This window comes from Mustela erminea, chromosome 6 (genome assembly GCF_009829155.1).
Source record: "Mustela erminea isolate mMusErm1 chromosome 6, mMusErm1.Pri, whole genome shotgun sequence".
NCBI lineage: Eukaryota > Metazoa > Chordata > Mammalia > Carnivora > Mustelidae > Mustela > Mustela erminea.
This window is the reverse complement of record NC_045619.1, coordinates 55,847,686-55,991,512: the sequence shown is the minus strand read 5'-3', so window position 1 is coordinate 55,991,512 and position 143,827 is coordinate 55,847,686. Positions and strand designations below refer to the sequence as shown.

The 143,827-nt window shown below is 43.3% G+C and overlaps 4 protein-coding genes, 1 long non-coding RNA gene and 1 pseudogene across 23 annotated transcripts in view; 1 reads left to right on the top strand and 5 right to left on the bottom strand.

The window, feature by feature from the left end:
- The window catches only part of GPRC5A (G protein-coupled receptor class C group 5 member A), a 20,504-nt gene extending 19,783 nt beyond the window's left edge, over window positions 1–721 (bottom strand). Inside the window, exon 1 of the mRNA XM_032347382.1 lies at window positions 1–721. This exon is cut by the window's left edge and continues 221 nt beyond it. The gene's annotated coding sequence lies outside the window, so the exon portion shown is untranslated.
- A 47,517-nt stretch (window positions 722–48,238) lies between these two features.
- Window positions 48,239–65,764, bottom strand: DDX47 (DEAD-box helicase 47). The gene is made up of 12 exons (XM_032347381.1): window positions 65,678–65,764; window positions 64,676–64,769; window positions 56,458–56,646; window positions 56,138–56,209; window positions 55,803–55,921; window positions 55,102–55,173; window positions 54,867–54,983; window positions 54,195–54,341; window positions 53,521–53,658; window positions 51,141–51,211; window positions 50,442–50,571; window positions 48,239–49,140 (listed from the first exon to the last, which is right to left on the bottom strand). Exons 1-12 carry the CDS (start codon window positions 65,762–65,764, stop codon window positions 49,009–49,011), a joined length of 1,368 nt encoding a protein of 455 aa, XP_032203272.1. The 3' UTR covers window positions 48,239–49,008.
- A 3,700-nt stretch (window positions 65,765–69,464) lies between these two features.
- On the bottom strand, window positions 69,465–76,742 carry LOC116593304. Its single transcript, XR_004286858.1, has 4 exons — window positions 76,543–76,742; window positions 75,520–75,671; window positions 73,507–73,621; window positions 69,465–70,227 (listed from the first exon to the last, which is right to left on the bottom strand). It is a non-coding gene; the product is annotated as an uncharacterized LOC116593304 (long non-coding RNA).
- A 5,443-nt stretch (window positions 76,743–82,185) lies between these two features.
- Window positions 82,186–132,465, bottom strand: APOLD1 (apolipoprotein L domain containing 1). Of its 19 annotated transcripts, XM_032347367.1 has the most exons (10): window positions 111,779–111,954; window positions 109,055–109,491; window positions 106,884–107,005; window positions 100,266–100,332; window positions 97,714–97,942; window positions 96,239–96,386; window positions 93,863–93,991; window positions 92,695–92,799; window positions 86,732–86,943; window positions 82,186–85,965 (listed from the first exon to the last, which is right to left on the bottom strand). In XM_032347367.1, the coding sequence occupies exon 10, from the start codon at window positions 85,960–85,962 to the stop codon at window positions 85,222–85,224; it is 741 nt and encodes a 246-aa protein (XP_032203258.1). In that variant the 5' UTR covers window positions 85,963–85,965; window positions 86,732–86,943; window positions 92,695–92,799; window positions 93,863–93,991; window positions 96,239–96,386; window positions 97,714–97,942; window positions 100,266–100,332; window positions 106,884–107,005; window positions 109,055–109,491; window positions 111,779–111,954; the 3' UTR covers window positions 82,186–85,221. The 19 variants fall into 19 exon arrangements, with proteins under 19 accessions (XP_032203258.1, XP_032203259.1, XP_032203261.1 ...); XM_032347368.1 differs by lacking the exons at window positions 106,884–107,005; window positions 111,779–111,954 and adding an exon at window positions 132,144–132,465; XM_032347370.1 differs by lacking the exon at window positions 100,266–100,332.
- A 50-nt stretch (window positions 132,466–132,515) lies between these two features.
- On the top strand, window positions 132,516–134,736 carry LOC116593301 (annotated as a pseudogene).
- Window positions 134,737–136,783: 2,047 nt separating this feature from the next.
- CDKN1B (cyclin dependent kinase inhibitor 1B) lies at window positions 136,784–141,159 on the bottom strand. Its single transcript, XM_032347380.1, has 3 exons — window positions 140,162–141,159; window positions 139,496–139,625; window positions 136,784–137,394 (listed from the first exon to the last, which is right to left on the bottom strand). Exons 1-2 carry the CDS (start codon window positions 140,634–140,636, stop codon window positions 139,504–139,506), a joined length of 597 nt encoding a protein of 198 aa, XP_032203271.1. The 5' UTR covers window positions 140,637–141,159; the 3' UTR covers window positions 136,784–137,394; window positions 139,496–139,503.
- Between the last annotated feature and the right edge of the window lie 2,668 nt (window positions 141,160–143,827).

The window sequence follows — 143,827 nt, the reverse complement described above, 5'->3', positions numbered from 1 at the left end:
TCCAGTTCCGCGGCACTGCTTGCTGTCATGAAAATAAACTCCCCGTGCCAAGGAATGAACCAAGAGCCGCCTGACGTCAGCGGCACAGTCACCCTAGAAATGGGGGGTGGGGGAGAGCAGGGGGAACCACCCCGGCCCCACCCAGGGTATCCGACGGCCGCGGGACGCGCGCACCGGCCGGTCCCAAGGACCGGAGGAAAGGCGACACAAGGGGACCGCTCCTTATCGGGCCGCCAGCTGTCACGTCCGGGGCGGGGGCTGCGGGGAGAGACACCCCCCCCCGCCCCGGGCACAACCCCCGCCGGGCACTCCCCTCCGCCAAGGGCAAGGGCTGGTCGGGGTGGTAGCGCCTGTGTTAATCCCGGGTTCCCCAGCTCGCGCGTGCGAGTGCCTGTGCGCGTCTGCAGGAAGGAGAGCTGACCTCCAGGTGGGCCTTCCACCCCCGCTGCGGGAGCAGCCGGATTTTCTCACCTCTTCCCCTGGCTTAGCCTTTCTATCACTCTCACCCACCTGTGCAGGATGGGAAGCCTGGCGCGGGAAACAGGTGACCACACTCTGGCTTCCTAGGCGAAGCCAGGTGGAAACCAAGGAAATTCCTCGGCGGTCCAGAGTCTGCTCCGCAACTCCACTGGTCGGAACTGTCAGATGAGCACCATTAGCGCTGTCCCAGGGCGCAGACATCATTATCTCTGGGCTTTCCTAACTGCCTCTCTGAAAGCCTTGACAATGAACGTTGATGAGAATGCGGACGCCAGATAAAAATTATGAAATAAAGGAATTTGCCTTTGGCGCCTGGTTCCCCCTCCCTCGCGGCCCACTCCTCTTCCATTTATCATGCCAATCCTAGTGAAACTTGGCTTTGTTTACTTGTCAAACAATCCTTGAGTAGCTGCCCCTCCGTGTCAGGTCTCAGGAAAGGCTCCGCCCCAGCTGTCATGGGGTTGGGGGGTTGGGGGGTTCTGGGCTTTTAAGGTGCCAATTGTCACACCTGGTAAACTAATCTGTGTTACTGTGTCTGTGAATTCATAGGGGGAGGCCTAGGTCTCCCCAGCTTTGTTCCCACACCCCAAGCTTCCAGAGTCTATTGGGTTTTTAAAATGTGATTTTATTCGGTTTTCTTTTCACTCCCAAGAAACCACAGCCAACATCGTGTGTCTTGGAACATTTTGCTTGAGGCCTCCAGCCCAGGGTTCTGCGGTCTGCCGGCTCCTCTCCCAGGCTCCCAGGCTCCCAGGCTCCCAGGCTCCCAGGGGTGGGGATGCGGGTGTGTGTGGGGTGTGTGTGTAGGGGCAACTGAGAGGCTGGTGAAAATGACAGTGTTTTTGAGTGTGTGCCATCTGCTAAGTGAGGTCTTTGGCCCCCGTTTTCTTGTTTCGTGTTTCCTCAAGGAGGAAGTTGGACAAGACCGGCCGAGTCCAACAGATCTACCATTCAAGCCACAAATGGGAGCCACATATGTAATGTTAAATTTTCTAGCAGCCAGTGTGCAGAGAATGCTTCTCCAGGGAAACAGGGCATGGCCAGAAGCCGTTTGAATGGGGAACTGGGCACTAACCCATTCCTAGACCACCTGCTTCTGGGCAAGGCATCTGTAGGTAGCAGAGCAACTCCCTCACACTATCTACTGAAAGTTAGCCCCTCATACAAGGATTCGTGTAAAAAAAAATTAATATATTTTATAAATGTTTAAATTAACAAGATGGAATCAGGAGAGAGACAAACCATAAGAGACTCTTAATCTCAGGAAACAAACTGACGTTTGGAGGGGTAGGGAGAGGGTGGTGAGGTTATGGACATTGGGGAAGGTATGTGCTATAGTGAATGCTGTGAAGTGTGTAAACCTGACGATTCACAGACCTGCACCCCTAGGGCTAATAATACGTTATATGTTAATAAAAAATTAAAAATTAAAAAATTTTTCATTAAAAAATATTTTTCCAGCAGCCACTCAAAATAAGTTAATTTTACTATATTTTATTTAACCCATCAGAGCCCGAACATTATCATTTCAGTATAGTCACGCTTTTAGAAGATAATTAGTGAAGTATTTTACACTCTTTTGTTTCAAACTAGAGCTTCAGAACCGCAGTGTCTGTTTTACACCCGGCACTGGTCAGTTTGGAGGAGCCACACTGCAGGTGCTCTGAAACCCTGTGTGGCTAGTGTCTCCCAGGACTAGGAGACCCTAAGGGCTCTCCAGCTCAGGCATTTTAAGACTCTGAATCAGCAAGCCCAGGGCGAGATCCCTGATGTCCAGAAAAAGATGTCAAGTATCTGAGGATGGAGTGAAAACAAAAAGGACATGATTTTGGAAATTTCTTTCCAATTTTTGTCTTCCCTGGGACAAGAAACTCAGGGAAACCTAATGAGAAAGGGATGACTGTGTTCTGTTCTCTCTACCGCTTCTTTTTCTCTGGGTAACATCTGGGACATGCGAAGCTGTATGTGTGTGAGTTTTGTGGGAAAAGCTACCCCTGACCACATGAACCCATTATTCTTGCCTTTTTTTTTTTTTAAGTTTTTGTTTAAATTCCAGTTATTGGGGGCCAATAGCTGGCTCAGTCTGTGGTGCACGCAGCTCTTGATCTTGGGGTCATGAATTCGAGCCCCATGCTGGGTGTAGAAATTGCTTAAATAATCTTTTTAAAAATCTTTAAAAAATAAACTAAAATACAATTCAGTTAACGTACAGGGTAATATTCATTTCAGGTGTCCAATTTAGTGATTCAACACGTCCGTACAACAGCGGGTCCTCATCATGACAAGTGCCCTCCTTAATCCCTATCATCTATTAACCCCTTATACCCCCCACCCTGGGTGAAACCATCAGTCTGTTCTCTATAGTTAGGAGTCTGTTTCTCAGTTTTCCTCTCTCTTTTTTCCCCTAGGATCATTTGTTTTGTTTCTTAAATTCCACAGTATTGAGGTTCCTCAAAAAGTTAAAAATAGATCCAGTAATTGCACTAGTAGATATCTACCTAAAGGAAACACCCATTATTCTTCACTTTGCCACGATTTCAGATTCCCCATCTTGTTTTCTCAGCACTCAATCTTCTACCCTCCTTTCAATCTCTTTTTCTCCTCCCATCCCTTTATTAATACACCAGCCCAGCACCAAGCCAGGACACCCCAGAATACAAAATTTAAGGAGGTACTTATGCAGCTCTGAGAGTGAGTGCTTCTTTAAGCACTCACTTGTGAGCCTTGAGTACCTTGCCTGCCTCTACTAGTCCCTGCTCTGCCCCCCAAAAGCCCTGTGGGGTCTGGTTGTGGGGTGCGGGTGGTGGCTGGGGTGGAGACCTGGGAGTATGGGAGAGCTGAGTAATTTTGAGTTACCCCTGATGGGGACAAGGAGGGGGCCACTAAATGAAATAATTTGTTTGCTAGGTCTCTTATTCGAGACTAAAATGGTCTGGAGAACAAGGTTGAAGGCCCTTGGAAATCAGTGGAAGGAATGGTATAAAGGGAATCTGGAGACCCAGGTGTGACTCCAACTCTAGTGAGCCAGCCTCCTTTGAGTGTTACCTGGCTTCCAGTGACAGGTAGCATTGTGAAGTAACACAGAAGAGAAGCTCACATGACTGGAAATGAGATGAGTAGAGAGAGTCTCACAATAAGGGTGCCTTGTTCCCCCAAAAAAGAGGCTGGTCTGATGCTGGAAAGAACCTTCATTCAGCTGTTAGGCCAGCAAGGGGTCACTTTCCATGGGGATGGGCTTGGGTCAGCCTCAAGGCTGGGGGTCCCAGAACCCAGTCCCCGCTGACACCCCCTTACCCACCCCACCATCCAACATCACCTAGATCCCCACTCTCTCTCTCTTTTTTTTTTTTTTTTTAAGTAGGTTCCATGCCCAGTGTGAAGCCCAACGCAAGGCTTGAAGTCATGGCCCTGAGATCAAGACCTGAGCTGAGATCAAGAGTCAGATACTTAATGGACTGAGCCACCCAGGCACCCCCCGATCCCCACTCTTGATTGCAGAAATAAACCAGGAACCAATGTCCTGGTTCTGCCCCCCCCCTTTTTTTTCTTTTTAAAATTTTATCCATTTATTTGACAGAGAGAGAGAGAACACAAGCAGGGGGAGTGTCAGAGGGAGAAGCAGGGTTCCCGCTGAGCAGGGAGTCTGATGCTGGGCTCTACCCCAGGACCATGACCTGAGCCTAAGGCAGACGCCCAACCGCTGAACCACCCAGGCGCCCCCTGCTTCTGGCCCCTTAAGCAGCACTACCTCAGAATTCAGGAACCTCAGGCCTAGGGCTCCCCCCATTTCTTTCCCTTTATTTCAGTGGCTTTTCCATTCAATGGCTAAACCACAGAGGAAGCTTCGGAGAGCCAACTGCGCACCAAGCATTGTAGGGAATATAATACAAGTATGGGAAATATGCTCCTAGGTCTCTATCCCCTGAAGGGAACGTCCATGCTTATTCAGCCATTGAACAGCTGTGGACCATCTTCTGTGTCACTGTGGGGGCCTGAAATGGTAGCTGCCTTTAAGGTGCTCAGTTTGGTGGGGAGGTGGGCGATAACGAAGGGAAAGCAATGCATTGTGTTGGGTGTTGCATGGGAGAAACACCCCAGGACCACAGCTGGGACAAAGGCCACAGTCAACACTCCCCACAGCACTCAGGGTGGCCCTCACGCAGGGGAGAGGCTTCAAGGATGCCTAAGAGCTTTTCACCTGGAGAGGGAAGAGGGCTGAGGAAGGCGGGGAACATTCCAGTCGGAGGGCAAAGTGTGGGCAGTGGGGGGCAAAGCTGGACAAGTGGACAGCGGCCAGATTGAGTGCGGAATCCCAGACTCCTCTGGCAAGCAGGGTTCCCGCTGAGCAGGGGCCGGATGCGGGGCTCATTCCTTGGAGCAGGAAGCAGGGGCCCAAGAGGAAGCCATGTTAAGATGGACAGCAACTCCAGGGGCCCGAAATCCAGTGACTTGTGTCCTTAGAAGAAGAGGACACAGAGAGACCCAGACACAGAGGAGATGGAGAAGAAAGCCATGGGACACAGGCAGAGACTGGAGTCACACTGCCACAAGCAACAGCAAGGTTAACAACCAGCAGCAGCTAGGAGGGAGGGGCAGGATAGTTTCTCCCTCAGAGCTCCAGAAGGAACCACCCCTGCCAACACCTGGATTGCAGGCTTTTAGCCTCCAGAAATGAAAGAATAAACTGCGGTTGTTTTTAGCTACCTGGTTTGTGATACATTGTGACAGCAGCCCTAGGAAACTAATACACCTCTGAAATGTGGGCAATCTTTCATCCCCCCCGCCCCAGCCCCAACCCTCCCTCCCACCACCAGCAGCTGGTGATGGGAAATGGTAAAGGGAGCCGACCTAGCACAGCGGGCATCTCAAGGGCTTCAAGCTGAAGTGGCCCAGGTTTGCCTTCCCACCTCCACCAGGTGGAAGGGAGAGAAGTGGAGTGTGCAAAGGGTAAACACGTGTGGCGCGGGAGAGATGACACTTGAAGCCCGGGAATGCAGGGTGCAGGGAGCCCGCGCCTGCGGTCAGCACGCTGGCCAGTCACCAGCGCCGGGGCTCTGGTGAGCGGGCTAGGAAGCAGGCCCCGGGGCCAGCCAGGGCCTCCCCACCGGCTTTGGGACTGACTTTACGATTGCGCCCCTACTCAGGGTCTGAATTCCAGAGGGAAGTTCTGCGCTTAGGTGACCATGCTGAATGAAACCAGAGAGCCATTGCCAGTAACCCTGAGCCTGGGTTAAAGGATCGCATCCCATGAAGTGCCCAGACTGGTTCCATGCCGGGAAACCCAATGCAGCTTCCCTGAATCTCCCCCTCCCAGGAGCTCTCATTCAGAGGATCTGTCCTGACCTCTCTTCTCCTCTCCCATTTCATGCTCTCTTTCTTTTTTTCTCTCCCTCTTCTTCTTCCCCTCCCCCTCTCTCCAGCTGGGCTGCACTTCCTCCAGGGACTTAAAATGAGCTTGAATGATTGAACTTCAGAGTGAGGAAGACCAGGCTGGAATCCCACTAATGGCTCCAGGGCTGTTTCCTCATCTGAAAGAAGGGAGCACCTGACATGTAATTCACAGTGTTGTCAAGCACATCTAATAGAATTACACCCAGCACCTAGCAGGTGTTCAGCAAGACTCATTTACTCACTCTTGGATTTCACGCACTGATGGCAGGAAGGCAGCTTCTAGAGTCTGTACACGAAAGACAAGCAAACTGGTGATGCTGGCAAAATTGCCTTTCAGCCTCTTGCCTTTGTCAGGCCTCCCCGCTCATTTCCAGTTACCCGAATGTTCTTATACTTTCCATATATTGCTCAACGAAAAAAAAAAAAAAAAGAAAGAAATTCATTTCAGACTAAAGTGTTAAGGGACTCCCACGATGGCCAACTGCCCACCCTGGGAGGGTTTTCTATTTAATAGAATGGTCTGCTAATTTCACCCAGCAGTAAAGAGGAGGAACCACTGATACGGAAACTATCATGGACGGGTCTAAAAAACATTCTAAGGAGCAAGAAAATGAAGAGTACATACTGTATGCTTCCAGTTATACACAATTCTAGAACAGGCAGAATTTATCTGTGATGACGGGAAGCAGATCCGTGCTTGTTCAGAGCCAGTGCTTAGGACTGAGGACCTCCTGCCGAGGGACATGAGGGACTATTTTGGGGGGTCATGGATGTGTTCGATTGTCTCCACTGGGGTGGTTGTCAAACTGCTGTGTGTGTTCGTCAAAACCAACAAACCGGCCCTTAAAAATGATGCATTCTATTATATGTAAGTGCTCCGTCCATAAGGATAAGTACAAAAGGAAAAAAAAGGCCCACGAAAGAGGTTGATGCCTAGCACTAAAAAATTCATCACTGAGAGGAGAATTCTAGGGAAATGGAGGATAACAGAGCCAGGTTTGTGGAAGGCATTTCAGAAGAACAAAAATCTTTGGTCTGGCAAAAACCTTTCCAGACATGAGAAGCTATTTTGGAAATGTGTTCGGACACATGAGTGTTTAGGGCTCTGTGATGACCCACACTCCTGCCTGTTTGTTCCGCACTCCCCAGTGTGAGTGATATTTCATCTTACAACAGATATATACTGAGTATCTCTACAGGCCAGGCCCTCTTCCAGAAGGTAGGGAGTCCACAGCGAACAAGACAAAGTCTATCCTCACGGAACTTACATGTTAGTGGAGGTAAGAAAGCAGCAATGAGATAAATCACTTCTGATCAGCCGAGCTGGGCAGAGGAGGTGGAGGAACAGATGCTACCTAGGGGGCCACGGAGACCCTGAGGGGGAGGCTGCATTTGGACAAAGACCTGAGTAAAGGCGGAGTAATGGGGTGAGTCTTGCGGATATCCGGGAACAGTAGTGCAGGCCCTGAACTTGGCGTGTTCACAGAGCAGCAAGGTGGCCCCAGGGACTGGGGAGGAAGGTGCAAGGGAGAGAGAAGGAGGAAGACTGCAGAGAGCAGCTGGAGCAGTGGGGACAGTGGGAAGTAGCCAGATTCCAAATACATTCCGGTGATAAAGCCAACAGAACTTAATTAATTGAATGTGGGATAGGAAAGAAGAGTCAAGGACTTGTCTAAGGTTTGAGGTTTTGCATATACAGCTGACGCTTGGTTGGGGGGCTGACTTCCTGCACAGTGGAAAATCCAAGTATAACTTTGGGCTCCCCCAAAGCTCACCTGCTAAGAGCCAACTGTTGACCAGAAGCCTTAGTAACAATAGAAATAGTCGATTAACACATATTTCGCATGTTACCTGTGTTATGCACTGTATTCTTATAATAAAGCAAGCTGTTATCAAGACGATCAAAAGGAAAAGAAAATTCATTTACAGCACTGAACTGGACTTACTGAAAAAGCCACATATAAGTAGACCCACACAGTTAAACCAGTGTTGTTCGAGGGTCAACTGCAATTGAAAAGAAAATCCTTTTGTTATATACGTGTTATGAAGAAACAACTTGAGGGGCACCTGGGTGGCTCAGTCAGTTAAGCGTCTGCCTTCATCTTGGGTCGTGATCTCAGGGTCCTGGGATCGAGCCCCACATCAGGGTCTCTGCTTGATGCAGAGCCTACTTCTCCCTCTGCCTCAGCCTTTCCTCCCCACCTGTGCTTGCTCTCTCTCTCTTTCTCTCTCTCTGTCAAATAAGTGAATAAAATCTTTAAAAAGAAACAACTAGGGCTTTTGTTATAAATTATTCTCTAAACTAAAAGACCATATTTTTAAAATTAAAAATGAAATTGCGTGGGCCACCAAACAGCGCTGTGTCGCACACAGGTGCAAGAGGCAGTTTCAAAAATATAAAGACTTAAATATTGAAATTTCTAAGACATTTTTAAAGGCCTATGGGACCAGCCATGGGATGAATATTTGAAACTGGGATGATCCCATAAAATGTTACAAACCAACTTTCCCCAACAGATTTATAGAAGCGATTTTTTCATTGATTCTCAAAAGCATCATGGTATTATGAATTATTTCTTGGTCAAGGCCCTTGTGCCGTCGTGGCTGAGCTGGGTGAATTAGAATAATTTTGTAGAGAAGCGATTTGGTGACACAATCAGATATTAAGATTTAGAAACTCACATGAAGTTTGTCAGTCCCCAGAGTGATTTAGAATAAGTTGGTCATCATTTAGTCAAAGGGGGAAAATATGACAAGAGCCAAAATGATAACTTTTTCTGTATTGTTTTTATCCTCTCTGGTGCCATCTTCCACGAGTTTAAAGTCAAAGGGTTTTCTTCTCAAGGGTTTACAAGCAATGATTCATTAGTCTCAGCATAGAACCACACATTCTTTCCTCTGCCTTATCACAGCATTTATCGCTCAGCAAATAAAGTAAGACAAAAGGGATGTAAACATTTCTACTCACAGAGGTTGGAGCGCTCCAGACTTTCAACTTAGGAAGACGCAGAAGACCTTTATTTCCAAAACTGTTTTCTAACGAACTTGTCAAATGACCCCAGTCTCCCTCTGTCCCTGATTTGGTAGGCCTGGCTAAGACCCACAGAAGAAAAAGGACTTGCTCAAAACTTACTTAATGAGACACTGGCACTGAGAAAAATATCCGTACCAAGATAAGAAGGTCAGTAAATAAAGTCCATTCTCCTCTGAGTGCGGGGGGAAATATTTGGCTTTCCAATACAGACCAGTCTGAGGTTTTGAAAAAAAAAAAAAATATCTATATATCTATATATATAGATATAGATATATAGATATATTTCTATATATATATATATAAATCCTCAATCATGATTTCCTGAGTCATGGGAAGAATGAAAACCTGAGGGAAGAAAAGCTAAGAACGACATACTGATTGAAGGCCCACTTTGTGTCAGTTCCCCCTTTCTAGCACAAAAGCACTAAAGAGAAGGTTCCGTACATTCTCTCAGCAAACTTGTCCAATACGCCTACTGTGTGTCAGGTACGTATAGTTTTTCAGATGAAACTGAGTCAATGAGTAAAAGAGCCTTATCCAAATCAATAAATCACCTTGGCATCAAAATGTCCTTAGTCTCCTCTCTGGGGCTGGAAAATCAGCAGATTATTACCTTGCGTTGCTTGTTCTTTCGTTGCTATTAGTTTCTTCAGTGCATTGATGGGGGGACCCCAAGGAACATGGCCAAAAGGACTAGTGTTCCCTGGGGGTGGGATGAGAGGGGCCCCCAGTCTGCTTTCCAGCCCCAGGCCACATCTGGGTCTGATTCTGGTCTCATCCCAGAGATGGGTCAATGGCTCCAAGGAACCCAGGAGACTAATGAACTGACGAATTCCAAAGACAACACAGACCCAAACCAGAGTGAAACTTCTGTGGAAAGATTCTGGCCTGGCACTCAGGGAACACCCTGGGGCCCGCCAGCAGGGACAGGTGGCCATGGCAGCTCCCAACCCACCCTCAGCGGTAGAAGGTGCGGAGCCAGAACAAGGGTGCCATTGGGCCTGCCGCTTGCCCGCCAGCCATTTCCTTATTTCTCTTGTCCTACCCCAAACCACGACTGCTCGAAACACCTTCTCAAGAAACAGATGGGTGTGACCTGGGGAGGGAACAGTGTAAACAGGCACGGACAAAGGCGAGTATTGAGAAAAGAAGATGATTTTTAATGGAAAGCGGGAGAAGACGTAGCCACCTTCATCTTGTTCAAGGTGAAGGTCCCAGATATTTCTGGGTAAGACTTTTCAGGTTCCCCAAACCAAGGCTTGTCCTAGATCACCTGAGAAAGAACTTCCAAAAGGAGACCTAGGGAAAGCTTATTTTCCCATTGTAAAGAAATATGGCTCTCTTCCCACAAAAGAACAGGATGTGAGTGTGTGAGTGTGTGTGTTATACATCCATGCTTTGCAATGTTGAACTATTAGTTAATAATATTTGGGGGTGTGGGTAGCACTTGGCATCTAGGTCTTGTCCACGATGCACATCCATAAAAGCAGGTGTAGTGAGAACAAGCTTGACCAATGACAAGACTGAAGTTCAGAGACAAAGGGATGTGGAGCACGTCCCCTCTAGTTGCCTGGAGAGTTCTAGTCAGGGCTAGAACTCGGGGTCTCCAGACTCCTGTCCCAGGCAGCCAGCTGTTTATCACCCTAATCCCACATCAAGTTTTATTTAAGGATAACAACTCAGACAGCAAACTCTTTTACACTCTGCATTTTAAAAATCTGCGTTCTTGGGGCACCTGGGTGGCTCAGTGGGTTGAAGCCTCTGCTTTCAGCTCAGGTCATGATTCCAGGGTCCTGGGATCGAGCCCCGCATCAGGCTCTCTGCTCAGCGGGGAGCCTGCTTCCTCCTCTCTCTCTGCCTGCCTCTCTGCCTGCTTGTGATCTCTGTCAAATAAATAAATAAATAAATATTTTTAAAAAAAAAATCTGCATTCTTACTCCTACCCACAAATCATGGAAGAAACTTCCTTGATATTCTCAAGGAACACCAGCGCTCCCTGCTTTCTCCAGAGCAGGGACTCAGAAACTGAGCTGGATCCATGGGCCACACCAGGGATCCAAAGGGGGATTCCAAGCTGAGAACCCCTCTCAAAGGTATCCATGGAGCGATCAAAGGCAGAACCACTATTAACCTATGTCCCCGGCACTGTACCTGCCAGCACAGATCAGGTTTTTCCTGGCTCTCAGTTGTAAAGGGACATACCTACATGTGGCTTAAAAGGTACAGCAGTGATATACCAACAAAGGTTTGGCTGAGAAACCCACGATCAGGGGATTAATATTTCCCTATTTTGACATTTTATTGGAAATGTATTTTATAAAAACCAAGGGTTTCTCTCTAAGGGACATCTGGGGGGCTCAGTCAGCTGGGCATCTGCCTTCGGCTTACGTCATAATCTGAGGGTACTGGGATCAAGCCCCACTTCAGGCTCTCTGTTTAGCGAGGGGTCTGCTTGTTCCTCTTCCTGTACCCCTCCCCATGCTTGTGCTCGCTCACTTGCTCTCAAATAAATAAATAAAATCTTTAAAAAATAAACAAAATAAAATACATCAGGGAGGGGCACCAGTCAGTTAAGAATCTGACTTAAATTTCAGCTCAGGTTGTGATCTCAGGGTGGTAGTATTGAGCCCCATGCCAGGCTCTAAGCTCAGCACAGTTTGCTGTAGAGTCTCCCTCCCTCTCCTTCTACCCCTCCCCCGACTCAGGCCTGTGCTCTCTAAATAAATAAATAAAGGAATAAATAAAATCTTAAAAAAATAAAAACATAAAATACATTGGGGGGGATATTCATACGAAGGAATAGTTTCTTTTTAACTGGTATTATGGATTGGATGTTTGTGTCTTCCACAGAGTTGACATGTTAAAATCCAAATTCTCACATGTGATAATATTTAGAGATGGGGCCTTTGGGAAGTAATTAGGGTTAGATGAGGTCGTAAGAGCAGGGTAGAGTCGCAGGGCTCATGATGGGATTAGTGCTCTTACAAGAAGAGACACCAGAGGGGCGCCTGGGTGGCTCAGCCGTTAAGTGTCTGCCTTCCGCTCAGGTCATGGTCCCAGGGTCCTGGGATCCAGCCTCACATGGAGCTCTCTGCTCAGCGGGAACCTGCTTCTCCCTCTCCCCCTCCCCCTGCTCGTGTTCCCTCTCGCGGTGTCTCTGTGTCAAATAAATAAAATCTTAAAAAAGAGAGAGAGAGACACCAGAGAATTTGCTTGCTGTATGTATGTCTGCCCACCTCCTCCCCCCCATGCATGAGCGAATGCACACACACACACACACATCCCCACCCCCACACACAGGTCATGTGAGCACACAGCAAGATGGCAGTCTCCTGCCAGCCAAGAGAAGAAGCCTCCAATGAAACGACCCTGCCGGCCCTTTGATCTCAGACTTGGAGGCCCGGGATCTGCGAGAAAATACACTCTGTTGCCCCAGCCACCCCCCCGCCCCAGTCTATATTTTGTTGCAGCAGCCTGGGCTGACCAATACAAGCCGTTCCGTTTCTTCTTCACGTCAGTGACAACTGGCATCCAGAATTTTCAGTGTCCACACACTTGGGCTTTCTTTGTCTCATCCTGGACCTTTACAGAAACCCTTCAAAGCAAATGCTATTTTTTTCATTTTACAGATGAGAAACTGAGGCCGGGAGAGGTAAGCGGCCTTGACGTGGGTCAGCCTTCAGAGAACTAGCAAGGCCCACACAGCCCAGCCCCTCACCCTGCAGGCAGGCTGTCCTCCCAGTCCCTCTGCCCTTGGCCCCTTGGCCCAGAGCATGACTGACTTTGCAGGGACGCTGAGGCTGTGTGCTTTCTGCCCTGTGCTCCCCAGCCAGCTCTGCCCTGGCCTCCCTGCCCGCCTCGCCCTGCTGAGCTCATTTGCAGCTGGTATTCCCCAGCCGCCTTAAACACTCGGCTTTTTAGACATGTAGACAGTTAGGTTTGGCAGGGACTGCAGCTCCTCCCTTAGTTTCTCCTTCCCCAGTGAAAATAGCTGGGGAAATTGACCTCACTGGGGCCAGGCTGGCATCTCTTAGCAAATGTCTCCATTCGCAGCCTGTTTTCCATGATTCATTTTTGCTGCTATTATTTTATCTCCGTGCATTCTAAGATGCACCACAGACCCGTGAGGTGGCTGTATCTTTATTTAGTATCAGTGAGGGACTTCACCTCATTCCTTGGTCTCCAGCTCACCTGTCATGTTAGGAGTTCCTGGCGGGCAAGACCAGTCTAGTCTACACCAGGCTGGGAAGGGCATGGTCTCAGACCGGGGTCTCCTGCCCAGCCCACTGCCCCACTCCTGCTAATTCCATATCCTTCCCCATATCTCCTCTGTTTTCTGAACACCTTCCCACTTCTAATCTGCTCTTTTGTCTTTTTCTGTTTTCAGCTAACGTCGGCTGAGCACCTTCTTCTTCCGGGCACTGCATAACTTGCTCTGTATCCATTATCACAATCATTTTCCACGCCAAGAAGCTGTTAAACACATTCATGGCAAGGGATATAGAACAGATAAGGTTTAATAAGTTACCCCTGGGGCACGTTAGTGGAAACTGGATCTACACCAAAGTGTGAGGCTGTCTTTATAAATATGAAAGTATTAGTAAGTCCAGTAAGGAAGGAAACGGTTTGGTTTAGTTTGGGAGGCTGGGAATGCTTTCCTGTAAGACCTTGAATCATATTATCAGGTGTTCCTTCACCTGTTCCTCTTTTGCAAGACTTGGCAAATATCATTACTCAGTTTAATTCCGCCCAATGTACATACTAAGTACCTACTATGTGAGGGTATTGTGCTCATCCTGCAACACCAAAGTTCTCTACCCGAAGGAGGCTCCTGGACTCCCAACACCACCGAAAGTTCATAAATGTCTCTGTACAATTTTTAGGAGAGAACTTTCGTATCCTTTTGAGAGTTTCAAGGGTTTACAACACCATAGCAGGTAAGGACGACTGCTATACAGAGGTAAGTTATAAGGTAAGCCCCCAGATGTTGAGATATTTTGTAGAAAGTAAGAACATAAAAACAGAACTAATACAGACACACATAGCTAAGTGAAGCCCCCTCTCTCTGTTACCATCTGTCATGGAGGCGTGTCGTGGCTCCGAGGAACAGAAGGACCCAGTCCCCACCTTCACTCCATCCTCGGCTCAGTCTGCATCAATCTGGACTAGAACAGCAGGATTGGTTAGGTGACTTTACTTAAGGCACTTGGTTGAACTGGAAGGCTCGGGGACTAACCCATCTCTTAGTTAGCCTTGTCCACTTGGTGTTCCTTTGCTATTACTGCTTATAAGTCAACTCTTTCATTTCCTTGGCTAGATTTGCCTTAAATGAATTTTAAGGACACACAGATACACATTCATATCATAACTTAAGACAACAGGGTTAGCCATTGGCTTCATTCATGCGTGCATTCAATCAGTACTTACTATCCCACCTGGAACCAGGCTCTGGGATGAAGGACATAAGTAAGTCCTGTCTTTAAGGCCCTCATAATCTAATAAGAGAAACAGACCTAAAAGCACAGGATCGCAATACAGAGAGCTCAATACAAAGAAGTGAATAAACCAGGAATTTAATAGAAAGAGAGCAATTTGTCTTGGAGGGATAAAGAAAGCAGGAAAGATGAAATGAGCTGATCAGAGTAAGTTAAGATGAGACATAACAAAGAAGACACTTAAAACTTGTGTCTCACTACGGGGTTGCTTTTCATTCCTGCAAGCATTCACTCAACAAACACCAATCCAGCACCAATGCGAGCTACCAGCTATGTTCTGACTTCCCAGCCTTCCCTTCCATGATGGCACTAATGCATAGTCAAAGCACCCAGAGTCAAAGCCCCCTGCCCCTTTCTCCAGACTGAAAAAGATAATTTGCATTGCAAACACCCTGGGTGGGGTGGAGGGTGCTTTATGAGCAGAGGTTTGTGAGTGAGTGGTTTATAAGACAAGTTCAAGTCTACTCCCCCGCCTGGCTAAGGGAAAGCCAACCTTTGACATGAGCTCTATGGGGAAAGCCCATCTAACCCTCCAAATCTCTTGCCGGAACTCTGTCCTCCACACCAAGGTGGGCCATGAGCATTAATAAGTCTTATTTCAAAATGTAAATATGGCATGAAATGCTAGTATATTAATCTATTACGGTTCATACCTTGTATGTAAATATAATCCAGTTCTCCTCTCTGAACAGTTGCTAGACATCTTCTTGCTTCGGAGTCCACTTTGCCTGTATCCGTGAGAAGCCAGCGGCATCCAGGAACTGATGCCTGTCTGTGGCACTGAACCAAGGTCTGGCTGAGCCTTGATGGGTGTAGGTGTGGGGGCAGGGTGTGAAAGCTCCAAGTCCCTTGGCTCCAGTGTGGTCAGGTCTCCTTACCGAACTCCCCACCTTCTGGCAGGCCAGGCCGAGACTGCCCCCTGCAAGGCTTCACCCTACTTGGCTTCTTCCTTTACCCTGTCCGGCTGTCCCACTGGTCTCCCCCCGGGGAGCACCTCCTCACAGAGCCTGACCGACAGATACCAACAGAGGACGTGCTGCACCAGGAAGCCACAGATGGGAGATGGAAAGGCCTGGAAAATAAATTCCCAGTGTTTGACAGTGTTGCCTTGGGACAACCCTTTGAGGGTTTTCACAGTGCCTGGTGCTGTTAGTACTGCCACTCCGCCACGTTCCTCCCCAGGCCTGTGACTGGCAGACAGCCATGGCCGCCATCCACTGTGCCCTTTGACAAGGGCCACACACACATTTTCTTATTTAATCCTCACAACAACCCCATGAGGGAGGCAGTTCTTGTGTTCCACTCTGCAGGAAGAAAATTGAAGCTTCATAAGGTTAATAACTGACCCAAGGCCACAAACCTGGCTAGGGGAAGAGCCAGGACCAACCCCAAATCTCTCTGGCCAGAGACCGAGCTTCTCATCACCACGTCATCGTTGAAGCTGATGCACATCCATAAAAACTCTCTCCAAGGGTTTGCCTGGATTGAGACTAATCCCTGCATCTGAAGGGACGCCCAGCCCAGCAGGCCTCAGGCTCCCTGCACTCCCCAGAGGAGCTGCTGGTCCAGCACAGCACCAACCTCCTCCCACAGGCTTCCAAAAGAAACCAGAAAGCCACATTTCTCCTCACACATGTTTCTGATATCACCTTGAGGCGAGCAGAGGTTCCTATGAGATCCTACTCTCAAAGGCAGTACAGCAACCCTAGTCTTCTCAGGGAGACTGCACTGACTTGAACTGCAAATAAGCTTTATCACTGGCTCTTTATTCACTTAGCATTTCCTTAACAGTGACTTCTAGATCCTGAGCTAGGCATCAGGTTCTGTGCTAGGCCTGGGGTTACCAAGATTAAAATAAAAACAACAGCCTACCCCCTACCCTTAGAAAACGTAACGGTCTAATTTGCAGAGACAGGTAGGTAAACTGGGGCTGCAGTGTGGGGAGTGCTGAAAATGAGAAACAGTGAGGAGTGCGACCATCTGGGTTTTAGTTCTGGGTGGGTTTGGCCAGAGGCCAGAAGTGCTCTCAAGTTATTTAAAAACCATAAGCTTCAGTCTCCTCAGCAGCCTAATGTGGATAAAAGGCTTATCTCTTAGTGTTGCTGAAAAGATTAAACAACAAATACATGCAAAAATGTGTTCCTGGTAGGCTTCCGAGCAAATGCCAACATTCACAACATTGGCAGGTGACTTAACACCTTCCTCTTCAGCTTCCCAATCTGTAAGTCAGGGCTAACATTTCTTCCAAACCTCTGGATCTGTCAGTCAATAGAGGTTGCCTGAAAACTCTGACAGGGGTTCTGGGGACAAGGAGGAGAAAACCATCAACCCTCAGCCGGCTTCCTGTAAAGCTGGGAGAACAATATACCCAGCATGTGAGAGTCAGCACTGAGTTGTAGGGTGCCTACTCTTCCAACAGGGACAGGGGTGGGTCTGGGAGTGACAGGAGGGCTGGAAGAGTGACAGGAGGCTCCCACAGATGTGGGACCAGAGCTATGCCTTGAAGAACATGTAGGACTCGACCAAGGAAGGTCCCACATGGACCCACGAACAAGAATGGAGCATTGGTGGACAAGAGAAGAGATTAGAGTGAATCACATCAGGGGTCATTTAGAATATCATCTAGACCTTCAGGGTCCCCTAAGTCAGTGGATGAACACACCAGGCTCATTCATTGCCCATGATCCCAGCAGCCACCCTTGCCTCAGATGTCTCTTCTCAGGAGCCCACTCCTCCAAGTAGCAGCCACTAGGGTCACTTATTCTCAGCTGTTCCCAGTCCCTCTAAGAACTATGGACTCCATGAGCAACCTGTGTCCACAGAGGGTGTTTGAGAAACACAGCTTGAAAGGGCAAGAGTGCCCCCACAGAGTAGCCAATCAGAACTTACTGGTGTTCCATGTGCCAAATAAACTACAAAAAACAAATCAAAACTCCAATTCTGACTCAAAGGAGGACAAATGAGGCAGTTATGGGAAAATGGGGTGTGACCCTTCAAACAGAATTGGGAAAAAAGCTTTCTTTCAAAGAAAATCTCTCTCTTTGCTCAGTTTCCCTTGGATGCAGTGATTTGGGCGGTGGGGCAGCACATCTATTTATTATTAGCAGTTGTAAGCATAAGCAATGAAACTGGAAACCATATGTCCCACCTGGACCATCCCTGCCCAGTTTTTTGTAGCTACGTATCTGGCTCCATTAAATAGCACATATTATACTTGTGCCTATGTAAACAAGTGAAAAAGGCTAATTTCCTGGTAGGAAATTCCTGTGTGATTAGTCGGCACCTCCAGTCCCTGCTCTGTCACAAGCCAGCACTGTGACCTTTAGTAGGTTCTCCTCTCTCCATCCCCATTGCCATAACCTTCGGCCAGGCCACTATGTCCCCCACAGCAGCTTCCAACTCATCTCTGTTACCCTCCAAGTATTTCCCACCCTGGAGACCTTTAGTGTAGATATCTACACTAAATCTGGTCAAATCTCCCCTCCCCAAAATCTGCAATGTCTCTTCATTTACTTTTGGATACAATGCAAACACCTCTGTACAACTTAAAGTCATGCTTAGGCCCCTGCTTATTATTCTAGACTCAAACCTCCCCCTGCCCCCATCCTCTGGAGTCCTTTGTTCCAGCCATATTTAACTTCCGTATTTCCCTGTATAATACTAACAATAACCAACACTTACTGAATGTTTTCCATGTGCCAGATACTATTCTAAAGAACCCCTCATGCACTACTGATTTAACCATTTCAGAGCTAGTATATAACAATTATGATTATCTCCATTTCACAAAGGAGGAAACTGAGATGTAGAAAAGTTAAATAATTATCCAAAGCCACTTGTCAAGTAAATGGAAGAATCTGAATGTCCCATGCTTATCAACCTCTCTTCTTAACTCCATGTCTTTAAACATGGGTTCCCTCTGCCTGGAAGACCATTCACACTCTCCTTCTTTTTCTTCCCCACCCTTTCTTCAGTTGGCTAACAGGAAATCTTCGTCTGAGCGTTCCCACATATGTATCTTTTCCTCTGAGTTTTCCCTCCTCGGATAGCCCTCCCTGCTCAGTGGAAGTTTCCAAAGATGGCGCCCAATGAATGATGCATTCCAATATGTGCCCTGATGTAGTTGCCTTTACATACTGAATCTCAGTTGACCCTGTGACTCACAACAGTATGGTAGATGTGATGCTGAGTAACTCCTAGGCCTCAGTCATAAAAAGCCAGCTTTCACCCAAATCTCTTGGAACACTCACTCTGGGGCAAATCTTATAGTTACTACGTAAGAAGTGCCTCATGCTGTGAGGAAGCCAAGGTAACCACACAGAAAACTATGTGGAGCTAGAAAGAGGCCCAGCCAGTCGTCAGCGATTTTAGCTGTCAAAGGCCATGCAATAGATATGTGATAAAGAAACAATCTGGAGGGCGCCTGGATCACACAGTTGGCTAAGCACCCAACTCTTGATTTTGACTCAGGTCATGATCTCATGGTTGTGAGATGGAGCCCAACATTGGACTCTGCACTCGGCGTAGAGTCTGCTTGAGCTTCTCTCTCCCTCTTCCCCTCCCCCTATCCCACTAATGCTCCATTTCTCTCTCTCTCTCAAAATAAATAAGTACAGCCAGAAAGAAAGACAGGAAGAAAGAAAGAAAGAAAGAAAGAAAGAAAGAAAGAAAGAAAGAAAGAAAGAAAGAAAGAAAGAAAGAAGAAAGAAAGAAAGAAAGAAAGGAGGGAGGGAGGGAGGGAGGGAGGGAGGGAGGGAGGGAAAGGAAAGGAAAGGAAAGGAAAGGAAAGGAAAGGAAAGGAAAGGAAAGGAAAGGAAAGGAAGAAAGAAAGAAAGAAAGAAAGAAAGAAAGAAAGAAAGAAAGAAAGAATCTATCTTGGATGGCCAACTTGGTTGAACCTCAGATAACACCAGCCTGAACCACCACCTGACTGCAACTTTATGAGAGACCCCAAGAAGAAACCTTGTAGCTAAGCTGCATCAATGCACTGAAATGTGATTTGTTATTTTGATCCACTAATCTTCAGTGTGGTTTTGTTAAGCAGGAATAGATAACCAGAATGGGGATACAGTAGTGAACAGGAGATTGTGTCTACCCCAAGGAAGTCTAAGCCTAATGGCAAAGACAGTCAAGCAAACTGGCAAGTACAAGATGGTATAATGAGTTTGGGTGGTGGAGAAGGAGTAAGGGAATGACAGTTAGTCCTTAGCACAACCAAGCTGAAAATTAACAAAAGAAAACAATATTATATTTTTGGTATAAACATGGGCTTTTGAGTCAGATGAAGTTGTTAGAATCCTGGCCCTATACTTGTATTCTGAGTGACTTATGGAAAATTTCTCAAACTTTCTGAGCCACACCTTCATCATTTATAAAATGGTGATAATAATGCTTAGTTTATAAGATAGTTTTAAGGGTTTCATTAAGTACTGTTCATGATGTTCATCACATAGCCTATTAAGTGGTAACATTCTGTATATAACATCTATAACACATGTGATTAAATAGAGTTAATTACTGAAAAAGAATATGTTCTAACAATAGTCTGGGTTTATCAATGCTCACATCAAACTATTAGCAGAAAACTCCCTCAATGAATGGAACTTGTCTCCGTGTTGCACATTTTATAACTAAATCATGATTTATATTCCACTTACTTGAAAGTCCGTATTTTGGGGAGTGGATGAAGAAGGGGATTATTGCTTATACCTTGGTATATACTAAACAAGAGCCTGGACTGGCCACTCTTGGAGGACAGGAAGTGAAATCGCATTCATCCTCATTCCCCATGCTAATAATAGCACCTGCACAATATGTAACTGCTTCCTAAATATGAGTTGAATGAATGATTGAATGAAAGAAAAAGAGTACTCACTATGTACACTATGTACACAACCTCTATATTTGGTTGAGGCACTATGTGTACATAGTGCCAATACTAAGCTTAGCATTTTACCTAGAATATCTCATTGACTTCTTTTTTTTTTTTTTTTTTAAAGATTTTATTTATTTATTTGACAGACAGAGATCACAAGTAGGCAGAGAGGCAGGCAGAGAGTGAGAGAGGAGGAAGCAGGCTCCCCGCGGAGCCGAGAGCCCGACGCGGGGCTCGATCCCAAGACCCTGGGATCATGACCTGAGCCGAAGGCAGAGGCTTTAACCCACTGAGCCACCCAGGCGCCCCATCTCATTGACTTCTCATAACCATCCTAGGACTTAGGCAATATATTTTCTTCTGACTGAAACCACTCTCCAGCATTCAACACCTTCTTTTATATTACTTGTACCATAAACTTGAGGCTGATCTTTTTCAGAAAGCAAAAGTGTGGCTTGACTTAGTTGGCTACAGAGAAGACTTTCACTGCCACGCAGAGCTTCTCTTCTAATTATTCCGTAACTACATGAATAACCTTTGAAAGCTAAAATAAGCCGGTAAAGGCAATGTAGCTGACGTAACTGCCCAGTAAGGGGAGTAGGATGAGGGCCAGGCATGTAGATCCCTTCAATACCATAACTGAATTTGCAATTTATGCAGGACAGGCATCCGGATCTGGGAAATCCAGCAAGATGTCAGGAGAAAAAGAACGTCTCTACAAAAAGAGAAGGCTGTGGGGGCGCCTGGGTGTCTCAGTGGGTTAAGCCTCTGCCTTCGACTCAGGTCATGATCCCAAGGTCCTGAGATCGAGCCCCACATCGGGCTCTCTGCCCAGCGGGGAGCCTGCTTCCTCTCCACTCTCTGCCTGCCTCTCTGCCTACTTGTGATCGCGCGCTCTCTCTCTCTCTGTGAAATAAATAAATAAAATATTTTAAAAAAAAAAAAAAAGAGAGAGAGAGAAGATTGTGCATTTCAGCTCCCTGTCAAAGTGGGGATGTACTTAGGTCAGCCTGGGTCCAGTCAGGAGGCAGAAACCACATAGTAATTCCAATAGGGAAAGTTTAATGTAAGGATTATGAGACTGTGATAGGAGCATAATTGTCAGATGAAAGAGAACTGTAAAGGATGCTTTAGGGCTGAGGGAGAATATCCAAGGAGAGACAAGCCTGAAGCAGAGGCCGTATCCTGAGGCTGGGCTTCAAATTTCACTGGAGAAGATGTGTTTAGTGCTGCTGGTTGGAGAGGTAGTTCTCTGGGTTGCCCAGGCCAGAGCTGGTCCACAATTGCTGGGCAGGCAGGAAGCAACTCCTCAGGATACATGCAAGCTGAGGCTTGTGGGAGGGTGGACAGAGGGAGTAAGGGCACCACTGCAGGCCAGGAGCATGCAGAGCCACATAGAAAGGGCCACAAGAAGGTGGTCACTGGGCCTGCATTGTCTCCAAGAGACTGCATGTTCTGAGCAAACAGCGAGGACGGAGCACCATTGTCCTAAAGTGCCACACCACTGACTACTTGTTCTGCAAGAGCAAGAAAGGAAAACCACAATGCACCAGAACTACGAAGAAAAGCCTACCAGTTCCTCTTCAAGTTCCCTCCTTTGCCCTCTACTGAGACAACTTAACATCATTCTCAGCATGTTCAAGAAATGCCTGGAGTCCAGCCTATCATCACAGAGCAGGTACTGAAGGGTGCATTTAAAGCTAAGAGGCCATAAAGTGATAACTGACATAGTACCTATGTATGAAAGGAAGGCAAACTAATAATACTTCATATGGGAAAGAGAATGAGCAGGTAGTCTTTCCCTCCTTCTACAAAAAACACCATAAGGCATTTTCTTGGTAAGTTCTCCATAGCAGGGCTCTGTCTCTGACAGTCACACACAGAAGTAAGCATGAATTTAGATGCCCAACTTACCCTGCCTGGTAGCAAGCAATCGTAGAGTCTAAAGACAGATCACAGAAAGTTCTGATTCACCTTGGTGATTTCATATGGCTTTGTCACCACTGTTCTATTTACATGCTTTTTCAAGCTAGCTATAATTTCAGCCTAAACCACCCCCTAAACCCTTGAATATTTCTTATGCAATCAAGATGAAAGGTTGTCTATACATAGCAATGCTCCAGACAATAAATGTAGACTCCAATGTCAAGAGTATCTGTCATTTCTTGAGTTCTACTGAGCACTGAACTTAGCTTTTGCTTGATCTGGTCTACCAAAACTTGGTAGACTCCGGGCTTCCTTATTTGTGTCCTAATTGTCTTTCTGAGCTTTGAGAACTGCTTTGGGTCCAGAGATAATTGGCTTAGTTTCCTAGGACTGACATAAGAAAGTTCCACAAACTTGGATGGTTCAAAACAACAGAAATTTATTCTCTCCCAGTTCTGGAGGTTAGAAGTTCTAAATCAGGGTGTCAGCAGGGCTGTGTTCTCTCTGAAGGCTCTAAGGGATGTTTCTTCCTTGCCTCTTGTTACCTTCTGGGGGTTGTCTACAATCCTTGGTGTTCATTTTCTCCTAGATTAATACTCCAATATCACATGGCCCTTCCCTTGTGTGTCTTCTGTCTCTGTGCCCAAATTTCTCTCTTCTCACAGACACCAGTGATTGGATTAAGGCCTACCCTTATCCAGTGTGATCTCATCAATGATTACTGCTGCAAAGACCCTATTTTCAAATAAGGTCACATTCACATGTACAGGGGATTCGAATCAGAAACATCTTTTGTGGGGTGGGGCACCTGAGTGGCTCAGTCAGCTAAGCATCTGCCTTTCACTCAGGTCATGATCTCAGGGTCCTGGGACCAAGCCCTGCATTAGGCTCCCTGCTCAACAGGCAGTCTGCTTCAAACTCTTATTCTCCCTCTGTGTGCTCCTCTCTCTCTCTCTCTCTCAAATAATAAATAAAATCTTTTTTAAAAAACACATCTTTTTGGGAGACATGATTCTACCCGCTGAAGAGCACTGCTTATCCTTCTGTTTCCTCTATACATAAATATGACATGTGCAGAAACTGCTTCACCATGCATCCAGCAATTGCCAAGACCGGCTGAGAAGTGGGAAAGATGAAGAACTAGAACATTCTGGTTTCTAAAACCAACCTCTATATTTGGTTGAGGTCCAGACATTTCAGAAGTGGCAGGGAGAGAAGAATGTGTGCAATCCTGAGTAAAGGCATAATTTAGTGAGTAGTTTTATATATATGGATATGCTTTTAGCAATAAATGTAACTCCAAAAATGTGGGAGAGGCTGACCAAGCCAATAGGCATTGACTTGGGTCTATGGACTGCCATTTTCAGGTCTTCTTTGTTTTCAGCTCATTAATGCAAGATTACTTACTAGTTGTCGCACTAATTCCTCTACCTTAAATGTTTCCCCCTCACCTCTCCATCTCTTTTCTATTTTAGGCCCCTCCATGTCCTAGATCCTCTGTGGAACCTTCTTAACTTAGTCTTCAATCCATTCTACTAATATTGACTGAGTGCCATTATGTGCTAGGCACATTGTTTGGTGCTTAATGATGAATAAACATGGATTCAGTCTCACCTCTCATTGTGCTTATAATATAGTGAGAGAGATAGATACCAAATAACCAGACAAATATAATACTATGACAAGGGTTACAAAATAGAGATGCAGCATGCAATCAATCATAGTTTCCAGTAGGAAGACTTGGCCTAGTCAGTGATGTCAGGCAAGGCTTCCCTGAAGAAGGAAATGCTTGAGCTGAGATCTAAAGGATGGGTAGAAGTTACATAGGTGAAGTAGACAGAAGAGGAGAGCAGGCAGATGAAAATAGCATGTGCAAAGGGCCTGTGGCAGGCAGGAGCTTAGGGACTAAAAAGGCCATGGGGGAGGGAAGACAAGTAAAAGAGTTGCTGGAGAGATTAGTGGAGACATGCCAAGCCTTGTTAAGTGGACTTTTCTTTATCCTTTCTCCAAAGAGCAATGGAAAGACATGGAAGGTTGGGTGAGTTCGTTGTCAGTTTGTCTTTCTGAGGATTGACATGGTTGCTTCAGCTAGAGGGGAACTCTGAAAAAAGACCAGAATTAATGACAAACATCTACTTGGGCAGACATTGTCTGCCTCCTCTAAACTCATTTATTCTGTATTATTTGTATCCCCCTTATTTGGTTACCAGCTATGTAAAACCTTAAGCAGCTACTTGTCTGAGCTTTAGCTTCCTCTTCTGGGAAGGGACAATATTAATAATAGCTATGTTAGAGAACTTCTGGGCAAATTAAATTAAATTAAATCATGCACATAAAGCACTTAAAAAAGCATCTGATACATAGCATGGGCTCAGAAATATTAACTGCTGTTATTTTGTTATTACATCTTAAGAATTAATTTTCTATTGATTTATTCTTTAATTACTTATGCCATATAATCAGCACTCCGTTTAATTTTGAATCATCTTTTAATTGTGCACTTCTCAATTTTAACTCTTCAATTAAGACTGAAAGTTCCTTAAAGGCAAAAACTGATCCCTCTCTCATCATCTAATATGCTGCTCATCTAAATACTTGTTCACCAGTTAGATCTTCAGAGTTTGCCCTGCCTCTGCTTTCACTTATTTTGAATCACGGAAGCAGCACAGAAACGTGGAAGAATGACGTGGGCTGGTGGAAAACATGGGAGGAGGGATGTGGTTCTAACCATGAACATTGATCTCCAGGGTTGAGTGGTCCAAAGAGCAGATGCCAAGAAGGTGTGCTTAGAAACCTCTCAGGACCCAGAAACAGAAGTCATCATCATCATCAGGGTTAACATATACTGAGTGTCTTCTACTAGTACTGAATTAGTTCTTAATCCTCATGACAACTGTGTGAGGGTGATGTTATCACAATGACCCCCCTTTCACAGTAAGGAAAAGTACAGCAGAGTGTAGAGCTTAAGCACCCAGCGTGACACAGCCCTCACACACCTAGCAAAGGCACGTCACTGAAGTCAGATCTGCCCTGCCCTTGAGTTTGAGCAAGATATCCCTTAGCCTTCCCTATTCCTCCAAGTCTCCCCTGCGTTGAGCCTGCACCACAGGCAGCAAGCAGTCTGCTGCCCGGGTCAGACGAGACTGTGTCCTGTTCCACCTAGCTAGAGGCTTAAGGCAAATCATATGAATTCTTCATTTGCTGTTTCCTCATCCAAAAAAGGAATGATGAAAAGAAGGGACTTTCATCAGAAATTTTCGCTTCCATGGTGCAGAAGTGAACTGCAGCTGTTCTCCCTATTAACCTCTTCTCCACTGTCAGGTGAGGTCAGACAAGCTTCTGTGTCATACATTTCCTGGGTTTCCCTGGCCTCCGTGTTCCCACTGCATCGCTTCTAACTACGGACTTGGTTTATTGCTGTGCTTTGTACAGTACTTTATGCATTTTGTCATCTGATAAAGTTAAATTAGAAAACCTTCATGTGGCATCACTGCATTTATTTTGGCTTCTAACTTGCAGAAGAGATCCTCATTTTAGGTCTTAGTATTTTTCTAAAATCAGGGATGAAAAGGAAAGCAAGCAAGCCACTCTAAGTTGAATCTACAGTGAGCTCAAGGAGTACATAAATGAGTATTGTTAGTACTGACTTAGGTAACCATAAAGGGAAGTGTGATAGTCAAGCACCATTTAATGCGGTGGTGCTCCCAGGTTCAGGTTCAACACCAACCAAACCTGTCTTGGATTTACTAGGTGTGGCAAAAGAAAATGCTGCCTACAGGACAAACTGAGTTGAAAATAACAATGTGAATTCATAATTTTTTTCTCTTTAAAAAAAGAAGCAGAAGAAAGAGCAAAACAATAAGGACAGAAAGCAAATGGGCATGAGGTAAATTTTGGGATGAAGGAAGTATTCTAAAACTGGATTAGGTAATGGCTACATAAATTTGTGGAAACTCATCAAACTGTACAATTAAAACATGTTTGTGTTTTTTTTTTTTTTTGCTACATAAATGTTTCAATAAACCATTAAACATTTTTTAATTAAAAAAAAAAAAAGCAACAACACTGGAGTGCCTAGGTTGCTCAGTTGGCTAAGTGTCCCACTCTTGATTTCGGCTCAGGTCACGATCTCAAGGTCATGAGATCAAGCACCAAGCTGGGCTGCACAGTGGACATGGAGTCTGCTTGAGATTCTCTCTCCCTCTGCCCCTCCCCCCCGACTCTCTTTCTAAAATAAATAAATCTTAAAAACAAATACATAACAAAACAAAACATAACAAACAAATAAAACCAACTCTGAATGAGTCCCAGACCAGAAAGAGTAAGGGTGAGATAGGATGGGCAGTGAGGAGGATGTGGGAACAGGGCATGGGATTGGTTTTAAATCTCATTTTGGATGAGAAGGGTATGACTGACCCAAGATATTGGGTTTTAAAGCCCAAGCAGGATTAGAAGAATGTCCCTGCATGGTAATTGCCCAAATAGCAAGTTGGAAACCGAAAGGTGAGGAAAATATTCATAGGAGGCCAGAGAGGGTAAAAGGCAAGATGGTCCATCATGAAGAATTGGAGCCTGAGGAGATGAACAGTGTCCCCACAGAGGGATGTCACAGTGTGATGTGTCTGAGCCAGAGTAGTATAAAGAGGGTATATGTGTGAAGAGGAACCAACATGAGATATGGGGCCCCAAGCAGATGAGGAGTATGTGTATGCTATGACATAGGCTGGCACAATGTATCAGAGTCTAAGCAGGGTGATGTCCTCACAGAGAGGTAGCCTGGAGTAGGATCCTGGAACCTGAGCAAGGTAGGGAAGGCATCCACACCTGAAGGCAGTCGAGGTTGAGAAGTCCAAAACCAAGCAGGGTAGTAAATAAGATGTCCAAGCAGGGGGGCAATCTGGAACAGTGTTGGAGCATCCAAATGGAGTGATGAAGTCATCTACTCTGGAGTGGGGTTAGTAGCAGTTATGGGATATTGGTTATATACAGAAAGATTGATCAAAAAAGGAATTAATATGAAGGCCAATAAGTGTAATCACTGTTAGAGAAGGAAATTAGAAAAAAGGAAAGGAAGAAAACTAGAATAAAACCTGTGCTGTTAGATTGGAATTGGAAATATTGGTATGAACTCACATTTTTCAATATAGATAGACATAGAAATAGAGATAAATGTACACAAACACATGTATTTTCTAACTCTGTCCACTGAGAGGGCCTAGGAGTGTGACATCCGAGTAGCACTGACCACACATAGAGCCCAGATGTTGGTTTCTAAATGCCATTATAGGGGCACCTGGGTGGCTCAGTGGGTTGAGCCTCTGCCTTTGGCTCAGGTCATAATCTCAGGGTCCTGGGACTGAGCCCCACATTGGGCTCTCTGCTTGGCGGGGAGCCTGCTTCCTCCTCTCTCTCTGCCTGCCTCTCTGCCTACTTGTGATCTCTCTCTCTGCATCAAATAAATAAATAAAATCTTTAAAAAAAATAAAAACTTTTAAAAATGCCGTTATTTACTAAAAGGAACAAGGTTCCCTTGAAGAAATGATTCTTTCCAAACTGTGGAAGGAAAGCACAGAAACTTCCTGGAATGCCTTGTGGTGCCAGAAATAAAGAAGTGCTTAAAGAATTATGGGGGTATATCAAAAGGACACAAAAGCCAGCTGAAATGGGGGCTCTCCTCTGGCCAGGTCTGGGCTAATTTAAGCATCAACATAAACAATAAAACAGGAAGCTGTAAGTCCATACTGATATAAAGAAATAAACTGAAAGCTTCATGAGGAGGGGGTATTTATATTCCTACAAACCACCTCTCCATAAAAGTTACTAATCACAAAAGAAAAAAAAAGTAACTGCATAGTGAAGAAGCCTCACAGATACCACCATAATCAAATTATCAAAGTGACCATATCAGTAATGAGAAAATCAAAACCAGGAGCCATCTCATAAGCTGCCATGTAAAGAACACAGCATCACTTCTATCATATTCAGTTAAAAGTGCATAGCCCAAATCTAATCGTAGGAACACATTAGATTCCAAATTAAGGAATATGCTACAAAATAAATGGCCTGCAGTTTTGAATGGATCTGAAGTCTGGATTGTAATAATGTGTCACTGTTAACTTCCTGATTTTGATGGTTGCATTTATGTTAAATAGGAGAATATTCTCCTTTGTAGGAAATATAAAGTGAAGTACTGAGGGATGATGACGCATTGTATCAACAATTTTCTCTCAGTGATTTAGGGTGGAAAAGGTTCCTTGCTATACCTGCCACTTTTCTATGAACTTGAAATTGTTTCAAAATTAAAATTATTTTTAAAACATGTATGGAGTTGTGGAGAATCATAAGACTCACACTCTTATAATGAGAATAAGGGGGTTAATCTACAAAATCAAAGCTTCAAAAAAAGCCCATCAGAGATATGAGGACACAAAGAAACTTAAATGAACTAATAAACTAAACTATAACTGTGTTATAAAGGGCTTCCATGTTGAAGGATAAAACATTTATAAAAGATGGGAATAAGAAGAGCAGCTGAACTTTCAATGAACTTCTACTGGCTGCGTGTGGCAAGCTATAGTGCAAGTCTGCACCCACCCACCCATGTTTTCCCCTGGCCTTCACCAAATATGCAGGGCTAGTAACTCAGTGCTGGAGACAGGGCAGGAGAGTTGAGAGAGATCGCCACTAGTATGCAAGTCTTCTCCAAGTGCACAGATACAGCCAAGAGAAGAGAGCTGAAAGGAATCCCTCTGAGGACTCCTCTTCAGGGAGAGTGCTTCAGGGGTCCTCCAAAGACTGGGGACAGAGCAGCAAGGCAAAAGGCAAAAAAGTTTCCAAAGGTGCATGAAGCCAGTAACGTGACAGGAAAGCAAAGAGAACTTCCCAGAAACACAAACCAAGCAACTGTGCTAAAAACAGAGAGAGATTTCCATGGTCTGTGAAGCTGGTGGCTGGATATAAAGCATAAAGAGATCTCTGTGGTCCTGCTAATGTCAGATCCCAAGCTCTGCTAAAGGAAAAGTCCTCATCCTGATCTCAAAACATTTGAAGCTGGGATGCCTGGGTGGCTCAGTTCATTAAGTGGCTGCCTTCAGCTCAGGTTGTGATCCCAGGGTCCTGGGATCAAGTCCCACATCCAGCTCCTGGCTCAGCAGAGAGCTTGCTTCTCCCTCCCACTCTGCCTGCTGTTCTCCCTGCTTGTACTCTCCCTCTCTGTTAAATGAGTAAATAAAACCTTAAAAAAATTATTAAAAAAAAAAATTTGAAGCCAATGGTGACCTAAATCAAACTAAACAGGAAAAGTCCCAGATCCACTTTTTCTTTAAAGATTTATTTTAGAGACAGAGAAAGAGCAAATGGGGCATGGGGGGACAGGGAGAGATAGAGCCCTCAAGCAGATGCCCCAGTGAGTGGTAAGCCTCACATGGGGCTTGATGCCAGGACCCTGAGATCATGACCTGAGCTGAAATCAAGAATTGACTGACTGCTTAACCAACTGAATCCTCCAGGTGCACCGCCCAGAGCTATTTTAAATTCCAGCCTCCTATAGAGTACGTCCTTTGTCAAGGATAAATATTACTTCAATTTCTAAAATAATGAAGCATATAAAGAAGGAAGAAAATGTGATCCAGTATCAAGAGGGGAAATAGTCAATAAAAGCAGGCACAGAGTAGGTCTAAATTTTGCAATTATCAGACAGGGACTTTAAAATATCTTTGATAAATATGACAAAGGAACTAGTGGAAAAAGTAAACCCTATGTCTAAACAATTCAGGAATTTTAGTAAAAAGAGAAAGAAAGAAAGAGGAATAGAGAAGGAGGGGGCAAAGGAAGGAAGGGAGGCAGGGAGGGAAGAAAGAAAGGGGAAAATGAAGAAAAGAAAAGAAAAAAGAGAAGAAGGAAGAATTTGCTAAAAATAGAAAAATATGATATCAGAAATGAAGAAGTCATTTGATGGTCTTAGCAGAATTATGCGCACAGCAGAGGAAATAATCAGTAAACTTAAAGATAGATCAATAGAAATTATTCAAACTAAAACAGAGATGAAAAATGGGGGGGGGGGACAGAGCAACTAAGATGCTGAGATGATATCAAATGGCCCAGCATATTTGTATTTGAAGTCTCAGAAAAAGAAGAAAGACAGAATGAGACAGATTATTTGAAGAGCTAAAGGACACAAATTTTCTAAAATTGATTAAGGAAATCAATCCACAAACCACAGCAGCTCAATGAACCCCAAGCAGGATAAATACAAAGAAAACCACACATAGACATATCATAGTTAAAGTGCTAAAAACTAAAGATAAAAATAAAATCTTAAAAGCACCCAAATTAAAAAGAACTATTATGAATTATGCCTGACTTCTTATCAGAAACAGTGGAAGTCAAAAGATAATAGAAAAATCTCCCTTAAAGAGCTAAATTAAAAGAAAAGAAACTTGTCAACCTAGAAATCTACATATATTTCAAATATGAAGGTAAACAAAAGACATTTTCAGACAAAGCTGGGGGAATTTATGTTCATAAAACCTGCTTTACAAGAAGGGAAATGATACAGATTGAAGTGTAGATTTGCATGGTTGATACGAGCCCCAGAGACCATAAATACAAAGCTAAATATAAAAAAATCTGTATGTTTTTTAAAAACCACTGGCTGGGGGCACCTGGTGGCTCAGTAGGTTAAAGCCTCTGCCTTCGGCTCGGGTCATGATCCCAGGGTTCTGGAATCAAGCCCCGCATCAGGCTCTCTACTTGGCAGGGAGACTTCTTCCCCACTGCCCTCTCTCTCTGTCTGCCTCTCTGCCTGCTTGTGATCTCTGCCTATCAAATAAATAATTAAAATCTTTAAAAAAAAATAAAAACCACTGGCTGTTTAAGCAACACAATAATGACATTGTACAACATACAGCATGACAACCAGGGCTCAAAGAATGGGAGTTTAGTAAGCAAAATTATAGCATCACAAGAGTTATACATTGTTTGAGAACAATAATAATATTATTTAAAGGTGGGTTGTGCAAAATTAAAACTCTGTGGAATAAAACCACTAAAAATAAAAGGTGATATTTAACTAAATAGTCAATGGCAAATTAAAAAATATTCAAGTTGTCCAAAAGAGGTCAGGAGAAGAGGAACAGAGAAACAAACAATAGAAGGGACAAGTAGGAATAACCAAAATGTTAGGATAAACCTAAACATATCAAAAGTTACCTTAAATATAAATGAGCTAGCCTACAATAAAAAAACAGAAATTTTCACACTGGGGGAAAAAACCCCAAGTATATGCTATTTGAAAGAAACACAAGAGCGCCTGGGTGGCTCAGTGGGTTGAGTCTCTGTCTTCGGCTCAGGTCATGATCTCAGGGTCCTGGAATAGAGCCCTGCGTCGGGCTCTCTCCTCAGTGGAGAGCCTGTTTCTCCCTCTCTCTGCCTGCCTCTCTGCCTATTTGTGATCTCTCTCTTTGTGTCAAATAAATAAAATCTTTTTAAAAATAAAAATAAAAGAAACACAATAGAAATAGAAAGACACAAGAGGAAGGGGGACTTAGAAAATTTTAAGAAACAAACTTCGAAGTGTGGGAACACCTGAGAAGCAGGGCCTGAAGGAGGGCCTCACTTGTTCAGTTTTAAACTCAGCGCTGTCCAGGAATCAGGATGTAGGAATGCTGTGCCCCACTTCATGTTTCTGAGGAACTCCCTCAAGATAGAGGGAGAGTTACAATGCTGAGAACAAAGCAGCAAATGTCAACTCCATACCCATAAATAGCTACATTTCTTGATCAGTATGAGAGGACCACTCCAACTACTTAATATTTCTAATCAACACAAAGCACTTGACCTTTAAGTTGGCCTATGCAGTCTTATTTTGGATAAATAAAAGACTTTCTTGGGCTCTGGAAATAGTGAAAATAGCTCACACACCTTCTGTGAACTCCTAGGGAACTGCAGACAAATCTCTGGTTTGAAACTAGAATTTGGAGGTTACACTGAGTTCTAACAACCCATGAATTTAAAAACATAGTGAGTTTATGTTTTCCCATTTCTACTTCAACATGTAAGGAGCTTGGAAGTTACCACTCCATCCTAACAACAGGTTAAAGGTAAACACACTGAAAAATCAACAACTTTTCTAGGATCTAAAAGAGAGGTAAGGATACATGTCAAACTGCTACCCCCAAGATTGGAGAGTTATAGGTGAATACAAGAAGTCATGGTTTTCCAGAGGAGAGACTCAAAAAACAAACCACAGTGGGAACGAGTACCAAGGTAGGAAAACCTGAACTATAACTGATGAATGGCTGGAGGTTCAGTGTGGACAACTCTTGAGAGTTAAAAATTCCAGGGGGCCCAGTCAGAAGGGAGCCCCACAATTTGTGAGATTTACCTCTAGGAATTCAAGCAGGTTTTCACAATGAAAATAAGAGAAAAATCCCCCCTGCTTCCAACAGAGGGAAGGAAAAGGGAACCATCTGAAATATATCAGAGCATGCAGTTCTTCTTAATAAGGCCTATCTTCAAGAGAAACTAGTTAAACAGAGCCTAATCTGCTAGGGTATTATCAGACTTGAGAGAAAGGAGAGGCTCAACTCTAGCTAACACTAGCCTTCCATGTAGAAGGGAAATACCCAACTTCAGCCCACTCTAGCCATCCCGTCTCACCTAAGGGGGAGGGAAAAAACTGAGACAAAAAACTGAGACACACCTTGAAGTTTGCAGTCCAGAGACATAGGCTCACTAAAGGACTGAAACCTAATCACAGAGTTACAGAAAACTTCTCGTCCCACCACACCCTACCACATTACTAAAGGTCCATTTATAGCCCTTCCTTTTATTCAGTACATCATGTCCAGGTATCAAGAAAAAATTACAAGACATAAGGCAAAAAAAACCAAAAAACACACAATTTGAGCACATGGACAAGCATTAAAACCAAACATGGAAAGAATGTTGAAATTTTCAGACTGGAAATTAATCAACCATGATTAATATATTCAAGACTCTGGTGGATAAAATAGCACATAAGAAGAGATGGGCAATTTAGGCAGAGAGGTGTAAATCCTACCAAAGAACAAAAATCAAATGCAAATCAAACAAAAATGAAAAACATTATAATAAAAATGAAGAATGCCTTGTATGGGCTTATCTATAGACTGGATATGGCTGAGGAAAGAATATTTGATCTTGAGGATATCTCAGTACAAACTTCCAAACCTGAAAAGCAAGGAGACTGAAAAAAGAAGACGGAGAAAGGGGAGGGAGAGGAGAGTATCCAAGTACTGTAAAGAAACAGACTATCTGCATAGACCTATATCTATTAAAGAAATTAATCAGTAATTAATAACCTTCCAAAACAGAAAGCACCAGATCCTGATGAGTTTTCTGATAAAGTCAATCAAACATTTAAGGAAAAATTATACCAAAACTCTGGAATCTCTTTCAGAGGATAGAAGAGGGAATATTTCCTTAATTCATCCTAGGACCAGACTTACCCTATTACCAAAACCAGACATAGACATTACAAGAAAACTATAGACAAATATCTCCCATGAACATAAAGCAAAAATTCTCAACAAAACATTAACAAACCAAATATAACAATGTAACCAAAAAAAAAAAAAAGGGGGGGGATTCTATACAATGACAAAGTAGTATTTATTCCAGTTGTGCAAGGCTGGCTTAATATTTGAAAATCAATTAATGTAATCCATCACATCAACAGTCTAAAGAAGAAAAATCACATGAACATACAACAGAAAATGTATTTAATAAAATCCAACACCCATTCATGATAAAAACTCTCAGCAAACTAAGAATACAAGGGAACTTCCTCACCATAAAAGGGAATATATACCCCAAAAAAGTTCTACAGCTAACATTATACTTAATGGTGAGAAACTCAAAGCTTTTCCACTAAGATCAAGAACAAGGCAAGGCTGTCTCCTCTCACCACACCTTTTCAACATCATACTGGAAATTCTTGAAAATAAAATTAGATGAGAAAAGGATATAAAGGGTATATAGATTGGGAAGAGAGAACTAAAACTCTCTTGGCTAAGAAGAGGAGAGGAGAAGAGGAGGAGGAAAAGAGAGAGGAGAGGAGAAAGAGAAAAAGAACTGTCAACCATGAATCCTCTATGTGGTAGAACTAGCCTTCAAAACTGGGGGAGAAATTAAAATGTTCCCAGATAAACAAAAGCTAGGGAATCACTAGACCTGTCCTACAAGAAATGCTCAAGAGATTCCTGCAAGGTAGGGTTGCCTGAGTGGCTCAGTTGATTGAGTGGCTGCCTCTGGCTCAGGGCCTGATCCCAGGGTCCTGGGATTGAGCCCAGGCTCAATCAGGCTCCATACTTCCCTACAGAAGTCTGCTTCTCCCTCTCCCACTCCCTCTGCCTGTGCTCTCTCTTTGTCAAACAAATAAATAAAATCTTTAAAAAAAAAAAAAAAAGAGGGAGAGATTCCTGCAAGGTAAAATAAAAGGATACCAGATAATAGCTCAAAACTATATAGAGAAAAAGATCTTAACATAGGTAAACACACACACACACACACACACACACACACTCTCTCTCTCTCTCTCTCTCTCTCTCTCTCTATATATATATATATATATATATGGGCAAATACATGGGCAATTATAAAAGCTAGCATTACTGTAACAACGGTTTGTAACTCCACTTCTTTTTCCTATGTATCTGAGAGACTACTACCTTTAAAGAAAAAAATTGTTAGTATGAAAGCTAAAATTGCTGTATCTTTGGTTTGTAACTCCAGAATTTCTTTCTTACCTAATTTAAGAGTCCAATGTACTTAAAAGAATTATTAGTTTACGTTTTAGGGTACAAAATGTATAAAGTTCTAATTTTGTGGCATCAACCAAAGGAGTGGGGACAGAGCTATAAAGGAAGCAGAGTTTTTGTATGTTATTGAAGTTAAAATGGAATAGTTTCAAATTAGAGTATTATAATTGTAAGATGTTAAATGCAATCCCCATGGTAACCACAAAGAAAATAGCTACAGAATATACATAAAAGGAAATGAGGGGTGCCTGGGTGGCTCAGTAGGTTGAGTGTCTGTCTTCAGCTCAGGTAATGATCCCAGAGTCCCACATTGGGCTCCCTGCACATCGGGCAGCCTGCTTCTCCCTCTCCTTCTGCTGCTCCCCCCTGCTCATGCTAATTCTCTCTCTCTCTCTTTTGCGTGTGTGCACATGTGTGCACAAAAATAAATAAATAAAAATATTTAAGAAAAAAAAGGAAATGAGAAAGGAATGTAAATATTTCACTACCAAAAAAAAAAAAAAATCAGCTAAACATAAAAATAAAAGACCACGTAATTACGGAAATGAGGGATTAAAAAGCCACAAGACATACAGAAAACAAATAGCACAATGACAGAAGAAGGTCCTTTCTTTCTTCTTCTTTTTTTTGGGGAAAGATTTTATTTATTCATTTGACAGAGAAAGAGAGAGATCACAAGTAGGCAGAGCAGCAGGTGGTGGGGTGGGTGGGAGAAGCAGGCTTCCTGCTCAGCAGAGAGCCCAATGTGGGGCTAGATCCCAGGACCCTGAGATCATGACCTGAGCTGAAGGCAGATGCTTAGCCCACTGAGCCACTCAGGCACCCCCAAGAAGGTCTTTTCTTATCAGTAATTACTTTAAATGTAAATGGCTTAAACCCTCCAGTAAAAAAGACAGATTGGCAGAATGGATAAAAACACATGATGCTGTCAATGCAGAAAAAGAATTTGACAAAATTCCACACCCTTTCATAATTAAAAACATTCGATAAGCTAGGAATAGAAGGAAACTGTCTCAACCTAATAAAAGCGATATATGAAAAACCCAGAACAAACCTCACATTCAATGATGAAAGCCTGAAAACTTTTCCTCTAAGATCAGCCACAAGGATGCCCACTTTCACCACTTCTATTCAACATAGTACTACAAGAAAAAGAAGCAAGTAAAGAAAGCAAGAAAAAGAGGGGCACCTGGGTGGCTCAGTGGGTTAAAGCCTCTGCCTTCAGCTCAGGTCATGATCTCAGGGTCCTGGGATCAAGCCCCACATCGGGCTCTCTGCTCAGCAGGGAGCCTGCTTTCCTTCCTCTCTCTGCCTGCCTCTCTGCCTACTTGTGATCTCTCTGTCAAATAAATAAATAAAATCTTAAAAAAAAAAAAAGAAAAGAAAAAGCAAGAAAAAGAAATAAAGAAAAAGAAATAAAAGGCATCCAAATTGGGAAAAAAGGAGTAAAATTATCTCTATTTCCAGATAATATGATCTTCTATGTTAAAAAAGAAAACCCTAAAGATTCCACCAAAAAAACTATTAGGGGACATGAATTCAGCAAAGTAGCAGGATACAAAGTCAACACACAAAAATCAGTTGCATTTCTATATGCTATCAATGAAAAATCTGAAAAGGAAATTACAAAATAGTTCCATTTATAATAGCATCAAAAAGATTTTTTTTTAAATAAGAATAAAATTCTTAGGAAACAACCAAGAAGGTAAAGACTTATACAATGAAAACTATAAAACATTACTGAAAGAAATTAAAGAAGACATATATAAGTGGAAACACATCCCACGTTCCATGGATTAGAACACTTAAAAATTGTTAAAATGTCAAAACCACCCGAAGTCATCCATAGATTCAATGCAATCCCTTATCAAAATCCCAATTTTTTTAATGGAAAAACCTATCCTAAAATTCATACAGACTCTCAAAGGACCCTGAATAGCCAAAACAATCTTAAAAAAGAACAAAACTGGAAGATATACACTTTCTGATTTCAAATCTTAGAACAAGCTACAGTAATCAATATAGGGTCATGGGGTGCTTGGGTGGCTCAGATGGTTAAATGTCTGCCTTCGGCTCAGGTCATGGTCTTCAAGTCCTGGAATCGAGCCCCATGTTGGGATCCCAGCTCAGCGGGATTCTGCTTCTCCTTTTCCTTCTGCCTCTCCCCTTGCTTGTGCTCTGTCTCTGTCTCTGTATCTTTCTCAAATGAATAATTAACAATAATAAAAGGACAGTGTGGTATTGACATAAAGATATACATATAGACCAATGGAACAGAATAAAGAGCCCAGAAATAAATCCTCATATATATGGTCATATGGTCATATACCTTGTCTTTGACAAGGGTGTCAAACCGTTCAGTGGGGAAAGGACAGTCTTTTCAACAAATATTACTGGGAAAATCAGATATTCACATGTGAAAGAATGAAGTTGGACCCTTTACTTAACACGTATAAAAATTAACTCAAAATGAATCAAGGACCTAAATGCAAGACCTAAAACGATAAAACTCTTAGAAGAAAACATTCCAAAGGCTTCATGACATTGGATTTGGAAATGATTTCTTGGGTATGACACCAAAAGCATAGGTAACAAAATTAAAAAATCGACAAATTGGACTCCATGAAAATTGTAAAAAATTACATATCAAAAGACACTCAGCAGATGAAAAGGGCAACCCACAGAATGGGAGAAAATATTTGTAAATTATATATGTGATAAGGAATTAATATCCAGAATACACAGGGAACTCATAAAACTCAACCTTGAAAAATTAAATTAAATTAAATTTAAAAATAAAAGCAAAAAAAAAACCTCACAAAAACCCAATTCAGAAATGGACAAAGGACTTAAACACACATTTTTCAAAAAAAGATACACAAAGATGCTCAACATCACTAATCATTAGGGAAATGCAAATCAAAACTACAGTGAGGTTCCACTTCACCCCATCAGGATGACCACGATTAAAACAAAAGAAACCACAGGTGTTGCCAAGGATGTAGAGAAATTGGAACACCTATACATTGTCAGTGGGAATGTAAAATGGCACAGCCACTATGGAAAATAATGTGGTGCTTTCTCATAAAGTTGAAAACAGAACTATCCAGCAACTCCACTTCTGCCTATATACCCAGAAGAACTGAAAGCAGGGTACTGAAGAGATATTAACACCCATGTTCACAAGAGCTAAAACATGGAAACAACCCAAGTGCCCACTGACAGAGGAATGGATGAGCTAAGTGTGGTCTACACATACAAGAGAAGACTATCCTGCTCTTAAGTGGGAAGGAAATTCTGCAATAATCCAGAATATGTATATAACTTGAGGATATTATACCAAGTGTAATATGCCAGTCACAAATAGTACTGTATGATTCCACTAAAAATAAGGTACTAAGAGTAGTCAAAATCATAAAGACAAAAGGTACAGTGGTCATTGCTAGCAACTGAGGATTGGTGAGAATGGGAATTTAATGGATGGAGACTTTTAGTTTTACAAGATGGAAAGAGTTACAGGGAGGGATGGCGGTGGTGGTACAATGATATGAATATATTGAATACCATATAACTCTATACTTCAAAATGGTTAAGATGGTAAAGGTTATGAGTATTATATCACATTAAAAAAGATTGGCACCTGGGTGGTTCAGTTCGTTAAGTGACTGCCTTTGGCTCAGGTCATGATCCTGGAGTCCTGAGATCGAGTTTCACATTGGGTTCCCAGCTCCATGGGGAGTCTGCTTCTTCCTCTGACCTTCTCCCCTCTCATGCTCTCTCTAAGTCTCAAATAAATAAATAAAATCTTTTTTTTAAGATTTTGTTTATTTATTTGACAGAGATCACAAGGAGGCAGAGAGGCAGGCAGAGAGAAAAGGGGAATCAGGCTCTCCGCTGAGCAGAGAGCCTGATGTGGGGCTCAATCCCAGAACCCTGAGATCATGACCTGAGCCGAATGCAGAGGCTTAACCCACGGAGCCACCCAGGCACTCCTAAATAAATAAAATCTTAAAAAAAGAAAAAAAAAAAAAAGGATTGGGGGCAAAACCTGCACAAGGATGTTTATAGCAACTTTAAATGCTAAAAAGAAAAGAGCTATCAAGCCTTGAGAAGGAATGAAGGAAACCGAAATGTATATTACTAAGTGAAATAACCTAGTCTGAAAAGGCTAACTACTATATGATTTCAACGATATGACATTCTGGAAAAGGCAAAACTATGGAGACGATAAAAATATCAGTGGTTGCCAGGGTTTGGGGGTACAAGAAGGGATGAATAGGCAGAAAGCACAGGGTTTACAGGGCAGTGAAAATATTCTGTATGATACAATAGTGGTAGATACATTTGTTCAATGCACAGAATGCACAACCCCAAGTATGAACCCTGGGGTAAACTACGGACTTTGAGTGACTGTGATGTGTCACCGTAAAGTCATGGATTGTAACCAATGTACTCTCTGCTGGGGGTGTAGATAACAACAGATTGTTATGTAGTACATAACAATGTACTCTCTGCTGTGCATGTGTGTGAGAGTAGATATTTGGGAGATCTCTGTACCTTCCTCTCAATTTTGCTGTGGACCTAAAACTGCTTTAAAAAAGTTTTAAAAAAAAATACAACTATCTATCTATATATACGGATGCATCCGAGTTTTGTTTAAAAATTAATTTCAAGGGCACCTGGGTGGCTCAGTGGGTTAAACCTCTGCCTTTGGCTCAGGTCATGATCTCAGGATCCCGGGACCGAGCCCCACACTGGGCTCTCTGCTCAGCGGGGAGCCTGCTTCCCTCTTTCTCTCTCTCTCTCTGCCTACTTGTGAACTCTTTCTCTGTCAAATAAATAAATAAAATCTTTTTAAAAAATTAATTTCAGAATGAAACATGAAATATTTCTTTTAAAGGACTGTTGTCAGAATAATTCCTTAGAGCTTTATTCTCAAATCTTGATAGTGTACCCCTATTTAACATTTTAACAAACTTCAATATTTGTATATATTTATAAATTATTCTCATACTTTATGTACATTCTAAGACACACAAAAATAGCAATCAAGAAAGGATGAGTTTAAAAGTCTAAATAAAAATTCAAGTTACTTCTTCCCACACCCCAAAAACCATCATGCACCCCCCCTGGATGCATGTCCCCCCATGAAAACCAGTCCTCTAGGCCACGGGGAGAGAAGGGAGCCCAGCCACAGGTCACTGACCCACAAGAGAACCACCCAGGGAGTGTGGAGAGTGGAGGAGAAGGGGCAGGAAATGAGTGTATCACTAAGTACCATAAAACTCTGCGGTTTATGTACAGGTTATAAATCTCACATGACCTGCTTCTCTCGCTGCTTTCCTCTCTGTACCTGCACCCTACCCAGGGGATCAACAGAGAGGTCTCCATTCTCACATGAACTTCTCAGCCTGACCCTCATCTTCATGTCGACTTCGGCCTCCCCGTAGGCCTCCCTTGGTGATCACATGTAATTGGAGTTCACCTGGACAAAGATGCCCTTCAGGTGAGGCATGAAATGTGACTTACCCACACTCCTCCTGAGACAGCACCTAGAACCTGGTTAGGGACAATACTGGCATTTATTAGGAAAATGGGTTTGGCTGAGCAGTATTTTCTAAAACACATTTTTGTCCCCAGCATTTTTCCACCACTCTTCTCCAAAAGGAGACTCCAGTCTTCAGATGTTAGTCCTTAAAAGCAAGCATTTTCTTTCCCCTTAGGCAACTATTATAAACAAAATTCCTCTAGAACTTTTGTGAAAAACAGGAGTCTATTTAGTGTCTAAGTAGCTATAACTTCAGGAGCACACATATAAAACATACCCAAACTTATTAACACACATACACTTTCTTTGACTCAAAGGAAAAATGAACAATCTGGTTGATCGCCAAGATCCTCTCAACCCTCAGGTTCTGATTTTGTGTGAGGCCGCACACGGAAGTATTATGGCAGAGTCCAAATGTTACTCATTTTCTAGGGATTTGGTGAAAACACAAAATTACAGTGAAGAGGGTCATCTTTCTCACTTCCCCCTCACCCCCAGCTCTTTGACTCCCCCCCAAATCAATGAAACAGAAACAGAGGCCAGAGATGAAGTATGGTGTTATGGAACCTCCACTTCATTTTGTTGGCATAAGCCTTCCCTGCAAAAGCTCCAGAACACCCTTGGATGCACGTATGAAATACAGAGGATGCACAATGAGGAATGATCAGGTTGTGCTTTTAATATACCATAAAAAAGCTTTTCTAGGTTTCCTCAAGAAGTGAGTCATTACTTCCAGTAAATGAAATAACATATGCCAAGCCCCTAGCAAGTGCCCCGCACACAGTGGGCTCTCCACAGCCTTATTATAAAGAATCACAAACAAACCATTATGAATGTACCAACAGAGTATGTCAAATGAGAAATCTTCTGGTGCTCCCCGCTCTCTTGACCCACCCAGAAAACACAACAAGCATGTTGGTCTTAAGTTGGCACTGGGTTGAATAGGGTGGGTTCGAGTTTCTAAGATGTCAGGTACTGAGCAGGAGTCACCAGCAGACTACTCCCTCAAAGGAATGCCTGGAGAAGAGCCAGCACAGACATCAGGGAGGGCAGTTAACCCAGTGTCTCTGACCACTATGCCTGAGTGTTCTACTGCTCTTATGGAACCAAAGGGACACATCCCCATCACTTGGAGCTGAAAGAGGACAGAACGGATGAATGAGTGGCTTGCCACTAACCAGCACCATGCTGGCTTGATGGAGGGAGGCCAACAAAGCTCAGCAGATGGATAGGCAGTAAGAGAGATGGAGATAACAAAAGGTATTAATGGCTCAGAGAATTTAGATTCTAAACACAAACAACGTGTACTGGGGTAGGCAGGCGGGGGGAATAACTACCCATAGGTTACAGGCTTGTGGGGGGCGGGGCATAAAGAGAGGGCAAGGGACTTCATCAAAACCCTAGGAGGGAAGGGCAGTCTTGAAAAGAACAAAGCTGCTTTTAAGATGAAAAGGAGGTTATGTGGACTAAGGCTGTGGAGCACAGAGAAGAGCAGAAGACAACTTTTTCTTCCTACTACATCTGAACTTCTGTGTACTTGAGTCTCCCAGGGCCCATCCTGTGGGTCAGCCTAGATCTTCTCAAAAGTTGCCACCCTTCAAATACCTATGGGGAGTTCTCATACCCACACTGGTTCCCACCTCTTAGTCACTGTGGGCCAGACATGACACCAAGAGCCCTTGTAATCAGACCCTGTGTCTCATTATTAATCATTCTGTTCAGGATGAGAACTCTTGCCCCGTCACAAGTATTTTTTCTTCCTTCTGCCATCTACTGGTGGAAATGAAAATTTCATATTCTCCCACCAGGCTGTTCCCAATTTGCAAATAGGTTGTGGAGTCTGAAAGCTCATTTAGGTAGTACTGATCTGCTGGTAGAAGAAATTTTTCCAAAAGATTAAATACATAACATATTATGGTTCAATCATTCATTCAATAAGCACTTACTGAATGAGAATATCAAGTTATAGACATACACACACAGTATATGTAATATCAAGGGTAGAGCCTCGAAACCAAATATTGCTTGACCCCCTACCTGCTGTATGACCTGGGCACGCTACTTAGCCATCTACAGTAATAGTAACATATATATACTCATAATGGCTAATACACACTAATCATATGAGGAGCCAGTCTACCTCACTTACACCTCACAACCTTGTAAGGTAGGTGTATTGCTATCTGCGTTTCTTCTGATAATACTGAAACACAAAAAGGCTGAATAACTTGCCAAAGGTCCCAGAGCTAATAAGGAGCAGATTTGACCATCTGGCTCCACAGCTTATAATGAGAACAATAATATCTACCTTTCAGGATTGTTCAAGGAACTAGAGACAACACATATAAAGTTGCCAACATATAGTATGTTCCAGAAAATGAGAGATATTGAACATTCACTGTGTACTGGGCACTACAAGATGTTAAAATTGCATCCATGAATAAGCCACAGTATCTGCCCTCCAGGCAAGCATAATCACAGTACAGTGCTAAGACTGCATTCACCGAAGGCCAAGTTCAGCAAAGGGAACACCTGACTTTTTTTCAGAATTGTCTTCCTGGTACCGGGCACAGTAGCTGGGACATAGCAGATACTGGAAGGGAAGGAGACCACAGAATTTAAAAAACATAAAACACAAAAACTAGGCCTAAGACTCTGGGAGACAGATGGGATAGATGCTCTTATTTCCATACTAGCAAATGAGAGAAATCAAGGTTCGGTAACTCCCACAAGGTCACACAGCAAGTCAACAGGTCTCTTGACTAATATTTTGCCCACACTCTGTTGCATTCCCCCATCCTTCCAGTTTCTACCAGCCCCTACATGGCATCTGCAGGTTAACGAAGGTATCAGGTGGAGGTAGGGCTGGGAGCAGATTAAAATTTCGAAGAATAATTGGGGCCCCTGGGTGGTTCAGTCGTTAAGTGTCTGCCTTCGGCTCAGGCTCAGGGGTCCTGGGATGGAGCCCCACATCGGGCTCCCCACTCTGTGGGAAGCCTGTTTGTCCTTCTTTCTGCCACTCCCTCTGCTTGTGTTCCCTCTCTCACTGCATCTCTCTGTCAAATAAATAAAAATCTTTAAAACAAAAAAAACTTCCAAGAATAAAAACAGACATCAGGGCCCATGTCCTAGAGACTACGCAGTCCCACATGAGCCCATTTTCTTCCTGTCTCTGTTCCATTTGGCACAAACCAGCTTCTCACTTTAGGGTTAGACTGTTCAGGGCTCTTTCCCAGAGATTGAGTTTCTGTAGTTATTTTTAGCTGGAGTTTTAGTGCATACCTGGGACAGGTGAGGCATGAAAAGGAATGTGGGTGCGGATAACCCTTGAACCTCTAGTGCCAAGGTTTGGGTCTCTTGTCATTCCATCTGAAGAGAGATGACTCATACCCTGACTTATCTGCCCTGAGGCAAGATTTCACCTTAGGAACTATGTGAATTAGAACTTCTTGTATATTCTCTAATTTTGTGTTCAAGTTCTTGGAACATATTTTCTATTTTTTTTTTTTAGGATTTTATTTATTTATTTGACAGACAGAGATCACAAGTAGGCAGAGAGGCAGGCAGAGAGAGAGAGAGAGGAGGAGGAGGAAGCAGGCTCCCTGCACAGCAGAGAACCCAATGTGGGGCTTGATCCCAGGACCCTGGGATCATGACCTGAGCTGAAGGCAGAGGCTTTAACTCACTGAGCCATCCAGGCGCCCCGGAACATACTTTCTTGACATTACTTTGTTACCTGCTTTTGATAACTTGGATGCCTTCATTTTCTGCCACCAATGCCAGAGCCTGTGGTTCTTTCTGGTCTCCTTTCCCAGGCTTTGAGGGAGCTGGGGTAGAGAGTCTCTGATTAAGATTTTTTTTTTTTAAGATTTTATTTATTTGACAGAAAGAGAAAATGAGAGTACAACCAAGGGGAGTGGCAGGCATATGGAGAGGGAGAAACAGGCTCCCTGTGAGCAGGGAGCTGGATGTGGAGCTTGATTCCAGGACTCTGGAATCATGATCTGAGCCAAAGGTGATGCTTAACTGACTGAGCCACCTAGACGCCCCAATTTAGGTTTTTGATTATCTGTAGGTAGGAAGCTACCTGGAAAACACTTTGGCTGTAAGCCAGATGTTTTTATAAAGCCAGCCAAGTTTTAGGATATTAAGGGACTAAGAAAGAATAATCAGGGTGCCTGGGTGTCTCAGTTGGTTAAATGTCTGCCTCCAACTCAGGTCATGATCTTGAGTCCTGGGATCAAACCCTGCATTAGGCTCCCTGCTCAGCGGGGAATCTGCTTCTCCCTCTCCTGTCCCCCTCCCTCTGTGCACTCTCAAGTAAATCAATAAAATATTCAAAAAAAATTAAAGAAGAAGAATCATTGTAAGCTAGGTTGAGTCTAGACCCCTCCTGGCAACTACTAGAGTCCCCTCAGAGTACCTTTAAGTTCCAGAGTGCGTAGAATTCTAGGCCTGCTTTAAGTCTGGAATAGCCTGCCCAACTAAAACCCTATCAATGGGATCCTTGGACCCCTTCAAAAAGCAGAGATAGTTTCTTCATCTCACTTCGGCTCCAGACAGAGAAAGCGACTAGCTAGTATTATGAAGCCATGATACAACAAATACTATATAAAGTGGCTTCATGATTCAGATGAGAAATAAAAGGGAAATCTGGGTCAGCATTACATGACTATTGTAAGTTACTTTCTTTATGAAGTCATACAAGTTAGGTGTAGGAATTATTTGCAACTGGAGGAGGGGGTGAGGGTGGTTGGGTGGTTGGTTATTTTGAAACCCTGTTTCTTTCATTTTTTGAGAGAGAGAGAGAGAGATGAGGGGGTGATGGGAGGGCAGAGGGAGAGAGAGAGACTCTTAAGCAGGGTCCACACCCCAGCACGGAGCCCAACACAGGGCTCAATCTCATGAGAACTCATGAGATCATGACCCGAGCCAAAATCAAGTCGGACACTCTACCAACTGAGCCACCCAGGTGCCCCCAATGCTCTGTTTCTTAAATCAGGAAAGCAGAACTAAGGAATTACACCAAGAAGGAAACAGAAGAAATGCTAGAAACACCCTCCCTACTCCTGAAACTAGAACCTTTGGTACCTTGACTGCAAAGATAATTTATATTTCATTTAAGAGAGTATCATCTTAAACTTTTTTCTAAGATTTAATTTTTAAGTAATCTCTACACCCAACATGGGGTTTGAACTTACAACCCCCAGATCAGGAGTCACGTACTCTAACAACTGGGTCAACCAGGTGCCCCTCATTTTAAACTTTTACGCTTCCACCCACCTTAACCATTTCTGAAGACCTACCTTCTGCCTTTTCTCCACTTTCTTTGTCATCAACTCTATCTACCACTTCTATTCCACCATATAGTCTTAAACCCCAAACATAGCAGTCCAGAAAGATGGGTCCGTATTGGATTGAATACTCTCCCTCCAAATTTCACGTCCACCTGGAACTCCTGAACATGACCTTTCTGGAAATAGGGTCTTCACAGATACAATTAGTTAAGATGAGGTCATACTGGATTAGGATGCACCCTGAGCTCAATGACTGGTATCCTCAGAGGAAGGTCACGTGAAGACATGGACACATGAGGAAGGTTATGTAAAGATGAAGGCAGAGATTAGTTATGCAGCCACAAGCCAAGGAACATCAAGGATGCCTGGCAATGACCAGAAGCTGGGAAGGAGGCAAGGAAGGAGTCTTCTCTAGAGGTTTCAGATGGCACAAGGCCCTGCTGACCTCTTCTTCTCAGACTTCTAAGAAGCTTCCAGAACCATGAGCCAATAAATTTGTTTTTAAGCCCCCCAGTGTGTAGTACCTTGTTATGGCAGCCCTAAGAAACTAACACACACCTTGATTAGGGTTTTAGCAGCAAGACCTCGTAACCTTGCCTCAGAGGATATGGGTAGAAGAACAGATCCAATTAATGGTATAAACCCACAGCTCTGTCCGTATTCACTAACAGATCACATTTATTTATTTCTATGCCTCCTGTCCTTTGCAGTAACATCTTTACTCACCTTGTATGGGACCCCGGCTTATGGTCTGGATCTCCTAATATGCCTAAAAACAAATCATTCACATTTCCTTTTTTTTTTTTTTTTTTTTTTTTAAAGATTTTTATTTATTTATTTGACAGAGAGAAATCACAAGTAGATGGAGAGGCAGGCAGAGAGAGAGAGAGGGAAGCAGGCTCCCTGCTGAGCAGAGAGCCCGATGCGGGACCCGATCGCAGGACCCTGAGATCATGACCTGAGCCGAAGGCAGCGGCTTAACCCACTGAGCCACCCAGGCGCCCCTCATTCACATTTCTTCACTGAGTGTCCTATTGTCCCATCCTAGCAAAGCATAACAGTTAGCTTTAGAGCAGTAGTTCTTAACCCTTTTGGTCTCCCCAGAAATATGCATACACTTCAGGCATCTACAGATCCTATATGAAAGACCCCTACCTACTTAGAAACTTCACACTCCTTTAGGATAATTCCAATCTCTCTTCCTTACCCACAACCCATCCCCCAATTCAATACCAGCTTGCTTCTGAAGTCCCCCAATGAACTGAAATGGCAACCATCCATTTACTCTTACCCAAAGGCTCACAGAGAGAGAGCTGTTATCATCCTAAGCCCCCCTGGAGAGTCCCATCAGGAAAATACATTCAGGAAGAATCAGCCTCCAGTGGTACACACAACTCAGTCACAAGTATGGACCCACTCACCCTTTCTCCTATTCTTTTTCTGCTTTCCTTCTTTCTTATTGACTCCTAACTTCTCTAACTTAATCTTCGCTCAAATGCACCATAATGAGGAACAATGAAATGTGAAGCAAACTAAACAACAGAATAGCCATGTGTTTAGATTTCAAGTAATTATAAATGCCTTCTTATCCACAGGCATTCCTCTTGGATGCATTTGTGGCAGAATGTACCCCACCACCTGTGTTTATAAAGATCTTCCTGCAATCAACGGTCCCACACCTGACTACCACAGAGAATTTTACTGACGTCTACTTTTCACTTCTCATAACTCTAAGAAATACAATCATTGGAACTTGTACTTTTCTTTTCTTTTTTTTTTTTTAAGAATTTATTTATTTATTTGACAGAGAGAGATCAAAAGTAGGCAGAGTGGCAGGCGGGGGGGGGGGGGGAAGCAGGCTCTCCACCAAGCAGAGAGCCCGATGCAGGACTCGATCCCAGGACCCTGGGATCATGACCTGAGCCAAAGGCAGAGACTTAACCCACTGAGCCACCCAGGCGCCTGGAACTTATACTTTTCATTAAGATACATAAGGAAAGTTTCTCTTCTGCGAAAACTCATTCTCAATCTTAAATCACTGGAAACTCTTCACCCTGGTCTGCCACTCTAGACATCCTCTTCTAATAAACTTGTTACATTTGACAAAAATGATTAGGCATCTTCTGAGTTAAAAGAGCAAAACACTGTTCATGACCATGAAGCCCATAGCTGTTTCTAAATTCCATCAACTCTCCCCTGTCCCACCCAGTCCCTACAGAGCCACAGTCTATTTTCTCTCTAGGAGCTGATGGTCCAGCTTTACTTCTCCTGAATTTCATCACACAGCAGATGGAGACAAAGAAAGGGTATTAGCCAGTGAGCCTCGATGACAAGGGGGTGAAATTGGGTTTTGGAATTACCCTGTATTTCTGATGCTTCTTGATTTTACTCTAATTACCTGGGAATAAGAGTCTATTATATAAGAAACCAGTCTTCCTATCCAAGTGTTTAATCCAAGAAGTCAGGGAAGTGAATCTATTCAGTGATCTAACAGACTCTGCCGTCTTACTTATGAACTTTGGTTCATCACCAAGAAAAACACAATCAAGACTTTCCTTTCAAAGCCATCCATCATCTTGTTCATTTGTAGATTTTTTTTTAATCATAAATATTTATCTTAATTAAGGATGAGCAATGAATCTGCCACATAATTGCCACTGCCAGTTTCCTACTTATTAGTAAGAGCTTACTTAAATCTCTAAAGTTCCTCAGCTTATAAAAGACTTCAAGGAGTACTGAATCTTTTAAAAATAATATTTAAATTTATTATTCCACATTAGGTTTAATGAAGCACAAGCTGAGACTGCTAAAGGATCACCATTTTACAGACATAGGAGCATCTTCCCTTTATAACAACAGGTCCAGCGCTTCATCAACCTAGTCCTTGACCTGTAGCTAAAAAAGCAAAAGGTCTGTGTGAAGTGACAGAAGAGCACAGCCTACTCAGGTCATGACCAAGGACCCAAAGCTGACCTCAGCACTGGAAAAGCCAGTCTGCAGTCATGGAGCTCTATAGAAGGGGAACGAGAACTGAATTAGAGGAGGTTCTGGACATCATTCTGACAGATTCCGATCTAAGGAACTCTGACCAAGGAGGTTTCATTCTCTTCTACAATCCCCTTTTATGGAACAGAAGGCTGAAATTGAGTCTTCACAAAAGAATTAACGGCCTTTCCGTTTCTTCATTTTTCCTCCAGCCACCTTGTTCCTGACACCCATAGCACCTTCTGTGTCATCGTTGTCCCCAGCATCCTCCCGTGAGCGTTTCTTCTTCTCTCCGTGCTCCCTTAACTCCTGCAAGAAAAGAGAAAGGATGGGAGTGAAAGTTACTGTTACTGAGGGTAACACATCTTGTCTCCCCTCCCTAAAATCAAACACTAAGTAACTCCCTAACACCTCACATTCGCAAAGGCTAAGACCAAAATCCTAATACATAAAAATGTTCACATGAAAATTAAAACAATAAGCTATTATTTTCACATAGGAGGCCATCAAAGATTTAAGAGGTAGTACCTCATATTGGTCAACATGTGGGAACATCCACATACTTTGTCTCTGACAGTTTAAACAGCTATAGCTTTTCAGGGGGAAGGGGCGGGAAATCTGGCATTCTCGATGAATGCCCAACAATTAATTCAGCCCAACAATTAATTCTACTTCTAGGAACTTTTTCAAAAGAAACAAGTATGTAAAGCTATACATATTAGGATGTCCAACATCATACCACTTAAAATACAAAACATGTGAAAAAGCATAAACATATATGCACCAATACAAGTCATGTTATATATTCATAATGGAATTTTCTCTAGCCATGAAGAAGTGATCCCATGGCTCCCCATTTGTTAAAATAGAAAAATGTTAATCCTATACAATCAGATAAAAATCTAAGTATGGCTAAAAAAGGGAAAATAGCCAAATATTCTCTATGCGGGGTAGCTTGTATGTTTCAATTTACTATTTTAATCTTTTCTGTATTTTCTGAAATTTTTTCAATGTATATATAATACTGTTATAAGCGAAAATACCAAAGAATTCCATGTGAGCAGAAAAACAAAAACAAGTCCACACATGGACTACTCAGAAAGCACCCCAGGGGCACAGCTGCCTCATCCCTCAAACGACAACTCTAGCGAGCAGACAGCACTTGCTAAAGTCTCCTTTAGAATCTTCCCATCCATCCCCACCCTTATTGCCACTACTTAGTTAGTTACTATGCAGGTCACGTTAGCTTATCTAGCACCAAAAAAGCCCTTGTACAGTATCAAGAAAATTATTATTGCCAGTTTTTTGGGCAAGGAACTGATTCTGAGAGGTTAGATGCACTATCCAAACCCACAATGTCCAATTCACAGCTGAGTCTTCTGACCGCATATCCAAAGGTTTTCTTGTCACATGTGAAACACAAAGAGAGGCTGAGCATGTGGTCACTGTGGTCAGACTGAGTCCAAACCCCAATTCAAATTACCTACCATCCCTTTGTATTTTAGTATGCTCATCTTAAATTTCCTGTGATTTTGAGGATTCATACAACAGCACCTAGCACACAGCTCACAGTGTCAGCATTTAAGTTGGTGAGAAAATAAGTTGCATACCATGCGGGCAAATCTCTGGGCTTCGTTCACACGTTCTGTCAGCATCATAACCTCATCATCCTGTGTTGGAAAGACAGGCAGTTTCTTCCCAATTAAGTGTTCTATACGCTGGAAGAGTTCCACATCATACCTAAGGAAAGAAAATGGGCATGGCTTTGGTTGGCTGACAATGCAAATGTCTGCCCATTCCAAAAGCATACATTATGTGATATGATGCACCAGGAGTCAGTTTTAAACACTACCGAATCCATTATTCCTCTTCAGAATACTAATTAGATGCCACCTTCTGTACACAGTCCACTAGAAAATGTCCAACGTATTCTTTACTCCCAGAAAAACCCTGGTTACATAAAAATTTGTTCCTTTGAGAAACAAGACCAAAATAATTATTCTAATACTTTGAGTTGAAGGAAAGGTCACTGTGCTCCAGTTTCAGCAGCTGAAAGAAACAGCAGGGGTTTCTCTGCATGCTTCTGTATGCCAAACACCGCACCAGATCTTTTATTTGTGTATCACCAACCTTCATTAAAACCCTGCTAGGTAGGTATTATTATTTCCATTTTATAAATGATGAGAACAGTATGAGGGAGGTTTAAGTGACAATTAGAGTAAATGGCAAAGTCAGGCGCCAGGTCAGTCTGCTGAAAAAGCTCTGCTCTTTTCTCTCCATTGTTCTCCCCCGGAAATCAATTCACTTACTGTGTGACAAAGGTAATAGCCTTTCCGGAACGCCCAGCTCGAGCAGTTCGACCTACTCGATGGATATAATCCTGAAACAAAAAGTGTAAATTTGAGTTACATAAAACATAAACAAAAAATAATGAACATAAGGTTTTACTGCAAACCTCTGAAAGAAAATACTCATGCTGAAACATGGAAAAATGGATTGGGCAATAGATTTAGATAAATCTACTACTTCTTTTTTTCTTTTTTTAAAAATATTTTATTTGTTTATTTGAGAGAGAATGATCGAGGGAGAAAGAGCAAGAGCAAGCCATGAGCAGGAGGAGGGAGAAGCAGGCTCCCCGCTGAGCAGGGAGCCAGACATGGGGCTTGACCCCACAACTCCAGGATCATAAACCAACCCGAAGGCAGATACTTTACTGACTGAGCTACCCAGCGCCCCTACTTCCTCTCTTTTTCTTCTCCTTGCAGCACTAAATTGACTCTTTTTTCTTTTGTTTTACAGAAAGACGAATCTAAAGTATATTTACATGGTCTAGAGGAAAACAGCACTGGATACAGAGGCAGACCTGGATCATGGTTCTGGTCTTACCACCTACCAGCTACACCACTGTCTGCAAGTCACAGAGTCTCTCTGAATTTCTTTCTCTCTATAAAACAGGATAGAATGCATGCCCAAGCTCAGAGCCATTTTCAAAATCAAATGAGACAGCAGTTACACACAAAGCCAAAAGATTACTTTGTGGGAGTTAATCTGGAGACAATTCTGTCCTCCCCAGGAAATATTTGGAAATGTCAGCAAACATATCTGGTTGTCACAATGTCACCTGTGTGTAGAACTGAAATGCAGCTAAGCATCCTACAATGCAAAGGACAGCCCCACAGCAAAGAATCTGCTGGCCTAAAACGTTAATGGTGCCAAAGATGAGAAACCCTGAGACACACAAAAAACTACAAGCTGACCATTTTGAAGAAATGGGACTGACAAAGATCAGCATATGTTGCACCTCCCCTGTGGGCTATGAGCACCCAGTACTTCTCTTTGGCTACCTTCTTTCACATTTATTAATATCACATCTTCAGGCACATGCAAGATAATGAGAATGAATAAATCATGAGCCTTCCCTTTAACTGTGAACAAAATAAATTTTTAAAATGATGCTGTAACTAATGAGAAAACATCCCATTAAGAAATACACTCTGCGGGACGCCTGGGTGGCTCAGGCGTTGGGCGTCTGCCTCCGGCTCAGGTCATGATCCCAGGGATCGAGTCCTGAGTCAGGCTCCCTGCCCAGTGGGGAGCCTGCTTCTCCCTCTCCCACTCCCCATGCTTGTGTTCCCTCTCTCACTGTCTTTCTCTGTCAAATAAATTAATAAAATTAAAAAAAAAAATAGAAATACACTCTGGGGGATGCCTGGGTAGCTTAGTTAAGTGCCTGCCTTCAGCTCAGGTCATGATCCCAGGGCCCTGGGATAGAGCCCGGGGTCCAACTGCCAGCTCAGCGGGGAGCCTGCTTCTCCCTCTGCCTACCACTCCCCTGCTTATGTTCTCTCTCTCTCTTTGATAAATAAGTAAATAAATAAAATCTTTTAAAAAATTACACTTTGGGGGTGCCTGGATAGCCTAGTTGGTTAAGTATCTGCCTTCGGCTCAGGTCATAGTCCTGGAGTTCTAAGATTGAGCCCTATGCCAGGCTCCCTGCTCAGTGGGGAGTCTATCTCTCCCTCTCCCTCTGATCCTCCCCCCATTCAACTCAATCTCAAATAAATAAATAAAAACTCTTAAAAAAAAAAAAGAAAGAAATACAATTTGGATACAATGGAATATTATTCAGCCATAAAAAAGAATTAAATCTTCCCATCTGCAACAACAGACATGGACTTTAAGGACATTATGCTAAGTGAAATAAGTCCAAGAAAGATAAATACCATATGAGCTAACTTATATGTGTAATCTAAAAATTAAAAAACAAAAACAAACTGAGCTCATGATACAGAGGACAGAATTCGTAGCTGCCAAAGGTGGAAATAATGGGACTATGGATAAACTGGGTGAAGGGGGTCAAAATGCACAAACTTCCAGTTACAAAATAAGTCAGTCATGGGGCCATAACGTTCAGCTTGGAAACTATAGCTAATAATACTATATCACACATCTGAATGCTGCTAAGAGAGTACAGTTGAAAAGTTCTCATCCCAAGGGGGGAAAGAAACCCATAACCATGTATGGTGACAGATGTTATGAGATCTGTGGCAATCATCTCATGATATATGCAAATATCATATTATTAGGTTATACAACTGAAAGTAATATTATATGTCAATTACACCTCAATTTTAAAAATGAAAGAAATACACTTTGGGACTAGGAAGTCAGGTCAGTGCCAGGACTCACCTTGGAATGGGTAGGAATGTCAAAGTTAACAACTACATCCACATGCGGTATGTCCAAACCTCGGCTTGCAACATCAGTTGCTAGAAGAATAGAACGAGCCTTGGCCTTAAATTTATTAAGGGATCCTAGGCGTTTGCTCTGAGATGATGAAAAAAAAAAAATGAAAAAAAATTTAATCTTGGAACAATAGGAATCTTACAATCTAGGATAGACACACTAAATATAAGAACAGAAAGAGAAATTTTTAAAAGGCTGTTTCCCTCTAAGTCCAGACTGGGTTTCACAGGTCAAAAGGAAACATGGAAGCAACAAAAAAAATATTTAATACTAAGGCTAGAAAATACTAACATGAAAGAAGGATGATTTAACATGACAGATAGTTGAAAAATAATTTACTAAAACTCTTTTGAGACCAAAGAACCACTTTTACCACTAGAGCTGAATAAATCAACTCAAGAGCTTCCACACCAGACAAATAACTGGAATCTTTGAGTCTGAGCCTCTCTCCTATCCTGGAAGGAGGCATCCAGAGCAACACTTTAAAGTCCATAAAATCTGATTAATTCTGGGAAGATGCATTAATGTTTCACGCTGTTTTTGTACAGATCTACTGCTATAAAGTTTACCTTTCTCATGCCACCAGTTCACCACTAATGACACCGAAGAGTCTTTACCTGACTCATCTGTCCATGGAGGGGGATGGCAGTGAATCCGAGGTTTCGGAGTAGCAAGGCTGTTCTCTGAGTATTGTTACAGGTGCTGCAGAATATCATAAAGGAGTTTCCAGCCAATTCATTTAGAATATAAACCAGGTAGGTATCCTAAGTTAAAAACCCAAAACAATGTAAGTAACTGAACCTGGGAGAAAGGACTAGAGTCCTAGGGATACAAATTATGTAAAACACTAAGCCTATATATAGTTGCTTCTCAATTTTCCAGATCACGGTTGCCAGTTCTGCATTCCTGAAGCAGCATTATCATGTCTGTGAACTCTGAATCTCACACGCAGCCTAAAGCCAAGCACAACTCCTTGTCGTCAGCAACCAGGAAGAGTCCCGACATCAAAGCACAAAGCTAGGGTCCCTTGCCTATAAAAGCCACATAATCAGCAGACAAAAGAAAAGCTACTTCAAGAATGGACTGGGAAAGGAATGACATCATTATTGTGATTTAGCGTGCTATGAATTCCCGGAATATCTGACTTTATCAGTGATAAATATAAGCATAGTAAGCGCACTAAAACAAACAGGAGCGCAGCTCTTAGCTAATCAAAAGTGGACGAACTTTCAGCTGCTTCGGTGAGGAAGGAGAGGGAGAGGCAGGAATGATCAAAGTAAACACTTTACCTTGAATTTAGAGGGAATAAAAAGATAATATTGCTGTAATTTCTCAACTGTCTGGTATTTGGAAGAAACAGCACATTTCACAGGATTCTTCAGCGCTGCTCGCTGAAGTTTTTGCACCTAAAGAAAGAAAACTCAGAATAGTACACTGATGCCCAAGTGCTCTATTTTTATGATTGCTATTGTTTTTATTTATCACTTAATAAAGAAGAAAATGTTAAGTCCTAGAAAATTTCACCTTCTTGGTCATGGTAGCAGAAAAGAGAAATGTTTTCCGATCTCGGGGAATCACTTTGAGGATCTTGTCAACCTAAGGCACAAAGAGGAAAGGATACCAATATAACAGTCAGAATGGATACTTGCAAATGCTCTCTGTGAAGGGGACAGAGAGTAAAAAACCAAAAGTATCACTGTGGGATCCAGCGACTCAAAAATTCAATTCAGCTAAAATTTAATGAATATTTACTTTTTGATACCATACCAGGGTCTATATAAAAAGAAATAGAAAGAGAGAAAAGAAGTTTAAATTAGAGTTGAGTTAATCTAAGAAGTTTAAATTAGAGTTGAGTTAATCTAAGAAAAAAGTCAAGAATAAGTGTTCATCAACTAATTAAGCTGTGATGAGTGGGTCAGCTATGATAACAGCTGACCTAAAATAGAGGTATCCCAGAGTCTATGAAAGAGATAGAAATCAAACGAAATGGAAAGGAAATCTGGTTGAAATTTCTCACGTCTGAAATCAAAATCTAACCACATTCTAGGGAGGATACTGAGGCACTGACAATAGAGAGGAGCACTAAGAATGAGAAAAGGCAGCAGGGATGTTTACATTAACTGATGATGATACAGGGCTCCACATAGAGCAGGTGTGCAATGAATTAAATTTTGAAACAGGGCACCTGAGATGCCCTAAGAGGAGGAAAGAAATTGAATGCTCACTTCTGTCTCAAAATCCATATTCAATATTCGGTCTGCTTCATCCATGACCAAGTACTTGAGAGCTCTTAAGTTGAAACCTTTTGTATTTTCCAAGTGGTCAATCAATCGACCAGGAGTTGCTATTAAGAAAGGTTGAGGAGAAAGACAAAGTTTAAGAACAAGGACAAAAAGAAAGTTATCAACCGCCCCAACCCCCAAATTTCAGAAATTAAAAAAATTAAAGTTACAAAAGTCCTTTCTTCAAAGTCTTTCCACACAAGTAAGTTACACTCAACATCTGTAGATTTTCTCCAATTCATTATCACTAGTGCCTTCTACCTCTGTCAGTTACTCACCTATTATTACGTGTGGTTTTTTTGCCAGAGCCAGAGATTGGGACATCGAATCAATTCCACCTACAATCACAGCTACAGAAATAAAAAGAATATAGAATAGAGACCCTTTATTTTTTCCACAGTTCACCGAACATCTTTTTGAAGCCAGTGCTAGATTTCTACCTAAATTTCTCTTCCTGTACAACTTTCCCCAAAGCTAAAATACCAAATTGGCTCTTAAGGTCAATGAACTCATGTTAATAATACTTTCTTCTATTCTCCTTTTACACTCATTCTCAACTTGTAATGAAACTCTGATTCCTTTCCTCTCAGACACTTACCACTTTGCACACCAATAGAAGACCCCAGGGCTTCAAACTGCTCCGAGATCTGAAAGGCCAACTCTCGAGTGGGCGTGAGAACCAAGGCAAACAAACGCTGGGGCGTCTCCAGCAGCGCATTCAGAATGGGTAAAGCAAAAGCCCCTGTTTTTCCAGAGCCAGTTTCTGCCAGCCCGATGATATCACGACCTAGAAAGAAAAAGGAAACATCTAAAAGCAAAGAAATGCTCTCTGCATTATTTCCCTATTTTCTACAGTGATGGCATGTGGGCACAAAGGAGACAATGAATAAACATTTGATGAACGGGAGGGAAAGGAAGACTGAATAGACAGACGACATGGCCTTGTCCTAGATGAGCTCAAAATCTGGGGGAGATACACAAAGACGGTATGTGATAAGGGCTTTAGAATAGGCCCCTACAAAATATAGTGAAAACACAAAAGAAGGAATGACTTACAGTCCATAGGAGTCAGGAAAGGCTAACAGGGGTGATGGGTAAATTCAAGTAAGCGAAGAAAAAAAGGAAGGACATTCCTATATGAGGACAGAGAGGACAGGCTTTAAAGAACACAGCATGTGCAGGGAGAGTGAGAAGTACAATGTGGCTGGAACACAGAAGTGTAAAGGGAGAAGAATGAGACTAGAAAAGAAATTCATAAGCCATGCTAGAGAGTTTTGATGTCTTCTTTTAAGAGGGAGGAACTGAAGGATTTTAAAAGCAGGGAATTTGATGACCAATGTTATTCCTTAGGAAGAGAAACCCTAGGCCTGATGGCATAAGGAGCCAAGGATCTCAACAGTACATGCCATTTCTATTGCTTCTTCTGAGGGAAGAATGCCATAAGTGATCCCTTAAGAAGAGGTCCCTGGAAGGGCGCCTGGGTGGGTCAGTAGGTTAAAGCCTCTGCCTTAGGCTTGGGTCATGATCCCAGGGTCCTGGGATAGAGCCCTGCATCAGGCTCTCTGCTCAGCGGGGAGCCTGCTTCCTCCTCTCTCTCTGCCTGCCTCTCTGCCTGCTTGTGATCTCTGTCAAATAAATAAATAAAATCTTAAAAAAAAAAAAAAAAAAAAAAGAGGTCCCTGGGATTTGTTCTCACCAATCAAAGCCATAACAGTAAGATCTGGAAATTAACTCCCAAAGCAAGACCACCATCTCTAGGCTGGCTGGCTACAGCTTATAAGGTCGCCATGCACCAGAACAGCGGCCCCTGGGAATACTTCCTAGCAAAATGCCCTCCACCAGTTGATGCTCATACTGTTCCTTGACTGTACACAACTGGTGAGATTTCCTTACCTAGGGATTAACCCTACAATAAACTCCTTTTTCCTGAGGTTAGCTAACTCTCTTCTTCATGACCTAAAATGACCCAAACAAACAGAATGGGGAACACACAGGAAAATGAGAGCTCAATGAGGATACCAGGGGGGTTAGGAAGGTGATCTGAACTGAGGTTAGGCAGTGAGGACAGAAAGAAGTGAGATGTAGAAAGTCATTAAAAAAAATGTGGTTGACACATGGGTTTCCAGCTTGGGAAACTCAAAGGCCATAAATTGAGACAAGGGCTTCTGGAAAATTAGTTCTGATGAGGAAAACAGTGACTCTGGTTTGAACATAAGGAACTTAAGGTTTATGCCAGAGGCTCAGAGAGAAATATCTAACTTGTCTGGAGTTCAGTAGAGAAGTATAGGCTAGAAATACAGATGTGGGAGCCATGAGCATCCAAACAGTGGTGCTCCCCGCAAGGCTAGACACATTAGAATAATTTATGAGATTCATATATCTATATATGCGTAGAAATATATATATGTATATATATATATATATATATGTAGAAATTCTGATTCAGTGGGTTTAGAAATCTCTGTTGTTTTACAAGTTCCACAGGTGATTCGGATGAACACTGGCTGAAATTTACTGACGCAGACAGTGTTAAAGGTTCAGGACATGAGAAATCTTACTGGTGTTTTAGAGTGAGAAAAAAAGGATAAAGATAGATTTAACATTGCAAGGGGAAAAAAAAAAAAACAGAAGAAACTGAGAAAGAACAGCTAGAAAGACAGAAGACAATACTGATTTGAAATTGAGGAGAAAGAGAGCTTCAAGAAAGGAGAGTGATTAATATCAAATAGAACAAACTTTTTGATATTCATCTCTTAGACATTGATCACTTAAACAAGAATTGGCCATCCAGACCAAACAACAGCACATTCTAGTGAATGCTAACCTTTAACCCTTCTAACAGTAACATCAATGTTTTCCATATAAAAGTACAGGTGTGGATGTGAATTATAAGTCAGTCCAGACAATGGACTAATTTTATTAACGTCACAAAAACAAATGGCAACAGAAGGATAAAATTTCTCCCTCATTTACTAACTTTAATGTTCCTCTTGGCCATAGGGTAAGTGACAACAAACTGCAAAAGCATCCCCCTACTTGTGAGCTAAGGGCTTCCAAAGCTTTTTTTTCCTCCACTCTGTGGGAATTCTGCCCTCCCTGCCGGGGTCCAGCGTGCCTTCTGGAATAGGAAAAAACAAAAACAGTGGGATCTGTCCCTCTTTCTATCAAGGGAAATCTAAAAATTTCAGAAGAAAGGAGTATACAAGAAAGATTTAGGGAAGTAAAGGAGCTTGAGTCTCTCGCTTCATGTGGCTGTGAACGACGCCCACCACCCCCAGTGAAGGCCAGCACTGCCTGCGGTTCTCTTATGATCCCCTCAAAGCAATACTCGCTTTGTGAGACTGATTTTCCTCTATGATCTCCCTTCTTCCTCTCACAACCCCTAAGCCCCTCTGGTAGTGTCTGTGTAGAATACATACCCCATAAGAGAAGAATAAATTCATTCACCTTGATCACATGGCCAGCACCTAACACAACTGCTTTGGGATATGGCAGCCATTCAAAAAACTGTCTGAAATTTCTAGAGGACTTTGAGTGATCTCTGAATTAGAAATAAACTTAATACACGAAACAGATGGGAAGAAAAGCATCCTCAAGAACCACCAAAAGCACCCAAAGAACAAATATTCCAATCAAGAAATGGGCAGAGGACATGAACAGACATTTCTGCAAAGAAGACATACAGATGGCCAACAGACACATGAAAAAGTGCTCCATATCACTCGGCATCAGGGAAATACAAATCAAAACCACAATGAGATATCACCTCACACCAGTCAGAATGGCTAAAATTAACAAGTCAGGAAATGACAGATGCTGGCGAGGATGCGGAGAAAGGGGAACCCTCCTACATTGTTGGTGGGAATGCAAGCTGGTGCAACCACTCTGGAAAACAGCATGGACGTTCCTCAAAATGTTGAAAATAGAACTGCCTTATGACCCAGCAATTGCACTACTGGGTATTTACCCTAAAGATACAAACGTAGTGATCCGAAGGGGCACGTGCACCCGAATGTTTATAGCAGCAATGTCCACAATAGCCAAACTATGGAAAGAACCTAGATGCGCATCAACAGATGAATGGATAAAGAAGATGTGGTATATATACACAATGGAATACTACGCAGCCATCAAAAGAAATGAAATCTTGCCATTTGCAACAACATGGATGGAACTAGAGCGTATCATGCTTAGTGAATTAAGTCAAGCAGAGAAAGACAACTATCATATGATCTCCCTGATATGAGGAAGTGGTGATGCAACATGGGGGCTTAAGTGGGTAGGAGAAGAATCAATGAAACAAGATGGGATTGGGAGGGAAACAAACCATAAGTGACTCTTAATCTCACAAAACAAACTGAGGGTTGCTGGGGGGAGGGGGGTTGGGAGAAGGGGGGTGGGGTTATGGACATTGGGGAGGGTCTGTGCTTTGGTGAGTGCTGTGAAGTGTGTAAACCTGGCGATTCACAGACCTGTACCCCTGGGGATAAAAATATATGTTTATAAAAAATAAAAAATTAAAAAAAAAAAAATGATACAAACGTAGTGATCCAAAGGGGCACGTGTACCCAAATGTTTATAGCAGCAATGTCCACAATAGCCATACTATGGAAAGAACTTAGATGTCCATCAACAGATGAATGGATAAAGAAGATGTGGTCTATATACACAATGGAATACTATGCAGCCATCAAAAGAAAAGAAATCTTGCCATTGCGATGACGTGGACGGAACTAGAGGGTATCACGCTTAGCGAAATAAGTCAAGCGGAGAAAGACAACTATCATATGATCTCCCTGATATGAGGGAGTGGAGATACAACATGGGGGGTTAAGGGGGTAGGAGAAGAATAAATGAAACAAGATGGGATTGGGAGGGAGACAAACCATAAGTGACTCTTAATCTCACAAAACAAACTGAGGGTTGCTGGGGGGAGGGGGGTTGGGAGAAGGGGGGTGGGGTTATGGACATTGGGGAGGGTCTGTGCTTTGGTGAGTGCTGTGAAGTGTGTAAACCTGGCGATTCACAGACCTGTACCCCTGGGGATAAAAATATATGTTTATAAAAAATAAAAAATTAAAAAAAAAAAATGATACAAACGTAGTGATCCAAAGGGGCACGTGTACCCAAATGTTTATAGCAGCAATGTCCACAATAGCCATACTATGGAAAGAACTTAGATGTCCATCAACAGATGAATGGATAAAGAAGATGTGGTCTATATACACAATGGAATACTATGCAGCCATCAAAAGAAAAGAAATCTTGCCATTGCGATGACGTGGACGGAACTAGAGGGTATCACGCTTAGCGAAATAAGTCAAGCGGAGAAAGACAACTATCATATGATCTCCCTGATATGAGGGAGTGGAGATACAACATGGGGGGTTAAGGGGGTAGGAGAAGAATAAATGAAACAAGATGGGATTGGGAGGGAGACAAACCATAAGTGACTCTTAATCTCACAAAACAAACTGAGGGTTGCTGGGGGGAGGGGGGTTGGGAGAAGGGGAGTGGGGTTATGGACATTGGGGAGGGTATGTGCTATGGTGAGTGCTATGAAGTGTGTAAACCTGGTGATTCACAGACCTGTACCCCTGGGGATAAAAATATATTATATGTTTATAAAAAATAAAAAATAAAAAAAAAAACATCAAAAGGTTTTGATCTTTCTGTTGTAAAACGCTGTAATACAGGGCCAAGAACTTGGGCTTTTTAGCTAGAACACCCTATATTCAAATTCTAGCTCCAACAATAATTAGTTATGTGACTCTAATCCTCTGACCTTCAATTTCACGAATAAAATAATCAATCCTAACTTTCAGAATTGTTATAAGGTTTAAGAATGATGGATGCACCCAGAACTCCTTAACTTTGTTGAAACTGAAACCATCATTAGTAATTAAACTAAAAATTTAAAGTTCATTTTATAGAAGAAAAATGCTGTTAGATTATTTAAATCTCTTGCTTAGGGCCAGCAACTACAGGTTTTTTTTAAAAATGAAGCATTTATAAATTGTTCATTAGAATGAGATAAGTTCAAGAATAAGAATAAAGACTTTTTCCATGATTACTATGTCCCTCACATTACTCAGTTCCTGGTATCCTTTCACTGACTCCTATATTCTCTGTATTCAATATAAACTTCTTACTGAAAAACATTATGAATAATTTCAGAATTATTACCACCACCTAATTTGGGTTCCTCCCTCCAACGACTGCTGTAGGGTAAGCAGGAAAATGCTGGAACACACCAAACTTTCTATTTGCTATTTGAAAGCAGCTCCACTATTGCTGACTACTGAAATGTCTTCCCCACTCATGCAGTCCTTATCCAGTTTAGCTTCTCTAAACAAGTTCAAAGTCTTTGCTGTCCCTTCCCTGAAACACTCCCCCTCACCTACTTTGTATGAAATCATACTCTCACGATTTTCAACCCTCTACTGAGCTTCCACCATCTCTTCACCCTTATGTGGCATCCTCATCCATACCCACAGTTTCAGCTACACCTTCACTTTGGATATGGTGTCTGTATCCAGTTCTGGCCTCTTAAGCAAGCTCTAATCCCCAGATTCCAACTGTGTATTAGTTTATTCTATCTCTTTGATGCCTAAACTTCCCCAGAATTATTTTTCCTCCTATGCTCCTTTTTACACCAATAATATGTCCTAAATGCACAGGCAATAATCTTCGATTTCCCCACCCCTTGCTTTCCATTAACGAACTGATTATAAAATCACAATGATTCCTTTTCTATCATTTTCTCTTTCTCACTCTCACTACCACTAGCTTACACTTTATTTATTGCCAAAATTATCACAATACTCTAACTAGTGCCCCAGTCTCTGGTCACTCATCTCTGAACTACCTTACAAAGCTATGAGATTAACAGCCCAAGAATACAACTCTGAGGATTTCATTCTCCGGCTAAAAAAATAATCTCCAGTGCCCGTGGAACAAAGACCAAATTCCTTGGCCCAGCATTTAAGTCTGGCATAATCTGGCCCCAATGATTTTATTAATCTTTCCCCCCATTCTCTGCTAAGTACTTGCAGGCCTCCGCACATGCCCGTGCTTTGCAGCCTCCTTTGCTTTTTTTTCATGCTATTTCCTATGCCTAGAAAGTCCTCCCCTCCCACCAGACATGAATGTCTAAATCCTATTCAGTCTTCAAGGTTCAGCTCGAATGTCTTTCCAATCTTCCCTGCCAAAAGATAAAGTTTTCTTTAACCCATTTCAATGAGTAATAATCTGTTCTCCTCCCTCAGTGCACTTGGAACACCTGGAATGTAACTTTCTTATGCCCCTGTTCATCTTGTAATAGATTTTTAATTATCTCCTTACTAGACTCCAAGTTTCTGGAGATGGCCAAATCTTAACTTCTGGTGCCTTACACTTAGATACTTACATTTATGGAAAGAACAAATGGAATTTCACAGAGTAAGTTTAATTACTTTTCCACATGACAGCTCTTCAAATCACTGAAGCCATTTATTATATCCCACCCAGCTTAACTCTTCTCCAGACCAAATGCACTCAGCTCTTTTAACTGTTTAGGACCTTTTTTTCTTTTTTTAAGATTTTATTTATTTATTTGAGAGAGAAAGAGATCACACACACAGGGAGGGGCAGAAGGAGAAAGTACCTGAAGCAGACTGTACTGAGCATGGAGTCCTATACAGGGCTCAATCCCAGGACCACAGTATCATGACTTGAGCCAAGATCCAGAGTCCTACGCTCAACCGAATAAGCCACCCAGGTGCCCCATTTAGCCATCCAGGCACTTGTACTCTTGATACTGTACCACATTCAATGCCACTAAGTTGGTCCCTCAAAACTGGTCCTCAGAACTAAGCATAATATTCTAGGTGTGTTCTAACCAATACAAGGCACTTTTTCCTCTTTAAGTTAGTTCAAGAGTTCTTAGCCTGGGATATGTAGCTGAGAAACTGGGGGAAGGGGGTGTAAATTCTATGTACAGATACACTGATACATTTTTTTCTGGGAAAAAAATCTTATTATAGCTAAGGTAACATTCATTTTTTCTAAGGATCTTAATGAATTTCAGTTAACATTGCTAGGTCCCTTTTACCATCAACCCTGATCCTGTGAAGTTGGGCTTTGGGAATCGAAGAGCAGGACTTGGCCTCTACACCTATGAAAGTTCTTCCTGTTAGTATCGGTCCCACTAGTCATCAACCAAAATGTTAGCCATTCTTCTGCAAATCTGATAAATATGTCTCACAAAGCAAGAGCTCTCAACTCCTCTGGATACTAACAGATGTTCCAGGTACCCTATATGTAAATCCGCACTTACCAACTCATAATTTCTAACAAGTTTCTTGTTAGTACACTTTAATCCAGTGTTTCCTTAAAGTCAGCATCAGTTGCAGAAAACAAATCCCTTTACAGAAAATAACCTCAGGGGCGCCTGGGTGGCTCAGAGGGTTAAGCCTCTGCCTTCGGCTCAGGTCATGATCTCAGGGTCCTGGGATCGAGTCCCACATCGGGCTCTCTGCTCAGCAGGGAGCCTGCTTCCTCCTCTCTCTCTCTCTGCCTGCCTCTCTACCTGCTTGTGATCTCTGTCTGTCAAATAAATAAATAAAAACTTTAAAAAAAAAAAAAAAAAAAAAGAAAATAACCTCAGTTGAAGAAGAGAATTACTTTTTTCAAAAGCCAATAAGCCACAAATTTTATAAAAAAGTGGCCACACTTTTATACTACTCGAAGTATGCAACAGCTCTCAAACATGGTATTTAATTAAGCATAACCTCACACCGAACCTGTATTGAGCCACATGTTTAATTTCAACCTACCTTGTAAGGCCAAAGGAATAGCTTCAATCTGGATCTTTGTGGGCTTTGTCCATCCCAACTGGTCACAGGCTTCACACAACACATCTGTCACACCCTTAGAATTCAGAAAAACAAACTTCAGCAAAGAACACACAGGGACGCCTGGGTGGCTCAGTGGGTTAAGCCTCTGCCTTCGGCTCAGGTCATGATCCCAGGGTTCTGGGATGGAGCCCCGCATCGGGCTCCTTGCTCAGTGGGGAGCCTGCTTCTCTCTCTGCCTCTGCCTTCCGCTCTGCCTGCTTGTGTTCTCCTGCTCTCTCTCTCTCTCTCTCTCTGACAAATAAATAAATAAAATCTTAAACATACACACACACACACACACACACACACTTGCCTCCCTACTAATTAAATGAATGTCAGAGCCACCCTGCTGATGACAAGTGCATCCCTTAGCCTTTGATTCAAAACGTTTCGCGCGCCTACTCGGTCTGCTCTTTAACCGTAAGCACTGAGACACCACCCCAAGACTTAACACTTTCTACTCAGAGACAAAGCCAAGTTCTCCACATGTCTTATTTCATTTAATCCTCACAACTCTATGAAGTACTTATTACTACCCCCAATCTACAGATGTGCAATGTGAGGCAGTGCGAGGTAACGACGTGCCCCTAGTTAGCAACTGGGTCAGACTCCAAACCCGTGTCATCTTACTGCGCAGCCCAAGATTTCGGCGGGGTGGGGGTGGGGGGACTGCCGCATGGACAGTCTCCTGGCGAATACAAACGTGGGCACACCAAAATGGAGAAAAGCGCAAATGGCAACTCTCAAGGACCGGGAGCCCTCCCACCATTCAAACCCGGAGGTTCAGGGACAGCGTCGGAGCCCAAGCTTCGGAAATTCTGAGGTAATGCCAAGCTAGGCGCCAGAGGCTTTTGTACACCGCCAACAGGATGTGAGAGAACCGGACTCTGTCTGCGCCTGGTGCCAGCAGTACAAAGAAGAGCCGGCGTCATCCACGCTCACCAGATCTTTAAACGTCTTCGTTTCCTCCTCCTGCGCGGCCGGCTGAGGCGCTTCAGTCGCAGAATCACACTCGTCGGGCGCCGCCATGTCTTCCGCGCACTCCGGAAGTGGGTCGGCAGCGCGCGGGATGCCGGGAAATGTAGTTTTAGTTCTCACCCGGCATCACGTTCTGGGCGCCCCCTGCGAGCCTCCGGGGATTTGCCCGCCCTAGAGGTGTGGTCTAGCGGAAACTTGGTTAAAAAAAAAAAAGGCAGAGGATGGGCCTAAACGTTTGGCCTTACAAACCGAGCCAAGTGCAGAAGGGGCTGACGACGTAAGCCTCCTATCTTCTAGGAGCCTTTAAAGAAGTTTCCTAACGTCTCACACCTGTTATGCCCCTTGCTTTTCTAACCATAGAGCTTTGAACAGGTTGATATCACAATACTATTTATTTATCTTAATTGTTTCATTCATTTATTCAATAATACTTGTCTAGAGCCAACCATATGCTAGGGCTATGCTAGATGCCTCATGAACAGGACAACATCCCTTGCTGTTGTTGAGAAGACAGATAATAAAGAAGTGATCACTGATGAGGTCGAGTTGTGATAAATGCTAAGATGTAACAAATGGAAATAAAAATGTTGGAGAGTAACCTGGGGAGAGTGGGTTGGGGGGATAACTGTGAGATTGGGCAAGGCCTCTGGGAGGCGGTGATAGTTGAGCTGAGATCTCACTGATGAGAAGAAGAAAGTCCCTTCAAGGACCCAGGGGAGAACTATTTCAGATGAAAGGAATAGCAAGTGCAAAGAATAGTTAAAATGTGTTCACAGTGTGAGGCAATGTGCCTATAACAATATGGCTGGATCTCAAAGGCCTAGTGCAGAGTGAGAAAAGTATACAATATACCAAGTACATTTAAAATATATGCCCCCCTTGGGGTGTTTGGGCGGCTCAGTCCTTAAGCGTCTGCCTTTGGCTCAGGTCCTGATCCCAGGATGCTGAGATCTAGCCCTGCATCTGGCTGCCTGCTCAGCGGGAAGCGTGCTTCTCCTTCTCCCACTCCCCCTGCTTGTGTTCCCTTTCACTGTGTGTGTCTCTCTCTGTCAAATAAATAAATAAAATCTAAAAAATAATAACATAAAATAAAATATATGCCCTCCAAAAATAAATAAAATATATGTCCACAAAATATCACTTTCTGCTGGAGCACATACACACTGAAAGATACACTTTAGAGATAGGTCATCAATGGAGCGAGAGGAATTGGGATAAAATTGGGAATTGGGGAGCTGGGAATCAAAGAGAATACATATACAAAGCAAAAAGAAGGAACTCTGACGACAATGTGCCTTGAACTGAGAAGTGTCAGCTCAACTCAGTGTGCCTGAGATCCTCCCGACCACCACCATCAGGGCCTGAGAAAAGGCCCTGATTTAGGAATCACATTGGTGTCCCCAACAACAAAAACAGGTAGGGTGCAGTCAGAGAAGCGGTCTCAGGTCAGACCCTGTAGAGCTGTAGGGCCCTCCAGTAGGAAAGTTTGTGGGTGGGTGTTATCTTGAATACAAAAGGAAGGTGTTGGGAGCAGGGAAGAGAAGGGTCTACGTATTTAAATTATCACTTTAACTCTTTACAGAGACAGATCGTAGTGAGGAAAGGATAGAAAGAGAACGTAGGAAGCAAGAGCTGATCTTCCTGCCCCCAGCTCTAAGCATACTGCCTGACACAAAACGGATGCTCCGTCAGCACCGCCTGGATCAATGACAACTCGGCGAAGCATCAGAATCAAGTATGACGGCAGATCAAAAGGAACTTCACTGGTTATTTCCTCAGGGAGTGAAATCGTTTCTAGCTTTGTGATCACCGCCTACAGAATATACTAGGGCCTTCGGTCTTTTTATACCGTTTCTCCAAGTTAAAGGAAAGGAGAGCAGACACACACTGTATAAGACAACAGGTCACCCTGTTGAGATGGGTTCAATCAGCCCGTGCTTGTGCCAACACAGTCTGAAGCATTCCAGTTCCTCATGCAACCCGCTACACCTCCACCCTCTCTGTTTTCCCAGGACTGGGAAATTAGGCCAGCCTGGGTGAGCTTCAAGTGGGTAATACTCTTTGGGATAAGGAGAAGTTGACTTATCCTGAAGAAAGTCTCTCATACTAACTCTAGCTCTTCCTCTTTCTGTGCTGTGCGTGGTAGACGTGCTGGAAATGCTGTGCTCTTTGTTGGACAAAGGAGAAAGAAACTCGAGACCAGGGGATAAAGAGACATGTCACACAGCAAGGTGACAGGAAACAAGGGTAGAACCCAGGCCTCCAGGGCCTTGCCGGCGCTTTTCCCCCCAGAGAACATCAGCTTCCGTGATCTCAGCGGAATCACACTCCAAATCCCACCGCCACACAGAGTTTTCTCTATCAACGACAGAGTGGCCAAAGTGTTTCTACAGCTTCCCTTAGACTCGTTTTCCAGTTTCATTTAGGAGGGGAGTGGGCAATGAAAAGTGCTGAGGGAAGCCAGAAGCCCTGACAGTAAAGGAGGGAAGCTAGAGGCCTGGAAAGGAGACCCAGATGGAAGCAATTGGAAGGCCTATAAAACTGCATATCATATGGGGTCTAAAGTTCCCCAGAGTTTGTTAAAACGTGTGACAGGAAAGGGGAAAAAAAAAAATCACAGGAGATTTTTGGTGCTGCTCTGGAGGGGGATGGATTTCAACGACTCAGCTGCTCTTATAATATAAACTGCCCTTTCCAGCCAAGCCCAAACCGTTTCTGTTTGTTCTTGGATAATTCAGACATCAGCTATTTTTAAGACTTCCTGTGGTGCCAGTGTCCCCGAGGCACAGAGGGACACAGAGAAGACAGGGCTCAATGGCCCCAACAGCAGCCTGGTGGCGCCATTCTGGCACAAGGCCTGTGGGCAAGATTTGGGCCTCCCCCAGCACCCATGCCTGGGACAGGATTCATGTCAGACCGGCAGGGGGACCCCAGAGGTTTCCACAGAGGAGAGGCGGCACCAGCTGAGAGGACTGTCTGCTTTTTACGATGTGAAGTCACTTGGATATTTATATTCTAGTCATGGATATTATAGAAGTTGTTCTAGTAACTGAGCAGTGTCATATCCTGTACTTTAGAACAATGAGGAAGGTTAAAGAGGAAATCCAAATAAACACTCAAAATCATGAGGGGGGAAAGCAGGGCTGAAACAATACACTGGCTCCAGAGGGAGAAGGCAAAGGGATGGACACCACCTTACTCTGAAAGGTTTTCACAGACCCTAGTACTCCTGCCTTCATAGGACCCTTTTCCCACAAAACAATTCCTAAAAATTATACTTTAAGGCTGCATTAGTATAAAGACAAATATATAAATATTACCATATTAAAATACTTCCTTTGGGGTGCCTGGGTGGCTCGGTGGGTTAGGGCCTCTGCCTTTGGCTCAGGTCATGATCCCAGGGTCCTGGAATCGAGCCCTGCATTGGGCTCTTTGCTCAGTGGGGAGCCTGCTTCCTCCTCTCTCTGCCTGCCTCTCTGCCTGCTTGTGATCTCTGTCTGTCAAATAAATAAAGTCTTTAAAAAAAAGAAAGTTTCTTTGATGTGAAAGTTCTTTTGTTTGTCCTTTCTTTTTTTTTTTTTTGTTAGATTTTATTTATTTATTTGACAGACAGAGATCACAAGTAAGCAGAGAGGCTGGCAAAGAGAGAGATGGGGGGGAAGTAGGCTCCCCGCTGAGCAGAAAGCACAATGCAGGGCTCCATCCCAGGACCCTGGGATCATGACCTGAGCTGAAGGCAGAGGCTTAACCCACTGAGCCTCCCAGGTGCCCCATGTCCTTTCGATTTTAAAAAAAGTTGAAACCTTTTTTGTGGACCACTAAAAATATGGTGGGCTCCAGGCACTGTGGCTCCTGCCCTTGGCACATAAGGGAAGGACCATGATGAAGTCTTCAGTGGGTCAGTGACCCTGAGACATTTGGGGGCATGAGCAAGTCAGGACAGCAGTAGATCCTGGACCAAATGTGGAGTGAGTCCCCAAACTTATGGACAAGACTTCTGTAGAAGATGCAGAGTCCTTTGTTCATTACTTTCTGTCGAAGATCCTTCCAGAAGTTGCTTTTCCTGTAGCCAGTCGTGGAGAAAGCTCCCTTTTTGTCCTGAACGTGTTCTGTATTCGTCAAGAAGGAACCAGTGCCAAATGTAATCAGTCAGAAAATTCTCTTTAACTTATGAATTAAAATCTGCTATAAATGTGTATGTTCAAGACAAGAGAGACACATGATTGTTACAACAAGGGCAAAAACAGAACAGGCCAGAAGAAAGAGAGTTCACATGCAAATTATTTAGTTATGTAACAAATCCCCGTCTAGAGGAAGAAAGATCACTGGTCCCAGTTGACTGTTGGTGTCTTCTTTTTGCTTTTGATTTGAAAAACTTCTTAAAATACAGAGGAATCTGTATTTGTTTCTTCTTTGTTGTTCAACAAATAGTCTCAAACATTATGTCAGACCCTGGGCCAGACATCAGGATCCAGAGCTAAACATGCAACCTGTGCTCCAGTAGGGGAGAGAGCCTGTTTAAAAAAATAAGAAGAAATAGGGGCGCCTGGGTGACTCAGTCGGGTAACTGTCCATCTCCTGATTTTGGCTCAGGTCATGATCTCAGGGTCCTGGGATGGAGGCCCATGTCAGGCTCCCTGCTCAGTGGGGAGTCTACTAGAGGTTCTCCCTCTCCTTCTCCGTCTGCCCCTCCCCCTTTTTCTGTAATGTGTGCTCTCGCTTTCTCTCTCTCTCTAAAATAAATAAATATTTTCTAAAAAGAAGAAGAAAGAGGGTGCCTGTGTAGCTCAGTTGGTTAAGCCACTACCTTTGGTTCAGGTCATGATCCCAGAGTTCCAGGATCAAGTCCTGCATCAGGGTCTCAGCTCCATGGGGAGTCTGCTTCTCCCTCTGACCTCCCCTCTCATGCTCTCTCTCACTGTCTCTCTCTCAAATAAATAAATAAAATCTTTGAAAAAAAAAAAGAAAGAAAGAAAGAAGAAGAAGAGAGAAAGAAATATTCATAATCAAGAGGGACAGATAGACACAGAAAAGTAATCACAAGTGAGATGAATGGTACCAAGGAGAAAAGCAAGAGCATCACTTAACTTTTTTCTGTGAATCATGGACGTTTTCCCTGTGGAAGTGACTTTTAAGCTGAGACCTGGAATTGACCAGCTGCGTGGGGAATAGGGAATGGCTTAAAGACAGAGTCTCCTGGGTTAGGCCCTGCAGTAGAAAAAATCAGACGAAGCTTATAGTGATTAGAAGATGGTGATTAAGAATGAAGCTGGCAATAGAGATAGGGATGTGAATATCTAAGACCCCCATATGCCATGTAAAGGATCTGGGATTTGAGACTTTATTCCAAGGGCAATAGGAAGCCTTTGAAGAGATTGAGGCAGAGATGTATTTGAAAAGATCACTCAGTCCGCTGCAGTGGAGAACAGACTGGGTTGGGGGAGGGAGGCAGAAATACCAGTTACCAGGTGTTTAAGCCAAAGATGATGGTGTTTTGGACCAGAGAGGGGCAGTGGGGGTGGAGAGAAATGGACAAAATCAAAGCGTGTGGAGAAGCTAGATAAATCCTCACGAATGATTTAACGTGCAAGATGAGGGCCAGTCATCACGTGGATGATTCCCAGTGTCCGGCTTGAGCAAGAAGAAACGGACTGGAAACTTTACATAGCTAGGAGACCCCAGAAGAGAGACAAATATGTGGACAGATAAAGGGAGTGAGGTCATGCTCAGAAGAGAATGGCTCTTGTAGGAACTGAGACTTGAACCCAAGCAGACTGGCTCCAGGGCTCCCACTCTCACCACCATGCTGTATCATGTGTGTGTGATCCCTAACACAGTTAAGGGAGATAGAAATATAAGTAATATGCCCTTAAATTTTTCAATTAGCTGAAGCCAAATTATTTGTCTCCTAGGTAGTCTACATACCCCAAAGGGCATCTCATCTGTGGATAATTAGTTTTGAATCTCAACTTGACCTTATCTCCCAATGAACATTAAAACATTGATTGGGGCGCCTGAGTGGCTCAGTGGGTTAAGCCTCTGCCTTCGGCTCAGTTCATGATCTCAGGGTCCTGGGATCGAGTTCCACATTGGGCTCTCTGCTTGGCAGAGAGCCTGCTTCCTCCTCCTCCTCTCTCTCTGCCTACTTGTGATCTCTCTCTGTCAAATAAATAAAATCCTTTAAAAAAACAAAAACAAACAAACTAAACTAAACAAAAACCATCAGCATCTGGATGTCTCTTCCACACCATCATCCCTCTCTATCCTCCTTGTCTTAATTCTTTCTTTCCTCCGGGCTCCACATCAGCAAGTCCTACAGACTCCATACCAAAATTTGTCTTGAATTCCCCTGCTTCTCCCTTCCCAACCCTCCCACCATGGTCCACAAGGACTTTCTCCTTGTGTGATTTCCCAGCAGACAATGTGCACTAGAAGGGCAGCTCCCACACTGTGCTTTGCCCTGCTGCGATGCCCAGTGCCAGGGAGAGAATAAGCATTCAGCGGGTAGTTGCCCAATGAATAATTGAGACTGGTTTGCAGATTAGTCTCCTATGAGTGAGCTTAACATGAATAAATCCCCAAAGCCTACTTATTTACTAATTATATGGATCACGGGAGTTTCTGAATCCAATTTAATAAGACTTCAGGCAGCCGCTCCCGTGATGGACACCACCCCGTAAGCAGTGGCCGGGAGCAGCTCGCTCAGTGTGGCAGTAAATCCAGCTACTCTGCCAACTCTGCATTTGGCCCCTTGAACATTAACCGGAACCCCTTGGTCTGATCTACTACCCTCCTCGGATCTTTCCCAAAAAAGATTGCTCTGTCAGGGACCAGAAGAAATCTGGTGCCTCAGACTGAGAATTACAGTGCAGAGGACAATATTCTAAGATGTAAATAAATGTATATAAAGGATGGAATTAACCCCAAGTCAACAACAAGCAGGAAATTCAAATGTTATGTTATAATGCTCAGGTAGAGAACCATAAAGGCTGACGTTTCAAGGTCAGTTCATTCATACTGTGGGCTGGGTGATAAAGGAAAAGCAGCTAATGTCTCATTTCCTGGTCTCCTGCTTGTTTCCTATGCCTTTTACCTAAGTGTTTTTTTTTTTAAGTAGGCTCCCAACAGGGGGCTTGAACTCATAATCCTGAGATCAAGAGCCACATGCTCTACTGACTGAGTCAGCCAGGCGCCCCTGCACAAACAATTTTTTTTTAAAAAATGCTGGAAATGGAGGTGTTTTTATAATGCCTTGGCAATCCAGGTACCATTGCCACAATGAAATAATAACACACAGCAGCTTCCAGCTGCTCTTTCAAATAGAAGCATGTGAATTTAAGTATAATGAGTTCAATGTCTAAATGTTTGAAATAACTAAAGGTAAAGTAAAACATCAACCGCTATCTGGGATGTTTCTCATCCTCAGTGAGAGTCCAGCATCTTTTCAACAGCTGTCCAATGGCTCACAATGTTTTCCTGGCACAATTCCTTCTCCTTAAGTAGAAACCAGACCCTTACTTGCCCACCCTCCCTTACACCTAGGGCGGCACAAGTTTCTACCAAACAGAGACACCTGTGTCAGGGCTCAGTTCGGAACAGAGCTATGCAAGCAAGTGGATCCTGGCCATTGGCCGAGGTGTCCAGCTCTAGGGGCAGCAGTGGCAAAGGTTCTGGTGTCCAGAGGCTGCCATCTGTGGTGTCCTAGCTTAGTGACAGCAGCAGTGGAGTTTCTGCTCACCTGATGACGTCATGGGATTTGGGTGTTGTCCCAACTGCGTTACCCCAAGACTTACTTGCGCCTTCTTGGAGATTCTGTGAGCTTCCCAATATGCTCTAATAAATTTCTTTTCTGCTAAATTAGCTGGAAGAGCTTCTGTTGTTTGCATCTAGGAACTTTAAGTAGCAGAGCTGTTGAGGAGAAGAGACCACATAGACATAATTAAAACATGCTCCTCAGCAACCCCTGTAAGTGGCGCTGCTCGCTGCCCAGGGAGCCCAGCACGCTTCCTGTGTCTGTCCGCTGTCTCTCCCACTGGCCTAAACATCCTTTCAACCATCCAGTGCCCCTTCCCATTGTCATTCTCACCCGGTGACCCTGTTTCCTATTTCGGGGGAAAATGAAGAGAACTTCCACAGGTTCTCACGCCAAACTTAACACTTGCCTGTTCCACCTTCCCTCCTGTTCTCAGCGTGTGCGGTCAGTATCCCTGCAATTGAAGGGCGACCCCCAACCTCTTACTTTCTCAAAAACAATCTTCTAAAGCCTCTATTTCCTCTCCTGCACCATTCCCTTTTCCCCCTCTCTCCAGGATCATTCTCACAGCACGCACACAGGCCCTCTGATTTCTCTTCACCTTACAGAATATTTCTCATGGTCCCATATCCCCTTCCGCTAGTGCCCACTTGTCTGTTCCCCTTGACAGCAAAACCCTTCAAGAGAGATGTCTATACATGCTGATTGGAGACCCACTTCAGTAAGGCTTTTGGCCCCATTGTTTCCACAGATATTTCTCTTGTCAAGGTCATGAGTGACCTCATGCTGCTAAACCCAATGGCCAATTCTCATTCTTCATTTTACTCAGTTCTCCAGCAGCCTTTGGCTCCCTCCTCCTTGAGAAATCCTTTTCATTGGCTTCCAAGGCATGCAGACTCCTGGTTTCTTCCCTGCCCTGCTGGCCACTCCTTCTGTCTTCCTAGATAGCTCCCTCTCATCCCCACCCATTCCTCACTCTAAATGCTGGCAGACCCAGGGCTGAGTTCTTGGAGCTATTCCCTACATTGTCTGTGTCTACTCATTCCCAGAGTATCGTACCCAGTCTCATGGCCCAAATATCACCCATTTGCTAAGAATCCTCGCATTCATAACTCTTCTCTAACTTCCTCAACGTCCAGACTCATTTCTTCAATGGTCTAGTCTTTCCTTTTAAATGTTTCCATGTGTCAAACTTCATGTATCTAAAAATGGAACATTCCCGATTCCACTTCACAACTCGTGCCACCCACATCTGTCCCCAGGGGAGGAATTGGCCACATCATCCATCTCAACCACTCAGGCCAGAAGTCCATTCTTCCATCCCCAAAACCAATCCGTCAGCAAGTCCTGTTGGTCTACCTTCATAACATATCTGGAATCTCACTCCTGTTCTTTCCTGCCAGTTGCAGCATCTCTCCCCTGCAGTATTGCAATTGCCTCCTAATCGGTCTTCACTCTACTCTCACCCCTTTGCAAGGAATTCTCCATGTAACAGCAAAGGGATCCTTTTAGAACACGAGTCTGATCAGATCTGACTTATGATCAGACTCTGCTTGGCACCTTCCAAAGATTTCCATTTCACTCAGACTAAAAGGCAAAATCCTCACAACAGTCCAGAAAGTCCTACCCCCATGGGCCCCACTGCCCTCTGAGCTCATCTCCCACGCCGCCCGTCCTCACCTGGACCACTAAGCCATGCTGAGCTTTCTCCATCCTGAAATCACATCCAGCAGGCTTGTCTCAGAGGCTTGGTCCTTTCTGGTCCCTTAGCCTGGCATGTTCTTTCTTCGGGTGCCCACATGGCTCTCTCCCACACACCAGCTATAGGTCTTCACTCAAATGTCACCTTGTCATTGAGGCCTCACAGCCTCATCCCCCTGCACTCTCTCCCTTGGCTCTGCTTTGTTTTCCTCCATGGAACTTATCACCATAAGCAGAATAATGGCCCCCACAGATGTGCCCGTTCCTGTTCTCCAGAATCTATAAACACGTTCTGTTACTTGGCAAAGGGGAATCAAGTTGCGGACGGAATTTAGGTCACTAATCAGCTGACCTTAAAATAGGGAGATGATGTTGGATTGTCCAGGTGGGCCCAATGTAAGCACAAGGGTCCAGAAAAGTGGAAGAAAAGGCAGAAGAGGTCAGAATGGTGTGATGGATGAAGGACTCAACTCTTCATTGCAGGCTTTGAAAAGGCAGCAGCCTCTAGAAGACAGAAAATGTGGGAACACAATTCTCCCTTAGAGCCCCCAGAAAGGATCATAGCCCTGCCAGCTACTTCATTTTATTTTACTTTATTTTTTATTCACTTATTTGAGAGAGAGAGAGAGAGAGAGAGAGAAAGCAGAAAGAGAGAGCATGAGCAGGGACAGGGCAGAGGGAGAGGGAGAAGCAGACTCCCCACCAAGCAGGGAGCCAGACATGGGGCTTGATCCCAGGACCCTGGAATCAGGACCCAAGTCAAAGGCAGATGCCCAACCAACCAAGCTACCCAGGCACCCCCCCCCCCAACTTTATTTTAGCCCAGTTTGGCTAGTGTCAGACTTCTGACTATAAGAAAATAAATGTGTTTGGTTTTAAGTCACAAAGTTTGAAGTAATTTGTTACAGTATCAATAGTAAACAAATACACAGTATCTCATAAATAAGATATTTCCTTCTTCACTTATGCCTGCATTCCCATCCATCACTAGACTACTGTTCCACGGTAGTAGAGTTAATTGGAGATTTCATCCACTACCTTGTTCTCATTGCCTAGAAAAATACACAGCATATAGTGGGCAGTCCATAAATACTTGAATGAATGAATATCTACATGTCTGTGGGTGTGTGATGTGTTTGGGAGGGAATGAGGAAGAGGAAAGACAAAGCAGCAATGGTCACGTGGAGAGGTTAGATGCTTGTATGTAAAAGAAAGAGTAAACTAGACTGAGATTCTGGAAACACGTTATTACCCGGGGTCCAGGTTGGTCATCCCTGGCAAGGAGAGGAGAAGCCTAACAGCTTTCTATGTATAGCGCCAGAGTGTGAGGACAAGGTCCAACTTGACTGTGGTCCACAGAGGAAAACTGTCTTACCAGCTCCTGTGCACTGAAGAAACCATGTCTTCCTGTCCTGTCCTGGGAGGGAAATGGGGATCACCAACTACATGAGAAATCTTACGGAGTGGGTCATGCAAGAGAGGTGGAAAATGATACCCCAGACCATTCCGAGGTCTTCCCCTCTTTAGAAAACACCCCGTATAAAGGAGGCCACTCTGGGGAGGAAAGGGTTCAGAGATCAGGAAGTTCACTGTCAACACCACAGATTTATGACTCAATGCTGACCTAGGGCTGAGCTTGGGTTTTTGAGGCCAGCCCAACATGTCCGAGAGCCCAGAGAGGTGGGGCGTCAGGTGCAGCACAGAACTGCCTTTCCTCTCTGCTGCTGCTTCTCATCACTAAAGGTCTTGCAAACATTTGTTCTTGCAAACATTCTCACAATGGTCCCATTCTTCTCTCCAGCTCATTCAAAACCACCAGGCTTGATAGACAAAGAAAATGTGGTGGATATATTCAACAGAATACTATTCAATCATAAAAAAGAAAGAAATCTGTCAATTTGTGACAACATGGGTGGATCTTGAGGGCATATGCTAAGTGAAATATGTCAAACAGAGAAACACAAATACTGTGTGATCTTATATGTGAAATCTCAAAACAAAACAAAACAAAACAAAACAAAACCTCATAGAAAAAAAAAAAATCAGATTTGTGACCACCAGACACAGGGCAGGAGAAGGGAGATTGGGTTAAAATAACCAAAAGGCACCAACTTCCAGTTATAAGTAAGCAGCCAGGATGTAATGGAAGACATGGTAACTAGAGCCAACACTGCTGTAGGGTATGTTAGAAAGTGGCTAAGAGAGCAGATAATAAAAGTTCTTATCACAAAAAAAAATTTAAAAAAACCTTTCCTCTTTCTTTCTTTTTTGTTTTTTTTTTTGTGTGTGTGTGTGTGTGTGTGTGGGTTTGTGTTTCTATATGAGATTTTTTTTAAGATTTTTTAGAGGTCTTTTTTTTTTTTTAAGATTTTATTTATTTATTTGAGAGAGACAGAGATAGGGAGAGAGAGCACGAACAGGGAGGAGAGGGAGAAGCAGACTCCCACCAAGCAGGGACCCCGACGCAGAACTGGATCATCCAGGGGGGCCTGGCGGGCTCAGTCTGTGGAGCACATGGCTCTTGGTCTTGGATTTGTGAGTTTGAGCCCCACACTGGGTGTGGAGATACTTAAAGTCTTTTTTTTTTTTTTAAAGACTTTATTTATTTATTTGACGGAGAGAGAGATCAAAGTAGGCAGAGAGGCAGGCAGAGAGGGGGAAGCAGACTTCCCACTGAGCAGAGAGCCTGATGTGGGGCTCCATCCCAGGACCCTGAGATCATGACCTGAGTTAAAGGCAGAGGCTTAACCCACTGAGCCACCCAGGTGCCCCATGGAGATACTTAAAGTCTTGAAAACAACAATGAAGGGGCACCTAGGCGGTTCAGTTGGTTAAGCATCTGACTTCAGCTTGGGTCATGATCTCCAGGTCCTGAGATCAAGCCCTGTGTTGGGCTTCCCACTGAGTGGGGAGTCTGCTTGTCCCTCTCCTTCTGCCCCTCCTCCCACTCATGCTCCTGCTCATGCTTGAGCTCTCTTTCTCATAATAAAAGCTTTTTTAAAAATGACAACAGGGATACCTGGGTGGCTCTGTGGGTTAAGCCTCTGCTTTCAGCTCAGGTCATGATCTCGGGGTCCTGGGATCGAGCCCCGCATCGAGCTCTCTGCTCAGCGGGGAGCCTGCTACCCTTCCTCTCTCTCTGCCTCTGCCTGACTCTCTGACTACTTGTGATCTCTGTCAAATAAATAAATAAAATCTTTGAAAAAAATAAAATAAAGTAAAAATAAAAAATGACAACAAATCAGGGCTCCTGGGTGGCTCAGTCACTGGGCCTCTGCCTTCGGCTCAGGTCATGATCCCAGGGTCCTGGGATCGAGCCCTGCATCAGGCTCCCTACTTCTCAGGAAGCCTGCTTCTCCCTCTCCCACTCCTCCTGTTTGTTTTCCCTCTCTCACTGTGTGTGTGTGTCTCTCTCTGTCAAATAAATAAATAAATAAATAAATAAAATCTTTTTTTAAAAATGACAACAAATCATCCACAAAACGTTATTATTTTAATAGTTTCATGATACCTAAGGTCTTATTCGTACTCACACCTAGCAGCTCTCCCACCAGCCCCCAACAGGATGAGGCCATACCACTGGAAGGGAACTGAGTACACGCCCCTAATGGGAAGAAAGCCGACAAGGAGGGTCAGTGCTGGTTTCAATGGAATGACCCTCCAGAAGTTTCATTTTCAGAGGTTTTTATATATATAAGATCTGGAAAGGCCTGTTGAACCAGTCACTTCTCAATGCATGTCTGTGTGGTGTCTGACGATGCCTTCCCAGCACATCAGCAGTTAGCAGAAAGTTCTTACTAAGCATGTCCTTCCATTCTAGACATTTTGTTCACAAGAATCTGGCCATGTTTGAGACATCTGGGACAGCTTTACAAATAACTGTGCCCAAGTGGTTATGATCTAAGCTAAAGTTTGATCATTTTCAAATCACACCCACATTGGTTTGGTTGTTGGTTTTGTTTGTTTGTTTGTTTGTTTTTGACAAATACTTGTCTTTTGCAAAGCTGCATTTTAGCTTTTTATTGAATAACCTGCTGGCATAAGATAGTCCTGCCTAGTTTACTGGATTGTTAGCACTGTAAGATCTAGAACTCTGTCTACATTGCCCACAAATGACAGTAGCTAGTACAAGGTTAGTATTCAACATGTATTTTCTGGATGAATGAATGAATCACTCAGCTTGTTGTTCATAATGTTGTCAATATCGTGAGCTATTATTTTTTATTACTAATATACGCTGTACAACCTCTCACATCCTTACTTTCTTTAATAATATGGGGTAATCTTACTGTCCACCGTGTAAGATTTTTGTAAGGTAAATGTGATAATAAACTGTACTTAGAACAAGGAAGTTTTCAATCGATATTAGTAATTATTATTATCATTAAATATCCACATCTTTATTTTAATTTTTTATTTTTTATAAACATATATTTTAACCCCCGGGGTACAGATATGTGAATCGCCAGGTTTACACACTTCACAGCACTCACCATAGCACATACCCTCCCCAATGTCCATAACCCCACCCCCCTTCTCCCAACCCCCCTCCCCCCCAGCAACCCTCAGTTTATTTTGTGAGATTAAGAGTCACTTATGGTTTGTCTCCCTCCCAATCCCATCTTGTTTCATTTATTCTTCTCCTACCCCCTTAACCCCCCCATGTTGTATCTCCACTCCCTCATATCAGGGAGATCATATGATAGTTGTTTTTCTCCGCTTGACTTATTTCGCTAAGCATGATACCCTCTAGTTCCATCCACGTCGTCGCAAATGGCAAGATTTCATTTCTTTTGATGGCTGCATAGTATTCCATTGTGTATATAAATATCCACATCTTTTATATTTATTATCTACATGTCATTTTATTTAAGCACTGAGAAAAGTATTGTTCTTCAACGTTTCACGAGTATCATTTTAATAACAAGAGGAAGGCAGAATGAATGTCTGCGTTGCAACCAGGGAGCCTGGAAAAAAGACATTTTAACCTAAAAGAAAGATGTGAGACATCATCACCCCTCCCTGACTCCGTTTACAAAAATTTGGGTAAATTTGGCAACTGCATCCCCACAAATGCTGGAACAACCCATACTGTGGCTATCCCTGTGTATGTGGGAGCCAGAGGACTTTGGCTATGACTTATTGCTAAAGTTCTAGGGCAAATCAGGTCACAGGCCTGCCTGCACTTCCAGCCCTGGGCTTACACTGGAAATGCAAAATGGGATTAAACCTCATTCTTTGCAGATGTGGCTTGGTATAGCCAAATTTTACCTGTGCAGGCAAGAACACATTGGAAGACCTTCTCTTCATGACTTAATGCTACTGCCAGTCATGATTGGGGGTACGGAGGATCCCTAATGTTCCTTCTTTGCCCCTGCAGTGGTCTTGCTTCATCAGCATGATTTCCCCCCCTCTAAACATGTCTCTGGTTGCTAAGGGATTATTTCCAGATCTTGGGGCTCCCTCTTTGTCCTATTCCAGACCACAGCAGGGTTTACCTTCTTGAATAGGGGTTTGGCAGGAGCAAAAGGCACCATCCCAACGTCCTGTCAACTCAACAAGGAGAGATTTATTGCAATTCACTAAAAGGACACTTGTCACGACAGGAATGCCATATGCTTCAGCAAAGATAAGCTCCCAGGGCTGGCCTTTGCAAACAGTCCCACCAATGCAGCAATTTTTTTTTCCCCCTGCATGGTCATTAAAAGTGCGACATTCAGAGGACCCAGGGGAGTCTCCAAGGTGGAGTCTCAGAGGCTGGTGCTCAGTGAGATCACATCCAGGCCAGAAGTTCTCAAAAGACTACAGCGACCACCACAGTCTTTGGATTGCCAGACCTCCCACTCAATGTCCACCCTCCTTTTTTCCCTTACAAACTGAATCCTAGGTATATTGGGAATAGTGAACTGTTAGCTAAAAATACTACAGTTTCCCACAGGTCTTGCAGGGTCAAGATCAGTTACTTGCAAGGCGAAGTCTCCTAGAAATTTCTGGGGGAGTTTTGCCTTCACTCTTCCTTTCTGCCTCTCTCTAGTGTTTGGGATTTGTGAAGGCTGGTTTGGCCGATTCTAGGTTTCCTTTCAATTGCTTCCTACATTGCAATTATATCCAAAGGTTTTGAAACTGCTGAGACTTCTAGATAATAAGAGAATTCCTGTAACAGGAGTTGATTACTTTTTAAAAGTTTATTTATAGGAGTGCCTGGGTGGCTCAGTGGGTTAAAGCCTCTGCTTTCATCTCAGGTCATGATCCCAGGGTCCTGGGATCAAGCCCCACATCGGGCTCTCTGCTCAGCGGAGAGGCTGCTTCCTCCTCTCTCTCTCTCTGCCTGTCTGTCTGCCTACTTGTGATCTTTGTCTGTCAAATAAATAAATAAAATCTTTAAAAAAAAGTTTAAAAGTTCATTTATACAGTTCAACACTGAATATTCTAAGTGAACATGATTACACATCAGCCCCTTTTCAAAGTTATTAATTCACAGCAGGCAGACATGAGATTAGGTAATTAATTACAGAAAGGTCAAAAAGTTTGTGGAATGGGCCTTTTTTTTTTTCAATGAAAGGAAAGGACTTATTTTGCTATAGTGGGAAAAAATGTGGAGTTCAGAAATTGCTGCATTTAACTGTATCCCCACTTAATCTCTGCACAGTGTTTTATGGCGATGTCTCACTTCCCTTTACTTCCTTTTCACACTAAGATTTTGAATGAGAAATATATCAAGTTGACTGATTGTTTGCCTTATCTGATCTAGGCTGGTTTCTACACTACTCTTCTCTTTTTTTTTCCCAGTAACTACTTTCCACTGTGACAATTGCCATTTTGGAAATGACAGATACCTGAGGGCAAAGGCATCAGAGCAATGAAGATCAGAATGTTTGCTAAGGATCATTTTTTTCATAGAACAGAATGTAGTTTTACTGAATCCTTGAAATGCAGAAACAAATGAACCTCCTTTTTGTGGGAAAAAAAAAAAACAATCCAAACTATTATAAACCCAAGAAACTAACAGAAGCACTTATATCTTAGAACAAAATTTTTATTTTTCAAGCTTGGACATTTTTCTGAAGTACATTTGTAATCTAAATACTCCTCTCTCTTCTTCCTTTTGCAACATACCATTTCAATCTGTTTGTTTACAGAATGAAGACCTTAAGGAAAAGCCTTATTTGCATTCCCCCAAAAGAAATAAATAAGTATTTGTCTCTAGGATCCATTTAACTGGACTTGGCTAAATCCTGGTAGAGGCTCCACTTTTTATATCAGACCCAGAAAAGAATGGATAACATTTCATTACCAATAAATTCTCATACTATAGCTAAGCAGTTCATTAAATTATTTAAATGCATGTATTGAGCTCCTATAATGTGCAAAGTATTGTTCCAAAGTAGACACTCTTCCTTAGATGTAAAGGGGGCCACTGGAATGATAACTTTGGGAATTTATGACTTTGAGATCCCCAAAATACCCTAATGATACGAGAAGTTTGCTGCTGCTGTTGCTGTTGCTTCCTGAAATGCCCAGTTAATTTCTAGGGAACAACACACCCATTGGAAGACTATGATGCAAACTTAAGCATTAATAAAAGATGGAGTCAGGGAGTAGTTGTGCCTTTGAGACACAACCCAGACAACGAGGTAAAGTACATTCTGGTGATCTAAAATGCTAGCATTCATACAAGGTGGTCTAAGAAATGATACAGTTTAAAAAGAAACCAGTGCCAGCTTCAAAAGAAACAAGGATCAATTGCAATTTATAGGAGAAATAAAAACACAGAACCACTAAGCCCTCTCCCCAGCGCTGAGATTACAGTTCCTCAGACACTCTGCCACCACTGGGAAACATGGGGGTAGACTGGGTAAATGTAAAGCATGTTAAACAACTAAATAACACAGCCAAGTGTTGGGTGTGTGGTTCCCAAAGGCTTTTCAACATATTTTCAACATTATGGTTGTAGGAATAAAAATTGAAGAAATGATAACTATTTTCTTAGAGACAGCTTGCAGATTCCCTACAGCACCCAAAGTGAAAATATAACACATCACCACATAAGCTATTTGCCTATCACCCACAAGACATAATGTCACAAGACATAATGTCACAAGACATGAGGCTGCCCTGGTCTGAGTGCCTCCCTCTCATGCCTCTAATGGGTTCTTTTCCTCCCTGAACAAAATAGGTTCGCTTTCGGGTCAAGTGTTATTTGCTGGCGAAGTACCTTCAGGATAAATATGCTTGCATCCTTTCTATAGCCCGCAAGTCAAACCTCCATTGGGAAGCCTAAATTCGTCCGTGGTCTCTCTATTCAGAACTTCCCACGTTTACCTAAAAGGATCGCTCAGATCACTAGGAAATAAAATTCCCCCTCTTCTGGAGAGAGACTTACTCAAGGAGAGCAATGCTATTTCCAACTCATGCCCCACCTTAGGAAGGCAAAACTCAGCATCATCTCCTAAAAAGAGCCTCCATAGCCTCCCAATCAGAAACATGCTATTCCTATTATTTTCTAAACATGGCATGGTGATTAAATACAATTAAATGCAAATAATAAACAGCAATTAAATAACCAGCTTAAAATAAATTAAAAAAAAAAAATACAAGGCCCAGCAGCCTTCAGAGAAGGTAACAAAGGTCAATTTGCATTAAGTTCAAGGTCCTTTGTGTACCAGTTCCTACAATGAGTAGGCAACACTGCCCTCTAGAGGGGCATTTTGTTATATCCCTTACTTCGCAGGGTGGGAAATTGCCCCAGGACGCCCTGACAGATCCTGCACATATTCTTTCTTTCCCTTTTGGGACCCTGTCTGTCCTTGTCCTTCTGTGAATGACTCTGAAGACCATGGAGCCCCTGGAGAGGCCTTGAGACTTCATGAACGCCCACGAGGGGATCAGAAACCAACAACATCTGTTGCAGTACTCTTCAAAACTTAGTGAATATCAGGATTCCCCTGTGGGCTTGTTTTAAACACAGGCTGCTGGGCCCCACCTCCAGAGTTTCTGATTCCTTAGGTTGACTGTTGAGTCCAAGAAGTTGCCTTTCTACCAAGTCCCCAGGTGATGCTAATGTTGCCAGTCAGAGGGGGTGGGGGGGAGGGGGCACACACTTCCTGAGTCAGACACTGTGCTTGGCACTTCATCTCAATACCTTAAAACAGGGTGACTTTAGCATCTGTTTCACAGACCAGGAAGCCAAGTCTCAGGGAAATTAAGTGGCCAAGGTCTCACAGTAGTGACAGAGCCTATAATAAACCCAGGACTAACTCAAAGCCACTGCTCTCTTCTGTGCACTAGGATGCGGGTAAGGAAGGTTGTGCGTCACTTCATCGTCCTTGGCCTCAGCGGCTTGTTGCGAGGGGGTGGGATTCAGATGACTGTTTACTTGGTTTCCCTCCCAGAATATCCAGAGGTCTGGCTATGAAGCCCTTCAGAAATACCCACCCTGCCCCAGGCTGGATTTGAGAGCAGGCACCCAGAGGGTGGAGGGAAGAATGTGTGAATGGGAGAGGCCCTTCTTGGGTCCTGAACCCTGCTACACAGTTCAGAGGGACCTGATTTGCTCCGGACTCTGGAGTTGTTTATACTCAGAAACTCTGGAAGAGAAGTTTTAAAAGCTAGTGTCTCCTCCTCATTTTGAGGACCTCAGAGCCTAGTGGGTCTTAGAGAGGCCCCAGAGGGTGGCCTCACACACAGCCTCCCCAACCTCTGCTCAAACCACCGGGGCTGGGGCAAGGACCCCGAGTCAACTTTAATACAGGGGCGCCCACCAGTGTGGCAACTGAACGGTTTTGATAAAGGAAGAAGAGTTGTCAGTTCACATAGCCCATAGGATTAGGCAAGTAAAAAGTCCCTAGCATACAACCCCAGGCAGGATGCCACGGTGATGGGAAAAGAAGGACTCTGAGCACTCCCTCCTTCCCCCCAGTTTCAAGAACAGTCTTTCTCATCCTTTGCATTCCGCTCCTCGTCCAACGTGGTGTTGTTTTCCTGAGGGAGCTACAAATCTGGAGCATCCCATGGGGATGGTTTCTGGCCTCGGTCATGAGGGGAAAGGATGTTCTCAGAAAAACAGCGCTGCGGACTGGTCAGCAGAGATCTTGAGGTCGCGGCCACGGCCGCCCTTCGTGCAGAGCTGGACTCTGGACTCCAGCTGCTCGCTGAGTTCGTCCAGGGCCCCAGTGCAGGACTCCAGGCTCTCCGCCAGTTTCTGAATCTTGGCCTTCAGCACGGCCTGGCTCACCCTGGTGGCCCCTTCCGCCCGCCTGGGGATGAGGAAGCCACGTGAGCCGAAGAAGACGACGCAGTAGACAGAGTTGTACAGGGCGATGGAGGCGTTCCGGCCGCACTGCAGCAGCTGGCGGTCCCCGCGGCCCTGGCAGCGGCAGAAGAACTCGAGGCAGCTCAGGATCTCGCGCATCTGGTCCTGGCAGGCAGCGGCAATCTCCTGCACCCTGCGCAGCTCCCGGGAATTGCAGAAGATCAGGGCGAGGTCGGACGTGATGGTGACGGCCCCTCCGGCGGTCGCCACCCCCAGCCCCACGGCCGACGCCACCAGCGACACGCCCAGGGTGACCGGGCTGAGCGAGAGCCCCACGATGGCGGCCGCGGCTCCCGCGGCGCTCAGCGAGCTGCCAGCCACGTTGGCCGCCAGGGAGCGCCGGCGGAGGCGCTCGAGGCGCCGGGCCACCTCGCGCAGGCGCAGCACCTGCCCGTGCAGCCGGCCGCGGCGGTCCAGCAGCAGCCCCTGGAAGCGGCGTAACGCGTCGGCGCCCTGCAGCTCCCGGGCCGCCGGCCGCTCCATGCCCTGCGGGGACACAGAAGTGCGGTTAGAGCCCGGAGCCTCCGTGCCCGCCCGCGCCCCGCACGCCCGGGTTAGACACGACAGCCCCGGCCGGAGGGGCGGGGGGACGACAAACAGGCCCCCTCCCGGCGAGGCCTGCGTGTCGAGCTCGCAGAGACAGGTTCTGGAATCTGGAAAGAGCCACACAAGTTCTCGGGACCTTAAAACGCACATGCAAGCGGGAGGGAGGCTCTGGTCCGCTTCTCTCCGGGGGAGCGCTAAGGGTGCACTTGATTAACTGTTCCATAAGCTCAGGGAGGAGGGAGTGGTGGCTCTGGAAATCTACTCCTACACAGAGGCCTCTGCTCTGCTGGAAGGATGGCACTTTGCAGGTGCTGGGTTGTACCAGCTCACAAAGCCCTTACATGAAGACCTGGATCCTAGGAGTTTGGCAAGACATTTTTTTTTCCCTCTGATGAGAGAAAAAGACAAGCCCCCCCAAAACTCAAAAATCATACCGTCTCTTGGATGTAAGAAACTAATCTTCCTAAGTTAGACGGTTCCCTGAAGCGACTCTCCTGCTTGTTATTTTTCCAGGCTCTGACTTTAGAATCAAGCCTAAGATGTCCTTTGGGCAATTTTTTCTATTCTCACTCTTTGGTGGGTGCACAATTAAAACTAAATTGCATTAAATTAATACCACTGGGTTTCTTTATGATGAAATCTTTCTTTAAAAATGAATAATGGCTGAATAAAATAAAGTGCCCAACATTTTTGTTTAACAACTCACTGAGGGCTACCTCGTATCAAGTTGAAGTCAACTGAAGACTAAGAAAGAGAACTGTGTTTCTGGGGTAAAGGTACCTCCTTCCTAGTTGCTAGAGAGTCCCACCTTCATATCCACTGTACTCCTCATTATTAGGAACTTCTTGAAAGTGGCAAATGAGCCATAGAAATAGAGCATTTCAATACTGTGAGGTATCAGAGCAGAATCATTATTCTCTGAAAGATGAGAAAATCGAAATACAGACATGTTCAAGATGCAGCTGATTCTTCACAAAACCGTCTAGAATCTTGGTCTCCTGACTCCTTGGTCTTAATTTTATTTGCATGCCCCGGTTATCCCACCCACCAGTGATACATTCCCAGGCAAAGACACCTCTTAGCAAAATGAGGAAACGTCACATAAAATATGTAGTGGACCAAGGATATAACCCCAGGATTACAATTCCAATGGCTGTCTTTTAGACAGAATCCCTCTCGCCTCCCCCACTTACCATTCACTTCTGGCTATCTCCAGGAAAGAAAAATCTGAGGCTGTTTCTGGATGAGCATGTTTTATAGTCCCAGAGAACCAATGACTGCCCTGGGAAAGCCTTGTCTCATTCTGAGAATTTGCCATTTCCTGTCCTAGCCCCTGCTGCCTTCAACCAGAAGGATGTGACATGGTGGAAAATGACCTGCCAGCCACACAGCACATCCCGTATTTAGGAAACGAACATTGTGTGTTCGCTTTCCCCCAAACGCAGGAAAAGACCCACAGGCTCTTCCCCAACTTGAAACAAGTGTTGTCATTCTCCCAGGGGGCATACCCTGCCTTTCCTCTCCTGAGAATAGCTAATGACGTTATATGGGAGGATAAAAAACGCACCCTAGGCTGACCAATTATAGTGTTTCTTGAGAAGACATCATTACAAAATCATTTTTTAAAAAGAAAAAGAAAGGCGGGAACCCTCCTATGTCTGATATAGCCACTCATAGTCCACTGTTGTATTTTAAAAAGCATGATGAGGCAGCGTGGTTGAAACGCGATCCACTCAGCATGCAGCCTTAAGAATGTAAGGCCACACCCACAGGAAGTGCTCCGTGCAGTTTGGGGCATCTCCAGCTGTGGAGAAGATGCTGGAGGTCTCAGAAAGGGCACATGGCAGGCCAAATACGTCAGAGAAATCAGTGGGGTCAGGCTGCACAAGGAGCTAATTATACACTTTCAACAGCAGCTGCGATTTGGCTTCCTGGGTTTTCATTTGAAGTGGCAGTTGTGGTCCATGTAATAGTTAAGTGAGCGGATTTTAGTCCCAGGTTAGTGGAACATAGGCTGAAAAGCAATTATCTGGGTAATTCAGGAGGGGAAAACGCGTATAGCTTCCGTGGCTGCTTTCTGGGGCATTCAGATCAGTGGCTGGAGCTCAGCCGGGAAACCTCAAATACATCAGCCTTCTCGTTCTTGCACCTTCCAGTGAGGAAGGGCAAGTTGGTTTTTCACTTAAATAATTATTGTTCCAACTCTCTGGTTCATCTAGAAGGTCTTAACAGCCTTTTCTTTCTGGAACACAATTAAATTCCCCACCTTTTTAACTATGCTTGGTATTTATCAACACAACACCATTTGCTACTACTTAAAACTGTAGTCCTTTTTTTTTTTTTAAAGATTTTATTTATTTATTTGAAGGAGAGAGAAAGCATGAACAGGAGGAGGGGCAGAGGGAGAGGGAGAATCAGACTCCCCACTGAGCAGGGAGCCCGATGTGGGGCTTAATCCCAAGACCCAGAGATCATGACCTGAGCCAAAGGCAGACCCTTAACCACCAGAGCAACCCAGGCGCCCCATAAACTATTCTTCAGTTCCCAGCTTTCCTTGCTATTTTGTTGTGTGTTGGGGGTTTAGATGACTATGATTAAATTTTTATCTCTTGGATGAGGAATTTTAATGGGATACAGAAGGATCATCTTCTTTGGGGCACGAGTAATCATAGTACAGACCTGTAATGAAGAAAGAGAAAGTATAGGAGAATGGTCAACATAATACTTTGAATTATTTATAAGAATGGACACTTGAGGGGTGCCTGGGTGGCTCAGTTGGTTAAGCATCTGCCTTTGGCTCAGGTCATGATCCCAGGACCCTGGGATTGAGCCCCGCGTCAAGCCCCGAATTGGGCTCCTTGCTTAGCAGGGATCCTGCTTCTCCCTCTCCCTCTGTCTGCCGCTTCCCCTGCTTGTATACCCTCTCTCTGTGTCAAATAAATAAATAAAATCTTTAAAAAACTTTAATAAATAAAAATGAAACATTTCTCAAACAAGTTATAAAAAGTTGTGGGGTTTTTTTTAATTGCAATGTAATGTATCTTGCAATATCAGTATTTTACTACTCACAAACTAAGCATAGGATTTATAAAATATTAATTCACAGTGCACTACAGGGGTAAAGTAACACAAGTTTAGAATTATGTGATGATGAATTTTTCCTTTTAATCTTTATCAGTATATCTCAGTCACTATACATAGAACCTCTTTGGAGACTAGTCATGACTATGAGGTCTCTCAAACTTTCTTTTGTTAATAGGTCCTAATATGTACAGTCACTCAAATAAAAGTAAGTGAAAAGAATAACTCCTATCCATCTGAGGAATTTTGTCCTTGTGTTTCATAAATGTCTTGTGAATATAAGTGCTCTAGAACATAATGAAGCTCTCAGAATTGTTTGTTGAATTAAACTAAACAGGGGCGCCTGGGTGGCTCAGTCAGTTGAGCGTCTGCCTTCGGCTCAGGTCATGATCCCAGGGTATTGGAATTGAGCCCTGCATCAGGCTCCCTGCTCAGTGAGGAGTCTGCTTCTCCTTCTCCTTCTGCCTCTCCCCCTGCTCATGCTTCCTCTATCTCTCTATCTCTCTCTTAAAATCTTTAAAAAAAAAAAAAAAAAAGAAAGAAAGAAAGAAACTAAAGTATTTTGTTCTCTCAAAGAAATGTCATTATTTTCATAATTTTTTGAGAATTTACATGAAATTCTCTCTTGGAATATGTAAGCTGGTAGGTTACTTAGATCACTATACACCAGAGGACTTTCAGAATATTATGTTGCAATGATATCTCAACTATTATTGTCATCAACTCATGGAATGCACAGGGGGAAAAAAAAACATCCAGTGAACTCCAGCCATCTTCATTTTTCCAAACTGGGCCTCTGAAGTTTGTTAATGTACACACTTCTCTTGAACCACTATTGTTTAAACGCTGGTCTGTGTTCTTTTTCCCACTTAACGTTTCTGCAGATACACACTTCTCTATGTTGACACAGTCCTCACCTCTGTCATTTTTAATAGCTATGTAATAATCCTATTGTTTGCTTAGTCATTTCCCTATTAGACACTTGGAGAGCTTCCAGTGTTTGGTGTTTTTTTTTCCCCCCACAATTATAACTAGAGTTGCCTGAAACATCTGTGTACATTTTACCCATTTGGATTATTTCTTTGGGGAGTATTCACAAATAGGAAAATCCCAAGTGAAGGAAGGAGAACAATTTTGCAGTTTTTGTTACACGTGACTATACTGCTTTCCAGAAGAACCATTTTAAATTGCCCTTAGCTTTTAGGAATCCCAGCTGTAGGATTTAAGACAACCCAGTTTTCTTATATAATGGTTCACTTGCTTGGTTTATTTCACTCTGTGAATGTGTATTGAAAACCTACTGTGTGCCAGGCATCATGCTAGATTTTGAGGATTAAAACCTGAATAAGACACCATTTCTGTCCTCCAGGAAATGGCAGTCTGTTAGACTGAAAGCTACAGAACAAATCATTTCAAGTTGATGTGGAGAGTGTCAGATGTGTGTGCATTGAGGAAGCAGAGTGAAAGTGCATGCCTAGGAAGTTCCAGGGAGGGCTTTCTGGAAGCGTATCTACTTGAGAGTTGAACAGATGTTATTTGGACACAATTAGGAGGGAGAGGACTGAAGAAGGGAACAGAATGGACAAAGGCATGGAGGAATGTTCAAGATGTTTTAAACAATTCCACTTGGCTAAGCATAAAGCTGGGACTGTCCAGGAATGAGGCTGAGAGGGTATATACAGATAAATCCTGATGGCTCTCAAATGCCACATGGGGGACAGGGAGCCAGGGAAGGCTTTAATCTGTGACTTTACAGGGTTAGATTTGCCATCACTGACAGTTGTATGAAGGATGGTTTCCAGAGAAATACAGTTAAAAGGCCAGAAATGAGTTAGAAGTTTACTAAAGTAAATGAATGAGATTATTGTGGATTTGGCAAGTATTGCCAAGACGGAATGGAGTAGATAAAAGAAAAAATATGTATTTTGGGGTGCTTTTTTTTTTAAGGTTTTTTGTTTATTTATTTTTGCAAGAGAGAGAGAGAGAGCAAGCACACACTCAGAAGCCAGCAGAGGGCCAGAGGGAGAAGGAGACTCCCCACTAAACAAGGAATCCGATGTGGGCCCGGATCCCACGGCCCTGGGATCATGATCTGAGCTGAAGACAGGTGCTTAATCGGCTAAGCCACCGAGGTGCCCAAGAAAATATCTATTTTGAAACAAAATTGGCAACTCATCCTTAAAGTTTCTGCTCAGACATGGTACTTAGCATACCCACTTACATTCTATTGGTCAACCAAGTCACATGGCCAACAAAGATGGGATAAAGAAGTAACTCCTGCCACAGCAGGAGGCAAGAGGAAGAAATGCAAACCATCAGGCCGTCTACCAGAGTGCTTTTCTTGTGGAGGAGATACATATTCAAAGATGAATTACGACACCACAAGCCATCTCATATACTCTCTTCATCCTCAATTATTTCTCGGGAATTAGAGTCTCTCTGGGAATATAAAAATCATCTCACTCTGGCTAATATAATCAAACTATTGGAAACTATTGATATGTGTCTGCAGGAGCGTGCTTGAGAATGAACCAAGGAGCTCTGCCAAACCAAAGCTGGAAGGATAGCAGCTGTCCTACAGCTGGAATGGCCTGTTTGGATGCCACTGACCAACCCCTGCTCTTTCTTGTACTGGCATCAGCTTACGCATCAAAATTCTAGGAGTGACCATTGGCTTGGCCGAGCTTAGGTCAAGTGCCCATCCCCTGTCTGCACTGGGTAGAGAAAGGGAGAGTGAATCAAATGCAAGATAGTCACAGAACTTTACCCTCCCACTAACACTACCTATACTCAGGGAGAAGAAATTTTACAGTAGGAAACTATGGTGGGGTGTCAGAGGAGAGAGAAAACGATGCCTAAGGAATAAAAGAAATAAGAAAAAGAAAGCATCCACCATAAATGTTTTCATCTATTTTGACCTACCTGGAGTTTATAATGGTGCTTGATGGAAGTTAAGCTAATTCTTCTCCAGATTGACATAATAATTTTCTCACTTTTATAGAACAATAGTATGCTTTCTGATAAATGTGTTCCATACATGGGCTAATTTGTCTTATATTGATTTGTTACTATTGTCTACATCTATTTCTAGAAGCACAATTCTGTTTCCCTGATCAATTTGTTTTTGATTCAGTATAATATAATTTTGAAAATCATTGCTTCACATTGTATTCTTTTTTAAAGATTTTATTTATTTATTTGACAGGCAGAGATCACAAGTAGGCAGAGAGGCAGGCGGCAGATGGGGGTGGGGAGTGGGGAAGCAGACTCCCCGCTGAGCAGAGAGCCAGATGCGGGGCTCTATCCCAGGACCCTGGGACCATGACCTGAGCCAAAGGCAGAGGCTTTAACCCACTGAACCACCCAGGTGCCCCCACATTGTATTTTTAAAATGAGAACCTGTCATCATTGTCTTCTTTTGGAAAAAAATATATAATCTTACTTTTTCTTCTGGACAAATCTGACACTGAGAGCTCTTTGGTTGGCCCAGTCTCCCTGAAGCCAGTTTGATTTTGTCCTCCTTCCCCCTCCACAGGTGTGCACACATGCACAGCACACCTGGGATCACGTGGGTGAAACATACATTACCTCATTAACATAGAAGCATTTGCCCCATAGGCTCCATTACAGCATATCTTCTTTACCACAAGCCTCTTCCGCTGGTGCCAGAAAGACTGCAGCTGAGTCCACACCCTGCCAATAGCCATAAAGATTCTCTTATCTCCCAGGACAGGACACCAGAAAACTATTACCTTTGTCTCTCCCTTTCCCAAGCTTAGTCATTATCTCTCAAGTTCTCACACATATACAATAATCATTGCAACCTGGATTAGAACACCTGCTGGCTTTGTATGTACAGAGGCATAATAAATTTTAAGCTCTCCCCCAACTTTTAGACTCCTTGAAGGGTTTAATTTTTAGCGTGTCTCTTATAGGCAAGAGAATGTTGGATTTTGGTTTTCTTTTTTGACTTTGTTCAAAGCCTATTTTTTTATAGACGAACTTAGTCATTTCACATTAAACATTGTAGTGAAGCAAGGATGTATCTTCCAATACACTGAAAGTGGATTGTTACTGTTCTGGTTATTTGCTTTTTTAAAAAATGAATAAATGGTTTCTATAGTAGGATTTCAACTCTATCTGTTTATGAATTATGTGAGAAAATAACTTTTAATCCACTTTTCCTAAAATTTAGCACTTTAAAAAAGTATTTCTGCCTTTACTTTCTATGCTAAAAAAATTTTAAATTACCTTTGAAAAAGAGGGAAAGCATATTCTATAAGAAGCTCTGCACCAGGCTTGAGTCCTGGCTCCCTCAGAAAATTTTTTTTTTTTACTTTTCAGCTATGGGACAATCTAAAAGTGATTTTTAACTCATCAATTTATAATTTTCTCTGCCTTGTCTGGAACTGTAGCAGGTCGCTTAGGAACATAACCCCTACCCTTGGTCTAACAGTATCTCTTCATCTCCTTCCAGAAGATTCCAGGATCTGTGTTTGTACTACATTACATGATCCTGTTTCACCCAACTATAGCCAACTGGACCAGAGGTACCCCGCTGAACCAAACTTGGCCAATCCGATTCTTTCTCCTGGGAGTTTAGAAAATGAACCCAAAGAGAATTGAGTTCATCTCAGTGGCCACAACTGAAGTATGGAAGTCCAGATCTGTGAGTCAGCTACATTTTGCCTATTATGTGCCCCCAAAGAACAGAGAAGGTGTGTTTGCCGGGAACAAGAGAGAGACAGGGACCTACCTGGAAGCAAACAGAAGAGTCTCACTTTTTCTTTTTCTCCATCACTGTGTTCCATCAGCCATCTGTGTATCCTTAGTTTCCTTTTATTCCTTGAAAGACTTTGAGTTCTCATCTTTATAACAGAGAAACCTAACCAACACTACAGCATACAAAATCTACTCTTTAACATTAAAATAATTAACATGTAGGGCGCCTGGGTGGCTCAGTCGGTTGAGCAGCTGACTCTTGGTTTCTGCGCTGGTTGTGATCTCAGAGTTGTGAGATTAAGCACCTCATCAGGCTTTATACTCATCATGGAGGCTGCTGGAGATTTTCTCTCTCCCTCTGCCCCACCCCCCTCCTCTCCCGCTAAAAATAAACTTAAAAACCTTTAAAAAATAATAATAATAGGGGCGCCTGAGTGGGACAGTCACATAAGTGTCTGCCTTCCACTCAGGTCATGATCCTGGAGTCCCAGGATGGAGCCCCGCATGGGGCACCCTGCTCAGTGAAGAGTCTGCTTCTCCTTCTCCCTCTGCTCCTCTCCCTCGCAACTTGTGTTTTCTCTCTCTCTCTCTCTCTCTCACTCTCTCAAGTAAATAAATAAAATCTTTAAAAATAATAATAATAATAATTAACATGGATTGGGGAGTATTTCTCTCTGCAGCGCCCACGAAGGAGTTAACTATTAATCATTTAGGGGTTCTCCTACTTGGTCTTCACATTAACTATAAAAATACTCTGTTTTCATGGGAAATATAGTTATCTTGATTTCCCTAGCCACCAAAGAAGTACTTTTTGTAACATGTTTATGTAATATAAAAATGTAGAAAGTTTTCCTTCTCCATCTGTTCTCACCCTCTAGAAGCAACACTGAGGTTCATAGTTTGCCACGTGTTCTTATCTAATGTTTATGCAAATATGTGTTGTGAGTTTCTTTTACGAAAGTAGCATACTGTTGTATATATTGCTATGCAACTTTTTTTTTCACTTAAAAAATATAATATAAACATCGTGCTAGTCATTTTCTTATCCCCGTAGGTCATTTTTTGGACTTTCTCTCTGTCCTACTCCGTGTCCCAGCAGGCTGACCCTTATGGATGGTTTCACTTAGCCTCCTTTGCCAGATGTTTCTGACTGGGGCCAGCCAATGGGAGGGACTAGCAAGAGATCAGAGCATAGGAGGGAAGAAGTCAGAGTGTTCTTTGCCTGCTTTCACCAGCAGCAGCTCTGTCTCTTGCAGTAGATTCATCCCTTTTTGTCTAGAGTTCCATTGGTGGCCCTGCCTCTATCGTTCCAAATGTCACTGGGCTCCTGTTCTGTCCTCTCCCCTGTACCCGAAGCCCTCGGGTGGGTAATGGCTTTCCACTATTACTAGTCTGTAGGAATTTCCCATCTCTTCTTTGTTGGCCTAACACTGCTCAGCCTCTGTAAGTAACCCCTTTCTTGAAATTTCTTCATTTGAGGGGCACTTGGGTGGCTCAGTTGGTTAAGTGTCTGCCTTCGGTTTAGAAGATCAAATCCCCAGGTCCCGGGATTGAGACCCACATTGAACTCCCTGCTCAGCGGGAAGTGTGCTGCCCCCTCTCCATCTGCCTCTCTCTCTCTATTTCAAATAAATAAGTAAATGAAATCCTTTTTTAGAAAAATCTCTTCAGTGTCTGCCTTTGGCTCAGGTTATGATCCCAGAGTCCTGGGATCGAGCCCCACGTCAGGCTCCCTGTTCACTGGAAATCCTGCTTCTCCTTCGCTCTCTGCCTACCGCTCTGCCTACTTGTGCTCTCTATCTCTCTGTCAAATAAATAAACAAAATCTTAAAAAAAGTTTTTTTTTTTTTTTTTCATTTTAAAAGGGGTGCCTGGGTGGCTCAGTGGGTTAAGCTTCTGCCTTCAGCTCGAGTCATGATCTCAGGGTCCTGGGATCGAGCCCCTCATTGGGCTCTCTGCTCAGCAGGGAGCCTTCTTACCCCCCACCCCACCTTCCTCTCTGCCTACTTGTGAGCTCTCTTTTTCTCTGTCAAATAAATAAATAAATAAATAAATAAAATCTTATTTTGAAAATCTCTTCATTTGAACCATCTGGGAGTGAGTTCTTTTTCCTCCCCGGACCTTCTTTTTTTTTTTTTTTTAAAGATTTTATTTATTTATCTGACAGATAGAGATCACAAGTAGGCAGAGAGGCAGGCAGACAGAGAGGGGGAAGCAGGCTCCCTGCTGAGCAGAGAGCCCGATGCAGGGCTCAATCCCAGGACCCTGGGATCATGACCTGAGTCAAAGGTAGAGGCTTTAACCTACTGAGCCACCCAGATGCCCAGGACCTTCTTATATACATATATTTTTGTCCAAGGTGATATATGTAGCTGTCACTCAATTTATGGGCAGGTCATGATTTACTTACCCATTCCTTTACTGGTGGCCATTTATCATATCTTCAATTGAATTGTTTATTACAAATCGTGGTACAGTGACTATTCTTGGGTGTAGTCATGTGTATGTTTGTATACAGGTGAGTATTTCTGTAGGAGAGATTCCTAAAAGTGAAATTGCTGGAAAAAAAGGCATACATATTTTGAATTTGATAAATATTTTCTCTCCCTCCTGGGCAGAGAGTCAAAGTCAACAACTTCCTTTCCCTGGAACGTACGTACAAAGAGCAACAAACAAGCTACAGCGACAATAAACAAGAAAGGAAGGCCCCAGTAAAACATGCCCGTTTAGACCATTAATCCAAGAGAAATCATGAATATTTTTAAACCTAAAAATAAAGTAAGTCTTTATAAAGGAGTTTCTGAATCCTACAGCTATTCAGACAATGTAATCCTTCAATCAGCTTTATTTCAAGGAGAGAGAACAATTTCTGACTGTTTGAACTAATCTGACCAGAAAAAGTTCCAGGAGTCCCTAAGTGTATTAGATTAAGCACATGATTAAGAATAAAATCCAAAGAGCATTCTGATGGTAAGTTGCAGAAGACATTCACAACCTGCACAACTTCTGTTTGGGGCCCAGACCCCAAGATGTCTGCTATCATGTTCTAGGTTTAAGCTTACAAGTTTTAATATCTCAGAAGTAGAAATAAATTCAAGGAGGCAAGACAGATGTCCACTGTGCACTGAGTGTAGTAAATTAAAAATAATCTAAATTCCATCATCTAGAGAAATGGTTGAACTACGTATGATATGTCCACGCTTTGTAAACTTGTGCCCTAATTTTAAAATGCACCTTCTTGCTTATGAGTGAAACTGAGCACGTTTCATATGTTTGGGGTTTTTCCCTTTTCTGTATCCTTTTATGTGAATTTTCTGCTCATATCCTTTGCCCACGTTTCTATTGGATTGCCTTTTCTCTTATCCAAATGTAGAAGGTTCACAGTGATTTGGGTACTAATTCTTTTTTTTTTTTTTAAGATTTTATTGATTTATCTGACAGAGATCACAAATAGGCAGAGAAGCAGGCAGAGAGAGAGATGGGGAAGCAGGCTCCCCGCTGAGCGGAGAGTCGGACATGGGGCTCGATCCCAGGACCCTGGGATCATGACCCGAGCCGAAGGCAGAGGCTTAAACCACTGAGCCACCCAGGCACCCCTTGGGTACTAATTCTTGTTCTATATATGGGAAATATTTACTTTCATCCAGTTGTTTGTCTTTTAATTATACTCATGGTGTTTGTTGTCCTGACATCAGGTGACCCAATTATCAATCTATCAATATGGCTTTTTACCTTTCTGTGTCTTCTAATAATAGATTAGATTATTAGATAATCTAATTATTCTAATAATAGATTAGATTAGAAGAAAAATAGATTATTATTCTTCTAATAATATGTATGTATGGTAAGAAGTAGAAATTTAATATCAAAAGGAAGGCAAATTACCCCAACACCTAGCCTAGAAGACCCAGTGAATGTCTTCTTGCCTTTCGTGGACTCTGGTCAGACCCATCTCTACAACAGTCACTTAAACAAGGTGATAGGATAGGCAGATTGGCTGAAGTCCATCAAGGCAGCAGCTAGAGCTGATGATGCTGTCAGTCCCTCTCAACACACTTCAGTGAGGCTGAAGGAATGAGCAGTGATAGCCAAAATACACTTTGGGAGACTGTTCCTAGAGAAAATGCAATAAATGTTGGGGGAAAAAAAAACCAACAGATGTCTACTGCATGGCCTTATGACTTACTAAGTCTCCATATTTCTATTAATTTATTTGCTTGGTCCTACATCAATATCACATTATTTAAATTACCAAGGTTTCTGACATGCTTGATAGCAGCTCATCATATCAGATCGCAAGAAAGCTCTCAAAGGGACCCAGGAGGCAATTCTGGCCAAGATGAGATAATTTGGGCTTCACTAATAATTTGCAATAGATGAAACTCATCAACTATATTTAAAACTATGAGTAGAAGGGCGCCTGGGTGGCTCAGTGGGTTGGAGCCTCTGCCTTCAGCTCGGATCATGATCCCAGGGTCCTGGGATCGAGCCCCGCATCGGGCTCTCTGCTGAGCGGGGAGCCTGCTTCCTCTTCTCTCTCTCTCTCTCTGCCTGCTTCTCTGCCTACTTGTGATCTCTGTCTGTCAAATAAATAAGTAAAATCTTAAAAAAAAAAAAAAACTATGAGTATATAATCACTTAAAAAGCCCCAAAACAGGGGCGCCTGGGTGGCTCAGTTGATTAAGCATCTGCCTTTGGCTCAGGTCATGATCCCAGTGTCCTGGGATCGATCCCCACATCGGGCTCCCCATGGAGCAAGGGAGCAGGGATCCTGCTTCTCCATCTCCCACTCCCCCTGCTTGTTTTCCCTCTCTTGCTGTGTCTCTCTCTGTCAAATAAATAAATAAAATCTTAAAAAAAAAAAAAAGAGCCCAAAATAGGGGCACCTGGCTGACTCAGTCAGTAAAGCCCACGACTCTTTTAAACTCAGGATCTTGAGTTCAAGCCCCACATTGAACATGGAGCCTACTTATAACAAACAAACAAAAACCCAAACCAAAACAACAACAACAAAAAACTCAATTAACCAGTTCACTTCTGAAGTATGGAAGAAAAATAATTCAGTATCTTGAAAGCTGATAAATTAAGCTTTTTCTGCCTTTCCTATATGTGTTGAGTATAAGGAAGTTCTAGAAAAGTCAGGAGATGGTTGCATAACTCTGTGAATGTACTAAAAAATATTTAATCCCATGCTTCAAATACATGAACTGCATGGTACATGAATTATATCTCAATAAAGTAATTCAAAAAACCAAAAGAAAGGTTACCTGTGGGGGAAGACAAGGGGTTGAGATGGGGCTGGAACACATAAAAGAATTTCTGGGGTGGCTAACAAGGTTCTATTTCTTGACTCAGGTGGTGGTTACAAAGATGTTCTCTTTATAGTGATTTGTTTTGTGTCGTTTTCTAATCTGTTTTGTTTTTCAGTAAAAAGTTAAGCAAAACAAATCATTTATGTTTAAAGTGTGGATGAGAAGAGGGAGTGTAGAGTGAGTTCTTCAGTGTGCTTCTCTAAGCCCTGGGCCTGCTCCCTTGACTGATATCAATGCAGGATTGGCTCTAGCTGAAGATTGTGGGGTGTTCTGGGAAGAGGGGTGACGTTTGCTGTGGCTCGGTGGACCAACAACCACCACAAGATGGTCTGTAGTGAACGTGTGCACCACAAAGGGATCATGAATTGCCTCAGAACTGGGCTTCAGGCCTCCCCTGGAGAACCTTCTAGCTGTGGTCTTGTTGCCTGAAAACATGAGTCTAGGTTCTAGTCTCTGAGTTTTTTTTTTTTTGGAGATGATGGTGTGGGCAACAATTTTTGGAAGATTTCATAGTTTTCTTGCCTGGGAGAAGTTTTTATTCAACTAAAAAGCAACTGTAGACAGGACAAGTATGGCGGGCATCTGGCTGGCTCAGCTGGAAGAGTGCGTGACTACTGCCCTCAGGGTTGTGAGTTTGAGCCCCAGGTAGAGTTTACTTAAAAAAAAAAAAAAAAAAAAAAAAAAACTTTAAAAAGGGACAAATAGTGTATTATTCCACTTCTATAAGGTAGGTAGACTACACAAATTTACATAAAGAGAAAGTAGAAGAATGGTTACCAGGGGTTGGGAAGAGAGGGAAAGAAGGAGTTTTTGCCTCACAGAGGCAGAGCTTCCATTGGGGATGATGTGAAAGTTCTGGAAATCAGTGGTGGTGATGGTTGCACAGCATTGTGAAAGTAGTTAATGCCGCTGAACTGCACACCTAAAAATGATTCAAATGGTAAATTATAGGTGTATTTTACAGGTAAAAACAATACCAGAAAACAGAACAGGAAGCAATTGCAGAGGCAGGAGGGACGCTCACTCAACAACTTAAACTAAATGGAGGAAAATGTAAAACTTTTGAAGAGATTAGCCATATTAAGAAATTCAGATGGTGTGGAGTTATCCTCACAAAATGCCCACCTTTATAAAGAGCCATGGGAAGCAGCAAATCTGGAGGCTGCTTATGAAGAGCCACACGGGTCCAGTTCTGGATTCCGTGGTGAAGCAGATTTGATGGAAAAGAACGGATAAAGAGAAATCTGAGAAATTGGCTGCTGGTATCACAGGGAGGATAAAAGCACCAAAACATAAACCAAACTCCCTGCAACCACTCAGACTTTTCCCTCTGGCAGAGTCATCTCCAATACAGTTCTGAACTACAGGGACAGTTTCATCTGAGAACAGATCTTTTCATGTCTCTCCAGTCAGTCTCTCCTTTGTTCACAGACTTTGTTCTTCTGCCCTGTAGTAGGATTCTCCAGAGAAACAGAACCAATAAGATATACACAGAGAGAAAGATTTATTTGAAAGAACTGGCTCACACAATTGTGGGGCAGGCAAGTCTGAACTTCTTGCAGGCTGGCTGGCAAGAAATTCAGGGAAAAGTTGATGTTGCAATTTTGAGTGTGAAATCAACAGGCTGGAAAGTCAGGCTGGAGTAGACAGTACAATCTGGAAGCAGATTTGCCTCTGTGAAAAACTTCAGTCTTTGCTTTTAAGGCCTTCAACTGATTGGACCAGGCCCACCCACATGGTGGAGAGTAATCTGTTTCATTCAGAATCTACTGATATAAAGGTAAATCACATCTGAGAAAATAACCTTCAGGGTACCTGGGTGGCTCAGTCAGTTAAGCATCTGTCTTCAGCTCAGGTCATGATTCCTGGACAAGCCCCACTTCTGGCTCCCTGCTCAGTGGGAGACTGCTTCTCCCTCTCCCTCTCCACTCTCCCTGCTTGTGCTCTCTCTCTCTCTCTCTTGCTCAAATAAATAAATACAATTTATTTATTTTTTAAATATCTTAAATATTTTTTAAATATATTTTTTAAAAATTAAAAAATAAAAAAACAACCTTCATAGCAACATCTAGACTGGTGGTTGACTAAACAACTGGGCACCACGGCCTAGCAAACTGACAACAGATTTAATTATCACATGCCTCATTCGCTAATTCACAGCCCTCCATTGCCAGTGTGTCCAGGGGACCTCTTCTCCCTCCTGTATATCCAGAAAGCCCGTATGGACCCCCTCAAAATCCTTTCTACCAATCCCTTTTTTCCTAGCCTACCACATCCTTCAGAAGCAATGAGAAATACCCATTCACCAAAACATTTGCCTGGTTTTATTCTCTTGTGTACTATTTCACTCCACCATCCCTGTATCTTGATGTGGTGGGTTCTCCTCAGAGTTGATTCAGCTTTCAATCACACCTACTGCTGAACTTTTTTTTTTTTTAAAGATTTTATTTATTTATTTGACAGACAGAGATCACAAGTAGGCAGAGAGGCAGGCAGAGAGAGAGAGAGAGAGAGAGGGAAGCAGGCTTCCTGCGGAGCAGAGAGCCCGATGCGGGGCTCGATTCCAGGACCCTGAGATCATGACCCGAGCCGAAGGCAGCAGCCCAAACCACTGAGCCACCCAGGCGCCCCATACTGCTGAACTTCTTATTTTTATTTCTTTTTTTTTTTTTTAAGAGAGAAAGAGATAAAATGGGGGAGGGGTAAGGGGAGAGGGAGAGAGAATCTCAAGCAGGCTCATGCCCAACGTTGAGCCCAATGCAAGGCTCGGTCTCACAACCTTGAGATCATGACCTGAACCAAAATCAAGAGTCAGATGCTTAATTGACTGAGCCACCTAGGTACCCCTGAACTAGAGACTTAAAAAAAAAAAAGTCTCTGTTTAAAACTCATTTTGAATTTTTGCTCATTTTTAGTTTAGGAAATTACTATTACTTAAGTGATTACATTTTTATTCAAATGAAAGATTTACTGAATTCTGATTCTTATGATAGGGTTTCAGATAAAGTTGACTAAAACATTTTTTAAAGCTGCTGGTTTGCTGTTGTTTTCTCAGTTCCCAGTACAGTGCCTGGTAGGTAACGGGAGCTCATTAAACACTTAGTAAATGAATCTGTTGATGTGGTAATCTAGTTAACAATTTTAATTTAGATGATTCTTACATTGTATGGTAAATTTTAATTAGTCATGATGCATTATTCTTTCAGAACACATCCAAATTAGATTTGCTTGTTGAGTGAGTGATTGATTCTTCTGTGCTCCTATATGGGACTAAGTCTGTTTCTTCTGTTGGGTTGTCCTTGTCATCAGGATTATAAAATGAGTCACATAGCTTTCCATTTGATTCTGTGCTCTGAAAAGGCTTGGATAGGATGAGAATTATCTGTTCTTTGCCTGGGAGAATTCATTGTAAAACACAGACCGCATTTAGACCATGGACCTCTTTAGTGGGTATTCCTTTGACAGTCATTTCAATTTCTTTTGTGGTTGTTGGTGTATTTTGGATTTTTTACTTATTGTGGATTCAATTTTTGACATTTAAGTTATCTGCAATAATTGTCCATCTCATTAAACATACTGGCACACAAATTACACATGGTATTCTCTAGTAACTCTGAAAAATCTCTATAATATGTCTCTTTCTATCCCAAAGTCAAGTTTATCTTTTCTTTTTTGATTAAACTTTCTAAAAGTTTATCTAATTGCTTGTTCTCCACCCCCAAAAAATCCTAACTTCATTTTCTGTTTTCATTAATTTTAGGGTTGCCAGAGTTAGCAAATAAAAATGTAAGATGGAGGCCGCTGGCTGGCTCAGTTGTTGAAACATGTGACTTGAAGTCGGGGCTGTAAATTCGAGTCCCAGGCTGGGTGTAGGGATTACTTTCAAAAAAAAAAAAAAGTCAGATGTATATTCCTGAGTTTCCCATTTTATCTACAGTATTTCCTTTCTTTTACTCTCTTTGGGTTTGTTACTTTTCTAGCTCCTTGGGTTAATATTCTAGTCACTTATTTTCTTTCTTGTTTTCTAAAAAAGTACATTTAAAATTACAGATTTCCAGGGCACCTGGCTGGCTCAGTTTGGTGGTGGAGAATGCGACTCTTGATCTTAAGGTCATGAGTTTGAGACCCACACTGGGTAGAAAGACAACTTAAAATAAATAATTAAATTTTTAAAATTAATTAATTAAACTACAGATTTCCTTCTTTGGTTCCATTCCATGGGTCTTACTTAATATATAGTATTCTTTTTTGTTCAATTCTAAATAATGTTACATCTATTTGGACTCTCCCTTTAATCCAAGAGTTATTGAAATGCCTCTTTGTAGTCTTAATTTTTAAGTGTATAGATTTGAGGGTGGTTCTTTTTATTCTCAGTTTCTAATTTTATTACATTGTAGTCACTGCATGAGGCCTGAAATTTATTGAGCTTTTCTTTATGGTCAAGCATCTGCTTCCCAAATCTTTTGGTATCATGTTACATATAGAAAACGATATTTGCACATCTCCTGAGGGCAAAAGGAATTTAGAGCCCCAGATTAGGATGCTGGTAGGAGTCAGGCTATAATCCCCAAACCTCTGGCCCCTGGTATACAGGACCCACATACTATACAGGTTGGAAAACAGTCCTACCACATGCTCAATTTTTGTACATGTTTTATGTGAATTAAAGAAAATGGTATTTCTCTACCTGTTGGATATATATACACAACATATATGGGATTTATATGTTTCAATATCTTTGATTAAGATTTTGGGACGCCTGGGTGGCTCAGTTGCTTAAGCAGCTGCCTTCGGCTCAGGTCATGATCCCAGGGTCCTGGGATCAAGTCCCACATCGGGCTCCTTGCTTGGCAGGGAGCCTGCTTCTCCCTCTGTCTCTGCCTGCCTCTCTGTCTGCCTGTGCTCGCTCGCTCTCTCTCCCTCTGTCTCTGACAAATAAATAAAATCTTTAAAAAAAAAATTAAGATTTTAATTGTTTGATGCAAATGTTCTGTAGTTACTTCTTTTGATTTGTTGTTTCTTAGTGATGACATCCTCCTCTTTTTCCTGCAGTGGTAAACACTGTCCTGCATCTGGTGCTTATCATTCCATGCATTTCGTTAGGTTTTATCTACTTCATATGTATCCTGAATCAATGCATAGTATTTTTTTTTAAAGATTTTATTTATTTATTTGACAGAGAGAGATCACAGGTAGGTAGAGAGGCAGGCAGAGAGAGAGAGAGAGAGAGGGAAGCAGGCTCCCTGCTGAGCAGAGAGCCCGATGTGGGACTCGATCCCAGGACCCTGAGATCATGACCTGAGCCGAAAGCAGCGGCTTAACCCACTGAGCCACCCAGGCGCCCCAATACATAGTATTTTTTTGGTTGTTTCCAATTTTATATAAATTATATCTTACTGAATGTATTTTCTTTTGACAATTTGCTTTTTTCATTCAATATTACATTGGTGAAAGTCATCACCATGCTGAATGTGAAGCTCAAGCTTAATCATAATCTCATCAGATTGATTTGTAGTAATCTTTTTATAAACAGAATCCAAGTTAATTGACTTTCTCTGCTTGACTTATTTCACTCAGCATAATCTCCTTCAGTCCCATCCAAGTTGATGCAAAAGCTGGGCATTCATCCTTTCTGATGGCTGCATAATATTCCAGTGTGTATATGGACCACATCTTCTTTATTCATTTGCCTGTTGAAGGACATCTTAGCTCTTTCCGCATTTTGGCTATTGTGGACATTGTTGCTATGAACATTGGGTTGCATATGGGCCTTCTTTTCACTTATTTGTGGAACGTAAAGAATAGCATGGAGGACATTAGGAGAAGGAAGGGGAAAATGAACGGGGAGAAATCAGAGAGGGAGATGAACCATGAGAGACTATGGACACCCGGAAACAAACTGAGGGTTTCAGAGGGGAGGGGGTGGGGGATGGGTGAGCCAGGTGGTGGGTATTAAGGAGGGTGGATTGCATGGAGCACTGGGTGGTATACACAAACAATGAATCACAGAACACTACATCAAAAACTAATGATGTATTCTATTGGGACTAACATAAAAAACAATTAAAAAGAGAGAAAGAGAAAGAAAAGAACCCAAGTTAACTACTCATTTTTCTAATACATTTTCTAATGCATGCTTCCAATTTTTCTATTTTAACAATAGAATTTTCTATTTTAACAATTGCTCTGAATATTTTCTTCTGAGTCTTGTTGACTTCCTGTAGCAAGACTTTCTCTAGAGTGAATGTCTCAGCGTGGAATCCTAGGGCTACGTTATGTGCATTTGTAACTATTCCAGAAATGACCAAATTGTTTTCCGAAGTGGACAAACCAGTTATCTTCCCTTAGTGGTACAGAGTAGGTCCTATGACTCTATGCCCTCAACAATTGGTATCATACTTAAATTTATTTTTGCCGAGATGGCTTAAAAATTGCATCACATTATTGTTTTGGTTTTTTTTTCATATTATTGTTTTTATTTGCATTTTATGAATCTTAATATAAGGTTCACCATCCTACTAGTCTTTTGATTTTCCTTTTTAATACAGTGCTGTTGATGAGAGATCTGATGTTGGTTTGAGTCTCCCTCCTTTACAGGCCTTCTATTTGTTTTGTCTGGAAGATTTTAAGGCTTCTTTCCTTATCTCTTCTATTCATAAATTTCATACTATTTGTAGGCGCTTTCAATCAAGCCTTCTTTCCGGACTTATTTAAATGCTCTGCCTCTCTTCCCTACTCTATATTTTTTCTCTTTTTTTTTTTTAAGATTTATTTATTTGAGAGAAGGGGAGAGAGAGAGAGAGAACAGGAGGAAGGGGCAGAGGAAGAGAGAGTATTCCGAAGCAGACTCCCCAGTGAGCACTGAGCCTGATGCAGAGCTCTATCCCAGGACCCTGAGATCATGATCTGAGCTGAAATCAAAAGTCAGCCACTTAACCGACTGAGCTACCCAGGTGCCCCTGGAACTCTTCTTAGATAAAAATTAGAATTCTGGATCTTTCACTTATCTTAATTATAGAGAATTTCATAGCTCTGTTTTCCAGTTTGTTAATTTGTTTTTCAGCAAACTTGATTTAGCCGTTTTATTATTTCAATAAGTCCCATAATCTCCAGTTTATTCATACTTAAGTGTATGAAACCTTCACATTTCTTTCACAACACAAACCATAACCTATTGTAAAGTCCTAATCCTCTTGCTCTACTAACTCCATTTTCTCAGAAATTGTGACCATCTGTTGTTGCCTTTCTTCCATCTCTTTCACGGTGGCCTTCTTTCAAGTTTGGCAGTCTTCATTTTTTGCTCATCTCTAGAAGACATCCCCTGTTAGGTCTACATTCTATCACTTATCTTAACCTGTTTTGAGGAAGGATAGAAGGTATCACTGGTTATACCTTGGTAGAGAGTGTTCTGGTGCAGGTTCTCCTCATTCTTCCCAGATACCACTAGACCCTGAAGGTGGGGTCTTTCCTTACTTTCTTACTCTAACCCTCCTCGCCATTTTTCTTCCCATGGGCGAGAGATACTGCCATGACTACCATCTGGCTGAAGGGGTGGTGAGGAAGGATCAAACCATCTAGATATTCCTGCTCTGGTACCTGAATTGGTCAATTTATTTGAACTTTGAACATTTCCCTGCTGATAGCATCTATCCCTTTGGGGCAATGAGCATTCAGGGTGTCCTTCCTATATTTTACAGCAAAAAAATCACTGTTCTAGTTTTAGCTATGGTAGACTTTCTTCACCTGGTCCTATGACATGCAGACATTTTTGTCATAATTGCCGGTCCCTGGAAAGTTTCCCCTCTTGTTTTCCATGAAGTTTGATTTTCTTCATCTATCTTTTCCATTCCTTACAGAATTTGGAGCTGGAAGAGAAGGTTGCATCATTTTTATTCAATCCATTATCTTTGAGTTCACCCTTTTACCATGCTTGAATTATACACGAGAGAAATAATTCAAGAAATAGTAAATAGGAACCAAAATATCACCTTTCCTGATAAAAAGCCACTGGAGAATGTAGTTTAGCACGAAAGGCAAATGAGCCTCCTAATACTGAACCACCCAATTGTACAGATATAACCAGCCAAACCCAACATCCCCAAGTGCACCTGTGTAGCCCTGCCCTGGAAAAGGCAGATGTTGTGTTTTTTTGGGCTGACTGGCTCCCAGAGAGGAAGAAGAATGAAACAAGCCAATCGTGTCCGATTTATTATTCCAGATTCACCCATCAGATTACATCGCCTTCTCCAAAGACACAAAAGATCTACTAAGTCAGGTTCTCTCAAGTATGGAAGGTGTATTCATTTCCTGTGGCCACTGCAACAAATTACAATGTGGTTATTTAAAACAACACAACTTTACTCTCTAGTAGTTCTGGAGGTCGGAAGTCCAAAATCCATTTTCAGGTAAAGTCAAGGTGCTGGCAGGGTTTGTTGTTGTTGTTGTTGTTGTTGTGCTGGCAGGGTTTGTTGTTGTTGTTGTTGTTGTTGTTGGGCTTTTTTGTCATTTGTGGCTGCCTGTGCTTCTTTGCTTGTGTCTCCTTCCTCCATTGCCAATGATCATCAGTTGCATCTCTGGTTGTCATCGCATCACCTTCCTCTCTGATTCTTACTTCTCTTGTGTCCCTCTTATAAGGACCTTTGTGATCACATCAGGCCAACCAGATAATCCAGAATAACCTCCCTACCTCAGGATCTTAACTTACTCACATCTGTAAAGTCTCTGATATACAGTAACATATTCACAGGTTCTGGGGATTAGGACATGGACATGTTTGGGGAACCATTCAGCCTATGACAGAAGGTAATATCAAAAGTTGGGAGAATTATTCTCCCACTAATAGTCCCTTGATTTTTTGGTTCTCTTAAACCACTGGTGTAGACATTAAATCTCTGTCAACCAGAGGTGTATCTGACATCCTTAAGAGAGGGTCCCAGCATTAAGAGAGGGTCCCAGCAGCCTATCAGAACAGTCTTGCTCCATCTTCAAGAGGCCACCCTTCCCTCTTATACCCGCCAACTTGGTGCCCTCCCAGGAACAGTGATGGGGAAGAGATTTCACTCACAAAAGGTTCCAAAATAGTTCCCTATAATGCATTAATTAAATAGTTCAATGCCATTTTGTATCCAAGGTTGAAATTTTCATTTTCCTATCACCTGTTTTTATCATGCCTGTCCGTGTTGTCGGCAGAGGAAATCAGAGGATCATATGACAAAACTACGTGATTCCAATATTAATATGCACAACAAAACCCCAATAACAAAATGCCAATAATGTTGAGGGGAAAAGATTTGTTAACATTAACCTCTTCTCTTCCTTTGATCAAATGGTTAGAGAGAAAATAAGGTCCAAGGAATGAAATCCAAATCATGAGACATGAAAGTTCAAAGAAAGTAAGGTTCAAAATAAAATTATCTTGTTTTTGTGGGTTAGAATTCAAAAAAATTAAGGTCCAAAATTCATCTTCCCCAATTTTTTATTCCGCTCTGTCTCAGTTGAAGGGGATTTCAATGTCAGGGTTGAGTCAAGGATCTTTAGTAACTACAGCTTAAGCCAGATCTCACTGGAATGGCAGCAGCTCCTACAAGACCCCTAAATTAGAAAACAACGGTTTCACCAGCAAGTCTGTAATGTACTCTTTCCTAGAGTCTACAGATTTAGTAGAAGATGCAAATTGATCATATAGCACCAGCTCTACATAGCCAGAAAAGACAATTTTTTCACAAGTATCTCAAGCAAAATAGCCAGCATCAGCATTTTGGGTTGCCAAAGACTATCACAAAGATAGCAGCCTCACCAAGAAGCCAGTTGATTGAGACCAAGAATCCAGAACATGTGCACTGTGAATTAAAACCCAGTTAGGAGAAATCTACTAGCTACATGTTAATTTCTGCACAATGGCACCTTGCACTTACCAGAACCAGGACGCCCCACCTCTGGGAAGGCACTTGGGGTCGGGGGTACCTTCTTGCAAAGGCAGAAATGTGCAGTAGAAACACCTTCAGTCATTCGACCTTATTTGTGGAGCTGTTCTTTCCCACCCAGCTGGTCAGAACCCTTTCATTTCCATGGCCATTTTGACCTTTAGGTGCCTGCGCCATAGCGTTGCAGTGAAGATGAATTCCGTCCAGTAACAGAGCTCCCACAATAACCAGGAAGCATTTTTCTTCTTGTGCTTCAGGGGCTTTTTCCACCACCCCTTTCTAGTGGAATTGCTTAGGCCTAAGAAAATCATCACCTGGGGAGGATTTCTCCATCATATTTAAATAACTGGCGTCTAGCAACTTGAGGACAAGTAAAGGGAGGGATTCTTGAGCCACATCAATGCAAACTTAGTCCATCCACTTTTGCCCTTGAAGATAGTTCAAAGCAACATAAAAAAGGAATTAAAATTGGGACTGTTTGTTCACATTACCCTCCCAGACCTAGTACTAGCACACTGAAAACTCGTCTCTCACCCGTGCTCTCTGGTCCAAAGAGAACCCAGCTGCCCCCACTGTTTAAAAAGAGCAAATACTTTTCTACTCCTTTAATATCTTAAAGGGCAGTATATGAAAAGACTTTCTCTCTCCCTATAATTGAATCCTTGCCTCGGCTTGAACTGCTTATTAAGGTCTCTTCAGCTTGCTGGCCTCTGCTAAGTCCTTCTCTATGGCCTCTGTGCCCTTGCCAAGGCCCTCTTAGAGATTCAGAGTGGCTTTTCCAAGGCCTTTTTTCCCAGGCCCGCACTGTTCAGAGCCAAGTGCACCACCATGAAAACCCACCTGGCTCAATACAAGCCTATACACACTGCCAAGATCGAAATGTCCTGCATGCACACTAAGGAGCAAGACCGCAGGGCCAAGGCCAAACCCTTGCCACTCCAGAGGCCTCCGTCACTCCCCGGGTATTCACGGGTTCTCCCTAATTGTGCACCTTATTTCTTACACGTCCACTTTCTGGCCAGCATACGACAGGCTGGAACACTGAAGCAGAACCCAATAAATAGCACCCTGTCTCCTTTTCTGAGTTTAAAACAAATGAAGAATTAAGATAAAGGAGTGGACGAAGAAGGCCCAAGTATTACTTAGTTCCTGATAAAGCTGGGTTGAGTCAGAAGAGCTTCCCGACACCCAGCCGGAGTGAGAGCCAGCAGGTCTCGTCCAAAGGGGACTTGCCTCCTTGTGGGTGGGGGCGTCAGGCTGCCCTGAGAGCAGACCTCGTGCTCCCTCGATTCCAAGAAGGAGAGTGGATGCAAATGAACTGGGCATGCCCGCTTTATTTTCCCCAAATCTGCCAATTAAATCATGCCCTTTTTCAGTTCAGCACTGAGTTTAAGAAAGGGCAGAGAAAAGTCTAAAACAACTGCCTTCACTTGGAAGGGCAATTTCTGCTTGATTTTTTTTTAAAACTAATAAAAATACTATATGTATTATTGAGTAATTACACAACTTGTTGTTTTTGTTTTTGTTTTTAAACCAAAATGGTCGAAGCTCCCACCAGGTAGGACTGTGTGCTAGGGTTATAATCTAGATTTTTTTTAAGATTTATTTATTTATTTTGGGGGGAAGGGCAGAGGGAGAGAGAAAAACCAAGCAGACTTCTTGCTTATCGGGGAGCCCAATGTTGGGCTCGATCCCACAATCCTGAGATCAGACCTGAGCTGAAACCAAGAGTTGGACACTTAACTGACTGGGCCACCCAGGCACCCCATAATCTGGAATTCTAAAGAAAAATTTCTGGGGTATTATCAATTAGCATTAGGGAATGTTTCCCCAGTAGTTTTTCAAGTTTTTGTGAAAACACATCAGTTCATACATTTATTAGCTTTGCACTTAAAAACATGATTCATTGGGACATCTGGGTGACTCAGTTCGTTAAACGTTCAACTCTTGATTTCGGCTCAGGTCGTGATCTCAGGGTCACAAGATGGAACCCCAAGTCAGGCTCAGTACTAGGCATGGAGCCTGCTTATGATTCTCTCCCTCTCTCTTAAAAAAAAAACAAAAATATAACAAAAACAAAAGACGATACAATTTGGAGCAAGATATAAATAAAAGCTTTTCTCAGTTTCAGGGACAAATGCTTCCAAACTTCTCAGATTCCCTCCACTTCCTCTTCCAGTCTTTCAGGCAGTCAGTGCCCCACCCATGCAAGTCACCCCACTTCCAGACTGCAGTGAAACAGCCAAGCCGCAAGGTATGAACTTGATTTTCTGAGGGGGGCCATAGAGTGGCCAGACCACACCCCCAGGGAGTTCAGGGGGTTTAGCTCCCTGTAGGGGGAAACCTTGGCCAAAGGAAATGGAGACAGGAGGGGGCAGGCAGGTAAATGCCCTCATGTCTCTCTTTCTTGGACTGCTCTGAGGCGTAGCTTCTTCCTGCAGGCTTTCTGAAGAATCCGCGAGGCCTGAGCAAATGCCACTGGGAGGCCTTCCCTTGCCTCACTCTTCCCACGTAAAACTATTTGGGCTGTTTGGGGTCATCCTGCCCTTGCCTTACTTAAGGCCAACCTCAGCACTTACTGCCTCCAAGCTCCCACACAGCCAGCTTCTTAGGGAGGCAAAGACAACAATACCCGTACAGGTCATACAGGAAACCTTCCTTTTAAATACGCATCAAGTTTCTCTTTCCTCAAAAGCCCTACAGCTTATAGCTCACCCATTTCTTCTGCCTCTTCAACCTTCTCGTGAACTTTTCTTTCAAGGTTCACCCTCAGCCTGGGGTGGGGAGAGCAATTTGGTCTTCTCTCAGCATTTTCATCCTCTTCCCTGCCAGGCACTCTGCTTAATTCAACAAGCCCTCTAGAGTGAGCCGAGCCGCAAAGCCTTCAGCCTTCCCGCAGACAAGAGGGGAGGCATGGTGGCTACATCATTATGATACATTTTTTCCCTCTGGCACACAGACAGAAAACAAAATTCCAAGCAGACAAAAAGGAGAGGGAAGAAGAACTTAGGTCAGGGTGAAGCGAGTGTGGGGTCTAAGCAGGCACAAGTTTGTAGGGTTAATTGGTGGTGGAAAAGCAGATCAGGAACATGGATTTCCAGGCGGGGACAGACACCACATGAAACTGGGTTTACAATGAGGTCAAGTCACCCGTGCAAGGGGAGGCCGGGAGCTAGGAACGTGTTTTCAAGAACACTGGCGTAAGCAAGAGGAGTGCAGTTTATTTTTATTTTTTAAGATTTTATTTACTGGAGCACCTGGGTAGCTCAGTCAATTAAGCACCTGCCTTCACCTGGGTCCTGGGATTGATCCCCACTATCAGGCTCCCTGCTCGGTCAGGAGCCTGTTTCTCCCCCTGCTTGTGCTCTTTCTCCCACTCTCTCTCTCTTTCAAATAAATAAATAAAATATTTAAAAAGAGAGACAGAGCGAGCGAGCACGAGCAGGGGGAAGGGCAGAGGGAAAGAGAGTAGCAGGCTCCCCGCTGAGCACAAAGCCCAGCTCAGACTTGATACATAAATATATATTATATATGTAATATATATATTACTCATAAAAAAGAATGAAACCTTGCCATTTAAAACAACATGGGTGGATCTAGAGAGTATGACGCTAAGTGAAATAAGTCAGTCAAAGAGAGACAAATATTCATATGTGGAGTTTAAGAAACAAATAAAGAAAAAAAAAGTCTAACCAAAAAACAGACTCTTAACTATAGAGAACTGATGTTTACCACAGGGGAGGTGGATGGGGCAATGAGTGAAATACATGAAGGGAATTAAGGGTACACTTATTATGATGAGCACTGAGTTATGTGTAGAATTATTGAATCGCTGTATTTTACACTTGAAACTAATGTAACACTGTATGTTAACACTGAAATTAAAATAAAAAATTTTTAAGATAAAACACAATTTTAAAAATTATATCAAATAATAAATGACATAAAAATAACTTTGTAATAGTAAAAATTTAATGGCAAGACAGAAGAACCTTTTTTTTAACTAAATCCATGTTGACTACTATTTTTAGACAGCTTAGCTAAAAAAATATAATAAGTATCAGAAAGGCAGAAAACCTATACATCCTATATTTTTACCTTATAATGTGATACATAACAAAAGCAGCCTCTAAAATTGCTCAACTGCATGAAATTTTAAAAATTATCCCCCTTAATGTCTGTCTCATGCAGAAAATTTGGATTATACTAATAAAGTATTACTTAAAGGATATACATGGGGCACCTGTGTCATCCAAATGGTTAAGCGACTGACTCTTGGTTTCAGCTCAGCTCATGATCTCCGGGCTGTGGGATCAAGCCCGATGTTGGGCTGTGCACTCAGCACAGTCTGCTTGTCCTCTCCCTCTGCCTCTGCCCCTCCCCCTGTTTGCTTGCTTTCTCTCTCTCTCAAATAAATAAATATAATCATTTTTTTAAAGATTTATTTATTTATTTATTTATTTGACAGACAGAGATCACAAGTAGGCAGAGAGGCAGGCAGAGAGAGAGGAGGAAGCAGGCTCCCCGCTGAGCAGAGAGCCCGATGCGGGGCTCGATCCCAGGACTCTGGGATCATGACCTGAGCCGAAGGCAGAGGCTTTAACCCACTGAGCCACCCAGGTGCCCTAAATATAATCATTTTTAAAAGTGTATGTGTGTGTATATATATATATATATATATATATATATATATATACACACACACACACACACAACCACACACATATATACAAATTCATATAGAGAATTTTAAAAGAATCTTTTGTCCATTTTTAACTGGGTGGTTTTCTCATTGATAAATCTTAAAAATTCTTACATGTTCTGTATACAAGTCCTTTGTCAGATATGTGATTCAAAACTATTTCTCCTAGACTATGGTTTGTCTTTTCATTCTCTTAATGGTCATTTCACACAATAAAGGTTGTTAATTTTGATGAAGTCCAATTAACAATTTTTTTCTTTCATGAATCGTGCTTTCATTGTCATATCTAAGAAATCTTTCCCTCATCCAAGTTCACAGACATCTTCTTCTACATTTTCTTCTAGAAGCTTTATTTTTTTAAAAGATTTTATTTATTTATTTGACAGACAGAAATCACAAGTAGGCAGAGAAGCAGGCAGAGAGAGGAGGAAGCAGGCTCCCTGCTGAGCAGAGAGCCTGATGTGGGGTTCAGTCCCAGGACCCTGGGGATCATGACCGGAGCCGAAGGCAGAGGCTTTAACCCTCTGAGTCACCCAGGCACCCCTTCTAGAAGCTTTATAGTTTTACATTCTACAGTTAGGTCTATGATCCATTACGAGGCTTTTGCATATCCATTTTTGCCTAAGGTGAAAAGTATACGTCAAGATTCTTTTTCTTTTTTTCTTTCCTCTTTTTTTTTCTTTTTTCTCTTCTCTTCTTGTCTGTGTGTGTGTGTGTGTACATGTGTATGGTTGTTATTTGTTTCAACACCATTTACTGAAAAGTTTATCCTTCCTACAATGAATTGGTTTTGTGCTTTTATTAAAAATCGGTTGACAATAAATGGGTGTGTCTATTTCTGGACACTGTATTCTGTTCCATTGATCTTGGTGCCTATCCTTTCAATAAATACCACCACTCTCTTGACTACTGTAGCTTTCATGAATAGATAAATCTATTTTTTTTTTCCTTAAGGATTTTATTTATTTGGCAAAGAGGGAGAGAGAGCACAAGCCAGGAGGGGAGAGGCAGAAGGAGAAGCAGACTCCCCGCTGACCAGGGACTCCAAGGCAGGGCTCCATCCCAGGACCCAGGATCACGACCTGAGCCAAAGAGAGACACTTAACCAATGAAGCCACCCAGGTGCCTCTTTTTTTTTTTTTTTTTTTTTTAGATTTTATATATGGAGGCATCTGGGTGGCTCAGTGGATTAAAGCCTCTGCCTTTGGCTCAGATCATGATCCCAGAGTCCTGGGATCGAGCCCCGCATAGGGCTCTCTGCTCAGCCGGGAGCCTGCTTCCCATTCTCTCTCTGCCTGCCACTCTGCCTACTTGTGATCTCTATGTCAAATAAATAAAAAATAAAATCTTTAAAAAAAAGAAAGATTTCATGTATGTATTTGACAGAGAGAGATACAGCAAGAGAGAGAACACAAGCAGGGGTAGTAGGAAAGGGAGAAGCCAGCTTCCCACTGAGCAGAGAACCCGAAGCAGGGCTGGATCTCAGGATTCCACAATCACGGTCCAAGCCAAAGGCAGAAGTTTAATGACCGAGCCACCCAGGCGCAACCCCTCCCCAGCTACCTTTTGTTTTGTAATCTCTACACTCGATGTGAGTTGTGAACTTCCCGCTCCAAGATCAAGAGTCCCTTGCTCTACCGACCGAGCCAGCCACGTCCCGGTACCTCTATTTTTTTAATCCAAAAAGTTCCATCACTCATATGTGTCAGTTTGAGCAAGTTATATAACCTCTCTCAACTTCGATTTTCTCAGATTTGAAAAGAGGATATTAGTAGGACCTGTGTGAGAGAGCGATTACAAGGACTAACAAGCCAAGGCACAGTAGCAGACGTTGCTTATCTTGGTTCCAGCACTCCTCCTCTCTTCCCAGATCAGCATCTCCTTCTTTTGGGGAAAAAGCTCTTCTTCCTCACTTCAAGCACAGGGTCCTGTTAGAGTTTTCAATCATACTACCATGTCCCCACCCTGGCCTCAGGGACTGTTGGTCAAGGGATGGACACAGGAGCCAAGCACAGCTAATTAAGAGACTTTCTCCCCTCCGCACTAGGAAAGACTGAATTACTGGCCCTAACCTTTGCTCCTCCGTCTATCCACACACTTCACCTGTAATTTACAGGTTTTATCACTCAGGAATAAGTCTGTTTCCTTGAATTTTAGCTTTGGAGTTGGCCACGTGACTTGCTTTGGCAACTAGAATGAGCAGAAGAGACAAGAGTATGGGTTTTATCTAGAATTTAAAAGGCCGTAGGCTCCTTCTTGTCCCCGTCAATAGGTAAGAAGAAAAGGTTTTCACTTGAATGAAGATGGAGTTTTGATCAAACATCAAACTGGACAATTTCAGTTACTAAACTGCCACTCCAAGTGAGGATTTTTATTCTACGAGCCTCAGCCAGAGACAAGTGAAGGTTCTGCCCATGAAACAGGCCTTAACGGGGCCGGCGTGCCACCACACGACAGTGCATTCTGATTTTACCCATCTTCGCGTCATGCTTGTTCGAATATTTTTAAATCGTTTTATCTTCTTGTATCTCCTATCCTATCATCTCTATTTTATCTAACCTTAATCCTTCTCAACAGCTTTCTCTTGACTTATTGACATGCTTTTTGTTCTTTCTTTTCTTTTGAAATGTTTCTTCTGATCCATTTTCCTACTGGCAAATCTCGGTAATGGGGAATATTAGAACTGAAAACAGCATTCCTTTGCCCTTTCTGGGCAGTATTGTGCTGGGTCCTCCGAGAGGCGGGCACCAAGATGGAATTAGACACGCAAGAAGTTTACTAAGGGGGACGCCTGGGTGGCTCAGTTAAGCTTCTGCCTTCAGCTCAGGTCCTGATCCCAGGGTCCTGGAATCAAGCCCCACGTTGCAGGGAGCCTGTTTCCCCCAAAAGGGAAGAAAAAAAAGAAATTTACTAGGGTAAACATCTGTAGAGGAAGTGAGGAGGAGCCAAGAGAAGTTGTGGAAGCTGTCAAACCATGATGTATCTCTGACTGTGAGGGAAGGGGAGTGGGAGGGAAGAAAGGCTGAGTGAAAGTGTGTTGGATCACAGTGGGGTTCTCAAAACAGTTTAGCAAGGCCACATGGGAGTCCTCAAGCCAGTCACCTGAAACCCACGCCTGACTCTGTCCTGAGACCATGTTTTCCAAGGCTGCCTCCATCCAGTAACAGAACACAAAAGCGATACTGAAGAGCCCTGAGACTCCTCTGACTGTTCCTTCCACATGACTACATCTATCTCGGCTTCGCCTATCTTAGATCTGTCCCTTCTCACACTTCCCTTCTGTGCATCCTTTCAAACCCAGAGTAAAATGGACCAGGAGCTTCTTTACTTACGGGGAAGGCTCTGTTTTAGGCACTTAGTAGGAAATAGATCAAAGCACAGGAGAAAAGAGACAGAGGAAACCACCTAAGTGTGATCCTAGTCTGGCTAAAAGGAGCTGGTGTGACTCTTCAAATCCAGCATTATTTACCAGAACAGGTAATTCAAATAATGTAAGGTAATTTTATTGTGGCGCCTACTCTCTAAGTATTTTCCATTTAGTGGCAGAAGGCAACTGGTAGTCAACTCAGGGTTCAGTTTCACTCCTGTCCAAGTCCACACAGAGAACTGATTTTAATAAGAGTTCTACTGATCCCCCAGAATTCTATACCATGAAGTAAAAGGAAAGTAATCTTTGCCTACAAAAAGCAGATTGTAGCAGATGATTACCATACCCACGGGGCAATGTCAGGAATAGACCCACCGAATGTCTAATTCCATGAGCCATGCATCCATGCATTACTAACACAGACTCCAAATCATAATTCCCCGAGCTTAGCAAGACCAGACTAGACATCATATGTCCTCATCTTGTTCCTCCACGCCTCGGTGCCTTTGTAGAGTCTGTTCAGCCAAACGAATCACCCTTCTACTCTCGTTTGTTGGGTTTGGGCCCAGCAAATTCCTATTTATCCTTCAATAGTTAACATAACATCTGCTCCACAAAAGCCTTCCCAGAATTTCCCTCTCCCACGTGTACACTCACAGAAGGTTTTTCAAACCTATCTCATTGTTAATACATAACTCATTGTACTGTGATCACACACACACACACACACATACACATACACACACACACACACACACACACACACCTTTTGAGTTTCTTAGGGGTTTAAGAGCAGGGATGATTTTTTTTATACCTAATGTTTAGCATACGGTAGGTGCTCAATACATTTTTATTGGAAAAAAGGAGGGAAGGAAAAAAGAAAATTGATATACAAAAAAAAAAGAAAGAAAGGAAGGAAGGAAAACTGATACAGAACTCCCTGTCAGATAGATATTTTCCTGAACTTTGTGCAAAGGAGCTGCGTCAAAGCTACATAGGTCACTCTCCCTCATTCCAGGTGCGAGAGCCACAATTCATACAGTTATGTTAGCTATCATGATGATTCAGTCAGCTTACCAGAGAAGAAATCATGCCCAGCACTAATGCAGTTATATCATATCAACATGGCCTTGTTCTCATTTGAGTAATTAGGAAATATTGTGCTTAGAAATGAGACACTGGTCCTACAAAGCAGGTCTGAGATGCCAGGCCTGAGGAAAATATACCTATTATTCCAAGCATGGGCCATGTGACATCGGATTATCCAGTGTTCCAACATGCCCTTGGCTTTGAATTGTCCTCATGTTCCTGAAGTAAAGAATAATGTGTAGTCAATGTTCGCTTCACACAGAACAGAACGACTAAGGAAACCGAATGCATGTTCCAGCTGCTAAAACTGAATGGAAGAAAGCATTTATATGAAAAGACGATGCAAATTGGAGAGAGTGGGGAGTGATGGGAATGGATGCTAAGGAACATCACAGGTAGGGAGAGGATGTATTCTGAAAAAAAACTTTTCAAAAATACAAGTGTATTGAAAAATGCACTTTTCAAATACATGAGGCACCGACCCATGTTTGAATAAATCAGCTTTCTCCAAGTGGGCCTAATACTGAATTGCACTCTTATTAACAATAGCTGACATTTTGTAACACTTGCTTTAGCCACCATTTCCCCACATTATAATAATGTATTTATAAAGCACTTTCAGATACATTATTTCAGTGGCTCCTGATAACAGCCTTGTGGGGAGGTTATTAGTTTCCCTCATAAGCTAGGCGTCCTACACGAAGACATGACTTTACCTACAAGTCTGCCATGGCCTGGTTCACTGAGATATTGCCGTGGCCCGCTGAGGAAGACTGCCTTAGATTTAGATTTTTTCTTTTTTTTTTTAATTAACATATAATGTATTATGTGTTTCAGGGGTGCAGGTTTGTGATTCATCAGTCTTACACAATTCACAGCACTCACCATAGCACACACCCTCCCCACTGTCCATCACCCAGCCACCCCGTGTCTCCCACCCCCCTCCCCTCTAGCAACCCTTAGTTGGTTTCCTGAGATTAAGAGTCTCTTGTGGTTTGTCTCCTTCTCTGGTTTCATCTTGTTTCATTTTCCCTTTTCTTCCCCTATAATCCTCTGTCTTGTTTCTCAAATTCCTCATATCAATGAGATCATATGATAATTGTCTTTCTCTGATTGACTTATTTCACTCAACCTAATACCCTCTAATTCCATCTACATTGTTGCAAACAGGACTGCCTTAGATTTCAAGTAACCCACTCTGTCTCTGCCCACCCACCCCACTGCTCCCCTAGCTGTGGGTGTAGTCCCACCCAAGAAGCAACTAGTGTCTCCAGGGCCTGCCAGGTTGAAAAGAAGACCTAAGCCTGAACTCTTCTCTCAAAATTACCTTCAACATAGCATCTGAAACCCAGATAAATGAGAAAAATGTCCTGAGGAACTCTTCAGGCACACAAAAGAAATGACTTCTTTAGTGAGACCCCCTCACTAAATAAACAAATAAGCAGGGTAGGGGGATGGGTGAGCCAGGTGGTGGGTGTTAAGGAGGACACATATTGCATGGAGCACTGGGTGTGGTGCATAAACAATGAATCTTGGAATGCTGAAAAAATAAAATTAAATTTAAAAAAAAATTAGCAAACATCACTTGGCTCTTACCTTGCTACATCTCCCCAAAAGCAAGCCGGGTCCCCCCTTCCCAGGCCAATGAAGTAGGAGGTAGGAGAGCTAACATGAACAAGTTTGGCAAAGAGAGGACTGGGTTTTCTTCCCTAACCTACAAGGCGGCCTTGGAAACACCAGACTCTCTATGCAACTAAAAAGCAAAAGGAAGTTCTGAGACAAGCTCGTATTTTTAAAAAACTCCTTCCTTTAGGCTCTCCAAGCTTATGGGAACATAAAATGGTCTTCTCCCTTAAGAAGGGGTTTCCAGACCTTAAAGTGTCCCATGCTGGTTGTAGCCTGCCACAGAAAGTTATCTACTAATCATAGCTCAGTAGCATCCTCTGTTTGTCTTCTTCCTAAAGAAACTTTGCTAAGCGATACTCTTCTTTCCATCTTGCCCCTGGAGACACAGAGAGGAAGGTACAAGAAGTACTGAGATTTTCCTGCAGTCATTCCAAAGCTTAGCAGGCACATTGTTTTTGTTCTTAATGAAACAATTATTAAAGATTAGGGGGTATCATTTTTCCATAAATGGCAAGATATTGCTGGCCAGAAATATTTAATCACCAGACAGTCTTCCAATCTGGCAAAAACTAAAAGAGAATGATTTGGAATCGAGTGTCACCCTGAGCCAGTTGGCCCTGTTCTCGTTGAGATTATTTACAAGAATAACAGAACGCCCTCTAAACCCACGTGAAGAGTCAGCGAGACCTAAATTTGGGCCCTGGTTCAGCAGCTTAATGTGACTGTGAACAATAGCTCCAAGGCTCAGTTTCCTCGTCGAGACAGCTGTTGCTCAGAATTTTTCATCAGGATTAAAAGAAATAATGTAGATATGTGACTCGGCACACAGTGCTCCAGGAATGTTGGTTCATGTTATTATCTCTTTAACTGTAAGGAGAGAACATCTGCTTATCAGACTACTGGGGATTCAACCCAGGCACTTCAGGGAGGTGTAAATCAAAACCCAGTATTTGGAATCATTTTTTTCCTGTTTCTTCCCACTATAAACGAGGGACAGTCATATATGCTATTAAAATTGAGCTGATAAAAAAGTATGGAAGTTTGCAACAGGTAGTCCAGGTACACCTAATATTCAGTTGCTTGCATTTTTTTGTTTTAAGAGGCTCCACACCCAGCACGGAGACCAGTGCAGGGCTAGAACTCATGACCCTGAGATCAAGACCAGAGCTGAGATCAAAAGTGGGACACTTAACCAACTGAGCCACCCAGGCACCCCCAATGGCTTGCAGTCAAACGTATTTTTTTCCAAATGAGGTCAAGAGTGGGGAGACATAATTAATGAGCAAAAATTTTCAGGCAATACTGGGCACATCTGCCTTTCTATGCGCAAGGAGAGAAAGGCTGAAGGCCGATGCCTTAAGGGACCTTGGTATTTGTAGTAGGTTTCCAACTACCTGTTTGAGCCAGGCTTGGAAGAACTTTGTAATTGTCAACAAATTTTTAAGGAAACAGAGAGACCGCGATATTAGGTTAGCACAGCTAGTTCACAGGAATATTATGCTAGATCACAGCTCCACTCTCATATGTTTTTAGCCTAGTTAAACCTATTTAAACAAGAATGAAATGTCTTCTAATCTAAGAGGTATGAAATTACCCGCCCAACCTCAAGAGGAAAAGTGCACTAGGAAGATGGGAAGCTGAAAGAAAGTTAATAAAGTAGATTTTTTTCCCCTTTTAGAAGTTTTTTAGCACATAAAATGTATCTTTACCCTGCAAGTTACCCCAAGATACATTTTTAAAATATTATTTACAGTTGCTCTCCAGGAGAGGATACATTTCAAATGTATCTTGATTAGACAGTCCCATGTAACAAAAGTTCCTTTCCTTGGAAATGCCTGCAGGAGTTCAGCAAACATAGTAACTTCATTTGTCTGTAACACTGATACGCTTTTCCTGTGCCAGCTTTTGCCTGCTCCTTTTTAAGACACAAAGAATGCCCATCTTCTCAATCTCCCTAGCTTTCAGGCCACCTGACAATAGCACAATGCAAATCACTCAGGAAGTACATATTTAAGTAGCCACTATATAACAGGAGTTTAGCAGAGGTATCCTGGGGGAAAAGAACCAAAATCAATGACCCCCTGCAAGATGTGTGTATTCTCCTCATTCAAAGCCTCACCCCACTATCCGTATCCACCTGCCAGGCCCACTTTATCTCTGTATGGCCCGGAACACCTCCCCACCCTGGCCCCCCAGCCAGGAATCTATCTCTTGCATAGCTACCAATCAGAATCAGTCCCCTGCTCAAAAATCCTCAAGAACTTCTCTCTATCAGTTAAGATTTGCATTTGGCAGCTAGTAACAGAGACCAGAAATAATAGTGGCTTAAACAAGATAAAAGTGTATTTTTCTTTTCTTTAAAGGAATTCTGGAGATAAGCAGTGCTGAGCTGTTAAGGCACCCCCTATAGTTCCTGGATCTTTGTGCTCTACAATGCACCTTCTATCCTCAGAAACAAAGGATGCCTCCTCAGGTTGCATCCACCTTATCCACCTTCTAGGCAGCCAGAAGGGGACAGACTGGCAGATGTCAAACTTTTTTTTCAAATGCCTTGAGGGGCCTAATGCAATGCATCATACTTTCGGGCACTCCTTCAATAACTGCCAGGTCCATGAATGAAGAAGTTCTGTGGTTGGATGATTTGGCATCTACAAAACTAGCAAATGTTAACAGGATACCCAGGGCACCATATTAGAAACTATACAGTATCATCTGAAAGTCAGAAAAGGACGCCCTGCTTTAAAACAGCTATATAATTGGCTTTCCACCATACTTGGCCTTCTCAGAGTTACAGAGATTTACTCTGCTGGGTTAAGGGACTGTGTTTCCAGACCAAGGCACTGTACTATGCTGAGGAATCAAAGAGGGTTAAAATAAGGATAAGGCAACTTCCAACATACACAAACTGAATGCATACATGAAAAACACTCAAGACGACCTAGCAGCCCAGGAATGCCAATATCAATAGGCATTTCGGAGAAGGGTACGAGGTCTGGGAGCCTTGCTCGGTAAAGGTGTGAGTCAAGGGATTTGTTACCGCACTAACCAGGTGCAAGCAGAAGAGGTAAGTGTGGGGAGGAAAGGAAAGCCACCCAGGGCTGGCTGGTGGATACAGTAATTGGCCCATGGTTGTCTGTGTGCAGTATGAAGGAGTGGAGGCCTTAGAAGAGGGGGTGATGGACAGGCAACCAGGGAGAAAGAGCAGAAAGTAAAAGTACGAACCATCTGTGCACAACGGACATCTGTGCAAGTTCAGCATGGGTGTCCTAAAGGAAGTGTCTCCTCCAGAATCCAGGGCCTCTGGGTTTCCGTCCTGCCTCAGCAAGCCACAAGGTGGGTAACTTTAGGCAGTTGACAACCTCTCGGGGCTTCAGTTGTCTCAAAAGAGAGGCTTGGGCTAGATGATTTAAGGTCCTTTGCCAGCCATAAAGTGACCATCACTTGGTACTATTGGCTCCTGTTTTAGCAGATGCAGAAAAGGTTGGTGAAACCTAGGAGAATGAGTGAGAGCAGGTTAGACACAGGGAGACAGGACGTGGAACCATCGTGTGGAAACCAGAACCAGGAGGCCCCTCTGCAGCTCTTCACCACAGCCCCAAGGTGTTTTCTTGGATGGAGACAGCACGGAGCCCAGGGAAAGCCTCTTCTCATATGAGGGCTGGGTGCAGCTTAGTCCAGAGACCAAAAAAAAAAAAAAAAAAAAAAAACACTAATAAAATAGCAAGCACACACGTAGCTATAATTTTTATGCAGGCTTTGTTCTAAATTGCTGACCTATTTTTAATTTTTTTTTTTTCTGGAGAAAGATGGTTTTAAGATTGTAGAGAAAGAGGCAAAGCAGGAAACAGAATTAAGTTATGTAAAGCACTTGGGCCATGGGCACTCCTCCTGGTCCTCATGGTCCTCACTGCAGACAAACCAAAGGGCTCAGGGAGACCCCTCCCCCTCCTCCCACATAACCACCCTCTGTGTTCTCCAGAGGAGCAGTGGGTCTCCCACTGACGGAGTCCCTCAGGTGTGTAACCCCAATCCTGGGCCCCCGGCTGCCATATTCAGTGGAGGACAGAATACAGATAAGTGGTTAATTCCTCCCTCTCCCTTTCCATCAGCACCATCTCCCGATTTTGAGGGAAGATGTGTTTGATTTTGTTTCCCTGTCAGAGGGGAGGCGGGGAGGCGAAGGGCAGGAAAGAGAAAGAAAACAAAGAGAAGATGTGGGAGCTGTTTCAGGCCTGGGGTTTCCCTGGAGCTACTGTTTAGAGCTTTGTTTTTGAGAAATATGAAAAGACTGACACTCTTCCTAGAGACTGGAACAGAAGTAATCGGGACCGAGCTGGGAAGTACAGGTCACTTAGATTTGCTCCCAAAGCCCCTGAACTGATGGCTGAGGAAATGAACAGGGAGCCGTTAAAGTGCCAACACCTGCTCCTACGGGAGGGACAGCTTCTCCTGGAGTCACGGACCAAGGGCAGGGCGTTATCTCAGTTTGGCCAGCAGAGGTCTCTCTTTTCCTATCTTAAGGGTTTGTTTTTTAAAAAACAAAAACAAAAACAAAAAAATAGAACTCTGTGGTTTGCTCGTTTTTCTCATCGCTCCTCTGAAGTCTCCTTCCAAAAGCAAATAAATGGTGAATCCTTTGGTCAAACTATTTGTAAACATTCCAGCCAGTCGCCCAGTAAAAATGGAAGGCAAAAAAAATGTTGAGCTATTTGAAGAAAAAATGATTCGGTGTTCACCCCTAGGCTGAGGATTCACACCCACTGTTCTTGCAAAGGGCACACCAGGGGCGCACCCCTAAAACGACAGGCCACTGGCTCATCATGTCAGAGAAGAGAGAAGGCAAGCTGAACTGGCAGCTGGGGGAGCCCAAGTGGTGGGTAAGATGCACACCTTCAGCTTCTATCACTCAACAGAGGACACCAGGAGGTGGGATTTGCAGGGCGCAGCGGGGGTAGGGGGGTGGGGTGGGGGTGGGGGTGGGGGGTGTGTGTCCCCCACCGAGCCAGCAATGTATCGGTTGTGGCCAGTATCTGCCCTGATGGTCCAAAGACTTCACATCCCCTTCGTTTACTGAAACCAGAGTTTGAAAACATGTTTTCTGTTGTGTGTGTTGAACAGCATTGCAAAGAAACATAAAGGTGCCAGCCTCAGCCCACATCCAGTGGAAATGATCCTGATCAAGACTAAGAGCTTTGGGGCACCTGGGTGGCTCAGTGGGTTACGCCTCTGCCTTTGGCTCAGGTCATGATCTCAGGGTCCTGGGACTGAGCCCTGCATCTGGCTCTCTGCTCAGCAGGAGCATGCTTCCCCCCTCTCTCTCTGCCTGCCTCTCTGCCTACTTGTGATCTCTGTCTGTCAAATAAATAAACAAAATCTTAATTAAAAAAAAAAAAGACTAAGGGCTTTGACTAGAATTAGATTAAAGGAGGATAATAATCAAGTTTAATTGAACCTGCACAAGTCAGTCGCTTAAGTAATGTCTTAGAAAGAAATGGCTTTCCTGTTGCTCTTAACGTCAGGTCCAGAATCCCATCATGTCTAGACCTCACCACAACTTCACCAGAGTTCGCATTCCCGCTGTCCTGGTTCACGGCATCCCAGCCATAAGCGCCTTCTTCCACTTCCTCAAAGTCCTTCCCCGGCTTGGGGCCTTGGACCTCTCTGCCTGGGTCACTCTCCCCTTCCTCCCATAGTCTCCAGGTCTCAGCTGAAAGTCATTTCCTTAGGAGAGATATCCTCACCACCATGGCTAGGTTAGGTACACCATGTCAAACTCTTAGGGCATCCTACAGGGCAGCCATTAGGACACAGGGGACTTTCAGCAAACTACAGAAGGCCCCACGCGGAGAGCTGGGTTTTTAATGGCTTGTTTCTCTTTGGCCAACACAGGCAGACTTGAGGAAAGAGTTATGATTTCAGCCCCTGCTTTGCTACCCCAGCTGAACACCTTTGTAGGGAGCCCAAACTGCTGGAGCATAAAACAGAAGCTCTGAGATCCCTTTGGAACACTAGAGCAAATTCCATTTAATAAGTATGGCTGCGATTCCCTGTCCATCTCCTCCAACAGTCTGAAGAGGGCAATACTCCTGTTTGTCTCCCTGAAGACACAGAGCCTGGTCAGTAGCAGGGGCTGGACGAGTCTGCACGCAACAATGAAGCAGTGTTTAGCACCACTGAGCAACCACAAAGTTATCACGGGCTTTTTTCCAGTAAGATAATAAACGTTCACTGTTCCGTCTACACTATTGTATGATCATCTTCCTTTGACTCTTGTGAATATGCGGTTTTCAGCCAAAAATCAAGAATCTGGCCTCCCTGGAAAATAACCCGATCCACGTGGATGGACTACATGATTCTGAGTAGGAAACAGAAATCACGGAATCATAAGCCAGAAGGAACCTATAAATCATCTTAACTTCTCCACTTTACAGGAAGTCAAGGATTAGAATATTTTCATCTATAAAATGGACCCTGGATGCCATGATCTCCCACACCTGGTATTCGGAGACTCTAAGATTTGCCCCAAGTCAGTCCCATGGAGAGTCACAGCTCAAGACTGGTCTGCTAACAAGAAATTTAAAACAATCCCCCCAGCACCACGTCCTAAGTAATAAACCTAAGACAGGGAGCTAATCTGTTGAATTCTGGGCAGGAGCTCTGGGTGTGCCAAATGCCAAAGATCAAGGAATGTGAGGTTTGGGATAATGTTACCCATAGTATCCCTTGTGCCAAAAAGATGGAATAGGGCACACAAAAATTTTTCAGGGCTTGTTAAGATATTCCTGAGTTAATGGGAATGCTATTTACACCTCATTTACGTGCTCTGGAAGCATATGCCTCAAAACGCACTCCTCATAATTCATATATAGATTTAATGATATCTGAAACTAAACAGACAGACAAATAGAAGGGAAATGAATTATAGAAATGCTTGTTCTCTGCCGATGTCTGAGAAAAGGAGAACGAGAGACACGAAGAGAAACTTATTCTGCATTCCATAACTCTAAGGATAAATTTTTTTCAAATTTGAATTACCTTTGCAGTTGTTTCTTATTAAAAGTTTTTTATAAGGGGAGGCTGCCTGGGTGGCTCAGTCAGTTAAGTGTCTGCCTTCTGCTCTGGTCGGATCCCAGGATACTGGGATTGAGCCCCACAAGGGGCTTCTTGTTCAGCGGGGAGACTGCTTCTCCCTCTCCTGCTTCTCTTGCTCGTTCTCTCTCTCCCTCTCTGTCAAATAAATAAATAAAATATTTTTTTAAAGTAAGTAAATAAATAAATAAAATTTTTTGGACCAAAATGGAGTCATACCATAAACATTGTTCTGTGCCTATTTTAATATTATTGACTTTTCCTACGAATATATAAAGGAACCCAGAGTGTTTTAATGGCTGCAATCTGTGTCATTCTTGGATATACTACAGTTGATTTGAATAATCAATCCCATATTCCCACGTCTAAGGAGTTGTTATTTGTTTACTCCTTTGTTCCTTTTTATAATCAAATATATACCTTCATAAAGATCAATATATGGTCAATATATCTTCAGTTATACATCTGATTATTTCCCAAGAGTAAATTTGTAGAAGAGGAATTATTAAAAAGGAAACCCACAGTCTACAAGGTAAAATGCAATGTGTGTCTGTTTTTGTAGGAGAGATTTCACATTTTCCCACGAGGCTGTCTATAATCCTGCCACCTAAAGCCATTTATTCCATCATACAGTCTCTACTGATCTAGTATTTTGTGCTTATCATATACTAAATTCCGCCTGAAGCTTTTAAGAGAATAGAGAACTTGAAGGAAGCCCCTGGCGAAGGCGGTGATTTGGGAGAGGCTCAGATTATCAGCCAACATACAGGAATTAAAACTGGGAATGAATGAGATGTGTCAAGGAAAGTGGCCGGACTCACTTTAAGAGGCTGATTCAGAGGACTTCCGTGGGCAAAAAAAGGTGACCCTACGCCGAAGACTAGCCGGTTTGGATGACAGGAATCTGACACTGAATGTGAAAGGTGGTCATGGCTTCCACACATGCAAACTCTGCTTCTCTGGTCACCAGTGAAGCCCGGGGCAGGGACGCGATCACTCAGCCTTGGATAGAAAGGAGAGAAGGAAAGGTTAAACTGCCAAGAAAAGATAACGGCCAACTTTGTATCTGAGTGATGCTAATTGTGACAGTATTTGAACTTGACTTATGTGTTCTGTATACAATTTATATTCCCATAGTTTTAAACTACAGTTGACCTTGTTTTCATGTTTTAAGAGCCTTTGTATTTCCTTTTCTGAAAACTGCATTCATATCCTTTGCTTATTTTCCTGTTGGTTTGCTTTTTTTCATTGATTTATAGAAATTCTATAATTATCAGGGAAATTAGCCTTCCAGTATATGGGTTGTGGACAGTTTTCCCAGTTTGCCATTCTGTTTGTTTGGAGGGTGTGTGTTACTGATTTGGTACCACAAACAAATCTATACCAGATCCTTTCTGAGATAATTAGAAATGGCCCTAAACTCAACAAATGCTTTATTTAGGTTTTTAAATAAAATTGTGTTAAATAGGGCACCTGGGTGGCTCAGTGGGTTAAGCCTCTGCCTTTGGCTCAGGTCATGATCTCAGAGTCTTGGGATTTAGGCTGCATGGGGCTCTCTGCTCAGCAGGGAGCCTGCTCCCCCCAACCCTCCTACCCCCTCCCCCACCTCTCTGCCTATTAGTGATCTCTGTCAAATAAATAAATAAAACCTTTAAAAAAAATAGTGTTAAATAGGGGTGCCTGGGTGGCTCAGTCAGTTAACTGTATACCTTCGGCACAGGTCATGATCTCAGGGTCCTGGAATCGAGCCCCTTGTGGAGCGGGGAGCCAGCTTCGCCCTCTCCCTCTCCCTCTGCCACGCCCCCTGCGCGTGTGCTCTCTCTCTCTCTCTCAAAAAAATAAATAAAATATTTTTAAAAAATCATTATTATTGTAATAATAAATAATAAATTGTAATGAAATCATTATTAAGTATAATTATTAATTATACTTAACATACGATTTACCATTTTAACCATTTTTTTGCACTATATTGTTTATTAAATACCCCCAAAATATTGTTCTTCTTAAGGGTAATAACAGCAGTAATTAAAATCGAGAAACATATTTACGGGGTTAATATAGTGCTGATTGTGGTTGCTTACTCGAGAATCCAAAATATGAACGGGATGTTATATTGTTTATAAATATATATAATGATTAATATCTATTATATAACAGGTACTGTGCTAAGTACCACAATACAATATCCCACTGAATAGGTTAATAACCCAATGAGAGAGCTAAAGGCATCCTCACTATAAAGCCAAAGAAATAGGAGCTTTAAAAGGTGAAGTAACTTGCAAAAGCTCTTATAGGCAATGAATTAGGTGACCAGGAATCAAACACAAGTACTCTTGACTCGAGCCTGAAATGCAACCAGTGTCTCACAAAGGATGGGACCCACAACACTGTGTGTGAGATTCTTTCAGGCAGAACATGGACAACTTTAAAATTTTTCCAGTAGTGTGTGTGTGTATGTATGTAAGTATGAATGTATGTAAGTATGCATGCATGTAGGTATCTATTTTTTTATTATGGTTTAACACATATAATTTACCATTTTAAACATTTTTTAAATGTACAACTTAGTGGCATGAGGTATATCACACTGTTGTGCAACTATCACCCCTATGTCATTGCCTCTGACTTTGCTGATACCTTTCGCCATACGGAAACTTTTTCATTTTTGTCATTGAATTTAACAATATTATATTCAATAGACTCTGCTTTGTTTCATATCTAGAAAGACCTTCCCAACTCTCAGATTAGGTTTTTTTTAAATCCTCTGAACTTTCTTCTGGTATGTCTATAATTTCATTTTTTTACACTTCACTCTAATCCTCCAGGAATTGATCCTGGTGTAAAATATGCGATAAGGATCCCACTCCATTTTTTTAGATGCCTATAAGAAATAGATTTCAGGCGCGCCTGGGTGGCTCAGTGGGTTAAAGTCTCTGCCTTCGGCTCAGGTCATGATCCTGGGATCCTGGGATCGAGTCCCACATCAGGCTCTCTGCTCATCGAGGAGCCTGCTTCCTCCTCTCTCTCTCTCTGCCTGCCTCTCTCTACTTGTGATATCTCTTAAAAAAAAAAAAAAAGAAGAAGAAGAAGAAAGAAAGAAAGAAAAAAATAAATAGATTTCAAACTAGAGAAATTCATTTAAGTCCAAATGGGAAAACAGCCAAGCAAAAACATCCAGGAAAATTCTGAAAAAACGAAAAGGACTGGTTGGGTATGGAGGATTAGTGCTACTAAACATTATGACATAATTCTAAATTTTCAGTAATTAAAAGAACATAGTCCTGAGTGCATAAACTGAGAGAACAATAGAATGGAATAGGATAATCAGAACTTACCAGTATTTAGTGTAAAAGTATAGATTTAATTGTCATCTTTATCATGTTGAATATTTCTATCCCAAGAATATGATGCACCTTTTCATTTGTTGAAGTCTTCCATTAGAGATATATCCACAGAGTGAGAACACTGCTCCATCTGTCCCTGCCTTCCAGTCCACTGCAGAGTGGTAGTGAAAAGTTACCTGTAGACACTTTGGGGTCTAAATTGTTTTCCAGACTCATTCCTAGCATATTGGACTCCTTAGTCTCTCTATTTACATAATGTGGAAAGCTGTTATCACGTCTGATTTCATCAGACAGATCTGTACCGTATTTCCAGTCTGGGCTCAAACCCAATACTAAGTGTTAAAGATGAAACAGTAGGTGTTAGGTGTTGGCAGAATTCTTTTTAAAGTTTCCGGAGGCTCAGTTTGGGCCTCACTTTCAGTTGGGAAATTCGGATGGCAGCTGGAAGTTACTTACTCATCAGTATTACTAGTCCCCACTCTCAAAGATAGTACTTCAGGTATCACAGGTGCCAGTCTAGAACAGCAATGTCCAATAGAAATAAAATGGGAGTCATATAAGGCAACTTAAGTCATAAGGTAACTTAAAGTTGTCCATTTAACCATGTTAAAAAAAGTAAAAAGAAGCAGGTGAAATTTAATATTTTTTATTTCATACAATATATCAAAAACATGATAACTTTTTAAATATGTAATGAATATGAAACTTATTAATGAGATATTTAACACTCTTTTTCCTACTGATTCTTAAAACCTGGTGTGTCTTTCACAGTTGTAGCACATCTCAATTTGGACTAGCTACATTCAAGTGCTCAACAGCCACATATGGCTTCTGGCTACCATACTGGACAGTACAACTCAGAAGATGGTAATGACCAAGGAAAGTTGCTTAATTTACTGGAGAGCCATAAAGTTCAAGATTGGAAATACAGTATCTCAAGGGTCTAGAACAGACTTTGGAGGTAACTAGTCCTCACACTCCCTTGATATATGTGTCTTGTCTACAATATCCCTATCAAGGGGTCATCCCGATTAGTAACTGATTCACACTTTAGGAATGATGAACTCACTGCTTCCTGAGGCTAGCCAGTCCATCTGGGGGCTTTCTTAACTCAAACAAATTCCTTTCTAAGGGCACAGATAGTTTGGTTTATGGTGGTCCAAGGAGCTCAGTTCGGTTGAGTAAGTAAAGCCTTAGCTGGGTTAGGAAGGACTGAAAGAGTTAAGAACTAAAAAAATGACTGGGGAAGTTGAGAACTGTTGACTGAAGGCTGGACTGAAGGGTGAGCGGGACATCTGGTTAAAATCGTTAGCTATAGTGCGAGAAGAATAAGAGACCCCCACAATGTATGCATATGTGCTAGCTTCACTAACCTGAAGATAGAGTGATTTGAATAATACTTTGAATTATTATAAACTTCTGAAATTTTCACAGCAAAGTGAAACATAATTGGACTATAATTAGTAAGGGCTATCATTTCTATTAGACCTGCAGTAAAAATAACACTACCCTAAACCTTAAAGGACTTTATCAAAAGAATTAATTTCCAGACCCAGAAACCAAAGTCACTTTAAAAGTCATATTCCCTCTATCGTTTTTATCCTCAATTTTAACACTTGTCCTTACTCAAAAGCACTCTCGAAATCAGAGAGAAAACTTTTTTAAAAATCCAATAAAAATGACAGCAACTGCCTGAATTATGGTGCATGCTAGCTGAGCAGCGCTTGAGGTAATAGACCTGAGCTATATTTACACCTTCCCTGTTTTCTTTCTTCTCCCCCCACCCCACCCCTTTGTTTGTGAGCAGATATTCTTTACTGGGCCAACTTCACCCCCAACCCCAGCCCTCCCCAAGTCTACCTTTCCAAGGCAGGGGAAGGTGCATCCTCTCCCGGGCTCCTGTCAGCAACTCCCTAGCACCTCTGGCCAGCAGCCGGCGAAACGGTGCGCCCTGGACATCCATTAACGTTTTATACTACATCTCTGTCCCCGCCGAAGCTACTCAGTTTGTTTACCGCGGCCCCACGCTCCCCTACCCGCTTGCACAATGTCAACGGCACTTCGGGGCAAAATGTTGGCACAGATGCTCCGCCTCCGCCCCGGCCTCCCCCAAACCAGCTAAAACACCCCACCTTGGGCCGCCGCAGTGGATTTCATAGTACGAGGTGGGGTACTGCATTTTTTACAAGAAAACAAGCACCCGAAAAAAAAAAAGAAAGAAAGAAAAGAAAAAATTCAAACTGCACCGGCCGGCCAATGGGGAAGGAGCGGGAGGTGGGCGGAGGAAGAGCTCGCCGGGCAGGGGGGACGCGGGGGCTGGTACCGCAGGGGATTCGTGAAAACGCGCCGGGCGCACGGTTTGGGACCTTTTTTTTTTTTTTTCCCCCTTCCCCTTTCCTCCCTTTCCTCCCAAACCAGCTAAAGCTCGGGACTCCGCCTGAAGCCGCAGTCTTTCGGATCCACCTTAAATCTGCAGTGGACTCCGCGCAGGGGTCAGTGGGCGCAGCCAATGCCAATCAAGTTTACAACCACCAGCAAGGGAGGGAAAAAAAAAGGAAAAAAAAATAATCTTCGAGTTCTCTAGTCCTACACACACTCAGACGGACGCACGCACTCACATACATGGGCACACAAAAGGGAGGAGGGGGTGGGGGGATAGGCGCCCGAGTTGGTGTGTGTGGGGGGGGATGTTTGCAAAACGCTCGTTTGGGGCTCAGTGCCTGCGGCCCGAGCGCTCGGGGAAGGCGCGCGGGAAGCGCGGCCCGACCCGAGCGCCATGATGGTCGCCGCGGTTCGGAGCCCATTTTCTGGAGGGGGAGCAGCAATGATGCAATCCCCCGGCCCCGCGTCCCGGCCGCGCGCCCTTCTCCTTGCCTTTTCTTCGCGTTCCTTTGAGGCGCGTCGACGTTTCGCGCCCAAAACGCACCGATTTCTTTTTGTATTTTCGCTTTCTAATAATTGCCTACTGTATGTCCCCACGCGAGACAGACCTGGGACGCGGGCGGCCGCACGGGGACTTTGGCGTCCGTGCAAATACTACACTTTCGCTTCTGCAGGGTCCGACTGAGGCTGACCCCACCCCACCCCACCCCCACGCGAGCCGAGATCCGGGAGGTTCCCCCCACCCCGACCCCGGGTGGGCGGAGGGAATCTGGCGGGATAGTGGGCCCTCCTTCCCTGCCCCCCCTCTCCAAGTTCGTCTGCAGGATTTTTACCTTAATGTTGGCGGGGAGGGAGGGGAGCGGGCTTTGGGTGTGGCTCAGGTGAAAGAGATAGCAAATTAATAAAAAGAAATCCACACTCTGAAAAGCAGATTGGAGATCCTAGACGTGCATTTAAAACACCTTTTCAATCCCAAAAAAACCTTCTGAAGAGCAAGTGTCTACGCTCACAATGATGAAGATGACATGGCGAAGGCAGCGTTTCCCGGCCGCCAGGAAAAGTCGTTAGGCGCGGCCGGGGCGGTGGGCGCTCCGTGGCCTGAAAGGCCGCGCGTCCCGCTCCAGTCCTGCGGATTTCCACGGTCCCCTACGTCCCGCAGTCATGCCCCTGGCCCCACATTTCCCCATTTCTTCCCTGCCCCAGTCCTCCGCGCCGGACAGCTGGGGATGCGTGTTGAGAGGGTGGACTTTGCAAAGCGGCTGCAAAGTTGGAAAGCCACCCAGCAAGCGTCTGTGGCGCTCGGCCCCTCCTGCGCGCCGCTGCGGTCCTCCTTGGCCCCCCGCGAGCCGGGATGCCTTTCGAAATGCGCGGGGCTGCGGATCATTGGAGCCCAGGGTGGGAGTGGGAGCAGGCTGCTGCCCCGAATGCTCCACTGACTCGGAAAGGTTCTCCCAGTCGCTCAGATCCCCCCACCGCTCTAGAATTGGCCAGGTGCTGGTGTGGAGGGTATGACTGTGGAAAGAAGTGGGGGGCTTCCGCTTCTTTATTAGCCCGGAGGAGAGATGATGAGGGAGGAAAGTTGGTGAGAAACCGCCCCGCGCCACTGAGTGGGCCCGGGTGCAGCCGCCTTGCACGGCCTGCGGGCGCCCGGGGCGCGGGAACTGCGCGCAGTGACCCCGGCGGCGCGGGCGCTGCAAGTGGCAGACGAGCGGTGAGACTCGATGGGCTTTTCGTCCCGGGGCGCCAGCCGCCGGACCCCGCCGCTGCCGGGACGGGAGGGTGCGGGGCTTCGGGGGCAGTTTGGAGAGAGGACGACGCACGGGCCTGGGCAGCAGGGTGGTGGGTGGCTGGCGCCCGCGGCCGCATCCCCTCATAGGGACGCCCGCGGCGAGCCCTGCCGTCAGGGGCCGGGGAGAGGACGCTCCGAATATCGGGGACGCACTTGGAGAGTTGACACAGACGTGGAAAGGATTGACCCGGTGACTCGGGGGCTGCGTTCCTGTGAACGTGCCTGGCGCGGCAAGCATCCACTTCTTCCTGGCCCAGAACTCCTAAAACGCAGTCTCTAAAAATTCACATTAAAGATGCCTTTTGAGGAAAGGAAAATGGGGTACAGGCAGCAATTAAGAGGATTTTTTCTTTTGTCAGAGACTTTTTGAAGTACGCTTTTTGGCTCAGAAAGTAATTTTATTTCATTATTTCCTGACTCTCCATTCCTTCCTCCCCGTTTTGAATTGTTTTCTTGCTTTCTCAGTGTCTTCCTGAAAAAACACCCCATCTGCGTGTTTTGAATAGAATCATAAAAACACCTTTAGCCTTTAATTAAAATAATACCTACTTGGAAGATGTAGTCCAGCCACCAAAGGACCTTCTTTCCCCTTCCCGGCAGCAGCAGAGAGACGACCTACCCCCCTCCACACGCCTTTTTTTTTTTTTTTTTTTTTAAGCAACTTCAGGTCAAAATAAGCTCAAACTATCTTGTTTAGAGTCCCTTTTGGGGTGCGAAAATGTAAACGCAAGTATTTGAGGGTAACAGTTTAACCCAAATTCAGATTTTTGCAATTTAACCATCTGCAGATGCCTAGAAAAAATAACTTACTTTTACACCTTAGCTCCATTTTTAAGAGAATGTGAAATAACAGGAAACCAGTTTTTAGTAAATTTGACTTTAAAAGGCCTTGTTTAAATTTTTTATTTAAATAAAAAAAAAATATCTATCTCTGCCATGTGGATATGGGCCCCAAACCTTCAGATGTGGTATTCAGATGAACCAGTTTTAGGTTGTGTGGATTATCACCAGGAAAGTTCAACTTTGAGGAGTTTGTCATGACCAGTTTAATTTGAAGAATAACTGTTTTAAATTAGTGTGGAATGCATGCCGATTTCTAGAAGACCTATATGTATCTTAATACTTTGGGCAAGAGGTGTACACTACATGGTTTAAGCAACTGCTCTCATTTCTCACAACATTCCATGTGTAAATACACAATTTAGAGAAGTCACCATGTTACTTTCATTTTCAGTCCTGCAAATGTGTGATCAGCCAGCCTACACTTACGTAAAAATTTTGGGTTCTGATACATATCCTCTAAGACCTAAATATTTGAACTAATGAGAGATTTGACAATCTTACTTATATGAAAATGTGGCTTTTCCACTTCACATGTCTAAAGCTTTGCTCAATCGTACAGAACATAGTGGAAAATAGTGACTACCACTTTCAGAGCCACATAAACATCATCACAGACATGGGCCTAAATTATCAAGATATTTGCCACTTCACATTATATTTGTGTAAGACTAGAATGCCAGGTCAAATACCTCAAGCTTAATAAAGCACATTACAGTTAAACTCAATGAATAGCTATGGAAGGTTTATTTATTGATTGCTTCATGTTTAACAATAATTGGCATCTTTTTCACACATTACAAAAAATTATACTTGGCTCAGTATGCAACCTTTTAAGCATAGCCATATTATTTAACATAAGAAGGGAAAAAACCTATTCTACTCAATACAGCATTTACAAATGCACAAAACATGCCACTTTGGCTTGTATATGGTCTAGATTAAAAAAAAAATCTCTTTTTAACATAAATAAGTTAGTATAATTTTTCAGTGTCTTTACAGAGTTATGTACACAGGTACACTTCAAATGGTTTGTTTCATACACATAGACAGGCAATGTAAAAATACTGTTTAAAGATGTAGTATCCATTTCAGTAATTCCACGTGTGCTTTTCTCTCTACACACTTTTCTTTAAAAATACCATTTCCTTTGGACAGATTAACAAATAGAATGAGAAGCTTTAAATTAAAAATTATTTCATTATTTTTCTTATGTGAAGTTGCAGATCTTTAAAAAATATCCAAGGATTTGGAATTATTTTGACCATGTCTACATAGCCCAAAGTCCAAAAAAATTAAGAAAATTTCTCAACAAACCTGATAAAAATTAGACGGTCAATTCTGAGCATTCAGAACTCCTCCATATACCCCCGATTTTTGCCCAGAATTACCTGGAATGATTACCTAACTGCTGAATAATTAACTGGTAAATTCCAATTTTAAGAGGAACTGGGTGGGGGGGCAGGGATGACTGAGAATAGGTTTCATCTTTTTTTTTTGCTGTTGTTAAAAAAAAAAAAAAAAAAAGCCATTTGCCAGTATATATGGAATCATCAGAGCTCCCAAATGAGAAAAAGCTTCATGTAAAAATAACTGGCCATTATTTGCAACCGGTGCTCAAATTCAGATGCTTTTTTTAAATGAAGTATCAATTTTCACTGAAAGAGACATTACATCTTTAAACAATTCAAACCCTTCCCAAAACTGCTTCTCTCCATGCAAGTCAAATATTTTACTCCTTGCTCTAAATGGAAGCAAGCTCTTCATAAGGTCCCCCCATGCCAATTCCGCAGCCCCACCCCACCCTCCCTTCCCCCAAAGTTTATGTGCTACATAAAAGGTAAAAACTATATACACAGGTAGTACAATGAAGCAAATAAGGAAAAACCTAATTGCACAATGCTACATCCAATGCTTTTAGAGGCAGATCATTTAAGAGTGCCTAAAAATTTTAGTGTTATTGTGTTGTTGCTTTTCAGTGCTTATACAGGATGTCCATTCCATGGAGTCAGCGATATGTATTAAAAATTTTTAATTTATATCTTCCTTGCTTCATCAAGCAGTGATGTATCTGATAAACAAGGAAACGTGCTCTTAATTCTGCAAAAGAAAAAAAAAGAATTAGGAGAACAGCACTAGAACAGCATTACCAATGAAGTACAGGAATCATTTTGTCACTGTCTTAATTGTGAAATACCTAAGTGACAGAACAGAAAAGTGTGTACTAAAAGTTCATGACTGTAGTCCTCTCCATCCAATGTTTCTTTCATTAGCTTTTTACTCTCCTCTGTGTCATGTATTCTTGTTTATAGAGCGGTGGGTCTCACTAGTGGGCATTTTTGCCCCCCAAGAGACATTTGGCAATGTTTGGAGGCATTTTTGGTTGTTAACACTGGGGGTGGGGAGGGTGCTACTGGCATCCGTTGGGAAAGGCCAGGGTTGCTGCCAAACATTCTACTAATGCACAGGACAGCGTCCCACAACAAAGAATTATTCAGCCCAAAATGCCAACAGTGCAGAGGTTGAGAAACCCTGGTCTAGAGAATTGGGGTCAAAGACGGTAAGGAGAGGAAAACTAAGAAACTGTAATACTTAACAGTATCAGATCTTCTAAATTTAAAAAACACCTGGGCCTATAACTTAAAAATGCTTGCCAAAGAAAAATTCTAAACATTCTAGTTTCTTGGTCATATGCAAAATACACACATGAATGCTTTTGAACAAGTTCTTATTACTATTTCTAGTATTCTCTGAACTGGCAGTATTTACTAACAAATGCCTCTCTGTATGTCAGAAGGGGGTCAGATCAAAATTCAGTAGGTGTGATTCACTGTGGCTCATCTGATGAGCTAGGCTACAGGTCACAAACCACAATCCCAAGCTGAAGGCTGCTTCAGGAAATTTTTTAATCCCATTTTCCCACTTCATATATAGCTATAAAATAGAGATTCTACAGGGATGTTTTGTATAAGCTTTGAAAAATGTCAGATAGGTGTGAAGAAATCATATATATGATATTATGAGCTAAAAACACAACAAACTAGAATCTCACCTTAATCTCTATGTTCTTTATTCTTACCTTTTTATAAATGAGAATTTTAAAAATTAGTAACATCTACTGAAATCTCTTTATGTGCGAAGCTATGACTGTGTTTGGGGTTGGGGAAGAGGTCATGGTCCTCGAAGGTATGAAGTTTCAAACTATTAACATATAAACTTTGATCATTATGGATAACCAATCTGTGGAAAGTTAAGGGCTCAAATATTCAAATTAACTATTCATATTGATCACTTTAGTAGATGGGAAAAAATCTCCACTTCTCTTGCCTAAGGTAGATCTACCCTTGCGGCCCTTGTTATCTATTACCCGTTTTCCCTACAAATATCCCAATCATCCTGTTTTAGCACAATGAGACAATTAGTATACATATTCTGACTTGTGCCTGGACTGCTTAATCCAACAAAGTTAACTTCTGCTTTGCAACTTCAGTGTTATCAGAAAATTCTGTATGGACCTAAGGATTTTTCCATTTTATTTTGTTCCCCGCCCCCCACCCCCGCCTTTTTTTTTTTTTTTTTAATACACAGGGCTCATTTCCTGTTCTCCAAATTTGTAGCAAACAGAAAGTAGTAGTATGTGAAAATGATAAAAGAATGTAATATACCTCTCTATTCACACTGTTAACGGAATTCACCAGGTATGAGCCATTTGTACCTAACTTTTCCCTCAAATTTTAAAATTTAATCACTTGCCATTTTCCCACATATACCTCAAAATCTGTTACTGAGTCAACTTGAACCTCTGGGAAATGAATTCTCATGAAGGGGGACTGAGGCATATCCCAGTTCTTGTTCAGATGGGGGAAAGAACCTATTGTTCCCAACAAGTTTTGGTGGGATTCAGAGGGACTGGACCTTCCTACTCATCCGTCTTTGGTCACAAGTAATTGGCTAGGACACCTGCTCTGGTTATTCAGTGTTTCAAGGAAAAATGATCTCGGGATGTAGAAACTGTGCAAAAATTACAGTATCCCCACCAGTGATTCCCAACCTTCCCCATTCCTACTTTTTGACTTCCCAAAATATAAACAATACAAAAACCCACAAGCTCTAGTGTGCCAGCAACCACTAAGATCGGGTATGTCAGGGTATGAAAACCCAATTCGGGGTGTCAGTTACGTGCTCCTAGCAATCAACCCACCGAACAGTTTACGTTTGACGTCTTCTGAGGCCCGGCTTCTTGGGCGTCTGCTCCACTGAACCCCCGTTCGGGGAACCGTCTGAGACATTTTCTTCTGTTCTGTTGGCTCTTTTGTTTTGAGGAGAGGAATCTAAGGGCAAGAGGGAGTTTTAAAAAAGAACACACACAACCTTTATTAGGAAAACAATGGCTGACAGAAGTTGGCACAATAGTCAGAGGATGAAAAACCCACACCTCCACCCACAATCCTGGATCCGTCATGCCCAGTGGCCTTTAAGGGCACAAAATGAGGTTGTTTTCACATAACAGAAAGTGTATTCTACGCCCCAAAGCTCTCTCTCCATTGCCAAGAGGGAGGCCGCTGATAAACATCCCTGCGTAGTCACAGACCTACCGCTGGCTAGCTGGGAGGCACTGCGATGTTCTCGGTTGGAGAAATGGTCAGATACTATCCCCCGGGGCTCCTGACTTAAAAACCATCACCAGACAAGCGGTCAGCCAGACAGCATTTAATAAAAACCTAAGATTAGGGCAGTTCGCTCCCCGAAAGCTAAATCGGAATGCTCTGGGGGAAAAAAAGCGGAGGTGAAGACCCTCAAGCAGGTCAAACTGGTGCCCCGGCCGGACAGACAGACGGACATGTTCGGTTTGGGGAAGGGTCATTACCGTCTGTGGCCGGTCGCTTCCTTATCCCAGTGCACTGCTCCGCTAAGCCGGCCTGGTTGTCCGCCGTGTCAGTCTTTTGGTCTACCAAGTGTGTGTCCTCTGAGTTTGCCTGAGACCCCATTAAAGGTACCGCCTGGCGGGTCCCGCTGACGTCCTGGCTCTCCTGCGCCGGCACCTTGCAGGCGCCTTTGGGTGGCCGCGGGGGTCTGTAGTAGAACTCGGGCAAGCTGCCCTTCTCCACCTCCTGCCACTCGTATTTGCCCTCCAGGGGCTTGTGATTCTGGAAATCAAAATTCCACTTGCGCTGGCTTGCCTCTTCCATGTCTCTGCGGTGCTTCTCCAAGTCCCGGGTCAGCTCTTCGTGGTTGACCGGGCCGAAGAGGTTTCTGCAGGCGGAGGGCTTGGGGTACTCCGCCTGTCTGGCGTCCATCCGCTCTAGGCTCGGGCTCCCGTTAGACACCCGCACGTTTGACATCTTCCTCCCGGGTCTTCACGACCGCCTCGCGCGCGCGCTCGCAGAACAAAACTGAACAAAACAAAACGCCCCGACCCAGCCCGCACCCCTCTTATAAGCCCTGCGACCGCGCTCGGAGCCAAGAGAAACAAACACGGACAAGTAACTGCCCGAGCGTCAGGGGCGCGCTGGCTCTGCGGGAGGGGGAGGGGAAGCCCCGGCCAGGCAGCCGAGAGCCGCCGCCGATCAAGTGTACCGGCGAGCTCGAGGGCGGGGAGGGGAGGGGAGTGGAGAGAGGAGGGGGTGGCAAAGCCCGTCCAAGCCCGGGCGGCGGCGAGCCCGCGGGTCCCGCCAACCGAGCGGCTCTCCAAACCTTGCCGGCGTCGGAGTCGCGGAGCGGCGAGGCAGTGGGGACAGGGGAGGGGGAGAAAAACACCCCGAAAAGACGAGCCCCCTTTTTTTAGTTGCCCAATATGGCGGTGGAAGGGAGGCTGACGAAGAAGAAAATGATTGACACCGCAAGTCTATTTAAACAGAGGAGGAGATCCATTGGTTGCGGCGCCGGGAGCCGCCCCGCCGAGGCTGGCGAGCGAGGCCTTAAGGTGGCCCCGCGCGGCCGCGCCGCCTCCCCGCCCGCCCGCGCGCGCAGCCGCCGACAGCGCCGCCCGGAGATTGGCTGGTCGCGTGACTGCCGGAGGTGTGCCGCTGCCAGCAAACCTGCTCCGGCTGGCCTCGGAGAAATTAAAAACGAGACAAACAAACTCGCCAAACGGCCGGGAAGCCGGGGAGGGGCAGGAGGGGCGGGGGCGGCGGGGCCTCGGGTTCAGGTCCCCGCGCGGCGCTGCCTGGCGCGCCCGCTGCTCGCCGGGGGGGTCGGGGACGGAGGGGCAGGATCCCGTGATCTCCAAGGTGGTTGGCGGTCGGTTTACGCCTTGGTGGCGATCCTGTTTTCCCCGCGGTCGCCGAGCCTGGGGGGTGCGGGCCGCTGACGGCCGAGGCAGGCTGTGGAAGCTCTGCCCCCCCCCCCCAGCTGGGCTCTCGCCCCTGGGCCCTAACTTCTGGCACTGCAGGGAGGCAGGGTAGCCTGCTCCGAGGGGCTAGGAGCCCCCCCCGCCTGGGTGCCTCAGCTGGGGGTGAGCCCCGGTTAGCTCACTCTGAATCTAGAAGTCTCTGCTCTTCTAGGGAAACGGGGGGTTTGGGGAAGAAGCCGAGGCGAACCTGGACGCAGCACTTTCAATGTATTCTGAACCCAAGGTCTCCCTCAATAAAAGTAAGGGTTTCAAGATCAAGAAGTCCGCTGGTCTCCCAAGTCCCTAGTGAACTTGGTAGCGGTCTCAGATACACTTAGGTTTCAAAAGCGAGGTTACACCCCTGACGCAGGTTCTGGCTTCCCGAGCACAGTTAAAGCCATTGACAGGGGCTGCGTGTGGGAACTCCGTCTCCTCTTCATTTTTCGATTCTTTCCTGGGGTTGTAGCAGTTGTCTCTACCTGAGTCCACCGCCAAATACAACAGCCCCTTCTCTCCTCCACCTTTTTCTCCCACCGGATTGACTGCTCCTGCCCTCCCAGAACAGAATTTAGATGCAAGGGAATGCCTTTAGACAGACGGCTACAAATCGTTGAAGGGTGAAAGTAATCTGAAAGTCCAGATTATGAAATGATTCATAAAACCCACCACAACCATATCCTCACGTCTGATATTATTACTTGGGCGTTTCTCGGCTCCCCTTTGCAGCTAGAAATTACCTACCAGGAGGATTCTGAGCAGGGTTGTGGGACTTAAAACGGTAGGCGGAGGGGCTGTCCTATCCGAGGCCGAGCTCAAAGGCTCTTCTGCTGTCTCCCTCCACCCCACGGCATCCCCCATACATACAGTCTTGGTTTGGGACATAGTACATTTTACTGGAAACTAATCTCCCTCAGTTGTAATCGTACACAGCACCAATGTTTTCTTAATGCATCTATGCCACAGGTGAGTTTGATTTTTAACTTGTTTTCTTAACCACATATTGTTTGTGTGTTCCACTTGTGTGGGGGCCTGCCTCGCTCATCTCAGCACTCCAGGATGTCAGAGCAGGCAACACTGGGGCTCAACCCTCTCTTTTATACCACTGAGGAAACTGACAGCAGGAGAGGTTTCCTGTCCAGGGATGCCTAGCCAGTTGATAGCAGACCGGGGGCTAGAGGCAGGTCTCCTCTCAGGCTGGTTCATTTTCTCTTTCTTTGCTCCCTAAAGGTTCAGGTTTTGTCTGCATTCGCCTGGGCTCTATGTAGCCTGCAAGTCCTCCTCTCTTACAAGTGATTCAAAATGGCTCCCGCTCATTCCCTGGGCTGCCTGCAGATGTTTCCTTGATGTGGCCTGTGGTCACTGATATTTATATGCAGCTGTCACTGGCTTTTCCCATCACTATGCACTAGTTCAACTAAAATGCAGATTCCAAAAGGACAAGGGTGATACCCAGAAAGCAGTGAGAGAAGAGAGGCAGTGTCCCAAACTTGTTTCAAAGTCAGGACTTCCTACCTGCTTAACAAAATATTTGTCTGATCCTGTGAGAGCCTGAGTGAGAGGTCTTGCCTCTATTTTTCCACGTCGAATGCACTACTTAATTTACTGGGCTGGAAAAGGGGGGAGAAGGATGAGAAAATTAGGATAGGCGTCCATACCATAATTTATACCCTATTCCTGAAAGTAGGTCATTGTTGACATTTTTACCTAATTGCTAGCCTACACAGGAATTCTATAATATATATAAGCATAAATTCACATGTAGGAATAAAGTACCACATGTATGTAAATGGAGGTATTCCATTCCATTACAACATACCGCAAGAGTTGGATTTTATTAATGGAATTAATATCTTCCATAAGAGTAAAAAATCAGTATTTCCACCCCCTACGCACCCTGAATCTTTCTTCCAGTAATATGTAGAAGCACCATTTTGTTGCTTTGTTAATCCTGAAAAGTAAACGAGTCACAGTCACGCCACCTTAAGACAACGGGCCGCCTGCAGAAAGGCTGTGCTTACACAGACCGGGCTATGATCTAAAGTGTTTTGTTTACAGTCCAGGCACCGGAGATCGGTGCGGGTAAATAATGAGAAGGCAGGCGCCTGCTGTAGTAGCGACGAAGCGTGGAAAAAAAAAAAAAAAAATACTACAGAGTCCGCAGGGGAAGAGGGAATGTGCACATCCGAGCGCCATCCTCTTGCG

Excerpts from the sequence above, each read along its gene's own strand:
- APOLD1 (XM_032347358.1), bottom strand. The coding sequence starts at position 86,175 with ATGTGCGTTTTAAGGTCCCGAGAACTTGTGTGGCTCTTTCCAGATTCC.
- DDX47 (XM_032347381.1), bottom strand. The coding sequence starts at position 65,764 with ATGGCGGCGCCCGACGAGTGTGATTCTGCGACTGAAGCGCCTCAGCCG. Across the intron at positions 55,174-55,802 it reads ATATGGATTTTGAGACAGAA|GTTGACAAGATCCTCAAAGT; the intron begins GTGAGCATTCAA and ends TTTGTGCCTTAG. Across the intron at positions 54,984-55,101 it reads CTGCTACCATGACCAAGAAG|GTGCAAAAACTTCAGCGAGC; the intron begins GTGAAATTTTCT and ends TTCTTTCTTTAG.
- CDKN1B (XM_032347380.1), bottom strand. The coding sequence starts at position 140,636 with ATGTCAAACGTGCGGGTGTCTAACGGGAGCCCGAGCCTAGAGCGGATG. Across the intron at positions 139,626-140,161 it reads GAAGCGACCGGCCACAGACG|ATTCCTCTCCTCAAAACAAA; the intron begins GTAATGACCCTT and ends TCTTGCCCTTAG.